Source organism: Phoca vitulina, unplaced genomic scaffold (assembly GCF_004348235.1).
Source record: "Phoca vitulina isolate PV1807 unplaced genomic scaffold, GSC_HSeal_1.0 scaffold4, whole genome shotgun sequence".
In the NCBI taxonomy this organism is placed as follows: Eukaryota; Metazoa; Chordata; class Mammalia; order Carnivora; family Phocidae; genus Phoca; species Phoca vitulina.
The window spans coordinates 42,048,596-42,192,774 of record NW_022589707.1 but is presented as its reverse complement, the minus strand read 5'-3'; the positions used below and the strand labels follow the sequence as shown (position 1 = coordinate 42,192,774).

General features: G+C 42.4%; 1 protein-coding gene and 1 long non-coding RNA gene across 6 annotated transcripts in view; both read left to right on the top strand.

Annotated features, from left to right (window-relative positions):
- The first annotated feature begins 37,659 nt into the window (after positions 1-37,659).
- Positions 37,660-105,489, top strand: SNX10 (sorting nexin 10). 3 transcript variants are annotated; one of them, XM_032401891.1, is made up of 8 exons: positions 37,942-38,057; positions 58,632-58,695; positions 76,130-76,176; positions 91,513-91,599; positions 95,583-95,683; positions 96,141-96,239; positions 103,015-103,227; positions 103,684-105,489. In XM_032401891.1, the coding sequence occupies exons 3-8, from the start codon at positions 76,153-76,155 to the stop codon at positions 103,763-103,765; spliced, it is 606 nt and encodes a 201-aa protein (XP_032257782.1). In that variant the 5' UTR covers positions 37,942-38,057; positions 58,632-58,695; positions 76,130-76,152; the 3' UTR covers positions 103,766-105,489. The 3 variants fall into 3 exon arrangements, with proteins under 3 accessions (XP_032257783.1, XP_032257782.1, XP_032257781.1); XM_032401892.1 differs by lacking the exons at positions 37,942-38,057; positions 58,632-58,695 and adding an exon at positions 37,660-37,769; XM_032401890.1 differs by lacking the exon at positions 58,632-58,695 and having other exon boundaries at positions 37,975-38,057.
- Positions 105,490-132,248: 26,759 nt separating this feature from the next.
- LOC116630941 overlaps positions 132,249-144,179 on the top strand; it is a 41,581-nt gene continuing 29,650 nt past the window's right edge. For 2 of the 3 annotated variants that reach the window (XR_004299042.1, XR_004299043.1), the window contains exons 1-3: positions 132,249-132,291; positions 134,437-134,495; positions 135,587-135,975. This is a non-coding gene — a long non-coding RNA (uncharacterized LOC116630941). The remainder of the gene's footprint in view (positions 132,292-134,436; positions 134,496-135,586; positions 135,976-144,179) is intronic. The other variant, XR_004299044.1, reaches the window with a different exon arrangement.

The following is a 144,179-nucleotide window of genomic DNA, read 5'->3' as shown; positions in this document are numbered from 1 at the left end:
GATAATCAAAGTGTTTGGCACACAGTGACCTGAATTGAGTAAACACTTGGGTCTTGGAAAGCCCTCGGCTCCTCAAAGCTGAGCTGGGGGTGAGAGAAATTCTTTCAGGCAGATTTCCGAGTCAACTCTTGGGGAGATGAAGAAGTGTCTGCTGTTGGGTGGCTTAGACCACAGAGAACCCAGAGGCTAGGTATGCTGTTGGCAAGAGCACTCCATTTTGTTTTCCATTCACAGCCACATCCTTGGCTACTGACTCCGGAATTCAGTACTACAACTTCCAGGTGGTCTTTTGGGGCCCCCTTTCGATTGTTCTGATCCTCCTGGGGCTCCAGTGATTTCCCACAGACTGGAAACCAGAGAGCCAATCAAGAGAAAGAAATCGGGATGAAATGCACCTTCTAAACGATGCCTAGACTTCAGCAGACTTTACAACTTTCCATCAGAAAAGTTTAAAATAACCCAGTTTTCACTATTTGTTCATGGGTTGATTTTTACTATTTTCTCCTTGCCCTACAGAAAACAAATCCCAAAATCAAAATGCAAAGCAATATCTAAGGTAACCCAAAGAAAACCCTGAAATAAATAACTAAAACAAGCTGGTGAATTTCAAGAATAATTTCTCCTAACATGTCAGGTTAACTATTATTACCGACTTGTTCCTGTGCAGCAACAGATACTCTAGTTAGAAGACTGCAAGCCATAAAAGTCCTTAGACTTCAACAGACATTTTTTGATGGTCCTCACATTTCACGCTCATTGAAAGGACCCTTGTACTAAAGTGATCAACTAAATTTTAGAAGAAAAAAAATCACTGTGTGATTGCCACATGACTCCCATCTGTAGCGTAGAGGATGCTAGAGATGCTAAATACAGCCCACTGACGTCTGACAGAAAGGCTGCACAGGCCCAGCCATTCGGTGACCTCTCCCTTCTTTAACTTAACCTCCCCCACTTCTTACCTACTTCTTTCTGCCTGCAGTTACTCTCTATCTATAATTTACATTTTCCCCCTAAAAATACATTTTTGAGATAGACTTCCTGCCATGAGCCTCCTGTCTACCCCCATCACACCCCTTACCTCTCACAGTATTGTAATTGCTAGTTCGTTTTCCTGTCTTCCTATGACAAGCCCCAGGGGGGCAGGAACTGTCTCTTCCTCTGAGCCTCTGTTCCTAGCCCACACCCAACTGGTTCTGATTAACCATTTGCCAAAGACATGAATCAAATCTCAACCAGTTACCTGTTCAAGCACCACACACAGCCATGTGCTCCCAGAGCCTAAAGACCATTTCCACCCAACTGTAGAAGTTCCTGCTTTGCAATGTCTTTACCCGCCATCGGCTAAAAATTCAACTCACTTCACAAAACAGACACATTCAGCCCTAGACAGGAGCACTTCAGGTATGTATATGACATCTCATAAAATCCCAAATAATATCTCTAATAGAGCAATACATGTGTATCACACAGTGTTCCCGTATCATAGCAACAAAGGAGGTACTGCTCTGATTATTTATGGACTCCATACCAGTAATTCATAACCCATTACATACAGAATCCATTGTTCAGGAAGAGTCATTATCTAGAAACGTGAGATGGATGCCCAAAAAGCTAAAAAGAAATCCACTCATTAAAAAAAAAAAAAATAGGAGAAAGGACAAGTTGTTTGAATTTATATTTTTAACTAGGGGGATAAAAGGTCTACGACTTACCATCTCCTGAGGGCAGTTCTGAACTATCTTAACAGTATTTTTAAAACTCTAGTAAATAGTAAGTTTTGGAGATTACATTACCTGATCTCTCTCTCTCTCTCTCTCTCATTCTCAGCCCTTTTCTTATTTTTTTCCTGTTTCTCAGTTCTGTGTGTGCTGAGGTTGATCACTGCACTGATTGTGTAGGGAGACATGAACAGAACACGCCCAGTGTAGCCTGTGAATGGGCTGGCTGGCTGGAAAGGGGGGGCTGGGAGGGAGGAAGGGCCCAGGAACACAGCAGTCCTGAAAGTGGCCGCAGACTTTCCACTCTGTCTCCCTACCTGACTGCAGCTGGCCTTCCCCCACCAGAATATGAGCTCCACTTGAGCTTAACGGGTTGTGTTCCCCACTAAGCCCTTACTGCCTAGAATAGGCCCAAGTAGAAGCAGATGCTTGGTAGATATGTGGGGAATGAATGAGAGCTGGGACTGACTCCAATACCAAACCCAACTGCCCCCTTTCCTTCCTCTATTCTCCATGGCCTGAGTCAGGCTGGCCTTGGGATACAGAAAATTATATATACCCTCAGGGCTCATGGCTAAGGGTTTCTTAATGGATTATACCCACAACTCAGCAACTATATAGAACAGATTTGTCAAACATTGTCATAGCAAATCTTTTTTTTTTAAGATTTTATTTATTTATTTATTTATTTATTTAATTTATTTGAGAGAGAGCACAAGAGGAGGGTGGGTCAGAGGGAGAAGCAGACTCCCCACAGAGCAGGGGGCCCAATGCAGGGCTTGATCCTGGGGCTCCGGGATCATGACCTGAGCCAAAGGCAGACGCCTAACAGACTGAGCCACCCAGGCGCCCCGACGGCAAATCTTAATAAGAAATTTTACATTAGGATACAGGAGTATCTGTACCCCACTGCACACATGTCCGAAACTAAGGTTTCACAAAATATTACTTCTACATGTTTTCTGATCTGTTTTGTCTTATTATGATAATTATTATTTTGCTGGTCCCAGACCACCACTAATTGCATGAACAACCCACTAACAGATGGGACCTGCAGTTTGAACAAACTGGCCTGAGCCCTCTCAGTCCTGCCCCAGCAGTTCCTGACTGGCAGTCAGTGGAGACCTGCTCCCCTAGAAGGGAGTAGAAAAAAGGCCATGGTTTTTCTAAGATGAGAGACCTGAGTGCAAACTCATTCCACCACAGGGCGGAACTAGGGCAAGTAACTTTTCTCAGCTTCAGTTCCTGGAAAAGAGAGCCGAGGAAAAGAAAAGTCTCCTTATGTGGAAAAGGAGGATAATATCCTTCTAGGCCTTCGCGAGGACTAATGGGGACAGTGTACCTGGTGGTTCTCAAGCTTGCCACTACGAACATTGGAGCCTCACAGTTCTTCGGGTAAGGCCGGCCCCACACATGGTCCTGGTAGCAGCCCTCCCCTTCTGACAACCAAACCTACCTCCAGACACTGCCAGTTCTCCCCTGTGGAGCAAATCACCCCTGGCCGAGCATCACTGGTATATTCTTCCCTTCACACTTCTTCTTTAAAAACACTATGGTTTAGTCCGTGGGAGAGGACATACAGGAAACAGCACCAAGCTCTGTGTCCATCATTGTAAGTGAGGACATGAGCGTGCTGGTGGCTGGAAGACAGGCATACACCGTGTCATCCGTGCCACCATGAGGGGCCAGACTGAGTTTGGAGTTGGAGGAACATTCCGTGGTGAGAACACTGTATTGCAGGTGGTTGCATTACCATGGAGGCTCTGGGCAGAGGGAATGAAGATCTGAGTTGGACTCAGATGGGCTGATGACTGGAGGTGGAGGACAAGGAAGACTAAAGCAAAAGGCCAGCAGGTGTCCCCCACCTGGAAGACTTGGTGGGGCAGAGGATAGCCCAAGTTGTTAATGGGGAAAGTAGGAATGGGAGAGTAGAAGAAAGGTCAAAGGTCGATGGTGAGTGTGGATGTTTCAGATTTCAGAGGCGTGGACTATCTTACTAGACACTCTCGTGCAGACATTAACACACTCTTGGCTATAAGACAGAACTCCAGAATAAGGACAGCTGATTGTTGGGGGGGAGAAAACAAAAAAAAAAACCACAGTAGTCATTTCTCCATTTGCATGAAGGCCCAGAAAGGAATCCCTTGAGTCCTGCAATAGTGGGTGTCTTTCCTTGGATGGTGTGCAGTAATACTTGAATTATTCAAAATTATAGTAAGCAAAAGAAAACTACACCATTAAGCAAATAGAATGTCAGTTTCTATTTACAGTTCTTTTTTAACCCAAGGTTGCATTATTACCATCACAGTTAATATCCTTTATTTAAGGGCATTTGTATCCTTTATGAGGAACAGAATCCTAGGACCACTGGATACAAGGTGAAAACAAAAGTGTTAATATTTTTTCCATGATCTTTCATCCTTGTTTATAGAATATTAATTGTAAATACTTTTCATACACAGATTTTTTTAAGTTACATTGTAGGTTATCTAATAGAAGCAGTAATTTAGGCACAGAGGCAAATTTAAGAGTAAATTCTACAGCTGCATTTTTAGAGTCATGCAAATGCCCACAGTGGTATGTGTATTTCTTTTCTAATACATGCTGGAGCATGTGAATTTGAGCCCACAGCAAAACAAAGATTCTGTGAAAAGATATCATAATTATTAATAATGTTAGTGCCTATTAACATGTTTCTAACATTACCTTCAGGAAAAAGAAAAATGATATAATGTAAAAAAAAAAAAACACCACACACCAGTAATCTTTTTTTTTCTTTTTATTAACATATAATGTATTATTTGTTTCAGGGGTACAGGTCGGTGATTCATCAGTCTTACACAATTCACAGCGCTCACCATAGCACATACCCTCCCCAATGTCCATCACCCAGCCACCTCATCCCTCCCACCCACCTCCACTCCAGCAACCCTCAGTTTGTTTCCTGAGATTAAGAGTTTCTTATGGTTTGTTTCCCTCTCTGGTTTTTCCCTCCCTTCCCCTATGATCCTGTCTTATTTCTCAAATTCCTCATATCGGTGAGATCATATGATAATTGTCTTTCTCTGACTGACTTATTTCACTTAGCATAATACCCTCTAGTTTCCTGCATGTCATTGCAAATGGCAAGATTTCACTTTTTTAAAAGATTTTATTTATTTATTTGATAGACAGACAGTGAGAGAGGGAACATAAGCAGGGGGAGTGGGAGAAGGAGAGGCAGGCTTCCCGCTGAGCAGGTAGCCCGATGCAGAGCTTGATCCCAGAGCCCTGGGATCACAACCCAAGCCAAAGGCAGATGCTTAACGACTGAGCCACCCAGATGTCCCAAGATTTCATTTTTTGATGGCTGCATAATATTCCATTGTGTGTGTATATATGTGTGTGTGTATATATATATCACATCTTCTTTATCCATTCATCTGTTGATGGACATCTAGGCTCTTTCCATAGTTTGGCTATTGTGGACATTGCTGCTATAAACATTGGGGTGCATGTGCCCCTTCAGATCACTACATTTGTATCTTTGGGGTAAATACCCAGTAGTGCAATTGCTGGGTCGTAGAGTAGCTCTATTTTCAACTTTTGAGGAACCTCCCTACTGTTTTCCAGAGTGGCTGCATCAGCTTGCATTCCCACCAACAGTGTAGGAGGGTTTCCCTTTCTCCGCATCCCTGCCAACATCTGTCGTTTCCTGACTTGTTAAATTTAGCCATTCTGACTGGTGTGAGGTGGTATCTCATTGAGGTTTTGATTTGGATTTCCCTGATGCCGAGTGATGTTGAGCACTTTTTCATGTGTCGGTTGGCCATTTTCTTTGGAGAAATGTCTGTTCATGTCTTCTGCCCATTTCTTGATTGGATCATTTGTTCTTTGGGTGTTGAGTTTGATAAGTTCTTTATAGATTTTGGATACTAGCCCTTTATCTGATATGTCATTTGCAAATATCTTCTCCCATTCTGTCGGTTGTCTTTTAGTTTTGTTGAGTGTTTCCTTTGCTGTGCAAAAGCTTTTTATCTTGATGAAGTCTCAATAGTTCATTTTTGCCCTTGCTTCCCTTGCCTTTGGCGATGTGTCTAGAAAGAAGTTGCTGCAGCTGAGGTTGAAGAGGTTGCTGCCTGTGTTCTCCTCTAGGATTTTGATGGACTCCTGTCTCACAGTTAGGTCTTTCATCCATTTTGAGTCTATTTTTGTTGTGGTGTGAGGAAATGGTCCAGTTTCATTCTTCTGCATGTGGCTGTCCAGTTTTCCCAACACCATTTGTTGAAGAGACTGTCTTTTTTCCATTGGACATTCTTTCCTGCTTTGTCAATGATTAGTTGACCATAGAGTTGAGGGTCCATTTCTGGGCTCTCTCTTCTGTTCCACTGATCTATGTGTCTGTTTTTGTGACAGTATCATACTGTCTTGATGATTACAGCTTTGTAATAGAGCTTGAAGTCCGGAATCACACACCAGTAATCTTTTAAGTAGAGAGTTAGAGGAACTTCTATAATGTTAGTTACTGCAGCAGGGAAATAGAAACCTTATAATGAAGCAACTAATACCAACAGTGCGTTGTAGACAATGTCCCAATGTTAGATAAGCACAACAAAAACTATGGCAAAAATGCCAATTAAATATCACCAAAACAACAAGGAAACTCCCACTCCCTGCAATATATGCCTCTATAAACCACACAGGGCTTGGCAAACCATGCGTAAGTTCACAATTCCCAGAGTGACTGAGTAGGAAGCTTATTGTTTAAAAATAAAATTGTGTTCCCCTATTTCTATTGCTCTTCTGGAGGCATGAGGCAGGAAGTGTTGGTTAGATGCTGTTCTAGCCAGACTCCAAGATGGCCCCCAACGTCTCTGCCCCTGGGATTCACACCCTTAGGTAGATCTCCACTTTATACTAGCCTTGGCCTGTGTGACTGAAAGCGTGCAGCCGAAAAGATGGTAGGTCACCTCTAAGATTAGGTTGTAAAAGGTGACAATTTCTGTCTGGTGCTCTCCACCACCTCACCCCAACTTCAGATCACTTGCCCTGGGGGAAGGAAGCAAGCTGCCATGCGGTGAGCAGTCCTACAGAGAGGCCCACCTGGTGAGGAACTGAGGGCTGCCAACAACCTCAGTAGTAGGCTTGGAAGCAGGTTCTCTGGCCACAGTCAAGCGCAAAGATGACTGTGGCTCCCGCCAACAGCCTGACTGAACCTCGCAAGAGACTCTCAGTACCACTGTGTTAAGCCACTCCTGGATCCTGGACTCTCAGAAACAGTGTGAGATGATAAATGTTTGTTTTAAGCTGCTACATTTTGGAGTAATTTATTCTGCAGTGATAGATACCTAATACAAATGTCTTCCTTGTCTTTCACAGAGACAACTCTTAGAAAACTGGAAGAAACTAGTTTTGCTGACCTGAGAGACCACCAACATGGGAAAAAAAAATACATAGACCCAGGAGAGAAAATCAAGCAAGTGAATAATCCTTTAAGAAGGAACGGTACCTCAGGGTGCCTGGGTGGCTCAGATGGTTGGGTGTCTGCTTTTGGCTTGGGTCATGATCTCAGGGTCCTGGGATTGAGCCCCACGTTGGGCTCCCTGCTCGGTGGGGAGCCTGCTTCTCCCTCTGCCTCAGCCACTCTCCCCATGCTCCTGCTCTTTATCTCTCTCTCTCAAATAAATAAATAAAATCTTTAAAAAAAAGAAGGAATGGTACCTCATTAGGGAGTTCCTATAGTGTTTATCCCTTTATTAAAGAAGTATTAACATCCATATAATATTGTTAAATCCATGACACTACGCTAGGTAGAGGGTATCTGTTGAGAAAGACGAGAGAGAAAACACTTGAGCACCTCCTCTCATCTGTCCTCAGGGGGTTGGGGACCCACTCAATAATTGTCTACTGAACTCCTACTTCTATAAAACTATTAAACGATGGATATTTGCTTTGCTGCGTCTTCTATATTACACATATCACCTTTATAACAAAAAGAAACAAAATAAAAATCAAGACATGTTTCTCTGCCCAGTAAACCATCACAGTGGCCAAACACAGACAACTGACAGAATGATGTCTGTGACAAACCAAACCTCTAACACCACAGTCCCCCTTATCTGCGGTTTGCTTTCTGAGGTTTCAGTGACCTAGGGTCAACTGTGGTCAGGAAGCAGACAATCCTCCTCCTGCCGTATACGGTAGCCCAACTCTACGGCACAGCGCCCATGTCATTCCCCTCACTTCGTCTCATCATGGAGGTATTTTATCATCTCACATCTCACAAGAAGAAGAGTACAATCTAAGAATCTGTGAGAAAGACCATATCCACATAACTTTTATTATAGCATGTTATTATACTTATTCTATTTTATTACTATTGTTATTAAGCTCTTACTGTGCCTAACTTATAAGTTTATCATAGATGTGTATACATAGGAAAGAACATAATACATTTAGGGTTCAGTACTATCCATGGTTTCAGGCATCTATTGGGAGTCTTGGGATGTATCCTCCACAGATGGGGTGGGGGGGACTACTGGATACATTACGTATCAGCAAATACATAACACCTACTATACTCCTACTCATGACTGCATTTTTAAAACTTTCAAATGATTTTTACTTCTTTGCAAAGTAGGGGCCATAGAGACAACACATGAGTTCGTGACTATTTTTGAGTTTGGGATTGGATTTGTGATTAGAATAGGGGTAGGACTGGGGCACCTGGGTGGCTCAGTCAGTTAAGCATCTGCCTTCAGCTCAAGTCATGATCCCAGGGTCCTGGGATCGAGTCCCGTATCAGGCTCCCTGCTCAGCGGGGAGCCTGATTCTCCCTCTCTGTCTGCTGCTCCCCCTGCTTGTGCTCTCTGACAAATAAATAAATTAAATCTTAAAAAAAAAAAAAAAAAGAATAGGGGTAGGATACCATAGTATGGCACCACCAAGGGTGGTGCAGAGAAGAATCCTCACAACCAAGCACGTCAGTGAAAAGACTTGCCAGGTAGGGATGGGGTTAGTGCTATTGGTATTTTGGAAAGTGGGATTGTTTCTTCGGATTAATTTAGTAAAATGTATTATGATCTAAAAATAATGTTATTGAACCCAGTAATATCACTTTGGAGAAACTGCACATAAGGAAATCATTCTCAAAAAGAAAAAGCTAGGGAGCCTGGGTGGCTCAGTCGGTTAAGCATCTGCCTTCAGCTCAGGTCATGATCTCAGGGTCCTAGGATCCTGCTTCGGGCTCCCTGCTCAGTGGGGAGCCTGCTTCTCCCTCTCCCTTTGCCTGCCACTCCCCCTGCTTGTGCTCTCTCTCTCTCTGACAAATAAATAAATAAAATCTTTTTTAAAAAATAAAAAAAAAATGTATGGCGTATGTAATTTAAAAAAGGTGGTCAAAATCTTAGCCACGCAACTGTGCTGCATATTCTTTTCTTATTTTCTCTCCTTAAATTTAGAATCAGAAGTCAGTTTGATGCCCAGATGGCATGCAGACAGTTGAATTGAGCCCCAGTACACACCCCTGTCAGATGCACGGATGGAAGGTAGCCATGGGAATCTGGGGCCCAGAGGAATGAGCACCCAAACCCAAAGCTCATCTTAGTTCTGTCCCTACTTCTTCATGGCTTTGAACAAACCCCTTAACTGCCACCTCTAATATTTTTTGGGAACAGATTGAAAATAAATCATAAGTTAAGTAAAATTAAGTTCTGAGTCTTATTTCCTTTTATTTACTAAATGAGGAAAACAATGCCGGCCCTTCCTACCTTGCAGAAGGACTTTAAGAATCAAAGTGAGGAAGAAGAAAAGAAGAAGAAGGAGAAGAAGGAGAAGAAGGAGAAGAAGGAGAAGAAGGAGAAGAAGAAGAAGAAGAAGAAGAAGAAGAAGAAGAAGAAGAAGAAGAAGAAGAAGAAGAAGAAGAAGAATCAAAGTGAAAGGAATAGGAAAATATTTCTGAATGTGTCATCATCATCATTTTAAAATGACAAATATGCACATTATGAAACAACATGGATAAGTGTTTTCAAAATAAGTGGAAAAGAACACATCACATACTTGCATCAGGGTAGGACAAGAAGTGATATTTTTTACAGTACCTTACTGAGATATACTTTACATACGATAAAATGCATAAATCTTAATGACTTTTTACATATGGATATAACTATAGGACTATCATCCAGATCAAGAGAGAGAACATTACCTTCTTAAAGAGTTCATTCATGCCCATTTCCAGTCAATCCTCACTCCCACCCCAGAGGTAACCACCATACTGACCTTCAGACGATACCATTAAAAAAAAAAAAAAAAAAAGACGATACCATTTTAAGAATAATGTTAATGTTGGGGCACCTGGGTGGCTCAGTCGTTAAGTGTCTGCCTTCGGCTCAGGTCATGGTCCCGGGTTCCTGGGATCGAGCCCTGCATCGGGCTCCTTGCTCCGTGGATACCTGTTCTCTCTCTCCCACGCCCCCTGCTTGTGTTCCCTCTCTCGCTGTGTCTCTCTCTGTCAAATAAATAAATAAAATCTTTACCAAAAAAAAAAAAAAGAATAATGTTAATGCTCAAAGTTTTTTCAAAATCCATCCAAAAATATTTGACATAAAACCCGAGGTCCTGGGTGTCCCTGAGATCTGCCCTTTACCAACTATGGCCTATGAGGAAGGCACAAATGCTTTTTGTGCCTCGCATTTACCATCTGTTTAATGGGAATAATAACTTTCCCTCGGACTTTCATGGTTGTGGAGAAATTAAACACCCCATCAAACGAGCACCTGTCGCAGTGCCTGCTCACGGGAGGCCCTTCACGAACTACCGTTGCTTGTGTATCTGTCCCGTAGTGATGAGTGTTCCGGGGGCTGGAAATTCCGGGTTCGGATCTCTGTGGTCTCACAACCCACCTGAGTGACCTTGGTCAACTTTTAATCTATCCCCTTGATTTCATTGTCTGTAAATTAAATACCTTATTGTTTTCAGAATATAGAATACTCTGAGAAAGACAGAAGAACCTGCCTGCAAAAGATTTTGAAAGCTAGATTTAGGGCATCACTCTGAACCCTGGGAGGCCTTACCAGGTCACTGTTGTTAAACCCTTTTGGAAGTGGGCTCCAAGGGCCTCAGACACAGTGAACAAGTGACGAGTGACAGAAGTCAGATCGGAATTTAGTCTAGGGCTCTGAGTCACCTCCAGGTGTGACCTTCATCCCTCCTGACATCTCTCCTCATAGCCATGTGACCGAATAAAGAACAATGAAAGCATAACACGTTCTGTGGAAACCATTGTCACTCTTTTTTCCACTGACTTAATTTTTTAAAGAGAGGACTACTTTGTCTCAGAAACTACATAGTTGCATTATCTTGCCATCACATACTTTTAGACCAACTCAGGGTCAGCTATATCCATGACAACGGGTTCTAGAGCTGACCTGTGCCTTCACCGTGGGAACACAGGAAAACACAAGCATAAATAAGAGAAAGATCCCCAGGAAACTAGATTTATTTTTTTGTAAAGATTTTATTTATTTATTTGACAGAGAGAGACACAGAGGGAGGGGGAACACAAGCAGGGGGAGTGGGAGAGGGAGAAGTAGGCTTCCCGCTGAGCAGGGAGCCCGATGTGGGGCTCGATCCCAGGACCCTGGGACCATGACCTGAGCCGAAGGCAGACGCCCAACCACTGAGCCACCCAAGCGTCCCCAGGAAACTAGATTTAATGCAAAGTAAAAAAGATCAGCTCAGCAAAGTCAACAGCTACGATTACAAACACTTTCACAGTCGGAGCAAAGTGGAACAGCATTTACAGTATGTTATTAAAGGCAAAGCAGGACAAGTCATGCTCAGAAGCATTCCTAACAGAACTATTTTTTTTTCAAGTCCAAAGGTAATTCTTATGCATGCTAGAAAAGAAATCAAAGAAATGCATACATTTTTTAAAATTCACTATGTAAATATTTTGATATATAGTCTTCAATCTTTTTCATGCGTTCTTTTTTTAACACTTAGAATCAATCATATTAGATACAAACTCAGTTGTGCAAGAATTACACCTTTTTCAATTCTTCTATATAATTAAACTTACTATTTTTTTTCAAGCCTCTTCCACCTAGGGGTAGAAGTTAAATCTCACTCTCTCTGCCCAGGGCTGGGAGGGCGGGGGGAGGAAAGAGAAGGGTAGTGTCTGTCTACTCTGAGTTCATTCTTATCTATCTACACTGGCTTCTTTGTTTTTTGAATCTTAAAAGTATTTTTCTCTTCTGTTGAAAAAAGTATTTTTCTTGTCAGGTGGTATGTACATTTTCAAGAATTTTGAAACACAATGTCAAAGTATCCATATAAAGATGATAGGAATTTATACTTCCATCATCCAAGTGAAATCCTATTTATTTGTAAATTCCACACACTATAGTTTTGTTCTTTCACCATAGAAATAAATCAAAAATTAATATACATTATTTATTTAAAAAACCTTAGGCCATACCAAAGTCCAATCAGTAGAAAGTGAACACCCTGTTCTCAGGGCGCAGGGCTGGCCCAGCTGGTAGAGCATGCAACTCCTGATCTCGGGTTGTGGGTCTGAGCCCCATGCTGGGGATAGAGATTACTTAAAAATAAAATCTTTTAAAAAAACAACAACAAGAACAACCTGCCCTCCCAACAATACTCTCCACTGTTTTGTCAATATCTTTCCAGGGTATTTTCAGATAGTAAGGTAGAGATAGGTAAATTATAGAAAAGAGAGATTAATGTATATATTTAATATAACATCAAGATACACATATTTTTAAAAACAAAAAATAGGAGCATGTATACTTTTTTTTTTTAAAGATTTTATTTATTTATTTATTTGACAGAGAGAGAGAGACAGCGAGAGAGGGAACACAAGCAGGGGGAGTGGGAGAGGGAGAAGCAGGCTTCTCGCGGAGCAGGGAGCCCGATGCGGGGCTTGATCCCTGGACCCCAGGATCATGACCTGAGCTGAAGGCAGATGCTTAAAGACTGAGCCACCCAGGCACCCCATACTGTTTTATAACTTCTTTTTTTTACCTATTGCAAACAGTCATTCATTCAATAAACATTTATTGAACGTCTACCATGTGCCACACATTGTTTTATACAATAGATATTTTTCCATGTCAATAAATATAAATCTGTATAATCATTTTAATGGGTGCATAGTATTCTGTTGTATAATACATCATAAAGAAGTAACCAATCCTCTGCCATTAGCATTTAAAGCTACATTCAATCCTTGTACAACCATCTTTGTGTACTTAGATTATTTTAAGTTAAATTCCCAGAAAGGGAGATGCTGAGGCAAAGGACATGCACATTAAAATGCTGATCCATATTCCCCGATTTATCCCCAGAAGAGATGGTTAATCTCACTAATAGTGTATGAGAATTCTTGTTTCTCAGTATCAATACCCAAATGGGCACTTTTTTCCTTTTTAATTCTTACCAGCGCATCAAACAAAAACCTCAATTTGTTGTTATTTTATTTTGCTTTTAATTAGTACTTAATTCTATATGCAATTGAGAAAGCCAACGAAACTTTTGAGCAGAAAAGAATTTTCCTCATCAATGTGAGAGCTAGAGTTGAGGAAAGAGGCTGGAGTCAGGGAGACCAGGTGAGAAGTGCTGGGGTCTGAAGCGGGCTGTGAAGATGGGATTGCAGTGTGCAGGGCAGTCAAAATCCAATTAAGATCATCCGGATGAAATCTCAGGACATTGGCCTGATGTAGCTCTAACTAAGAAAGGTCAAACTTAATCACCTATATTGTGCTTTCAGACAGAATTAACAAAAAGGGGGTGACATGCATGATAAATTTGGGTGCATTTAATCAGTTCTAGGGAGGGAAGAGGGAACCTGGCCCTAATGCTCATGAGTGAATGAATGATCTGCCCCAGTGTACCTTCAGGTAGAGCTCGGGAGCTCATCTGAATCTACCATAACTGGATTTTCTTTCCTCTTCTTCTTTTTTTTTTTTAATTCAGCAGAATAATACTTTTTCCCCTGGAGGAAATCATGCTTGTGATATAACAACAACAACGACGACGACAATAAATTACTATGTTTATACAGTGAAAAGCAAGTGCCCTTAAGACTGCCAGAGTTATCTAATTGACCATAATAAAAATAAATTAATTTAAAAAAAAAGATTGCCAGAGTTAGAGACTGTTCTTCTTTCCTCACTGGGCCTAATAATACTAATAATAATAGCTCACTTTTTTTTAGTGGTTACTATGTTCCAGAAACTAGATTTCCTACATATATTTACTCACTCAAATCCCCTAGAACTCTCTGAATATGTTCTGTTTATCATCCTCATTTTCTAGACAACACTGTATCACAGAGAAGTTCAGTAACTTGCCCAAGGTTGCATGATTTATGAGCAGTGGACCTGGAATTCAAACCCAGACAGCCTGACTTCCCAGCCCGTTTGCCTAATCTAATCATGCTGTTCTAAATTCTTTTCATGGTAGTAGGGTGGAATTTTCTAGACACAAAGAAATAAGGGTGGAAGGACTGTGCATTATTGTCTATCACAGGTGATGCTAAGCAGATTTCATCTACCTGACTCCTGAGCCGGTGTAGCCCCCGCAGCAGTGGGGGTGGACCCAAGTGGTTTATTCACAGCTGCCCACTATTACCATTTCTTATATGTCCTTCCTGGGATGGATACATATATATACGGATAGTTTTTCTGTATAACTTTTTTTTTTTTTTAAAGATTTTATTTATTTATTTAACACAGAGAGAGAGAGAGAGAGAGAGAGAGACAGCGAGAAAGGGAACACAAGCAGGGGGGTGGAGAGGGAGAAGCAGGCTTCCCACCAAGCAGGGAGCCCGATGTGGGGCTCGATCCCAGGACCCTGAGATCATGACCTGAGCTGATGGCAGACGCTTAAGGCCTGAGCCACCCAGGCGCTCCTCTGTATAACTTTTCTTTAGAGTTTATTTGAGAGAGAGAGAATTAGAGATAGAGAGCAAGCATGAGTGGGGGGCAGAGGGAGAAGGAGAAACAGGCTCCCCACTGAGCAGGGAGCCCGATGTGGGACTCGATCCCAGGACTGTGGTATCATGATCTGAGCCGAAGGCAGACGCTTAACGACTGAGCCACCCGGGCGCCCCTGGTGTATAACTTTTAAACAAGTGGTTAAAAATTCACCTTGGAGTCATTCTTTTTTGGTTTATAACTAACTCATTCTTTCTTATCAGCTGATAGTCCATTTCTTTATTTAACCAGTCCCTTGGTAATGGACATTTAGATTGTTTCTAAACAATGCTACAATTAATACCCTTGGATATAAGTCCCTTGCACAAGTGAAAGCCACATTATATTCCTAGATGTGAAATTATTATATCAAAGGGTATGTGCATTTTTTTTTAAGATTTTATTTATTTATTTGACAGAGAGAGAGAGAGTGAGAGAGAGAGAGAGCACAAGCAGGGGGAGCGGGAGAGGGAGAAGCAGGCTCTCCTCTGAGCAGGGAGCCCAATGCGGGGCTCGATCCTGGGACCCTGGGATCATGACCTGAGCCAAAGGCAGACGCTTAAGTCCTGAGCCACCCAGGTGTCCCGGGTATGTGCATTTTAATGTTTAATAGATTTAAAGTTTAATTTACCTCCAAGGCATACCAATCTGTATTCCCACCAGACATGTGCCTCCACTTCATGGATTAAATAAATACATCTTCAGTCTGATACCCCTCACCCTCACAACCATACCTTGACTCCATTTCTCAAGGAAGCCTTTGGTCAGTAGTTCTGTCCTCTGGGAAGAAAAGGAACACAATATATAGAGGACGTGCCTATCGTCACTGGAAAGTTCTGTCCTCTCCATTCTCCATGAGAAATGACTGATTCCAGGGTTGGGGTAGAGAAACTAGAAATGCGTCTGGAACATCCTATTGTGCCAAAAAGCAATGAAGTGCTCAAAGAACTATTGGGGCATGTCAAAAGGGCATAAAGCCAGTATTAGGAGGTTCCCACTGTCAAATATGGAATAATTTGTGCTATAAAAATAATTTTGATTTATGTAAGCCATTGCATCAGACTATAACGTATTGAATAAAATAAAAATCCATGAGTCTATTGTGATACAAATAATTGAATAGATAAACAAATGGGAGAGAAAGTAAAGCTCTACCTTTTAGTAGTATGCCAACAAACAAATGTGGAGGGAATGACAGAATTAGAAAATCCACCAACTGACAACCACCATAACAGTAATAAATGATTCAGACAAGAATCATCAATAAATCCTAAAATGTATGGACCAAAGTTGAATGGAGAACAAGATATTTATATAGTCTAAAGTATCTCTTCATAAAAATAGTCATTGATTACTTATTAATTGATAGTACAAAATACTTACTAACTAACTTAACAGTGGGAAAACATGGAAGACATTAGCTTAATCAAATGATAAAAGTTAATGTCACTAGGATTGGAACAGATCGACATTATGTGCTTTCTGATATGTTACATTGAAAAAAACACAGCATCTGCTTGTGGTTTCTTTCTGCCAACAACGTATAGCTTGAATCTAATTATGAAGGATTATCAGGCAAACCCAAATTTCAGCACAACCTACAAAGTAACCAGACTGGTCTTTTCAAAAATGTCAAGGTCATGAAGGACAGACAAACTGTTCCAGATTGAAAAGAATAAAGAGACATAACAACTAGGTATAATTCTGAACTTGGATTGGATCCTGGACCAATAAAGGACATCATTGGGACTGCCAGTGAAATCTGAATGTAGTCTGTGGACAGATGAAAATACAGGATCTGTTCATTTATTTTGTTGGTTGTATATGATTATGCAGGAGAGTGTTTTTGTTTTTAGGTAATATACACTAAGGTATTAAGAGGTAATGGAACTTTACATCTACAACATATTTTCAAGTTGTTCAGAAAAGTATGTATGTACTATAATGAGAATAACAAGGCAAATATGATAAAATGTTAACAACTAGGAAATCTGGGTAAAGAATATAAGGGAGTTCTTTGTAGTGTACTTACAACTTTTCTATAAGCTGAAATTATTTAAAAACAAAAAGTGAAGACAATGTTTAAAATGTAAAACAAATCACCATACCTACAAGAAAATTTTACTCAGCTTTCAGGGAACAGATAATTCAAATTTAATACAAGACTTCCAAGGAATACAAAAGGAAGAAACACTCCTCAATTCACTCTGTGAGGCTGGTGCCACCTTGGTAACAAAACTAGATCTGACAGATGGTACAAGAAGGAAAATTCACAGTCTCATGCCTGAACATAGGTGCAAAATCCCAAACAAAATATTAGTAAAGTGAATCCAGCAAGGTATAGAAAAGATAATACACTGTAACTAAGTTCAGTTTATCCCTGGAATACTAGTTTCATCTAATATTAAGTTTTATTTATTTATTTTTAAAGATTTTATTTATTTATTTGACAGAGAGAGCGAGAGAGCACAAGCAGGGGGAGCAGCAGAGGGAGAGGGAGAAACAGGCTCCCCGCTGAGCAGGGAGCCCGATGCGGGGCTCGATCCCAGGATCCTTGGATCATGACCTGAGCCGAAGGCAGATGCTTAACCGACTGAGCCACCCAGGTTCCCCCTAATATTGTTTTATAAATGTAATTCATTACATTAATAGATTAAAAAAAGAAAAATAATATATTCTCAATAATTGTAGAAAAAGCATTTGTGAAAAATGCTTGGCAAACTAGGAATGGAGAGAAATTTCTTTAACCAGATAAACAGTATCCACAAAAAAATACGCTCTCTTATCACCTCTATTCTGCACCTACTAGGGGTTGTAGCCAGTGCAGTAAGACAAGGAAGGAAGGGAAGGAAGCGGGCAGAAGGGGAAGAGAGAGAGTAAGAATGGAGAGAAGACAGACAGACAGGCATTAGGAGTGAAAAGGTAGAAACAAAATTGGTTTTATTCACAGATGATACAAATGTTTGCTAGAAAACTCAAGATTCTTCAGACAAAGTATAATTAATAAGTTTAGTAAGATGGCTGGATATAAAGTCAATATACAAAAAATGAATTATATTTAGATATTCTAGCCACAAAGAAAACCTAATTTCCAAAATGATGCCGTTAACCAGCAAAACAGAGAGCCTAGTAGTAAGTTTAATAAGAGATGTACAAGGAATTAAAGAAGACTTAAATAAATGCAGAGATAAGCATGTTCCTGGATAGGAAGATGTTATCTTAAAAATGTGGCTTAAAAAGCATAAACTTTGGACCCAGAATGCCCTGGGCTCTGCCACCTAGTAGCAAGCAAGTAACTTAACTTCTCCCTATCTCCACTTCCTTCCCTGTAAAACAGAGGGAAAAAGAGCACTTACCTCAGGATTAAGAGGATTACCTGAAATAATGCATATGAGAGTACAGAGCGGGCTGCGCAGAAACCACGTGGTGATGTTGACATTGGAAGCCGAGCCTCGTGGAGCAAAAAGAAGTCTGGTCCACTAACCAACAGGCAGCGACCGCCTCTCCATTTTTATGTGAGAGAGCGAAATACATTTCTTTCTCATTTAAACTACTCTTGTTTGGGGTTTCCCGTCCCTTGTCGCTGAGCTTAATCCAAGCAGATACATTGGCGCAAGCCACAGCCAAGGCCCAGCCCTGCGGTAAGCCCTCACCCACCTTCTGCCAGGTGCTGGCTCTCGGGCCTCTCGGACAAGGGAGCCCACGTGATCCAGTTTGGGCCAATAGGTCATAAGGCGAGTCTGCGGAGGGCTTGGCAGGTCGGGGACAAGCCACCCTCCCCAGTCCCGGGCCAGGGCCGCGGGAAGAGAGAGCTTCGGGTGCTGTCCTCACTCACCCCTTCTCCTAGTTTGAGCTCCCCCAGAAGTCGACTCCAAAACAAGCCTTTGAGCATCAGAAGTTTGTTTGGGAGATGTTCCCAGGAAACATTGGTAGGGGAGTGGGGAAGTGACGCTGGGAAAGGCAAGAAGCCAATAAAAGATGAATTATCAAAGCAAGTTCCCGTGTAAGTAACTGAGGCATAATCCCACTGGGAAGCAATGTAGAACATAACTTCAAAGTGAGCCCCCCTCCCCAAGCATAAAGAGCAGGATTTACTCAGCTGTTCCCATCAGCTTTGGCTTGATTGCTGTTCCCAGAGGTTCCAGTGGCCAGAGAACCCTCAGCAAGGAGTGTGGATGGGATAGGTCACTAGCGGTTTGAAGTTGGGCCCCCATCCATGAACATGGTACATGCCAAGGGGGTAAGGGTAGGGTACTGACAGCATTGGTTGCACCCAACTTGCTTGCCTGTTGAAATGGTTGGGGGAGGATGGGAACCGGGGGCTGCTGCAGCCAAGATGGAAAGGCAGAAAAAAAGAGCTGCCAACCCAGGACTCAGAACTCGACATCAAAGAGCCACTGAACCCAGAGAACAAAGCCCCACCTCAGGACTCCTGCTGTGTGAGAAAAAAAGAAACTCCACTTTATTAAACCACTGATTATTGAGACAAATGCATGTTTATTAGCCATCCATCTTTCTCTTGATGTTTGTTTCACTCAGGGGCATTTAGCTTCATCTCAGTGGGGTTAGAGTTTTGGAAACCAAAGCCGGGAGACTTAATGATACTTCTGATTTTTGTTTGACTGGGGAAAAGAGAGAGAGAAAAAAGGAAAACACTGGATGGAGAAGAGTTGGAGAGAGGGACAGGAAGAACACAAGTTAACAGCTTTAAAATGTCTTCTTGCCACAGTGATTGGTTCTGGCTGGAGCTTAGAGCAGAGAGGCCAGCCCTGCATCTAGGTTAATTCCCGAGGCCCGGGTCTCACCCAGTTGGAGCCCTCTGGCCCTATTGCAGTTCCCTCTCCAGCACTCCCCACCCGCCACCCCCTTCCCAGGGGTGGGGGGAAGACCTGAGAACTGACCAGAACATCCCGAATTCAAAACAAGTCTGAAAAGACTGTTTCCCCAACTGTACCTGTTGGGTTTAAACCGCTGTGGAGCAAACGGCCTAGATATTGCAGTGTAGGAAGAGAATGATACTTACTGGAAAGAAATTACACACAGGTGCTCATCTTTCTTCCTTACCCTACCTTGGCTCCTGGTGTTCCCCTGGTGGATTAACCCTATGTTTGCCTGGACTCCGGCCTTACTGAACTTCCTCGTTTAACAACTGTTACTTCACCAGCTGGTAGAAATGAGCCTCAGCCTCAACAGGTTCACTTGGTTCTTGTGGTTCTCTCCCACAACACTAGGTCCACGTGGCCATTGTGTTTAGATGAGGTTGGCAGAGTTATAACTTCCTTCTGCCCTTCTAGATACTATCTGGAGTACATTGTTCTGTCTTGAACTTTTTTTTTTTCCTGTTTCTTGAAACTTATCACCTTTCCAGACTCTTAAGGGAAGGGGAGTGACAACGTGTCAGACTTTTAGCTGGATCTACTCATGTTACCCCGAGAAGGTGTTCTCCTCATTGCGAGCTCATCGATGCAGACACTTTCGGAGGGTCCCACGGGGACTGAAAGAAGGACGTGCCTTTGAGATGCCATGCAATGGCCAGGAAAGTTTCCCCAGATGGAAAGTATGTGAGTCCTTCAAGAAGGACCATCAAAAGTTTGTTCTGATTGGTAGGAAAAAAATGGGGTTCCCCTGCAAGGGTGCTTGGCTCCCAGACCCACTTCCAGACTGCAGTCTAGGTAGTTTGTCCTGGTTACACACCATCCCTCTTTCTGAGCCTTGTCTGAAAGGACTGGGTAGCTGCATTTCATTTTCTGGGTGGCTCAGGGACCTGGGAGACCTTGGCTGACCCTTGGAAAATGACCTCTGGACTTCACCAAAGATACCCTTTCCCCCTGCAAGGTACAAAAGTGGCAGATCCTGGACTCTGAAACAAGGGATGGCTTGGTGGTAACTAGGATATACCTCTCAGGCATGATGAGAATGATATTCTTCTTTTCTGAAATTACTGCCAAGCAATCTACGTATAGTTAACCAAGGCTGCCAATGTTGCTTTCTAAATATTTCTCAAAACTTTCTGTGTTCTCCATACTTACTGCCAACAAGCTAGGTCATTATCTCCTACTTAAACATTTGTAATCATTTCTTAACTAGTCTCCTTGCATTCACTCTTCTCCTTCCCACTCCTATCCCCATTCCAAATATAATCCAGAGTGATCTTCTCAAAATAGAAAGCTGATAGTATTTCTGTCCTATCTAAAACCCCTTACTGACCTTATGATGTTTTAGGATTTGACCCCAAATCTCTAGCCTGGCAATGTATCTCGGCAGCTTTGCAGCTTCATCTCCTGTTGTCATTCCCAGCCCTGTGCTTCAGCCATAGGGCCTTTGCGTATGCTATTCCAAACACTTGGAACAATCTCCTGAACTCTTTCCCTATCCTTCTAGATTTTGTGTCAAATTCCATTTTCTCAGTAAAAACTTCTGTGATTCCTCCAGGTCAGTTCTCTTGGTTTGTAACATTTAGTACTTTAACTTCACAGCACTTAGCACAGGTTATACTTAATTAGTTTTTGTGTTTATTAGATTAACATCCATCTCTCTTATTAGATTGTTAGCTCCATGAGAAAAGGGACAATATCTAGTGAACAAACTAGCTTGTGGATTGACACATAGTAGGGGCTCGATAAATACCTGTTGAATGAATGAATGAACTTTAAGAAGATAAGTAGGAACCAAAGCAGGGGCAAAGGAGAGGGTTATGATCATCTGTGGTTCTGGGTTTACTCTGATGGCCTTTCTTACAGAGAGGGAATTGTGGAAAACAGAGAAAGACATTTCAATATTGTTTTAAAAATAAGTAGGTAGGGAGGTGATGTTTGATAACCAGGATATTGATATATAGCCGAAGTATATTAATGTCTCCATAGGAAAAATACTCTAGGCAGCCTGTGACTGGCTTCATCTGGTCCACACTCATTTCCAGGAAACTGAATCACAGTGAGACTGAAGAAAGAGAAATATTCCAAATGAGCTACTGGAACAGTACAAACTGTGATTAACTTTGTCTCATTGCTGTCTCATACAATTAACTGCTCCTTGTATTGCTTACAAAAGGAATGAACATTTCTATCGTTAATTTCATTTTCTCCCAACTGGAAACTGCAACAGGCTTGCTGGATAGTGAAGTGTTGTTTTTTTTTTAATTCCAGAAGATAAAATAAAATTCCAGGGTCAAGCTATAATTTCTTTAGGGCTTGACCAAGGTATACCTGAGGGAGAAAAGAAGAGACACTCTCCTTGAATGACTCATATGGATCATGGCTGGATGCAAAAGATATGGGCTGTTTGTTCTCGTCTCATAAAATTTGTGGATTTTTTTTTGGCAAGGTACCCTTTGCTTTATGGAATAGATAATAGGGGGGAAATCTATATATCCTGCCTGTCTTCTCCACACAATTCTGTTATTTAGCTGGAGATATATTTCTATGGAAAAAAGCCTACCCTGATGTGTTAAAAATGTAGCCGGATTTGTTTTAATCAGGTGTGGTAAGACAGCAGCCATGGACATGCCTGTCAGGAAAGAAGAAGTTTATACTCACAGATCCCTAGAAACAGGAGGCACACCATGCCATGGAGGGCCACATGGGGAAGGACCAAGGATGGTCAGGAGGTGGAAGAGCGGGAGAGGGCAGCACATGGCCCAGAAACTTTATTGGAGCTCTCTTGGGAAGGATCCACCAAGGAAGGGAAGGTACACTGAGTCAGCTTAGGATCGGATGGTTTGAATAATTTGGGCAGACTCTGGGCTCTAGGGGCGGTCTCTAGTTGTCCAGGACCTGGCCCTGGGGTGGTTTAGGGCAAGAGGAATACGGCTTGGTATGGGAGAGTTTGATAAAGGAGATGGTTGAGTGTGTGGGCTCTGGCTTAGTTGGTTTATATATCAAAGGCAGGCTTGCAAGGGAGTCATTTGCTATCTCTAGGAATTAGCTACCCTGGGTCGGGGGGCAGTCTCTCCAGGATCAAGAATACAGAAAATAAGAAAATATAGTCAATGTACCTTAGGATCAGCCGACTGGGATTTTCTTGGGTTTCTTCAGTGTTTTCTTCAGCATGCTTCATTTCTTTCTTTTCCTCCTTTGTCCCCTCGCCCTTTTATCCTAGTGACTATTTATTGAGGACCTACTGCCTGCGTGTCAGGCACTGTGTCCGGAACTACAGAGGTCCACTGCATACAGGCACAGCCAAGGCCGTCAGGAAGCTCGCGGGCTGGTGGGGATGGGGGACGTCAGCCTTGTGGTGGTGGTGGAACTTCAGGCATCTTTGCAGACTTGCTTTTAAAATGTTTTTCTCTCTCCTTTCTGGTGTCGTCATGTCTACCTCTAACATTTCCTGCCCTTCTGTCTTCTGGGCTACCGTTTACTCAAGAATTGCAGTTAATAAAAGGAAAAGGGGTCCGACTGAGTGTTAAGGGTCTCCTACCTGTGAGGTGTTGGGTTTTAGTAATGAGGCTTGTACATCCCTTATAATAACCATGGAGCTTTGTTGCAGACAACTGCGCTGGCCAGAATCCTCTAGTTGAGAGGGGTGTTATTCTTCCTGATTCCATCTCATCTGGAAAATGTGTAACACTTTATTCTTGTAAGATGTCAAGCAAAGGAGTTATTACAGAGGCAAAGGAATATATAACAGGGAATACTGATATTTCCCCATCTTTGACATTCATGTACTTTGACCACTCGCTTGGCAAGGGTGTTAGAGGACTAAGTAAGATGGTATACAAGAATGCTGGCCCCTGGGACACTGATTTATGGCAACTGTTTTCAGAACCAGTGCACTTTCTCAGCAACACCTGATCTCACCGTGGACCTCCTGGGGTTGCCTCAGGAGCCCTGATATTTTTGTTTTGGGGGAGTAAATTCTCTTAATCTTTGTGTGCCTCAAATTTTGACTTCATTCTTGAGTGACAGCTTAGCTGAATAAAAAAGTTGAGGTTGTCGGCTGTTTTCCCTAAGCATTTCCGGTACCTGTTGCTGCTGCTGAGAAGCCTACGGCCATTATAGATCATTCCTGCAATCTGCTTCTTCTCTCTGGAAGCTTCATAGATTTTCTTTTACCCTTGATGTTCTGCGGTATCGCTTTTTATAAGTCTAAGTGTAGGTTTAGTTTTATCTTTCCTTCTTGTATTTTAAAGTACAATTTCTATCTGAAGAATCATGCCTTTCATCAATGCTGGATAATTTCCAATTGCCATCACCTGAAACATTGCTTCTCTACCATTCAATCCGGTGACTTCTTCTGGAACAGCACTTGTATGTGTTTTGGAGTCTTTTGACCTATTATCCACATCTCTTACCTGTCTCTGGGATGCATTCTGGGCAAATGCTGCAATTATGTTTCCAGTGTAGTAATTCTCTCTTCACCTGTGTCAGCCTAGAGTTTATCTCATATGTTGAGTTTTATTTATTTATTTATTTATTTTTAAAGATTTTATTTATTTGACAGAGAGAGCGAGAGAGCACAAGCAGGGGGAGCAGCAGAGGGAGAGGGAGAAACAGGCTCCCCGCCGAGCAGGGAGCCCGATGCGGGGCTTGATCCCAGGACCCTGGGATCATGACCTGAGCTGAAGGCAGACGCTTAACAACTGAGCCACCCAGGTGCCCCATATGTTGAGTTTTAAACTTCATTGACTACGGTTTTCCTTCCTAAGAGTTTCAGTTGGTACTTTTGTATATCTAATTGTTCTTGTTTCTCTTCTGCCTATTTTGGATTTATAATTTTTTCCCTTTAGTGGATATTGTTTCTTTATTGGTCTCTTTTAACATCCTAAGCACATACAATGCCTTTTCCAGAGAGCTTCATCAAATTCCCATGGCATGGAGGTAACATTACAGGACCACAAGAGTTTGGACAATGGGCATCTTGGTGGCAACCAGCGGAGACTGAAGACCTGAAGCTTCTTTAAATATTTAGCTCTGAGTAAGACCTCTGCTTCCTTTTTAGCCTGTCATGGAGGCAGGTATTGGCTTGTGGGGAAGGGCAATACGCGACCTGATGCCTGAAATAGACTTTCCCACTGACCAGTAGAATTTAGAGTCTAATTTATTTTCATAAACAAAATATAGAAATGGGTCATTTCTTGAAAAAACAAGTTAGCGGTTGCCACTTTATACTTACCTATATGTGCCTCCTTTAAGAAAACAAACATGAAAGTATAATTTATATACCTTTTATAACCTGTCTTTTTTCACTAGATATTATATCACGAACTTCCTTCCATCCTTATATAATTTTCTCTTACTTTTGTTAACTTCATCTTGGTCATTGTTCAGATGAATTGCTCCTCCATTTACTCCATTTTCTGATTGAGCCAATTGTCTTTGTTTCTGTAGTAAGCTTATGTGTGAGCACCCTAATTTTGTCCTCTGGAGGGAAGCTGGTGAGTGTGCTCCTTCAGGCCTGCCGGTCGCCATGGAGACAGAGACCAGGTGCTGCTGGGGGAAGGTCTGTCAAGTAGTGATAGTGCCAGCCAGGGTATGGAGAGGAAACCATGTTGGGGGGAAGCTCGCAGGAAACCATTCTGAAGCTGTCCAGTTGTCTGAGTTCCTGAAATGCTCCTCCAGCCTGCCTGTAGTGAGGAAGGGGCCTTCACCTGAGCAGTGACGTAGCAGCAGGTGGATTTGGTTGGGGTCATCTGTCTCATGAGCTGGAGAGCAACATGGAGACCATCTGGGCTGGGTCGGGGCGGAAGCTCGCATGAGAAGAGACGAAGCTTCCTCTTCAGTTTGCCTCTACCACAGCAATGAATGGGGACTTCCTTGAAGGAACCTCATGGAAAGTAGACAGCAGCGTGTGAGTGTTGGAGCAGGAGAGGAAGAACTGGTGATTCCAGGCAGAGATGAAGATTGGCAGGTGTGTAAGTAGCACATGAGGGCCTGTTTGGGGGCTTCCAAAGACAAGGAGGGGTGGGGTCTGGGAAGACAGAAGCTGAAGCTCTGCTCTCAAGTAGGTGACAACTCAAAGCGTTATGATTTGGGCATTAACGTAGGTGTACCATTTTTTATACTTACAGATGGAGCTCATTTGGGGGTCTTCATCAGTGGTTATTTTAAACCCTAGTGCATCTGTAGCACGTCTGTCCAAATTAATTACCTAAGCATTTGGTTGGGATGTTGAGACTGATTATGGCACACATACCCCAGAAAGGGTATGAAAAGGTTTACTACTCACCGGGGAGAGTAGGGTGTCTCCCATGCAGGTCTCAAAATGGTTTGAGAGAGCAGGGAAAAGAGACTGGCTTGAGGGTATTTTTATTATGTTTGGGGTAAGTCCAGGTAAGGAGTCCCGGTGTGTGTTTGAACTTCCTGCTGGTGCCGAAGGGGGGAGCACCACACTTTCTTATCAGCTTGCCAAGACGTGGGATGCAAGGGGAAGAGGAAGGTGTAAGACTTAAAAGTTATCAGAATATATTAAAAAAAAAAAAGAATCAGTTCTTATTATAGTATGTGACCTTGTTGACCTAATTATCTTGATGCAAACTTGTTGAAGCTGATGTTTTGACATAACATACTTTCACACAAAATAACCAACCATTAAATTTGAGCTTTCTTTTTAAAAAAGGAGTGAGTCCTATACACAGAATACGCTACCCTCTAACCCATCCCATCCCTGAGCCTTGCTCCATCCTACATTCTTTTCCTTTCGATCTGCTCCAGGATGCTGTTCTTGCTTCTGCCTTCAGTAATAATGATAGTGATGCCACCATGATCTGTGGTAGGTTATCATTTGTGTCTCCGGGTCAAGAGGGCAGGGTGGCTTGGTGGCATCCAGGAAGCTGCATATAGCGTATATTCAATGAGAAAAAAATGCATCACTGTGCAGGGATTAATGCAACAGTCACATCTAGTAGGGATTGCAGAACATTTGCTCACAAAAGCCATTTATTCCACTTTGAGGGATTCAACCAAATAAAATCATTCATTTTTGGCTCCAGCATGCTTCATGGGGCTGTTTTAAAGCCAGGCTATGTTGGCCTAGGGAAAATTCTACTTGTGGTGAATGAAGACCTTCATGGAAGTCCTATTGCTCAAGTTCTTATTGTTGCCGTTCATGCTTACGTAAACGCTGAGCAGGGAGATTCTGGAAGCTCCATCTGTATCTTCCAGTGATGCTCAGCGGAACACTTGAGAGGCAGTGAAAAGAAAATTGCCAAACACTGAAGTAATGAAAACAGACTCTCATGAAGGAGAGGCTGGGACCACTGCAGGTCCAGCAAAACCAGAGACTCAACTTCAGCGGTGTTTCTGGGATGCGATGCGATACAAAGGGAAGACATCCCACACAGGGCGGCACTGTGTGGCATGTGGTCCTCCCTGTGGACCTAGTCCTAGAGAATTACCAAAGCACTTCACTAGGAGCCAGCAGTCTCCCATTCCCAAGAGGGGATCCTAGGAAGAACCTTTATAGGGAGTATAAAGAGTTTACAGGAGGGAGATTATATGAAATAGTCTCGGCTGGGCAGGGCTAAGCCGCAAGATGTGTAGGGGGGTCACATTAGACACTGCGTCTCCCTGTATTCGTCCATTCTGCATCTGCACCTGTGTGAACACTAGCCAGATCAAGAAAAAGACGATTATGTCATGTCCCTTCCGGTCACTGCTATGACTAATAATGCTGCAGATGACTTTTGACTGATCTTTATATACTCATTTGTATTTGGCTTCTTTCATGGAACATTATGCTGTACGAGTCATCCACATCGTTGTGCATGGCAATAGGTGCATTCGCTGTCAGTATCGTATGAATACACTGCAATTTACCTTTCCTGATGTTGATGGTCATTTGGTTGTTGACAGTTTGGGGGTATTATGAATAGTGTTGCTCTGAGCATTCCTATTCATATTTAGTGAACATAGATGTGCATTTGTGTTGAGCATATAGCCAGGAGTGCATTTACTAGGCCATATGGTATGTATATGTTCAGTTTTACTACCTTATGCTGAAGGATTTTCCAAAATGGATCATGAGAATTGCAGTTGCTCTTCATCCTCAGCAAAATTTAGTATTTTTAGTCTTATTCTGGTTGGTAGTTTTGGTGTATATTCCTCTGAAAACTTATGAGGCTGAACACCTTGTTATATGTGTATATGTTAGTTGTGTATTTGAATATCATCTTCTGGAAAGTTCAAGACTTTGCCTATTTTCCTACTGGGCTGTCTGGTTTTTAAAAAATTGATTTTAAGGGGTTGTTTATATATTCTGGATATAAGTTCTTTGCTAGATTTCACATATTCAACTATCTTCTATTCTGGTTAATTTTTCCAACTCTTTTAGTGGGGTCCTTTGATGAACAGAACTTCTTTTTTTGTTTTTTGGTTTTTTTTTTAGGAAAAAGATCTTTCCCTAAAACAGTCTTATTTCTCGAATCCAGACTTCTTTTAATGATGTGAAATTTATCTCAAATCGCAATAAAACTTGTAACTAGAGATTGGATTTTTGTTTTCCTCTTTTTCTCTCTTCATTCTGCTTTTTTTATTATTTTTATTTATTTAAATAAATAAATGAACAGAACTTCTTAATTTTAAATTTGTCCAATTTGTCAATTGTTCTTGATATTAGTGCTTTTTTATGTCCTGTTTTAGGTCCAACAAATAGTATCCTAAATGTTCATCTAGCTTAATCATCATCAAGCTTAATAGTTTTACCTTTGACATTTAGGTCTATGATGCATCTTGAAATAATATTTCTATATGGTGTGATGTTAATTTGATTATGCATTTTATGTATATTTTACATACATACAATGTAAATATATATATTTTTTCATAAATGTGCCCTTAACATTCATAGGTCCCAGGCCAAGTGTATAATGGAGATATACATAGTGTATGTCTAAATACTTACAAGTTATAAGTCAAGCTGACAAACTGTTAAATGAAATACAATTCTACTTTGACAGATCTACCTTTATAGTGTCAAAATTGAAAAATATGTTCATAGTCATGTTTTTATGCGATTGACGTTTGATAAAATATCTAAGATGACTAAATTTAATTATTATTGGGCATGTCTGGTGTTCTGTTGATGGAATGGTGATGTTTGTATGAGGGATGAAATAAACATTCACAATTCATAAATTATTACATATTTATCCCATAAAGTTATTTTTCTTTATTTTGGCTAAATCATTAATTTTATTACTATAATGAAGATTTTTCACGTAATTTGCCTTCTCTTGACAGTAACGATCTAAAGAATGAAAAATAAGATGGAACTATAGTCAAAAAAATAAAGAAAAAAGAAAAAAAGAAAAACAAAACAAAACAAAAAAACAAAAACCAACCAAACAAACAAAAATGTAAGTATAGTCAAAATGACCAAAATTTGAATAGAAAGTTTCAGGTGTTTTCCAAAAGTTCTTTTTCCTTCCAAACCATTCACTATCTCCTGTTAAAATTAAAAAGCAAAAATAGACCCTGAGAGGCTGGTGGAATCAGTGGCAGGAGTGGCCAGAGATGCCCACCACAGGTTGCAAAGCTGAGCTCCCTGTAGATGGGCAGACGGGTCCCGGCTGCAGAGATGCACGTTGACTGCCTTATGCCCTGCCTGTCGTACATCAAAGACACTTCTGCCTGGGAGACTCCATGGTTTCTCCTGGAAATGGGCCCAAGCAGACTCTCCTGGGCCACACATGGACTTCTGGCGACAGGGAGACCTGAGATAGGAAGAAAAGGAACCAGCCTAGAGAGGCTAAGTAACTTGAGACTGACATGTCAGAGAGGCCAGCCAAGTCATCAGCCAAATACAACCAAGTGAATGGCCCCAGGCAACACACATGGAGAAAGGGCCACCTAGCTATGTCCTACCTGAATTCCTGACCCACAGAACCATGGGCAAAAAAATCCCCAAAAAACAAAAAAAACCACTCCAAAGCAAAAAACACATATGAGAAACCAAAAAAGCAAAAATAAAGTATACTTACTAAACATAAAATTTGTTAATTAAATTATTTAAATACAATGATACTTTTTTATTTGATTTTTTTAGAAAAATAATGAAATATTATTTAATATTTTCATACAAACAAAATTCTTCACAATTTTAATGCTCAATGCCAATTTAATTGCTACTCTAAATAATCAATATCACATTTTACCCTTGTTTATCTAAACCCATATAGCAATTCGAATTGCTTAATATTGCAAAAACACTCTAAGCTGCCATGAGCAGTTGCTGCAAATACTGCACCCATTCCTGGTATCTCCAAAACATGGTTTGAAATATAAAAAGAAGCAAGAAAATGGATACCTGGTGCTACTGAGAAATGATAACTTGTTATGCAAGATTTATTACATTCCTATCATCTAAAAGGAAGGATTTGAGAGGTAATTAATTTGTCTGGTCTGATACCCAAAGTTGCTGCTTGTTCAAATCCTCCCTGTACTTGGAAGCATTAAGTCTCTCTCTCTCTTTTTTTTTTTTAAGATTTTATTTATTTATTTGAGAGAGAGAAAAAGAGAGAGAGAGAGAGAGTGTGTGTGTGTGTGTGTGTGTGTGTGTGAGCACAAGCGAGGGGTAGGGTCAGAGGGAAAGGGAGAAGCAGACTCCCCTCTGAGCAGGTAGCCCAACATGGGGGCTCTATCCCAGGACCCCAAGATCACGACCTGAGACGAAGGCAGACGCTTAACTGACTGGGCCACCCAGGCGCCCTGGAAGCAGTAAGTCTCTGATGTTGGCAATGACATAAACCACAGACCTCACCACATTGCCACTTAGCTGCCTTCACACACTGAAATGTGTTACATGCTACATTTTAACACATTGAACACTACCTGATGTTTATCCATGCGGCCAGGTTAACTGTTCACTTCTTTTGTATAGAACTCAGAATGAAACTTGATCTCCTCTCACTGCAAAAAAGTTCAGTTGTTACACATAAAGGGCATGTCCTCTAGGGCCACAGAAGAGGATTGTGTGGTTGTACCCTTGAACAACCCTGGGGGGCACTCTTCACGGGGTAGTAAGTTTTCATATATTTTAAATGATAGTTTTGCAGCAGATGGCCATAAAGTGTCCCGATGAAAGAGAGCTTTTAACAAATTCTCACAAAGGGCTTGCTGCAGTGTTGGGTCATTCTTTTCCCCAGAGGAAACGTCTATAAATGTTTAAAGTTCTCCCAGACCATCTATTCACACACACACACACACACACACACACACACACACACCCCAACAGAACAAATTTTATAAGCTTAAAACTTTTATATAAATAGTAGCATACTATATTATTTTCCACTTTTCTTTTTTCACTTAATATGTCTTAAAGATCTTTTGATGTCAATGCATACAGACATTGCTATGCATGTACCATAGAATTTCTAAACATTCCCTTATCAGGAGATGTTGAATTTGCTTCCAGATTTTTGCTCTTACCAACAATGCTGCAATGCCCATCCTTGCACATACATATTCTCAATCACATGAGTAAGGGTTTCTGTAGGAGAGAGGCTGAGAAGTGGTATTGCTGGCCTACGGGGTATGCGTGACTTGATAGGACACTACCAAATTGCTCTCCGGAATGGTTTTTCCAATTTACACTCTCATGAATAGAGCACGACAATATCTATGGTCAACATGTAATACTTGCAATTACAATTTTTTTTTTTTTTAACTCAGCTAACTGTTGAAAAATGGATTCTCCTTTTATGGTTTATTAGCTACTGGAACTTCTTTTGTCTGTTCATGTCTTTAGTGCTTGCCTCTTACTTTGTTTGCATATTTTTGAACGTGCTCTTTAATATTTGAAACGTTCAGAAGGATATAGAGGGAAAAGTAATCTTCCTCCCACCTTTGCCCCAACTCCCTATTTGTCCTCACCAAAGTGTAGCCTTTCAGAGATATTTCATACATATGCATAGACTGGTTATCTTTAAAAATGTAGGCGTGTGTATGTCCATTCACAGAAAATTGTATACATGAGTGTAAGCATATCCTCTTCTGCAAGATTTATCACAATGAGATTTAGATATTAGGCAACCATTTATTTAAGAAAGTTGAGGTGTGCATTAGAAGCAACAATATCTAAGTAATGCTTATGAAGCTCCTTTTTACTCTGTTGCAGTATCAGGCTAAGTCATTTATATATATTATCCCTTAATTCCAACCCTTGCGGAGATACTATTTTATGGATAAGAAAATTGAGACTTGGAGTGATTTGCCAGGTCACATGGCTACTAAGTAAAAGCTCTAGGATTAGAGCAGAGTTTTTGGCTCTGGAACCATAACCAGTGCACTCTACTACCTCCACATGGCTGTTGGCTGTAATGCACTCACAATCTAGAACGAGTACCATGTGAATAAAATAAAGGCTACAGCATTTGCAGAGCTCCTCCATTCAAGAGGGTGGCTTCTCCGTTGTTCTCTTGCTCTTTGGTTGACTGTTGGTGCTAATTAGACAATACTGCAATTTGTATCAAAGGCCTAGAAATGAGATGTTTTAGGACTGGATTTATGTTCAAGATATGCTCAGTAATGCTAAGTTTTGTTGCTTGTTTTTGGTCAGTTCTAACCAACCATTTATTATTTTAGTTTGTAAAAATCTACTAGTAAAACCAATGCTTTTAAAATGGAGTTCTTGGGGCACGTGGGTGGCTCAGTTGGTTAAGCATCTGCCTTCAGCTCAGGTCATGGTCCTGGGGTCCTGGGATCGAGCCCCACATCGGACTCTGCTCAGTGGGGATTCTGCTTCTCCCTCTGCCCCTCCCTGCTGCTCATGCTCTCTCTTCCGCTTGCTCTCTCTCTCTCAAGTAAATAAATAAAATCTTTAGAAAAATGAATAAAATATAAAATAAAGTTCTTAATAATGCAAAGCTTTCTTTGGTTCTTTCTTTCTTTTTTAGGGAGCGAAGCTGTTAGCTATTTTGATAGAGCAGAATGACAGAACATCACTGTAGCATACATCCATGGGTGGGTCTTGTGGAATACTAGGCAAGGTACCCACCTCTCTGCTTGGTGTGTGCTCTGTTGGTTGTTGTGAAATAATACAAAAAATTATATATATATAATTATAATATATATCTGCGCTAGGTTCCTGGCATAGGGCTCCCAAGATCCTTGTAATTTCCTAAGTGATAAGAACATTGGGAGATCTTTTGTTCCAATATTTGGTTTGACCTTGATTCATGACACAGAGCTCCTAAATCCCTTGGAATTTCCAAGATCCTCTGCATGCCTTTTGTTCTAATGCGGCAACTCTGGGCGGGATCCTGCATAGCTTCAAGATGGAGGCTGGTCGCCAGAAAGACCCAACCATTGTTAGAAGCTTGGAACTTTCCACTCCACTTCCTATCCTTTAGGAAGGGGAGAAGGACCAGTGTGACAAGAGAAGATCATACCACATATCACAGCCTGGGCGAAGATCAAAATTCAAAATCTGAAATATAGTTTCTAGTGAAGATATATCCCTTTCACACCATCGTTCAGTCAAAAACTTCTAAATTGAACCATCTTAAGTCAGGGACCGTTTGTACAGGTGACAGCTTGGAACTTGAATTGGCGTCCAAGTGCAGGCAGCCTTATGGGACTGAGCACTTAACCTATGGGATCTGAGACTAACTCCAGGGGGACAGTGTCAGAACAGAAGTGACTCATAGGACATCCATCTGGCGTTGCTTGGAAAACCAGCATATCGTGTGGCAATAATTCCCATTATATGTATGTTAGCACCTACTGTAAATATTGGTCTTCTGACCTGTATTTTCTTTTCTTTTTTTTTTTCTTAAAGTTTATCTATTTATTTACTTATTTTTAGTAATCTCTACACCCAATGTGGGGCTTGAACTCACAACCCAGAGATCAAGAGTGGCATGCTCTTCTGACCGAGCCAGCCAGGCGCCCCCTGACCTGCATTTTCTATTTGCAATAAAACACAAAGATGTGTTATACTTAGTGCTTCATCTTTGAAACAAAAATTTCAACTACTCCTAGTTCAAACTTCTGAAGAGATTGAAGAAAAAAATTGTTTATTAACTGTGACTATTTACAAATACCTCTCTAAGTAGATTAGGATTCTTTTCAATATTGAGCAAATACAGAAATAAATCAGATGTTGATCCTGATAGGAGATTCCAATAATCATTCACAAATCCCTGATTTCAAATGTTGGTGTTCAACAAAGCAGCTTCTGGTGGTCTTGGATTTCTTTCTTTCTTTCTTTTTTTTTAAGATTTTATTTATTTGACAGAGAGAGAGAGAGAGAACAAGCAGGGGGGAGCAGCAGAGGGAAGGGAGAAGCAGGCTCTCTGCTGAGCCTGATGCAGGGCTCGATCCTAGGATCATGACCTGAGCCGAAGGCAGACGCTTAACCGATTGAGTCACCCAGGCGCCCCCTCTTTTCCCCTTTAGACATGTTACAGATTCAGCTCAAGCCTCTTCACACCCCTCCCTAATCCCATGTCTCTCTCCCCATCATTAGAGACAACCACTACCCTGAATTTTTTTAAAAGATTTTTATTTATTTGTCAGACAGCACAAGCAGGGGGAGCGGCAGGCAGAGGGAGAGGGAGAAGCAGGCTTCCCACTGAGCAGGGAGCCCGATGTGGGGCTCGATCCCAGGACCCCGGGATCATGACCTGAGCCGAAGGCAGACGCTTAACCAACTGAGCCACGCAGGCACCCCTTGGATTTCTTTATGATATACAAATGTTACAAAAATCAAAGTTTTCAAATAAATGTATAGTAATGCAATACTGTTTATGTAGGTTTTATAAAGGGGGTTCATTTTTAGCCCTTGCTAAAAACATTTGAAAACCACTATCTTGGACCACAGTAAAGAGGTTATTGTAGGATTCTGAGAGAGCGGAGAGCTGGATAGGAGAATAGAAAACTGAAGGTGAGGAAACACCAAGATGTGACCACAGTGAAATGCATGGGACTTGGATCTGTGTGGATTCGGGAAGGCAACAGGTCAAAGGCAGTGCCTAAGTTGGTAGGATTGTGGCCTTTAACTGAGAGAAAGGTAGTCCGCTAACAAAAATAAGGAAGATGGAGTGGTAGATAAATGGATGAGAAGCCTAAATCCCTTTATCTTACAAATAGGTAATCAGGCTCAAAAGTTTTCTCTAGTCATTGTTTGGCAGGGGTGCATAAGAGAGGTATTTTGAAAAAGACATGTTAGAGTAACGGTCAGGAGTGGTTATTTTTATTCATGTTAATCTGTCCTCATACTATTCAAAAAAGATTACAATTGTAAGATCAGAAGTCAAAATCCAAATTATTTGCAGTTTGTTTAATTTTTTTGCTCACATACCTTATTGATGAGTGAGAAAAGCCATCTTCTGTACTTTATATCTACCATGACAATGTTTCTCAAGAAGGCAGGACCATTTATGTAAATTTAAAGATAATGGGTTTTTAACGTGGGCGCCTGGGTGGCTCAGTAAGTTAGGCATCTGCCTTCAGCTGAGGTCATGATCCCGGGGTCCTGGGATTGAACCCCGAGTTGGGCTCTCTGCCCAGTGGGGAGTCCGCTTCTCCCTCTGTGCTCTCTCTCTCTCTCTCAAATAAATAAATAAAATCTTTAAAAAAAAAAGAGTTTTTAATGTAATGTTCTGTCAGCTAGTTAAAATTTCTGAACACTGGGTCCAGGCCATTTCCATTTTTACTGTTTGTGGATTTTGCAATCTTCCCAGGGGATGTAGGAAGAACTCACTGTTCTTTTGAGCTAGGATACTGGAAGTGGCTTTCCATAATGTCTACTAAGGGTAGGTTGGAGATGGAAGAGATTAGAAAAGAGGATCAAATTATAATAACAGTTATAATAAAATAATAATAATAAATATATGTATTGAACACTTATTATATACCCAGCACAGTTCCAAGAACTTTACCTGGATTATTAAAAAATTTTTTTTGAAATATTTTACCTTTTTTTCTAATCTCTACACTCAACAAGGGGCTCAAACTCATGACCCCAAGACCAAGAGTTACATGCTCTACTAACTGAGCCAGTGAGGCGCCCCATACCTAGATTATTTCACTTAACTGCCACAACAACCCTATGTGGCTGGTGCTATTCTTACCATCCTTTTTCTTTTCTTTTTTTTTTAAAGATTTTATTTATTTATTTCAGACAGACAGAGACAGCGAGAGAGGGAACACAAGCAGGGGGAGTGGGAGAGGGAGAAGCAGGCTTCCCACGGAGCAGGGAGCCCGATGCAGGGCTCGATCCCAGGACCCTGGGATCATGACCTGAGCCCAAGGCAGACGCTTAACGACTAAGCCACCCAGGCGCCCCTCTTACTATCCTTTTTCATATGGGAAAATGAGGCCCCAAAGTTTAAGTTATTTTCCCAAAATCATATAATGAAAGGTGGTAAAGCTAGGGTTTGAACTCAGTTAACTGGATACCAGCAGCCATGTCAGGCAGGATTTGGCAGTTAAAAGAATCTCTTCTTAAAAGCAATTTTACGGTGATTTTCTCAGCTGGCTAGGATTTCTTGAGCACCAGAAAGTCCTAGTTTTTTACCTGCCCACCGATGGTATAGCAAAGTCAGAACCTAAAAAGGTGGTGGTCACTTAGCTCCATTCTCTGGATTCAGGCTGCACATTACAATCCTCAAGCCTGTCACACCATCCAGCTGCGACACCCATGGAGTGGATTAAAAGACTCCATTATTGCTTCATTCTATTCTGAATTCTTTTCCTATTCTTCCTCTCTGTTAGGGTCATAATTCTAACAGATATTTAAATGGCCTCCTATAGACTCTCCAAAGGTTTTTTGCTACTCTGTCTACAGTTGTAAGGTTGTGCTTTGACAATAATACATTCAGAAAGATTTTAATTTTCCAGAATCTCTTGGGATCTTAGACATAACGCTGCATTTTGTTTTCCAGTCAATGCTTTTCTTTGTGGAGCGAAGGAACAAGAATTTGAAAAATACACTTTAATTTGTTTTTCAAAAGCGATCATGTTTACAGTCACTTGTGTAATATGACTTGGCTGAGATTTTAGAAATTAAATAGCAATGTTAGACAACAGGCCCCAAATGGAGTCAGTTATGCTAAGCCCCACATCACCAAACTGAGACTTCCTTAGTTTTAATGTCTCCCAGAAATGGAATCTTAAACCAGTCAATCAGGAATAACCTGGTCAGCACTGGCTAGGGAATCTGCCTGATAGGCCCCTGCTAAACCCTAAAGGAAAATAACCTGACCGCAACAACCCGCTTTTTGTTCCTATAACTTGTCCTGCTCCCTTCTGCCTATAAACTCTCCCGTATTGTACAGCTCCTCAGAGCTTTCTATCTGCTAGTTGGGATGCCGCCAGATTCGTGAATCGGCGAATAAACCCAATAAGATCTTTAAATTTACTCTGTTAAATTTTGTTTTTTGGGTTGTTTTTTTTTTTGTTTTTTTTTTTTACACCAGAGCTTCAAGATCCAGAGCTGCAAGTTCAGGACCCGAGACGTTAAGACACTACTTTGTAGATTTAGAAGTTTTGTTAGGCAAAGTCATTAGGTGTGGAGGGTAGATAGGCACATTTTCAGATGGGCCCGGAATGGCCCTGAATGATAATCTGCAGCCGGCTGTCTAATGGGAAAATTCGTGCTTGAAAAATGAAGTATAAGGCTACGTTACTATTCTGGCCTGTAGGCATCCGGAGCTCTTTAAGTGATTCTTGGGGTTTTCCATGCAAACAGGTGGGTCACACTCAGGCCAACGTGCCATTTGGGAAATGGTTTCCTGATTCCTTGGCCCCTTGGCAGATCTCATTTCTTTTCCCTAGAAGTTTTATTACGAAAAAATTCAAATATACAGCAAGGTTGAAAGACCTTTACAGTAAACACCCCATATGTCCACCACCTAGATTCTACCATTAACATTCAACCTTCCTTGTTGGTCACAGTATCTATCCATCTCTCTCCCCATTCATCAATCCTCCCCCTCACTAAGGGGGCGGGAGTAGCAAACTGCAGGTGGCTTTCAAGTGGTGATTCCAGAGGATGCCCTTTGCATACCTTCAGTTTTAGTGCCCCGGCAAGCGCCGGTATTCCCTCCCGGATTTGGCGGACGCGGAAGGCGGACTCGGGGCTCCGCGACGCCCCCCGGCGGCTGCACCGCCCGCCGCAGCCCAGCGGGCCGAGGGTGCGCCTCATCTTCCTCGGGCGGGAGGGCGGGGCTCGCGGGCGGCGCGGGGCCGTACCTGGACTGGGCGGTGCGGCGGCGGCCCGGGCGGCGGAAGCGGGAGGCCGGGCGGCCCCACGAGGTCTGCGGGCGCTGAGCGCGGGCGCGGGGCCGCTACGTGCGCGGGGCGCGCGGGGCTGCGCTCGGGTGCGCTCCTGGGCGCTCGCCGCCGCCGCCGCCGTGCCTTTGAGTCAGCAAACTCCGCCGCCTGCCAGCCCGCCGGCTTGGCCCTGCCCGGAGGAGCCGTCCGTAAGTGACAGGAGCCCCGCGGGGGAGGCCTGCCCGCGTGCCGCCCGGGTGGGGGCCGCGGCCGAGGGCCGCCCTTTTCTTTCCAGAGGGCCTGCTGCCCCCAGGTGCCGCTGCCTGCGGGCTGGGAAGAGCTTGGGTCTCCCGGGATTGGAGCCGGGGAGCTGCCACTTTCCCAGCCGGGATGTGCAGGGGAGGAAGAAATGGTCGGCCCGTTTGCCAGGGGAGGGCATGGGGAGTATTACGTCCCGATCCAGGGGTTCATGGCTAAAAAGACACCCCGGGGAGAGGGTGGGGCGGAGGTGGAACCCTGGGGCACCTTACACCAGGCCGGCGTTGGGTGGATATATATATATATTTAAACCCTTGAAAGGGGTAGCTTTGAGTTTAGAAACTGGGAAGGGTAGGCAGGGGTTTTCGTGGGATTGCGGGATCGAGGGAAGAGGCCCGAGAGAAAATCCACGTTGACTGATGATGATGATGACCAGGTTTGGTGCCTCGGGAAAGCAACAGCCTGTTTTTCAGTTGCGATGCATCATACTTCTGTGAGATTGCACGGGTTATTGAGGGGAATGGTCACGGGGACGCAGGCAGCCGTCCTGCTTGAGGAGAAGGGCGTCTTTTTCTGCAAGACACGTTTACTTGTAAGAGTGATGGAATTAGAAATTTAGAGCAGGAACGAGGCTTTCACGTGATCTCCTTCAAACCTTTCGTTTTAAGGACGGGGAAACTAAGGCCCGGGGAGGGGAGCCCTTCAGCCAGATGGAAGCAGAAACAGGTCTAGATTCCAGGGGGCTTCTGACTCCCACCCTCGGGGCGGGGGCGGGCTTGGAATGGCGACCTCGCGGTCCACCCCTGGGGCTGAGCGCCGCCGCGGGGTGAGGTGGACGCGGGAGCGAGCCAGCGAGAACCGACCTCAGCCCCAGAAGGGGGGTACCAGGTCCGTGAGGGGAGGGCTCCTGCCGCTTCGGGCCGTCGCTTCCAGGGGTGGCTATCCCTCAGGCTTCTTTTGTTCTAAGCAATGGTAGATTGAAGGTCGACCCCTGGGGATGTTTTGGATAGAGGTACACAAATAAAATACATTTAGAAGTCAGTATATGAAGATGTGAAGCAACGTGATTAGCACCGACTTCTATTGAACTGATCATCCTGTTTCTTCCGGTGGCCCGTTTCGCAAGTTCTCAGTGCCCACCGTACCGTTTCAATGGGGAGGAGCTTGGTGTCGAAAAAGTGGGGACCTGCCCGGGGGACGCTGCTCCTCACCAAGGGGTCTCTTGATTGGCACTCCACTTCTCTCCCCGCCACTCTGGGTTGTGCTGGGAACTTCCTCTTCTTTTACTTGGGGGAAGGCCCCCTGGAGCTTGAGATCCCAAAAAATAGGTATAAACTGTCATTCTTTTCTAAATAAAAATGTGTTAATTAAAGACTCTCGTTTGTGTTCTAGACCGCAGTTTTTACGTGGCTTCGGAGCACTCTTGGTATCTTTTTTCAGCCTTAGGATCTCTACTTTCATTTTAAAGGGTTCACTTTGTTAGTTAAGCTATTATGGGAAATGGCTTCTTTTTTCCTCTTTCGGTGTCATTGCTGTGGTTTAGCAACCGATTGTGAAAGGCTTAGAACTGGTAGAGACAGGGTTCCAGCCTCTGTAGTCTTTCGTTTCTAAGAGTGGCAAAGAGGGGCTTTTTGCCAAAGTCTGGGTTGACCCCCATGGAGAATACCCCAAATTTTAGACTGTTATCACCCCCCTCTTTCTTTCTCTTGGTAAGGTAGTAGGTATGAGTCAGCATTTCTGCTGTCTTAGCCCTGTTCAAGTAAGAGATAGTACCGGGTAATGGTTACAGATTCTGGTTTCAGACTCATCAGAGTTGAAGTCTTGACACAATCCTTTGCTAGCTGAGGTACTATCAGGTGCTATCAGCAGGGCACGATACCTTATCCTTTATTCAGAAATTAAAAAAAAAAAGGTAGTGATAATCCTTCCCCCCAGAATTGTTAATAGCACCAGCTGACATTTATTGAGCTCTTACTATGTGCTAGGCATTGTGAGAGGGTTTTTATGTGACAGTCTCATTAATCCCCACCACAAACTGATGAAGCAGATCCTATTTACATCTGGGGAAACTAAGGCATCCAGGTATTTAAGACTTCCCTAAACTTCACAGCTCACAATTTTAACCGCTCAGTAAATGTGTTCCACCTTTCTAGAGTAGCTGATAATCATTTAGGGCTTCTGTAGGCCAGGCCCTGTTTCAAATACCCTATGTATAGTATTAACAGTCCTTGAGATTGGTACTATTTCTACTCCCTTACCCTCCTTTTTTTGTTATAGATGAAGAAACTGTCACAGAGCCCAGGGCAGGCAACCAGTAAATGATGGAGCCAAGACTTGAACTGGGCAGGCTGGCTCTGGAATGGGAGGTCTCACCCAGTCCCCTGTGAATGTAGGGAAAGGGCTGAGCCAGGCCTCAATCAAGGGCAAGTCTTATTGGCACTTCCATTTATTTTTCCCTAAATAACTACTCCCTACTCCTAGGATCTGCAGGGGAGATGCTCTTAGTTCTGCAAGTGATTCATCTTAGCTTAAGGTTTTGTGATTTTGTGTATATTTGTTGTATTCTCTGTTATTTTTAATAGCTTGTGGTAGGTCTCTGTGATCTTGATCCTAGGAATACAGAGATAGGCTTTAGGGGATCTGTGAACCCCCGAACATGTCTGATTTTATACTCATGTGCAAGGGTGCATTATTCTGGGGGAGAGAATCTATAGCTTACTTCCGATTTTTAAAGGGTCACCTGTGATGGAAAGCAAAGTTAGAAATGCCCATTCTATTCCAATAATCTCATTTTACAAATGAGGCAGCGGAGGCCCAGTGGAGAGGCAGAATAACTTAATCTGAACTATACAGCTCATTAGAAGTAGAAAGGGGGCTAAAACTCAGGTCCCCTGGTCTCATCTTCTTTCCATCACATTCCCTTATTTCCCTTTGGAATAAGGGGTGCCAGGTGAATAAATTATGAGATACCAAAAGACTCCCTCCTCTCCTATAAGGCTGCCACAGTGTTTGAGGCCAGCAAAGCTTCCTGGAAGTGCCTCTTAAAATAGAGCATCCTTTGGCATGTCACATTATTAACTGGACCACTTTACTGTGATTCAGAATGGGCATCGGCAACTCTGTAAAGGTATGAGCCGGGAGCATAAAAATTAAGGAGAAGATGGGGAAAGATTCAGAACATGCATTGGTTGAGTCTCAAAGAGGCCATGCGGGCCTCTTGGCAGAATTGTAGTGTTAAAACGTTTTTGCTGAGAGGTTTGTAAATTCAAAATTCCATGAAGTCTGAGATTTCTGTGTAGTGTGTGAGTCACTAGGAAGTAAGGCCACCTCCTGGCCAAAGGTGATGCTCCAATGACTAAGCAAGACTAAAAGGTCATGAGATATTTTTTTTTTTAAGATTTTATTTATTTATTTGACAGAGAGAGACAGAGAGAGACAGCAAGAGAGGGAACACAAGCAGGGGGACCAGGGGAGGGAGAAGCAGGGTTCGCAGGGCTCGATCCCGGGACCCTGGGATGATCCGAGCCAAACGCAGACGCCTAATGACTGAGCCACTCAGGCGCCCCAAGGTCGTGAGATCTTTATGAGTTTAAGCCAGCCCTGTAACTTCATTTAATTTTTACAAACTGATAAAGTTTACCTGGAAAAATAGCTGTGTACTGATAGGCAATATATTTTGAAATGTATTGTTCAGCCAGATTTCAAAATACATCCTGTAGGACCAGGGATGGGGAGTCCAGAAATGGTTCTGTTGTGAAGACAGGAACTGAAGGTATGACAGAATCGACTTCAGTAAAGTCGTTGAGACGGTTGCCTCACACCATTCATAAAAACACATTCCATCTAGAGTAAAGATTAAATGTCAAAACCAAATTATAGACATTAAAATATATACATAGATGAGATGGTTTTTAAAAATAACTTTGGAGTTATTTATTTATTGGAGTTTGCCAACTTTAATAAAACTCAGAAACCATAAAGGAAAATATTGATTTGACTTTATGAAACATTACACTTCTGTAAGAAAAAAGATGTCATAAAGTTGGAAGGCAGATGACAAATTAGTAAACCAAATAGTTGCAAAATATATAACAGGAATGGAGTCTTAGAAATCAATAGAAAAAAAAATCCAATAGAAATATGGGCAAAGGCTATTAATAGGTAATTCACATATGTATATAAAAATGTTTAACTTTATTAATGACCAGATAAGTGATCTGTTCCCTTGCATGTTCTTCCACTGCCCCGCTGACCCCTTCAGTTGGTAGCTCCTCGGCCCATCCTGGGTCCTCTTTTGTTTCTCCATGCTTTCTCCTGAGATGTTTTTGTGCATAAGAATTATCTGGGAAACTTGTTAAAGCAGATTTCTGGGCCTTTCTTCCGAATAGTCTAATTCAGTAGGTCTGGAACGAGAACTGGGAATCTGTATCTTGATTCCCACGTGATCCAGATGCAATGACAAACACTGGACCTGCCGGTTTTATTCATTTCTGTGACTTTAAACCATCAATTCCTGGATGCTGATGTCTGGCTCTCTTGTGAGCTCCAGGATTATGCAGTTCACATTGAATCTGACTCCTTGGATGTGTCTCAGACATTTTAATTAATTTGCCCAACACTATTGATCATCCCCTCCCCGGTTTTGTAGGGCTGAACACTTAGGCAATTTGGGGGCCCTCTTTAAGAAAAAGTACACAGCATTGTGAATGCAAAATGCAGTACAGGACTACGGAGGTGTCTGTGTAGATTGTGGCCTCAGAAACTGGAGCTTCTTTAACTTCTTGGTCATTCCTCCTCTGCTCCCCACTCTCACCTAACCCATCCTCCTCCCTTGCCCATCTGAAGAAATTATTACTGCCATCTGCCTGTTTGTCCAGGCTAGCACCCTGGAGCCATTTCTCCATCCCACCCCCACCCAAGCCAGCTCAAGGTCTTGGCTGATTTTCCCATCTGTCTGTGCTCTGCTCCCTGCCCCAGCTCCCTGCCCCAGCTCCCCCTTAATCAGCTTCTGATCCTATCTCTCGTTCCATTCTGCTCCCCTCCAGTCCAGTTTCCCAAATCAGCCAGAGTAATCTTTTTTTTTTTTTTTAAGATTTTGTTTATTTGAGAGGGAGAGAGAGAGAGAGAGAGAGAGAGAGAGACAGCGTGAGCAGGGGGGAGGGGCAGAGGGAGAGGGAGAAGCAGGCTTCCTACTGAGAGGAGAGCCCGATGTGGGGCTCTATCCCAGGACTGTGGGATCATGACCTGAGTCCAAGGCAGAAGCTTAAGGGACTGAACCACCCAGGCGCCCCCAGAGTAAACGTTTTTTTTTTTTTTAAAGATTTAGAGAGCGAGGGAAGGGGCAGAGGGAGAGAATATCCAAGCAGACTCCTGCTGAGTATGGAGCCCGAGGAACCATGAGATCATGACCTGAGCTGAATCCAAGAGTTGGATGCTTAACAGACTGAGCCACCCAGGGCCCCCAGAGTAATCTTTTTAAGAACATACATTGGAACCTGTCATCCCCTTGATTTGCCAGCCCCACAGTGTGGATTGGATGGTCCCTGCAAATGGCCGAAACTGGTGGCAGGGCCATGAATGTGGGGTGGATGGCAGAGGGTGGGGGTCACACTACACGAGCTTGACCTTTTGGAGACTAGTTTCAAAGAAGTGGGGGTGCATCTGGAGAGGCACACCCACCTTGTCCACTACTGCTTGTTTGGTTCTGTCCCAGTTTACCACCTTTCACTGAGAGAACCTGGGTGCCACGTGAAACCTGTGGAGTGCAAGCGAAATGGGATGGATGTCCCTTCACGCTTTGCTTTTGGATGCGTTCTTGTGGTGTTTCGATGTTAGGTAGTAAAATCAGACTGTTTAATTAGTTTTGGGGAAGAAAGGCACGTTCTTTTTTAAGCCAAGTGGCATCTGGGGCCTCCTGTTCCTTAGAGAACTAATAAACCTTGGTGAGAACCCACAAGCCCATGGCCTGGGGAATTCCAAATCCTCCCAGGTTTTCTGCTAATTCCCTCGGGTGCGAGTGGGAGAGGGCTCCCCTGCTCTCTCGGTTTTACCTTGGTGTCAGCGCTGACATCCTGGTGAAGGAATCTGTGCCACCATGTGCGTTGCTTGTTCAGTGGACTTACCTAGGTTAGGGAGAAGTCAGCCCGTGCGGCTCCTTACCTACCCTCTCTTTGCCTCTGAGCCCTGTCCCTCCCTCCCTCCTCACTTTCGGCTGAGCTGCAGGCTTTTCCCTCTATGACTGTGGCTACTCCCCAGTTCCTTCCTCAAACTTATAGACCCAAACAGTTCAAAGTGCAGAGCCCAACAAGGCGCTTTGTGTGTTGGGAACCTGTGCTCAGGACTTAGAAATACAAACACGCGAAGAAGAGTTTTCTATTACCTGATAATTTTCTTCCCTTTTCTTACTGACATAGCAGCTGTCCTTATTGTGAAGTGGCATTTGGAGGAGCTGGAGAGAAGGGAAAAAAGGGGAGAAGGCAGTTGTCCTTGAGCAACCCCGGGTTCCCGGCTGGGTTGGGGGGTGGGGGTATCATAGCTCTGGGTTCTGGTATCTCAGAGCAGGAGACAGAACCTTTTTATCAGCCACCTATGGATGACCAGACCCTGAGAATCTGGCCTCCTTCTGCTCGAACACACATGAAAGTTCTTATGCCAGGTAATCAATGCGATGATTTACAAGGAGGTGCAGACCAGATGCTGGTTTTTTCTAGTCAGCTCATTTCCCTGACAGTTGAGAACTCTTGAAAAACTGTGACCTCTGTTTTGAGAACTTTGCTAACCCAAGTCTGTAAACAAACACGTGTCAAATGCCCTTGGATTACAGTCAGCGCTTTGGCAAATAGTTTAAGGAATAATAACTTTGGGTATTTTACTTACTTATTTATTCATTCATTCATTCATTCATTCAAGACTCATTTATGTTTATTATTTATAAATCATGAGAGATTTTTTTCACTTATTAATGCTATTTCACCCACTTTAAAAAGGACTTTCTATCTGGCTTATCTTCACCTTCTTGGATCCCGGTCAGGCGTTACACGTCCCTGGGGGAATGACTGGCTGCGGGCAATGGCCGAGAGTTTCAGAGCATCGAGATCTAAAATTTTCTGCTTCTGTAAATATTACTATTCCATCTGACAAAACAGATACTTGAAGAGAACATTTTTTTTTAAAGGAGCAAGTGCTCTGTGATCCCGAGGAAGAGACCTCAGCATTTTTACCTCCAAGGTCTTGGAAAAGTCTAGGACGGCTGGTAGTGAACGGTGACAGTGGCCGACACAGCCAGCCCTAGGCACAGACCTCCGTGTTTGCTCTTTGCAGCAGATCCACAAAGTAGGCAGGTGTCCCCCTTTTTACAGGTGAGGAAACCGAGGCACAAAAAGGTTAAATACTGTCCGTTGGCAAAGGGCAGAGTGGAAATTCACAGCCAGGCTGCTTGGCGCTGAACAGCTTCTCTGCTTTCCGGTTCGCTGGGCCTTCCAACTCCTCTTAGGGGGAGTCAAAGGTAGAATCTCCCTTTTCGGTTGGCCCTCACCTTACTTGCCAGTCCTTCGTATCCGGACTGATGTAACTTTGGGCAGATTTGAACTTGACCAGTACATCACAATTCCCGATGTCGCTTTTCTCAAAAGCGACCCAATTTCTCACAAGTGAACAAACCCAAGTGGCACTTCTTTGTGACAGAGGCGGCCGGCTCCGTGGGACGCTTGTTATTTCCAGTGTGTTGCAACGCTTTTCCTTTCTGAAAGGGAATTTGTCACTCGGTTTGGAAGAGGAACATGTAATGCTCACTTTTGTCTCTAATTTGCCCACCTGTACCCTGTTCTTCTCGCAGTCCCAACTGTTCTCCAAGTGCCTGAAGGTGGTTTTGTGTGGATGTCCTACATCATCTCAGCATGTTCCCACCCGACCTCATCTTTCTCGCTCAGCTCTGAAAACAGGCGCCCCCTTTCTGACTTCTTCTTTCTGCTGGTGACGTCTTTTTCCAGTCGCCTGCCTGCTGAGTCATCCTTGACTCCCTTTTCCCTATCATGCTCTTGTCCAAGTTTTTCTCATTATGTACATATTTTTAAATAGACTTCTTTTATTTTACATTTTTAAATTTTATTATGTTAATCACCATACATTACATCATTAGTTTTTGATGTAGTGTTCCATGATTCATTGTTTGCGTATAACACCCAGTGCTCCATTCAGTACGTGCCCTCTTTAATACCCATCACCAGGCTAACCCATCCCCCCCGCCCCAGAACTCTCAGTTTGTTTCTCAGAGTCCATAGTCTCTCATGGTTCGTCTCCCCCTCCGATTTCCCCCCTTCATCTTTCCCTTCCTGCTATCTTCTTTTTTTTTTTTAACATATAATGTATTATTTGTTTCAGAGGTACAGGTCTGTGATTCAACAGTCTTGCATAATTCACAGCGCTCACCATAGCACATACCCTCCCCAATGTCTATCACCCAGCCACCCCATCCCTCCCACCCTCCACCACTCCCGCAACCCTCAGTTTGTTTCCTGAGATTAAAGAATTCCTCATATCAGTGAGATCATATGATACTTGTCTTTCTCTGATTGACTTATTTCGCTCAGCATAATACCCTCCAGTTCCATCCATGTCGTTGCAAATGGCCAGATTTCATTCCTTTTGATGGCTGCATAATATTCCATTGTATATATATACCACATCTTCTTTATCCATTTATCTGTCGATGGACATCTTGGCTCTCTCCATAGTTTGGCTATTGTGGACAATGCTGCTATAAACATTGGGGTGCATGTACCCCTTTGGATCACTACATTTGTATCTTTGGGGTAAATACCCAGTAGTGCAATTGCTGGGTCGTAGGGCAGCTCTATTTTCAGCTTTTTGAGGAACCTCTATACTGTTTTCCTTTTTTTTTTTTTTTTTAAGAGCAGTTTTAGGTTCACAGCAGACGTGGGGGAGAGCACAGAGAGATGCTATATACCGCCAGCCTTCCCTCCCCCATCATCCCCCAAAGTCTACACTTTACATCAAGGTTCACTCACCGCGCTGTACACCCTATGGGTTTTGACAAAGGTCTGACATGTGTCCACCATTCTAGTGGCCTACAGAATAGTTTCACTGCCCCCAACACCCTCTGTGTCCTGCTTCTTGTTACTTTCAAGTACTTTTCCATCCCCCCCCCGCTGCTCACCTTGGGTCCATGATCTCTCCTGCAGGTTAGAGCGTCCTAGCAACCCCCTGGTGAAGCCCCCAGCCTATAATTTCTCTCCCTGTCAGTCCGTCCTCCACCCCATCCCCAGATGAGTCATTGCCATCATGTCATGGAAACTCACTCATCCCTGCCTTCCAGCAGGATTGAAGTTCAAATTCCTCCTCTTATCCTGCAGGGGACTTTCGCATCCCAGATGTCCATAGGAAGCCTTCTAGGCTTACTTCCTTGCAGTATTCTACCAACGTAGCTCCTCCACTCCTGGGAGGCTGGATCTCTAGATCTCCAAAAGTGGTACTGCTTCTTAATCCCCTGGTCCTGTTTTCTGTGCTTGTCCTAATGCAAGTGTCAAGGCCTCATCAAGCCCCACCTTGTCCATGAAGCCTCTCCCTCTCCATTCTTGCCGGTAGCCTTGTTATCAGTGCTATCTTTTTTTTTTTCACATACAGTGAGCTTTGCATTACAAGTGAACTGTTTCATATCCTTGTCTGGGCATTTTTAGGTCATAGAACTCAGAGAGTGTACCTTAACCATTACAAAAAACCATGCTCCTCACCAAGACCAGACCTAGAATGTCACACAGTAGGTGCTCAGTGATTACTTATTGAACTGAATTGTCATTGTCTCCTATTCTTAGAGGGTCCTTTATAGGCCCTGACACTACAGAGGTCTCTCAGGGGAGTGTGCTACCCTTCTCTCAGTATTACTCCTTTCTGAGGATGAGAAAGGCATGTGTAGATGTTCGGCTGCCGGCTCTCCCAGGCTCAGATGCAGATGGAACTCTGCCCCCACCTCACCTCCCTGAAGCATTTGAGACATTAATAACTCAATTTATTGGTTGCTATCTTTTACGCATTTATTTCTAAGGATGTAGCACGGATGCCATGCTGGGCATAGGGGGTCCCTGTGGTAAGGGGGGGGCTAGTAACCTGGCTTCCGATCCTGGCTCCTTCACTTCCTTAGCCACGTGACCTTGGGCACGGTCTCCTTATTTGTAAAATTGAAGTACAAGTATCTCGAGGATTAGATGAGATAATTCATGTTAGAGGCCCCTCACAGTGTCTGGCACATAGTTAGCAATCTGCTATTTTTACTTTGATTACTATTTCTGATTATTAGTGGCATAACTAACGTTACTCCCCATTCTCATCTTTTACCATCCAGTGGAGGTAGGTCAGGAGGAAACATCGAAAACAATAGAGGAAGACGTGTGGTCTTGAAGACATTCCCCTCTGGGCTGTTGCTGGCTAGAAGCTTTCTTTTCTCCCAAGGTGAATGATGAACCACGGGTAAGAGGAAGAGGGCTGGCAGGAGAGGTAGGCCCCTTGTTCTCATGCCCCGCCTCCCAGCCCATGTGGTTGTGCTACTTTGAAACTTGATGGTGATGCAGATGTGGAGAAAATTAGTTGGGACTAATTCAATCAAATTTAATTGACCCAATATTTATTGGGCACTTACTATATGGCAGGCACTCTGCTAAGTGCTTGGGTTATAAAGCGTGAATGATTTGGACAAGGTCCCTGCCCTCGTGGGACCTTTGAGAGGACAGATAATAAACAACAGAATAGATTAATAGATAAAATAGTACAGACTGTGATAAATCCTAAGGAGAAAATAAAAAGGTAGAGCATTACTGGGGGAGTTTGCTTTAGTGGGTGGTCAGGGGAGGCCCCTCCGAGAAGGTGGCATTTATTTATTTATTATTACTTTTTTTAAAGATTTTATTTATTTATTTGAGAGAGAGAGAGAGCATGAGCAGGGGGAGGAGCAGAGGGAGAGGGAGAAGCAGACTCCCTGCTGCAAGGAGCCTGATGCGGGGCTCGATTCCGGGCCTCCAGAATCATGACCTGAGCTGAAGGCAGACGCTTAACCGACTGAGCCACCCAGGTGTCCTAGGACGTGGCATTTAAACCAAGACCTGCAGGATGGGAAGGAGCCACCATGGTCGGTTGGATGGGAAGGTGGGAGGGGCCATCAGAGAAAACAAGAGGCCTGAGGTGGGAGTTTCAGAACTGACCTATATGGCAATTAGTCACCATGAGTGTGCAGAGGAGTTGAGACAAGGTGTTGGTTGGAGAACCAGAGGCGTGTGCTTTGTAGGGGTTGTGCAGATATAGACCATGTCCTCTGAAACAGTGGTTTTCAAAAAGTTTCTAGCATCAATACCCTTGAGGGGGCATGCAGTGACCTTCTGGGGTGGGACTGTTGAGGGGTAGGTGATGGAGAATGCTGCGGTATGTGAGATTTGAAAAGAACCCTCCATGATTTGGATACACCTCACTTTCTCCCCTTCCCCAAAATAAGAAGCCCTGCTCATCCTGATCCACTCTGAAGCCATGGGATCTTGGGAACTTTATTTATTAAGATTTTATTTATTTGAGAGAGAGTGCACGAGCAGGGACGAGGAACAGAGGGAGAGGGAGAAGCAGACTCCTTGCTGAGCAGGGAGCCCCACATGGGGCTCAATCCCAGGACCCTGAGATCATCATGACTTGAGCTGAAGGCAGATGCTTAACCGACTGAGCCACCCAGGTGCCCCTCTTGGGAACTTTTACATCTCTTAATTTTCAATTAAATTTGTGAGGTTATATAGGCACACTGTAGAACATGGAATTCTGTCGGTGAGAACATTGGCATGGGCATTTGAAGATGAGTCACTGTTTAATTGGATCACTGTGTGACCCACTTAAATAAATACTGTTTTTTGAATAGAAAAGTTATTATTGCTTTCTTTTGAAATTATTTAGAAATGACTTTGGAGATGTCCTTTAAGATTTTAATGCATGTGGATGTTGTCCTTTTGTTAAGAGAAGAGGTACAGGGGAGAGGAGAGCAGTTTCTGGCATTTAGGAGCCCTCGGTTTGAGTCTGGACCACACAGTGTGGCTTTCGGTGGTCATTTATCCTCTCTGGGTATTGGTATCCTCTTCTGTAAAATGAGACAGATAAGTTGCCTGCCTCACCAACTGTCATGGGACAGTGCTTTCTAAACTGCAGAACGTTAGAAAATAAAAGTTACTTTAAAAAACTTAAATTCCGTGTGTGTGCATTATTGGCCAGGATGTAATTCATGACCATAGAAGATAACTTTTCACTGCTTATAGATGATTGGTTTCTGGAATAATCCAAAGGAGAATATTTTTATAACTTTGCAGTAGGAATGGGCTTTCTAAGTATGGTACAAAATTAGAAGCCATAAGGAAATGTTTGATAGAATTCATTACCTAAAAACAGTTGGCATAGCAGAACCCCCATGAACAAAGTAAAAGACAGATTACAAATCAGAAAAATGTATTTGCATTTCATGTCATGTATTAAGGATTATTTTTCCTAATATGTAAAAAACTCCTACAAATCAATAAGGAAAAGAACAAACATACCATAGGAAAATGGTCAAAGGATATGAACAAACAATCCATAGAAAATAATTTAGTGGCTCCTAAACACATAAAAAATGCTTGACCTCACATGTAATTTTTAAAATTCTGATTAAATTGCACTGAAATATTACCACATTTCACCTATCTGGGATTGACAAAGATAGAAACATTTTGAAAACCATCCATGTTAGGGAGTTTATGGGAAAACAAAACTCACACATACATGCTTGGTGAATGTGTATTAGTTTCCTATAGGGGCCACATTGCCAGTATCTGTCAGAGTTAATAATTCACATGGTCTGGCTTGACTCAGAAATTCCACTTAAAGAAATTTGTCCTTCAGATAAATTCACAGTATTCACTGTTTAAGTAGCAAGAGTGTCTATCAGTGGGAGCTGGTGAACATGAATTACGGTACATTTGCACAGGGGAGCAGGACACAGCCACAAAAAGAGAACAGGGATGCTCTGTGGACAGCTGTGGAGCAGTCTACATTGTTAAGTAAAGAGTGAGGTGTAGACAGGGCCCTAAGTGAGTCTACCATTTACAGGAAAGGAAGGGGGGAATAATAAATATGTGTATGTGTTTGCATATGCATAAAATAGCTCTGGGAGGGTACTAAAAAATGACTAAGAGGTAGGAGAAAGAGGGAGAGTTTTTATTATTATAGAAGAATATATTTTGTATTTTTGTATTTTGTATTTTTTTACATTTTAAAATAAGTGTTCTATTTTAAGAATTAATAAATATTAAATATGAAACAAAAAGAAAATAAAACAGTAGTTGAGATAGGGATTGAACCTACCTATAGGTTCATTAGCATTGTGTTTGATCCCCAGATTATTAAACATCTTTATGTGTCTGCCAGTATCACAGTTTGGGGCTATGAAAAGGGGAGACATCCTTTCAAAGCGCTATTGGCTGGGGCGCCTGGGTGGCTCAGTCGCTAAGCGTCTGCCTTCGGCTCGGGTCATGATCCCGGGGTCCTGGGATCGAGCCCCGCATCGGGCTCCCTGCTCGGCGGGAAGCCTGCTTCTCCCTCTCCCACTCCCCCTGCTTGTGTTCCCTCTCTCGCTGTGTCTCTCTCTGTCAAATAAATAAATAAAATCTTAAAAAAAAAAAAAAAAAGCGCTATTGGCCATTTTGGGCACACAAGACTAATGTACACTACGATCAGAGGCCAGTGGAAGGATCATATAATCCAGCATTCAGGAGCTGGTGCAGCTGAAGTCTGATGGGCATTCAGTTCAGTCCCATATTGGTCAGGGGAGCACTGTGTTCAAGACATTCATACAAAGATTGTGGTGGAGTAATGGCCCCAAAGATGTCCATGTTCGAATCCCCAGAACCTGTGAATGTTTCCTTGCATTCAAGGATGGATGTGGTTAAGTTAAGGGTCTCGAGATGAGATGATCCTGGGTTTTCTAGGTGGGCCCAGTCTAATCACATGGGTCCTTAAAAGCAGAGAACCTTTCTGGCTGTGGTCAGAGGGAGATGTGCCCACAGAAGAAGGGTCAGAGAGATGATATGTAGCTGGTTTGGAAGATGGAGAAAAAGGGGCCAGGAGCCAGGGAATGCTAGCAGCCTCTAGAAGCTGGGAAAGGCAAGGGAACAGTCTCTCCTTTAGAGCCCCCAGCCTGGCAGATGCCTTGATTTTAGCCAAGAGAGATTGGTGTTGGATTTCTGACCTACAGAGCTGCACAATAATACATCTGTGTTGTTTTAAGCCACAAAATTGATGACAATTTGTTACAGCGGCTATAGGAAATGAATACAAAGATGATGTAGAAATAACCCCGAAGCCTTGCTCTCCTAGGTTTTCTAATTTAGGAGGGAAGCGATGACAAGAATCGAATCAATAATCATGCCACGCCAATGTGGAAAGTGGCATGAAGATTTGCAAGGAGCTGTCCACGAAGGGGCTGGGGAAGGCTGGGGGAGGAGGGGCTGGCTGGGTTGTGCTGTGAAAGGCAGTGCAGCTTGCTGGTTGGGAAGAAGGACGCTGGTGCTGACTGTGGCTTGAATCTTGTCTCTGCCTCTTCCTAGCTTATGGGGCCTGGAGAAAGTCAATCTCTCTGTGCCTCAGTTTTCTAATCTGTAAAGTGGGGATACTAATAATGCCTCTTCAAAGGGCTGTTGTGCAGAGTCAGTATGTTCATGTGTGTCAAGTGCTTGGAGTGGTTCCTGGCCATTCCAAGGGCATGGGAGTGTTTGCTGTTGATATTTTGCCCTAATGGATGGGTAAGGCAGAGGCAGGCAGGGGGCAGTGGTGGAGCATCTGGGGACAGCAAGCCCACTGCTCTCAGTTGAGTGGTGGGAGCCCCGGTGGGGAGAAGGAGCAGAAAGCCTGTTTAGGAGCATGGAGCCAGATGATGGTGGCCTGGGGACCTGGCCTGCAGAGCATCCACTTAGTGCCCTGGAGGATTCAGCAGGTAGGATGACAATGAGTAGAGCAAGGGTGCTGATCAGATTTCTTTAAGTGGAGAGGCGGGTAGTCTTCTTCCCACTTACCTTGTCTTCTCTGTCCCTTCACAATGAGCGGCCTGACCTCTAACCAAGATGATCATCTTCACTCCCCTCAGGGCTCCCTCTGCCACCCTGCAGGATTTGGATTCAGGAGCCACCATCTAAGATCTTATCAATACTAGATAATCAGGGTTCAGGGTCTCGAGAGAACACTCTGGTATCGATAGTTGGCTCTTCTGTGTGGATACTCATAGTCACCTACTTCTTCAAAGCCAGCTTTCAGCCTCTTCTGTGTCCCCGTAGATCGAGGAGCAGAAACCTGACCTATGTGGCTTTGGCAGCTCCCCACAGGCTAATGGCTGGGCCTATCCCTGTTGGCTTTCAGAAGTCAGCTCCCTTCTGGCCATTTGGGGTCTGTGTCCTCTCAACATGTAGAGCTGGTTCTTGAGCAGATGAACCACCAGAACCTTCAGAGTTCTTGGAGAGAATGATCCTGAGGTGGGGCATTGTAAGCAGAAATGGGAATCTGAATTTTCCAGACCAGCTGCCTGGTCCCTGTGTGTTCTCCCTCTGCTTTTTGGAAATCCCTCTTTCCTCACAGCTCAGATTCCTCCTGCAGACTCTGGGATGCCCAGGGCCTCTCAGGGAGCTGTCTCTGAAATAGGGGATCCTCAGTGCGTCCTTCCTTCCCATTCCCCGAGAACTCCATGCTCTTGACTCATCTCATCCTTCTGCCCCTCCTTCTCACTTTGGCTTTCACCCCCTAAAAATTTAGATGCTAGAGTGTCAGTCTTTCAAGGCGTCTTCTCTCCTACATTATCTGATAAGTGAACTTGTGCAAAGGGACAGGTAGGTGCTAATGAGTGTATTTATTATGATCATGTGAAGAAACGCCCAGACCCGTCTGTCCTTGGACAAGTCATCACCTCCATTAGGTGTCTCTTCTTACCTGAGAAACAGAGACCATAGTACTTTCCCTGCCTCACGGGATTGTTGTGACTAGGATATCACTCATTCGTGTATTCGTTCACTCATCCGTTTCGTAGTCCTCGAGTACCTACACGGTGGCTGGTGTAAACTAGTGGTAAACCCGGCACAGTGCCCGCCCTGCTCTCGTGGAGACAGATCCCAAACAAGAGACAGTAGCATGTGTGTTGACAGCCTATGGGTATGAGGTAATGTCTGTGACAGGGCCAGGTCGTCATTGTACATGGTGGCCCTCAGTTTAGCCGGACAGAGGCCTTCTGGTGAAACAGCAGTCTGGGCTCCAGGTCTCCTGGGTTTCTGGGTGGTGTTTGGGGAAACATCTGCAGGTGCTTTGCTTTTCCTTTCCCTCTGTCCCACAGTGGAGGTTCTCTTTTCCTCTTCCGGGGCTCTCAGCTGGCGTCTGGGTGGTGTTTGGACGGGCGCCTGGCCTTCCCTGTCACTGCCTTCTCAGAATGAGACCAGGAGGAATGGTCCTCCTGACGGGAGCGCAGCGTGCAAGGTGTGTTCCCTGGACACAGGGCTGCCTCCTTCCCAGTCCTGTGGGAAGCAAATGACGGAAGCTTTGGTCCCTCTTGACTTTATTATAGTTGCCAGGAGGAGTAACTGGAGATTAAGGACCATTGTGATAAAGCAGTTTGAGTTATATTCTGAGGACACTCAAGATGCTAATGGTTGCACGTAGGGCTGGCTGTGGGTCACTTCATTCAAAGTGGAGGCTAGTTCTTAAGAACGTAGTTCTTAAAACTTTCACATGAGGGCTCATGCAGGGCCCTTGAGATCATGACCGTAGCTTCACATCCCTTCCTCTTCCTGAGGGAACAGGCTTGGAGTGACTCCACCCGCAGGTGGTAGCTGACTTGGGAAACAGAACCTCTTTTTCTTTTATACACGGTGCTGCCTCTTGCGAAAGGGCCAAGGGTTTATATGAAGAAGATGCGTGAAGCACACATAGGAATCAAGATTTAGAAGTTAACTGGGAAAAGGAGGAAGGCGCTGGTTGTGTGTGGGTGTGCGTGTGTGTGTGTGTGTGTGTGTGCACGTTCACAGAAGAGGCATGAAGGGACATCTTTGCAACATTTTGGAAATCCTGCAGTTGCTCTTTCTCAGTCCTTCCTGTGGGCTAAGTAGAATACCACTTAGCAGAAATACGATCATTTAAAAAATTTTTTTCTTATTGTAGTAAGAACACTTAATATGAGATCTACCCTCTTAACCAGATTTTTTTTCTTTTTTCTTTTTTTTTTTTTAAGTAGGCTCCACAGCCAGCATGGAGCCCAATGCGGGGCTTGAACTCATAACCCGGAGCTCAAGACCTGGGCCGGGATCAAGAGTCGGACTCTTAGCGGACTGAGCCACCCAGGCGCCCCTTAACAAGTTTTTAAGTATGCAATGTGGTATTGTTACCAATGAGTACCATATTGAACAGCAGCTATCTAGATTGGTTCTTCTAGCAGATACTTGATCGATCATGTTAGAACCTGTAAGCTGATGTCTTTCCTCCCCAAGGCTGTTGTTTCACTCACCTGCAGTACTTTTCTTGGCTAAGAGGTTGCATAGCTGGGTTCTCCAGGATTGTTCTGCCCGGCCGGGGAGACCTGCTGTATCTCTGACGCTCTGAAAAGAATATTCAGAGGAATTCTATACCTATAAAGATTGCATGTTAAAAAAGGGTTAGATTGTGTAGGGCTTTCATGAATTTGGGGCTCTGCCAAATCAGTGTGGCTAAGTTTGTTTTCGCCCCTATCCTGAGCATTTGTGTAACAAAACCCCCTCTCCAGATTATCTCTGCCTCCTCTCTCCTCTCAGAGCCCAGTGTTCACCTGTGGTATAAAAATAAAAAACAAAAACCAAAAATAAATAAATAAATAAATAAAATAAAAAAACACTGCAAAGTTGTAGCTGTCATCAGACTGCTAATCAGACCCTGAGTCCTTTAAAAACTTGATTTTTTTGACAGGTAGCAAATGTAGTTTTCTTTTTAAAAAAGTTACTCCTTTTTTGTCTTGTTGGACTAAAATCGCTTGCTGTGGATATGTTTTCAAAATATAGTCCTTTCTCAAATACTGTCTTTTTTGTTTTGTTTTGTTTTTTTTAAGTAGGCCCCATGCCCAACATGGGGCTTGAACTAATGACCTTGGGATCAAGAGTTGGATGAAGCTCTACTGACTGAGCCAGCCAGGCACCCCAAAATATAGTCCATTCTCGTGAAGGACTCAATGCTTTTACTGTTTTACATTTTAATATTATGAGTGACTATAACGTGGGATGGTGCTAGGGCTTGCTTAAAAGATTTTGCTTAGGGTCGCCTGGCTGCCTCAGTCGTTCAAGCATGTCTCTTGATGTCGGGGTTGTGAGTTCAAGCCCCACATTGGCAGTAGAAATTACTTAAAAATCTTAAAAAAAAATTCAGGGGCTCTTGGCTGGCTCAGTTGGTGGAGCATGCAACTCTTGATCTCAGGGTTGTGAGTTTGGGCCCCACGTTGGGCCAAGAAGACAAAAAGATTTTACTCTGAAACCCTTGGGATTTTCCTTGTGACAGTGACTTGTGAAGAAGTGCTGAGATTTAATAACTATTTTTTGTTGTGAATATAGTTTCCTTTATTTCCAGTTGCTTTCAGTTTCGTAGCTGAGTGTTAAGAAAATAGCCTGTGAACGCCATGTGATTCTGCTTCAAGTGTTTTGAGAAAACAGATATTCAAGGAAGGGACTTAGAAAGCAGATTAATAATAGCAGGAAAAAGAATCAGAACAGCAAGGGGGGGTGCGCTTCGCCGGCTCAGACGGTGGAGCATGCGACTCCTGATCTCGAGGTTGTGAGTTCAAGCCACACACTGGGTGTAGAGATTACTTAAAAATAAAATCTTTAGAAAAAATTGTTTGATAAAAAAAAAAAGGATCAAAGCAGAAATAAGCCATATGTAGTGGAAAGAATCAACCAAAGGGAATCAGAAACATGATTTATTATTAATGGTGTATTGATTGGGTGGATGAAGTGTCCAGCTCTTGTACTGCCCTCTTTCAGATGGGACGATGATACTGGCAGGTTTTGTGCTTGAGATCCTCTTCCAGTTCTGCCAAGATTGTTATCTTGTCCCTGAGAATGGGCAGGTAGCATTGTGGTGCCCACACATGGATGTCCACTGGTGCAGTGCCCAAGTGGCTGGCTGATTTCTGAGTACTGTTTATTTTTTATTTATATTTATATTTATTTTTATTATATTTATGTTTATTCATGCAGTTGGTGCAAATGTGTATGGAGAACCCATTATGTGCCTGGTACTGTGGTAAGAGGTCAGATCCTGAGTAAACGAGCACAGTGAGGACCTGTGCTGTCTCTGAGCTTACAGTTTGGTGGGGAGACAGACATTAATTCAGTATTGACACAAGTACGGGTAAAAATATCAATGTGACCAGAACTACAGAGGAAGATGATGGTGCAAAGGAAGTGTAACTAGGGGGGTTTTGACTTCGCTGGAGGGAGTTAGGGAAGCTCCTCTGGGTTAGTGAGACGGGGACCAAGATCGGAAAAGTGAGTAGAGGTTAACTAGACAGGTGGGTTTGAATTCCAGCATTGCCCTTGGACGAATTGGTGACCCTGTGATGACCTTGAGCAAGCTACTTCACCTCTCAAAGCCTAGTGTCTTCATCTATAAAATGGGTGGTTGTGGGAATCCAGGGAGGCAGGACACATAATATACTCTGCACAATGCCAGCACATAGCTGATGCTCCGAAATAGTAGCTATTTTTTTTTTTTTTAATGTTTTATTTATTTACTCATGAGTCAGAGAGAGAGGAAGAGGCAGAGGGAGAAGCAGGCTCCCCGCCTAGCAGGGAGCCCGATGCGGGACTCAATCCCAGGACCCTGGGATCATGACCTGAGCCGAAGGCAGACGCTTAACCATCTGAGCCAGTAGCTATTTTTATTACTGTCCCTGTTTTCTGTTCATTTGGAAACTTTGAAAAGATACTTGTTAAATTTTTTTTTTTTTTTCTGGTTAGCAAGAGCCACTAAATACCTGAGGATACTTAACTTGGAAAATGGAAGCCTAAAGGGAGATTTATTGATGGTCTTCAACTAGGCCAAGTGTCCTTGGCATCTAGGACGTGGGGAAGGCTCATACAAAGCCACACTGCTGTGAAGTCAAATTCAGAATGGGGCTGCCTTGGAAGCAATTGTAATGTGCTGAGATTTTAAAACCCAGTATTGTTAGATCACATCTCCTACATTTCTATTTCTCATGGCAGTCAATCTTGAGTAGCCAGGCTAATGCTTATTTTCTGTACCAATACCATATTGTGTTTGCCCAGTGATTTTTGCTACAGTGTAGTTTTGCATGGATATTTTTTATAGCTAAAGGTGTAGTGGTTCCTGGGCATCCTTTGAGAATGGCAAGTTTTGCTTTTCTCTCTCTGCTCTGGGACATATACATACACACGTATATGTATACAGTCCAGCTTTTTACTGCAATAATAATTTTTTGCATCTTTCATTGTTCTTAGATTTTGAAGAAAAAGGTACCAAAGATTCAGCCAGTGGTCACACTTAATTTTTATTGCACACTTGGTAAGTGCTTTAAGTACATTACATTATCTGATTTAATCCTCATCCTATGAAACAGGCACTATTAAGAATCCTGTATTCCCCCTGCAAGAAAATGGAGGACCAGAGAAATTAGGTCACTTGTCCAAGTTCACACAGCCATGAGTGGCATAGTTGGGATTTGAACCCAGATGCGAATGGCTCCAAATCTGAGCTCTAAACACTTCCATGCTGCCTTTTGAGCTAGTTATTGAAGATTATCAAACACTGTGTCAGCAGGGTAGATATATGTCAGAAGATTAATTAGACTTACCCAGTCAGGAGAAAGGCTTATGAAAAATGTCTGTGGCCTCTGAAGGGCATGGGGAAGCTTGTTGAATTTACATTTATTCACTAAGTCAGTGGAAGTGGATATTGCAGGGATGTCCTTCTGGATTAGTTTCCTGGTCGTTATAAGCCTTGGTTTTACAGTACGGATCTTAAGGCACGCTAGTGTATATTAACCAAAAATTAAAGATGCAGATGAGTATTAGGAGTTTATACTTAAAATAACATTTTTGCTTCTTCCTCCTTCTGACTCTCTCTGTATCACAATTCCTGTGTTAATAGCTTTTGTGTCTTCGGGTCAACCATGGTTTGCTGCCTTAAAGCTCTTTGGGAACTGCTTCCCATCCATTCGGAAGCGAGGGAAGGATGAATTCGACATAAATAATGTATTCAGAAGTGGGTGTAGACAATATGGGTGGAGTTGGAAAGACATATCCAGGGGACCTTTGGCCAATGATGCTGCTGGCTGTCAGCGCCTGATACCGCCCCCGACTGTGATGGGGCCTGTCTGGGCCAGGCTGAACGGGCTTCCAAACCCCCGCTGCATTTGCTCCAAGGTTCCTGTTTTATTTGTCTGCTAATGCGAATCCTGCCTCAAAAATTAAGTGTGGTTTTTGACGGATCAGAACTGGATACAAATACAGCCTGATGTGTCGGCCAGGGGAGGGGGAAATGTCAAACACGGAGGGAGGGAGGAAGGGAAGTGGTCTCTTCCCCAGGCTTCGTTTCCTTTCCTAGTTATGGGCTTTTCCTGATTCAGCAGAGGAGGAATAAAGATGTCTGGGGGCTCCAGTTTATTTTACATATTTGTATATGCTCTGTGCATTTACGCATTTATTTTTATCTGTATTTTGAAATCACAAAAGTAATGCACTTTAAAAAATAAGAGTTGTTGGTAATCCAGGAGTGTCTAAAGCAGAAAAAAAGGAAGTGCCCCCCCCCCATACACCTCAATTGCGTTCACTTTGGCACACATGTTCTGGAATCTTTTTCAGTGCATATAAATGTATACACACGTATGTTGTTAAAAAACAAAATTCAACTGGTCAGCATCCCATCTAGCAAGTAGAGAGATGCTCTCAGGAACTGTACAAAGTAGAAGGTTTTTATAGGAAAGAGGATGGGGCAGGGAAGTTATTAGCAAAAAAAAAGAAAGAATTGCTTCAGGCAAGGTTGTTTTCCCTTGGGAAGAGTAGGGGGTATGATCACGAAGATTCCCTCACCTTCCTTTTCAGGAGTGGGGAAGTGAGGGCCCATGTGACAGATTATCTTATTGGTGCTGACCAGAAAATTCCTGACTGACCCGTAAAGACTACATTTCTGGGAGAGATTTAAACTGCATTTAGGTTAGGTATGAAGCCCTGGTTTGGTGGCATGGTCTAGCATACATGACTCTGTTTTGGGCCTTTCGTTTTCTTTTGGACAATGTACATACTCCAAAAATGGAATCACACCACATATTGTTCTGCAAGTCGTTCCCACTTTGTGCATCATGGATAGTACTTCTTCTGAGCTCCCCCCCCTTTTTTGAACAACTGCAAGGTATTCCACGAATGTGCCTTACTTTAATTGTTCCCTTACTAGTGGGCATTCAGGTTGTCTCAGCTTCTCCAGTTATAAACATGGCCGCAGGTGAGCAGCCTCATGGATGTGGCTTTGCCCCTGGGTGCTCCTCTTTCTCAGGGATCCCTTCTTAGAAGTGGGGACGCTGGGTTGAAGGAGGTGTGAGCTCTAGACTTCGGAGTCAGTAAGCCTGTATTCAGGTCAGGCTCAAGGTGTGAGCACTGCTCTGACTCACATAGAGTCGCGTCTTATGTGACCATGAGGCAGGCGGAGCAGTATCCAGCCCAGAGTCATGGGACAGAGCTAGTTAATGGACAAGATGATTTTCCCAGCTAGCTTACCCTTTTCAAATGTATGAAGGTAACAATTTAGCCATGTTGAAATCCTGACTTTTGCTTCAATCCAGATGTATTCCCAGAGAACTTGAATCTGTCAAGTCTGCTCCTAGAACAAAGCCAGTCTGGGTTTTCTTTCCCACTCCCCAACCACCTTCATCTGTTTGCCCTTCTAGTATTTTGTTAATCTTTGGACTGAAATAACTGACAAGATCACAAGATTAGTGTTGTCTGAAAAACACTACCTCTGGCTTTAATTTGGTCAGTTTTGTGAGGTCTTGCCCCTGAGTCCTTTCCTAGCCAGACTCCCCGGGCCAAGGCTCCTTTCCAGGTGGACCTCAGACCCATGCGGTCACGGATCCAGCAGTGACAGCTGGTCCAGGTTATGCTGGGGCAGGGAATGAATCATGTACCAGGAGCGAGTGAGGCCAGCTGACCACTGGGCACCCTAGTGACTTCACTGTCCTCTACTTCTCTGTGTTCAGCAACAACTTACAGTTAAGGGGCTGAACAAGTCACTTTATTTGTTTACTTGTAATTTACCAGATTTACATGGGGCTCTGACGAGGCTTAGGGCAGGGGTTATTTCTGTCTGACGCATTACTCACGTCACTCTGCTCTATCTCCCATCTTCTCCCTGCTTGGCACCCCCATGGCAGAGGACACTGGGTGATCTGATCCTGCCCCTTTCCCATGGAGCCAAATAAGCCCTTTAGAATATTTACTTTTGGAGGTCAGAGAACATTTCTTTGGGTTCTTTCACTTAGTCCTTAGGTCTCTCCCCTTGACTGTGAGGAATGAGCATGTTGGTCTCCTACAAGTTGGGAGGCCTTGAGCCTGAAGTGATTATTGTTTAACCTCCTAGATTCTCATGAAGGAAGGAACCAGAGTAGCACTTTCAGATTCCTCCAAGATGATCTTTTCCAATGATTGATGAGAATAGGAGTCTGAATCAGAATGACTTAAGGGCTTGTTTGGATGGCTTGTGAGTCCCGTTCTCCTTTTCCTTCCCAAAGCCATGTTAGAGCAAAAGATTAGTTTTGGGGTCTGCCTTTTAATTTGTTTCTACGGAAGTTTTCCTAAGAAAAATTTAGATCTGACTGACTTGTGTATAACTCCACAGTAGTGAGGCATAAAGATGGCAATTTATTGGCTCACATTTGAAGTATTATGAAACAAAATTAGAGATTTTGGGGTGCCTGGGTGGCTCAGTCAATTCAGCGTCTGACTCTGGTTTTCGGCTCAGATCATGATCTCAGGGTCGTGAGATTGAGCCCCATGTCTCACTCGCGCTGGGCATGGAGCCTGCTTAAGAATTCTCTCTCTCCCTCTGTCCCTCCCCACACTCACCTGCTCTCTCTCTCTGAAAAAAAAAAAAGAGAGAGAGATTAAAAAAATACGTGTAATCTTTTCAAACTAATACTATATCAAAAATACATGCCAGTGGGTTAGGGTGCCGATACTTATTTCCATGGAGTGTGGGTGAGGTTGTACCAGCTAGTTCACAGTGAGACCTTGATAGCGTCAGCGATTCCTTTGCCTTTTAGCTTTTCCACCTTCCAATTCAGGAGAACTAAATACGTTGGTTAGGAAAACAATGAACGTTCTCCTCTAACTGTTCACTACCTTGTGAAAGGTGGAGGCACTTTACATATCAAACAAGACAGGCCAGTGGCCCTGGACCAGGTAACGGGAAGCTGCGCGTCTGACCCCATCTTTCCTCTGGGGCCTTACTTTCGACCACCCCCTCAGTCCCAGTCACAGTGAACCACTTCCTGTTCCCACCTTCGGGCCTCACGGCCTGTTATCATACTTCTCTCCACTTGGAACCACCCTCTGCCATCTTACCTCCGTCACGAAGGCACAGAAGGTTAATGGGACGACCAACACAGACACTGGAGCCAGACTGGGTTCAGATCCCAATTCTGTCACTTAGTAGCTTTATGACCTTTGACAAATTACTTGTTAGTTTCTTGGTGTCTCTGTTTTCTTAACTGTAAAATGGGGATCACATTCAGCTTACCTCATAGGATTTTTTTCTTTAAAGGCTTTGAGAGAGAGAGTGAGCGAGAGAGAGAGAGAGAGAGCAGGAGCCAGGGGAGGGGCAGAGGGAGAGGGAGAAGCAGACTCCCCGCTGAGCAGGGAGCCCGATGTGGGACTCGATCCCAGGACTCTGGGATCATGACCTGAGCCGAAGGCAGATGCTTAACTGACTGAGCTGCCCAGGCACCCCTCATAGGATTTTTTTGAGGATATATGCAAAGTTCTTAGAATGGTGACTCTCTCAGAAGTACTCTGTGTGTTGGCTATTATTATTATCATCTTTTGAGGTCCAGCCTATCCTGTAAGCCTATGACTGTTAACCGTGATGGGATTTGGGGCCTGCAGACCTAGGTTTGAATCTGAACCCTGCCACGTGTGAGTTGGGTGACTTTAGATGGTTATTTAACTCCTTTGAATGTCATTTTCCCCATCAGAAGCACAGTATATCATATAGTTTCTGGGTGAATCATGTGTGAACTGTGTGTGAAGTGCCTGGCTTAGTAGTTGACAACTGGAAGACTCAATGAGTGTTAGTTTCCATCTCTCCCCCCTCCCCCCCACCCCCCGGCACCACAGCCCCCAACATTCTGTTTATCACCTGATGCCCTGTACTTGCTTGGTTGCATCTCCTTCATTAAACTATATATTCCTTAGTTTTCTTTGTATATAGCATGCATTTCTTCTTGTATTTATTTAGTGATTTTCTCACTCACTCGTTTGTTCAATCATTTTATTCATTCATGCATGTTCTCTCTGTTTTATTCAAAAATCATTTACTGAGCGTCTGCTAAGTGTCTTGGGCCCTGGGGATCTACGTTATTCCAGCTAGAGTTCAGGAGAGAAATGACGAGATCCTGAACTAGTCCAGTGACACTGGAGGCCAAGAGAAGGGAGTGGACTTAGTATGCCTTCAGAGAGAGGCTTGGCCAGGCTTGCTGACCAATTGGATTTGGAAAGTGAGGGAAAGGAAGGAATCAAAGACAGTTTCTGGGATTCCCGTTTGAGGCACTGTGTGGATGTTGACACGATTAATTATTAAAATGGGCAACATAGGAGGTGGGAGAATTGGCAAGGCCCCAGCAGCACGCAGGGAAAAGGTGTCAGGACCAGCCTGGATTGGACACAGTAAATTAGAGGTGCCAACGGATGTCTGGTTGGAAATGTCCACTGGGAGGTGGCCAGGCTGTCTTCAAAGGCAGTTCTGATTCTGGATTCCTTTGCATGTGATATGGGAGTGGTAGCCTAAACAGAATGAGTGCAGAGTGGAAGAGAGGAGGGCTGCCAGTAGCCCATTGGGGAACTGTCCTGATTCAAGTGGAAGGTTACAGTGAGTCTGTGGCTTCTGCCGAGAAGCCATGTGCGGTGCCTCACCAGAGAAACTACTCGTGTCCCCCACCAGGCATACTATTCACTGTGTACTCCAGGGCCAGCCCTGGGGGTATCAGTGCCGAGGAAGGGGGAAGAAGACCCATTCCCCCGGTTGTGAGCCTCACCGTAGAGTGCGCTTTCCCAAGACTGCCTTGTCACTGGCTCTCTCTTACTTTTCAGGTTTCAGTTCAAATGTCACTTCCTCAGAGAAGCCTTTCCTGATCACCCGAATGTGAAGTAGTCCCCACCAAGTACCTGTAGTCACTCTTGATTACATCATCTTGTTGTTTTCTTCATTATGCTTGCTCATTACCTTGTCCATTTATTTGCTCACATTTTTGTTTCCTGTCTCTTCCCACCATGATGTCAGTGAAACTGGGGACCTGGTGTCTTGTTCATTGCCCCATCTCTGAGGTCTGCGGCAAGGCCTGGTCCTTAATAGGTTGGATGAATTAAGCAGGATTGCCCATTTACACTGGGATGAGAGGAGGTTGAGCTTGTTTGTTGGGGAAGGAAGCAGTTGGAGTTAGTAAGGGTGAGGGGCAATTGAACCAATGTCTTGGAGGAGGTAGGAGAAATAAGATCATGAAGACAGGAGAGTGTGATCCTTTTCTTTGAGACTGAGGGAAGTGGGTGAATATATGGGTAGATTTCAAGGGGGCAGAGAACCAAGAGGAAGAATGTAAACCTGGTGGTCTTACTGTTTTGATGAAGTAAGAGGTAAGTTATCAGATGACAGAGGGGTAGCAGACCGGGAAGAAGTAGGTGGCTGGAGGTGAGAGGTGAAGGTCTGAAGATGATGGCATGAGTGGAAGATTCCTGAACCCTGGAGGACTCCGCCAAAATTGGAACTCATAACCTGGTGATGGAACCAGTCACAGAAGCGATGGGATTTTTCTTCAGTGGTAGGTGAGACAAGAAGAAATGGAGGTGACAGGTTAAGATGATCTGTGTTTGGAGGTTGACAGATAGAAGTGTGTCAGTGGAACAGGAAATGAGGTGTGCTGGAGGTAGAGTTTTTGAAAGGTTCAAGGATGTGAAGTCCAGAGGGAGAATAGGAAGGGTAGGATCAAAGTTCTGGTGGTTTTTCATTGAGTGGAAGAGCAAATTGGGTGAGAATGAGGAAATGAGAAAAGGAAGGGTGGGCTGTAGTAATCAGAGGAGACTTCTAGTTTTCCATTTTAAAGAGCAGTTCCTGGGTTGGGATCTGGTCACAGGGTGAGCACTTGTTGGTAAGAGATTAGGTCACAGGAACGAACAGCCTAAGGCAAGGCCAGGGGATGTTAGGTCATTACCCATGAATGAGGTCCTTCTTGGACGGATCCAGAAAAAGTGGGAAAGAACAGAGGAGGTTCCTAAAAATGTGGAAAGGAGAAGCAGGAAACTGGAGAGAAGGAAGTCATTCCAAGAAGTGAGGAGGAGGGAGTTGGTCATGAATTCCTAGGTTCTAGGTACTTGTTGGTAGGTTATTGTCTGGAGACTGTAGCGACCAGCGGAATTTGGTTTTCTCCTGGTCCTTAGAAATGGAAGTGCTGAGGGCGCCTGGGTGGCTCAGATGGTTAAGCATCTGCCTTCGGCTCAGGTCATGATCCCGGGGTCCTGGGATCGAGTCCCACATCGGGCTCCCTGCTCAGCGGGGAGCCTGCTTCTCCCTCTGCCTCTCTCTCTCTCTGTCTCTTATGAATAAATAAATAAAATCTTAAAAAAAAAAAAAAGAAATGGAAGTGCTGAGGACATGAGCAGCTTGGACTTTTAAGGGTCACAAGGGAAGGGAAGAGTGGAGAAGCCAGGGTGTAGCCAAGATATAGCTGTTGAGATGGTGTGAGTGTGGGGCACTTGCTGCCTCTAGGAGGAGGGTTCCCAAGGCATAGTGGGAGGAAGGGTTGCAAGAGGGGATGGCAGAGCGAGGCTGGGGTCAGAGCCAAGTAGGGATGAGAGAACCCCAGGAGTGGATGATGCCTGGAGGGCGTTCAGCTTGGCAGACATTGTAGTTTTCAGGATGAGGGACATTGGGGCCATGAATAAAATGGGTCAAGCTCAGAGTTTCAGGTAACACTTAAAAAAAAACAGCTTTATTGAAATATCTACATACTGTACAACTTACCCAATTAAGTGTACTATTCACTGGTTTTAGCATATTTGCAGATATACACAACCATCACTACAATTTTATTTATTTTAATTTTTAAATTTTTTTTAAATATTTTATTTTATCAGAGAGAGAGATATTGAGAGCACAAGCAGGGGGAGTGGCAGGGAGAGGGAGAACCAGGCTCCATGCTGAGCAAAGGAGCCCGATGCAGGACATGATCCTAGGACCCTGGGACCATGACCTGAGCCGAAGGCAGACAGCTTAAACCACTGAGCCACCCAGGCGTCCCAGCCACAGTCAATGTTAGAAAGTTTTTATTACCTGATTTATTACCTGATAGCCCTTTAGCTATCACTTCCCTGAATCCCTAAACTCCACCCCTCTACTTTCTACCCACCCCACCCAGTAACCATAAGCAACCAGTCATTTATTTTCTATTTTTATAAAACAGTTCCTGATTCTGGACTTTCATGTGAATGGACTTGTGTAATATGTGGACTAATTTGTGGATCATTTCTAACATGTTTTCAGGGTTCATCCAAGTTGTAGCATGTATCAATACTTCATTCCTTTTTATTGTCAAATAACATTCCATGGTATGGATGTACCACAGTTTATCCATTCATCCATTGATGGACATTTGGGTTATTTCCACCTTTTGGCTATTATGAATAATGCCTATATTTATATATTAGTTTCTCTGTGGACATTTTCCTTTCTTTTGGGTATACACTTAGGAGAATTGCTGGTGAGTCTGTGTTTAATGGTTTGAGAAACTGCCAGATTGTTTGATGAGGTGGCCGCACCACTTTACAAATCCACCGGCAGTGTATGAGGGTTCGAATTTCTCTATATCCTTGCCCAAATTTGTTATTATCGGACTTTGTGATTCTAGGCAGCCTAATGGGAGTGAAGTGGTGTCTCACTGTGGTTTTGATTTGCTTTCCTCTCATGACTCATGATATTGAACATCTTTTCATGTGCTTATTGGCCATTTCTCTATTTTCCCTGGAGGAATGTCTATTGAGGATCCTTTGCCTGTTTTTTTTTTTTTAAAGATTTTATTTATTTATTTGAGAGAGAGAATGAGATAGAGAGAGCATGAGAGTGGGGGAGGGTCAGAGGGAGAAGCAGACTCCCTGCTGAGCAGGGAGCCCGATGTGAGACTCGATCCCAGGACTCCAGGATCATGACCTGAGCCGAAGGCAGTCACTTAACCAACTGAGCCACCCAGGCGCCCCTTTGCCTGTTTTTGAAATGAGTTGTCAGTTATCTGTTATCTTTATTAGTTATCAATGATCTTTTTATTATTATATTTATATATGTAATACAATATATATATTTGTTTTATTATTTTTCCAGCTTTATTGAGGCATAGTTGACAAATAAAATTGTAAGATATTTAAAATGTACAATGTGAAGATTTGATAATATATATCCTACATATCCATTGTAAAAGGATTCCCCCATCAAGTTACTTAATGTATCCATCACCTTACTTTTTTTCCCTTTTTCTTTTTTTTTGGTGAGAATATTTTACTCTTTTAAAAATTTCAATTATACAATACAGTATTATCAACTATAGTCACCATGTTATACATTATGTCCTTAAGTTTTTTTTATTATTGAGTTGGATGAGCTCTTTATATATTCTAGCTACAAGTCCCTTATCAGATACATGATCTGCAAATATTTTCTCCCATTCCATGCATTGTCTTTTCACTTTCTTGATGGTGTCCTTTGAAGCACAGAAAGTTTTAATTTTCATGAAGTCTAAAGACTTTTTTTCTTTTCTTGCTCATGCTTTTGGTATATCTAAGAATCCTTTGCTAAATCCCGGGCCATGAAGACTTACCTCTGTGTTTTCTTCTTACATTTAGGTCTTTGATCAATTATTTTTTTTAAGATTTTTTATTTATTCATTTGAGACACAGAGATACAGAGAGAGAGAGAGAGAGAGAGCATGAACAGGGGCAGAGGGAGAGGGAGAAGCAGGCTCCCTGCTGAGCCAGGAGCCCAAAGTGGGGCTAGATCCCAGGACTCTGGGATCATGACCTGAGCCGAAGGCAGCTGCTTAACCATCTGAGCCATCCAGGTGCTCCTCTTTGACCCATTTCAAGTTAATTTCTATAGATGGTATAAAGTAGGTAGACCCCTAACTTTATTCTTCTGCTTGTGTTTATCCACTTGTCCCAGAACCATTTGTTGAAAAGACTTTTTTTCCCCATTGAATTGTTTTGGCACCCTGTTGAAAATCAATTGACCATAAAGGTATGGATTTATTTCTGGATTGTTAATTCTATGCTGTTAATCTGTTTGTTTTTCCTTGTGCCACTTGCACACTGTCTTAAATACTGTTGCTTTGTAGTAAGTTTTGAAATCAGGAAGTGGAAGTCTTCCTACTATGTTCTTTTTCAGGGTTGTTTTGACTAATCTCCATCCCCTGCAATTAGAGAGGAGTTTTAGAATCTGTTTGTCAGTTTGTACAGAGAAGTCAGCTGAGATTCTGATAAAGATTGCGTTGAATCTATAGATCAGTTTGAGCAGAATTGCTTTCCTAACAATGTTGTCTTCCAGTCCATGAACATGGGATGTTTTTCCATTTATTTAGATCTTCTCTAATTTCTTTCAGTGATCTTTGGTAATTTTCAGAGCATAAGCTTTGTACTTCTTTTGTTAATTTAATCCTAGGTGTTTTATCCTTTTGATGCTATTGTTCAGGTAGTATTTTGATGGGAAGTTGTGGTAGAACTTCTGCAAAGCCCCCTTACCAGGTGAAGGGCTAGAGTAAATTGAAAAAAAAGTCTTCCCAATCGTTGGCAGGAAAGAAGAGCAGGGCATTTTCTGCTGTTCTTCAGGGGGCTGTGTTCTCAGGTCTTTCATGATTCTGTGGCAGGGCACTGAGGGATACATCAACCTCCAAAGAACTCCACACCCCCAAGTACCAATGGTTTCCCCTCTTTTCCATCCTAATCCAAAAACTGTGTGGTGATGGGGGTGGGGGAGGGTAGCGAATAGTTGTAGATAGCTTTTGGTTACTAGGAATGCAATCTGATTGGATGAATTCACACTAATATTTAAATTACTAATACCCCTTCCCCCAACCTCAAGATTTATCTGCTTTTCTAGAAGAGGAAAAGGAGTAGCCCAGACACATTACTAGGTAGGAGAACCTTAATGGCATAAAAAAGGAAGGAGACCATTCAGATAATGTGAAAAATGTTCTTGGGTTTGATCTGGGAGGGTAGGGTGGTTTTGGGGAGAGAGGATGTCACAAGTTAGGAAGTCTAGTATTACCTGTGTGTCTGCTCTGGTGTCAGCTTTTCTCTCCTACATCTGCTTTTTATGGCTTCTTTTCTTCAATTCTGTTTCTTCTGGTCGTGTTCTCCGCAGTCCCCCCCCCACCCTGCTATCCCTCAGGGGCTGTCCTTAGTGTGTATATGATGGGAAGTAGAGGTCAGGCCCACAACATGCATGCCTATGTGTCCAGAGTGGCTAAGTCTAAGGTAGTACTTTTCCTAAATACTACCTAAATAGTTGTGAGATTAAAGTTCGATGTATTTTTTTTGTTCCTGCATTTTAAACCCCCCAATTTGGCTTGGCATCATCTTCTCGACCATTAATGGAACCCATATGTTGTTGAGATTAGCAAGTTAGTGGTTTCATTGTTTTTTGTACTATGAACCAGTATTTTTTGACTGCTAATAAACCTTAAAAAGACATGTCTTATCCTCTTTATTTTTTTTCTTTTGTGATAAATGGCGGAAAACTTAAATGAAAATTTTATTTGTGCTTCCAACTTTAACTGAACTTCAGATTTCTTCTTGTTTTTCCATTTTGGTTTGTCTTTTTTTTTTTTTAAGTAGGCTCCACACCCAGCCTGGGGCCCAGTGTGGGGCTTGAACTCATGACCCCGAGATCAAGACCTGAACTGAGATCAAGAGTTGGATGCTTAACTGACTGAGCCACCCAGGCGCCCCTTAGTTTGTCCTTTTTAAGTTCTAAGATCAGATTGAGGAAGACCTTGGGTGGGCTTTACAGGGGGTCCTGCACAAGCTGTACCAAAACATGGAAACTGGACTGCGGTGGAGCAGACGTGCTCTCTCGAGGATACAGCTTGTTTTCCTTTTTCTTTTTGGATGCGCTCTTTTGATTGCCCACATTGGGATCTGCCTCAAGCTCCCTTGAGGAGAGGGGTGCCTGGGAAGTTAGGAGACGCTGCAGCCTTAAGCCACTGGGCACCCTGGATACTGGCTCCAGGCAGCTCTGTGGGTGTCAACCCCTGAAGCCAGCTCCGTAATTCAGCTTTTCTGGTGGTCGGTTTCTTTAATATCTCATGAGAACTTTTTTAAGATTTTTATTTATTTCAGAAAGAGAGACAGAGATAGTGAAAGAGAGCACGAGTGGGGAGAGGGAGAAGCAGGCTCCCCATTGAGCAGGGAGCCCGATGCGGGGCTCGATCCCAGGACCCTGGGACCATGACCTGAGCCGAAGGCAGAGGCTTAACCTACTGAGCCACCCGGGCGCCCCTCTTATGAGAACTTTTATCTTCATCGTGGCTTCTGTTTCAGTGCAAGCTCTGGTCCCTCAGAACTCCAGCTGTGACGTCATTACCCCTCCCTTTCTGTTTCATCATTTCCCAACTTCAGGTCCCAGGGAACTGGCAAGTCTCCCAGTGCATCCTGGGCCAAATATGGGAGGGAGTGCCAGCCCTTCCTTTGGTGCCAGGCTGTGCCTCCGGCGCCTGACTAACGTGTGGACTGACTTCACTGGAGTCTGACGCTTATCACGGATGCCGTCACCTGGGTCTAAGAACGGTCCCCCCCACCCCACCCCCCGTGATACAGAGTAGGGCTACCTGTAGAGATGCCCCTCCAGCAGGACCTTGGCTGATAGTTTCCCCCTAGAGGAGATTTGGGGAGGCCATGGCCCCACTCCCAGATCTGCCCAATACAGCGGGAAGGACATAGGTGGTCCTGAGAACAGATGTGAGAAAAACTGGTACGGAGTTAAACTTTTACTCTAAAACAACCTCACTGATGGCATGTCTTTATGAGATGAAAGTCAGAAGTCAGTAATTTTTCATTTATATAGAAAAATTGCTGAACATCGGAGGAGGAAGTAAGACACAGTAAAAATGTAGTTGTCTGTTTTCTTGGAAGGGGGAATATAAAAGTGAGCACATAGGGTTTTACTTTTTAAAAAATAGCATAGCTTTTTCAGACTTTAAAAGTAGCAAATGCATTGTAAACTTTTAGAAAAATACAGAAAAAAGCGATTAGAAATGACCACTGCTAACTTGTCATGTGTAGGCTCCAGTTCTCAAATATATAAGTAAAGAGATAGAAACATAATGGGACACCTGGGTGGCTCAGTCGGTTAAGCGTCTGCCTTCAGCTTGGGTGGTGATCGCAGCGTCCTGGGATCGAGTCCTGCATCGGGTTCCTTGTTCACAGGGAGCCTGCTTCTTCCTCTGCCTCTGCCGCTTCCCCTGCTCATTCTCTCTCTCTGACAACAAATAAATAAAATCTTAAAAAAAATAAAAAGCATATTTAGAAAAATCACTTGACAATACTTCTTGAACAGTCCCTATCATTTAATATTCTTCTATAACATAATTTGTGGTGGTATAAGCTGGTCTGTTTTACAGCTGTACCATCATTAATTTTTTTCTAATCTACTGATGGACATTTAGGTTTTCATTTATTTGATCTATTTTTTAAAAACACTGCATTGGGAACATTCTTTCATACAGATTTTTTTTTTTTGTATATGTCTAGTTGATTTTTTTAGGTTGAGTTCCCAGATGTGGAATAATTGAGTCAAAGAACATGAGCAATTTAAAAATTCTTTTGAAACATATGGCCAAATCGTCTTTCAGGAATATTGAAATAGCTCTCATCCCTACCAGCAGCAATCAGTCCCATTTCTCATGATCTTTGCCAGTGTGGATATTATCATTAAAAAAAATTCTGATTTAATAGACACAAATATGGTATCTTATTTTTTATTTGCATTTCTGTTTATAGCAAGGTTAAATATTTTAAATAGATCATTGACCTTTTTTCCAAAACTTTTTAATTGTGGTAAGAATATGTAAAATTTACCATTTCCCCATTTTACGTGTACAGTTCGCTAGTATGTATATTCACATTGATGTGTAACATCTCCAGATCGGTTTCCTTTGGCCAAACTGAAACTCTGCACCCATTTACAAGAGCTCTCCATTTCCCCCTGGCAACCACCATCCTACCTTCTGTTTCTGTGAATTTGACTAGTTTAGAAACTTCAGGTAAGTAAGTAGAATCATAAAGTATCTGGTTTTTGTGTATGTGACTGATCATTTCATTTAGATTAATGTCCTCAGGGTTCATCCATGTTGTAGCATGTATCACAATTTCCTTCCTTTTAAAAGCTGAATAGTATTCCATTGTGTATACATACCACATCTTGCTCATTCGTTTGTCAGCAGACACTTGGGTTGCTTACCCTTCTTGGCTTTAGGAACAATGCTTCTATGAACACAGGTGTGCAAATATCTCTTCGAGATCCTGCTTTCAATTCTTTTGGATATATACCCAGAAGTAGAATTGCTAGACTATATATATAGTAGTTCTGTTCTTAATTTTTAAAAATTTATTTAAGTAATCTCTATCCCCAATGTGGGGTTTGAACTCATGACCCCGAGATCAAGAATCTCATGCTCTTCCAACTGAGCCAGTCAGGCACCCCTATTTTTAATTTTTCAAGGAACCTCCATACTGTTTTCTACAGGAGCGACACGATTTTACATTCCCATTGGCACAAAGGTTCCAATTTCTCCATATCCTCACCAGTACTTGTTTTCTGTTTTTTTGATAGTAGCCTTCCTACTGGATGTGAGGTAATAACTCATTGCGGTTTTGATTTGCATTTCCCTAATGATTAGTGATACTATCTTTTCATGTGCTTTTTGGCTATTTGTATATCATCTTTGGAGAAAGGTCTGTTTGGGTCCTTTGTCCCTTTGTTTGTTTTTTGTTGTTGAGTTTGACCCTTATTGTTTTTGTTTTGTGAATTATTATAACTTTGCTTATTTTTCTACAGAAATATTCTTTGGTATGGATTTATAAGAGCTTTCCATAAATTAAATATTAATCCTTTGTCATGTATTATAAATATTATTATCATATAATATTTGTCTTTATATCCCTTTGAAACATACAACAGGTTTAAATTTTCATATGGTCATGTCTATCACTTTTCTCAATTTTTTTTTCTATTTTTATGTGTATATGAGGGTGGAGAGGTGTTTACTAACTGTAATACTAGGAGCAGTTCCTCTGGGGGTCCTAGAGGACTCTTTGGGGCCTTCAGCACCCTAGGGCATTTCCCAGGGCAGCACAATGGCCACAACATAAATCCCCTGGCATGGTGAGCCTTTCCCCTGCTAGGCAGTGAGCTGGTGACACGCAGGTGTAGACAGAACATCACTCTCTCGTCTGTGCACACTGCAGGGGACTGAGTGTAGGTGGGAGGAGATTCTCCTCTTGAAGGGTGGGCAATAAGCTTTTTCGAACCCCAAATCAACCCGTTCCTGGATACTCCTGAAAGCAGCCATCCTTCTCTCTCCTCCCACCTTCTTGGATGCCTCTGAAACTGACCCAGGCTATTCAGCCAACTCCTCCTGTGGGCCCTCTCCTCAAGTGCTCACAGGGATTCCTACCTTACACCCTTTCAGTGCCAGGGCTTTTGTCTAACCTTCTTGTAAAAGCCCTCTCTGGAGGCAGAATCCTAACAGGAAAGGAAATGGAGATGGAGCGCCTGAGTGGCTCAGTCGGTTAGGTGTCTGCCTTCGGCTCAGGTCATGATCCCAGGGTCCTGGGATCGAGTCCTGCATCGGGCTCCCTGCTCAGTGGGGAGCCTGCTTCTCCTTCTCTCTCTGCCCCTCCTCCTGCTTGTGTTCTCGGTCTTGCTCACTCTCTCTCTCAAATAAATAAATAAAATATTAAAAAAAAGGAAATGGGGACTGATGCCTTTCCTTAAACACAGTTGACCCAGAGCGGAATCTCTTCAACTTAAAACGGTAGTGTATTGTTGTGAAGGCTCTAAGACGAGGGTGAAAAGGCATCAGAAGAAGCCAGGTGTCCAGCGGAGATGGTGAGACATGGCGACACCTAATGGAAAGGTGGCATCTTTTTCACTTATCTGCTTCCTCCACATACAGCTTGCGGGCCTGTCTCCAGGCTCAAGCCCCAGCTCCTGGAATCTGGCCACATCTCCAGAAAGGAGAAGAGGTTAGGTGTATTTTGTTTGAGGGTTGACCACTTCTTCTAACATAGCAAAAAAACCCAAACAAATATACAAACAAAAAAAACCCAAGAAAGCTATAGCAGTTGTTTTCTAATAAAAATACACTCCTGTCCCCTTAGTGTTACAAAGGCTCTGCCCACTGTGAGGTTAGTTAAAAATCTTCCTGCACGTTCTTCTAGGAGCACATGAGATTTCTCTTGGCTTTTGTGTGGGAAATATGGAAAAACATATCTGTTTGGTTTATGAAATTGTATATTGTTACAGTGAATCAATAACTCTGTAGATCGGGGGTATAGCTCAGGGGTAGAGCATTTGACTGCAATAACTCTGTAGATCTTCGATAAAACCAGTTTTGTTCTGTTTAGGATGTCCTTGTGGCTTTGATATAAATTCCAGTCTAGTTCATGATTAACAAGTTCGTTGTGTTAATCAGCCTTTGACACGGGGTGGTAAGGAAACCCAAAACTATGCTACTGAAAGCCCCTCCACCCCCATTTTCATTCTAGAGAATTCTCCGAGATCTCTGAGAAAACTCGAGAATGATGTAAACTATACTTGTATTCCTTATTTCACCATTGGGAAAAGTACGTAACCCCTTCTCTTTCTACCCCTGTGTATAGTCCACAGACTCTCAGCCAGTAGTTTGCTTGTCAGAGAGGAGACTGCCTATATATAGGTATGCAGACCAAGCTTAACATTGTGAAAATTTTTTCCTGTTGATCTAAGAGAGAGCTTTATTAAGGTATAGAATTGAAAACACAACATTTGATTGCTCCATAGGTAGGGTCTGCAAACTACTGCCGCCTGTTTTTGCAGATAAAAGTTTTGCTGGAACATAGCCATCTGCATTCGATTACTTAGCATCTGTGGGCTTTCTCACTATAAATTGCAGACTTGAATAGTTGTAACAGAGACCGTTTGGCCTGCAAAACCTCAAATATATACTATCTGACCCTTCACAGAAAAGCCCCGCTCTATAGAATTCTTTCTTTCACAGACATTTTGTATTTTAAATCCATCAGAGCTGTTCTCAGTGGTGGATCTCTCTGGGCATCTCCATTCCCTCCATCTCACTGCCAACCAGCATCCCCCTCCGGCCCCTCATGGCCACTCTGCTCCCCCCTACTCCCAGCCTCTGACTCACCAGGGCTCCAACTCTTGCCAGACTCTGCCTGGCCTTCCAGTTTGAGTACCTGTCATCATCCAGCTGCTTTGGATTTGCCATGTCTCAAACTCCCAATCCCCAGTGCAGACTGATGTTCACCTTGGTCTGCTCAGCAGTGGACAGGAGGGAAGGAGCAGCAGAGGTTCATCTTTCAGAGACTGTGGGTAGCCAGAGAGATTTGCTCTCAGAGGATTTGGGTGCGAGGCCATGAGAGACATATCTGCTCCAGTATGGAACTTCCAAATCACTGAGTGTTGGTATCTTATTTTTCAGGTTGATTGTGTCCTGTGCTGAAGATGTTTCCAGAACAACAGAAAGAGGTATGTCATCACAAATCCAAAAATAAATAATCCATGCATTTTTTTTTAAAGATTTTATTTATTTATTTATTTGAGACAGAATGAGAGAGGGAGAGAGAGCACATGAGAGGGGGGAGGGTCAGAGGGAGAAGCAGGCTCCCTGCCGAGCAGGGAGCCCGATGCGGGACTCGATCCAGGGACTCCAGGATCATGACCTGAGCCGAAGGCAGTCGCTTAACCAACTGAGCCACCCAGGCGCCCCTAATCCATGCATTTTGACTCACTGCAGGTTAGTTCTTCATTCACTAACCATCAATCTGTGGTAGAGAGTCAAGATACTTCAGGGCATCCTAGAGGAGGGCTAACGAAAGTAAAACACCTGCCCTCCTGCCCCCACCGCCCCTGCGCCCCCCATTCCCCAGCATTGGTTTGTCCTCGGCCCTCATTCCTTGGTTCCAGTGACTGAGCTGGCTCTTAGCTCACTCCCACCCGCTGCTTATAAATGTATCTTGTTCCATGACTCAGATTTCTCCAGGCTCTGACTCCCACCCTTTGCTTTGAACAGTCTCCCTCTGGCTTTCTTGGTTTTCTCCTCTGTTGCCTCATACGTGAATCCCCCTACCTCTGGTAACAACCCAGGGGAACTGTCTGCCCTTAGTTTCAGTTTTACCTTGCTTATTGCATCTTAGATCTGTTGGCTTGGTTTCACACAGTTCAGAGAACACTGTCCTTTCCTGAACCCAGCCTGATTGATCTCCCAGGCCTCCAATCTCAGCTTCTGGAGCTTCATCTAACTGGGAAGAGGGTAGGACAATCCCCACACCAACCCTTTGCTGAGTGACCCTCTCTTGAAAGTTTTGTTTGTTTGTTTTGAGAGGGAGAGAGGGAGGCGGGGGGAGGGGCAGAGGGAGAGAGAGAATCTTAAGCAGGTTAAGCAGGCTCTGTGCCTAGTGAGGAGCCTGACACGGAGCTCTATCTCACGACCCTGAGATCATGACCTAAGCGGAAATCAAGAGTCTGAAGCTTAACCAACTGAGCCACCCAGATGCTCCTTATAAGTACCCATTCGTCCTACTCTGCCTACTACTGTTCCACGCACATTGTCACTAGGTGAGCCTAATGAAACTGAATAGTGGCAGAGGAACTTTTTAGGGAGTATACACACACACACACACACACACACACACACACATGTGGCCACATGGTCCTTCGTTTGCCTTGCCCAAGTTTAAAGCACTATATAACCCAAAAAATCCTTTTCAGAGAATCCTTCCAGAAGCTTCTTTGTTAGATATCACATCCTTTCTTTCAGCCCTGTCTTTGGGTTCAGATTCTTCTCATTAATCTAACCCACTTCCGCCGTTTAATTCCATGTTGGGCTCCGCATTTCCTTTTTTATTTTCCTTTTTATTATTTTTTGGGCTCCCCCATTTTCAAAGACAGTGTTTTGGTTTATTTGTTTTTTAACTTTTTGGGTATAACTTATATACAGTAAAATGCATCAAATGCCCTAATCTTATGTGTATAGCTCAGCAGATTATCTCTTATGTGTACACCTGTGTAACCGCACTCAGATTGAGGTGCAGATGTTTCCAGCACCCCAGAAGGTACTGTGTGTCCCTTTCTAGTCAGTCCCCCTATTTTCCCTATAGAGCTAACCCCATACAATACCAAGACTTTTCTCCTGTCTCTGTATTAAATAATACTGGGATCAAGCTGTTTCTTTCAGGAAATGCCTTCTCTGTGATGTTGGCCAAACTGCAGGTCCCCACATGACTTCTCTCACTGCTGACACTAATTACAATTTCAGGAGTTCCTCAAACCATCCTCAGTTTTAATAATTTACAAGAAAGACTTACAGAACTCATGGAGACAGCTGTTATACTCACAGTTATGGTTTATTACAGGGAAAGGACACAAATTCGAACGAGCCAGAGGAAGGGATGCAGAGGATAGAGTTGGAGAGGAGTCCAAGTCCAAATGTGGAGCTCCAGCTCATCTTCTCCTTATGGAGTTGCTGGAGTTAAGCTGCCGCCATTGATGCGTAATGATATGCATAGGGGAGCTCAGTAGGGCCTTTGGTATCCAGTTTTTACTGGGGCTCAGTCGCAAACTGCCTGTGTGGCTGACTTTCAGTCTCCAGTCCTCCTGGGGTCAGGCTAATATCGTTAGTCTCCAGTTCCTCCAAAGGCTGCAGTTGGTACGGTGTGGTCCTCAACCCCCATCATTTTTGCATTGTTGGCCAAAGTGCAGGCTAGCAAAGTTACTCTTGTCAGGCAGGATATGCCAGGGGCCTAGAGATCACCTCCCAGGAGCCGAGGGCAGAGGCCAGACCTCGCTCTGGGTGAGGTGAATTCTTCACTACACACCTACATCGGCCTGACGGGAGTGGGGGTGTGATCGCCGGCACATTCCAAAGGCACATTTTTTTTTTTTTTAAAGATTTTATTTATTTATTTCACAGAGAGAGACACAGCAAGAGGGAACACAAGCAGGGTGAGTGGGCGAGGGAGAAGCAGGCTTCCCATGGAGCAGGGAGCCTGACGCAGGGCCCGATCCTAGGACCCTGAGATCATGACCTGAGCCGAAGGCAGACCCTTAACCCACTGAGCCACCCAGGCGCCCCATCCAAAGGCACATTTTAAAAGTTGTTCTCTTAGGGGGAAAAAACTGCCAATGAAAGCAACAAAGGCTTTTTTTTCCAATTAGAAGAAGGTTTATTTTAAATTTAAAAAATTTTTAATTTTCTAAATTTTTTGCTTAGTTGGTTTAATCACTTGATTTTTATTACAAACTCACTTCAGTTAAAAACTACACAAATTTTAACCAACTACATAAAGTATTTTATTGACCTTGCAAAAGTCCTTTAAAGATTTTATTTATTTATTTATTTGATGGGGGGAGCTTGGTGGGGGGAGGGGCAGAGGGAAAGGAGAGAATCTTAAGCAGCCTCTGTGCTCAGTGTGGAACCCAACCCGGGGCTCGATCTCACGACCCTGAGATCGTGACCTGAGCCGAAATCAAGATTTGGACGCTTCACTGACTGGAGCCACCCAAGTGCCCCCAAAAGTCCTTTATTATAAATAATTATATAATAATATTATAACATCAAGGAATTTTAAACTAGAAAGTCCTTCAACTGAAAAGGAAAAAAATAGGAGAAAGAGATTAAATGTTTGGAAGTTTAGCCTCTGTCAGCAAGAACAAGCATAGTCAGGCTAGGTTCTGGATGTATTGTAATATAGTGGTTTTCATCACTTATCAGCCCATTGTCTACCCGTGGCCAGAATGATCTCCTGGCGTCTAACACATTGCTCTGAGAACAGTCAAAACTCCTAAATGTGGTTTCTAAGGCCCTGTTTGATTGGACCCTGCTTCTTTCCCTAGGCTCGTCTTCTGCCTCTCCCTCTCCCTCAATGCACTTCTCACTTCTTATTCTGGAGCTTGTTCTGCAGATTTGAATGCTTTGTGCACCCTGGGCCCCTGGGCTTTCACAGATGTTTCTCCCACTGCTTGGAATGATCTCTCTTCCCCCAGACTTCACTCCTTGTTCACTGGCTAACTCCTCCTTATCCTCAAGCCTCCGCTTAGAAGCCAAGAAGAGGCTTTTCTAAAGAATCAATTTCACAAAGTATTTTTATCTCACCACCTACCCTGTAGTCAGTGCAGTTAGAAGTGGAGGAGGTTTTGGTTGAGCCTTTAAATATCCTAGTGCCTGGTTGATGTTTAGTGGAAATAGCTCAGGTCCCACCTGACTGCATATGTAAGGGCAGAATGTGCTATCACTGATTGTTCTAGCATCTAGACCGAGGACGCAATGTGTGTAAAGCACTTTCCACTCGGTGCCCATAGCAGACTTTACTAATTAATCTTGACATTGGCACGTGAATCGAGACCTATTTACCATCCTTGCTTAAAATTCAGACAGCTTAGGAGTGACATGTTGGTTCTACCTAACTGGTAGCTCCAGCCTAGAAGTTTGGTAATTTTTTTTTTTTAATAGATGTGGGGGGTGGGTAACCAAATGGAGTCTCTCTTGTTAAAATAGCTTTATTATTGCAATAAATCTAGAGAGAGGAGAACAGGGAGTGAGAGTCTCCCTTGTTAGTTAAACACGTTCCATTTGCACATTGGTTTGGATTCCCAGGAGAGCAGTATCCAAGCTGATGGATCTTCCCCATAAAAAGGCCTTGGCGTTGGGCCATTGTAAAATTAAAATGAATTCAGATTCATTCATGCATGCAACTTTAATTTACAATTAAAATATTATGGTTACATATTTTAATAAGAATAATTAGAGGGACCCAACTGAATCAACTCTTCTGTTTAATGAGACAGAACCCAGAATCCTAATGAAAAGGCAGGTGGCTGTGTCAGGAAACACGTTTCAGGCTGTCTTTCGTGGAGTCAGGCATTTTCATCCTCTTTATATTCCAATGTCCAGAGCAAGCAGTTTGGTTTTTTCTGCATTGCTAAAGACCCTCGCTTCCTGCCACGTTGAGCTCCTCTTCTGTGATGTGTGAATAAATAGTTCGCTCCTGCTGGACCGTGTTTCATGGGGTCCCACACTCTGATCCCTCCAAGGCACTGGGTTTGTTCCTCTGCCCCCGGGCTCCTGTGGTGTAAACGGGGTGGCCCTGCCTATGTGATATGACTCCGAGGGTGGGCTGAAACCCCTTTTGTGTGTGTGGCTGTTGGGGGTGGGATGTATATCTCCCTTGCTGTCCCGGATCACGATGGCTGAATTCTGCCTTGAGAAATTTATACCTTTAGGATAAGGGTTTTTCTTCCATTTTACATACTTCACACTTGACACCTTAGTGGCAGTAAATCCCTCAGCTCTGTGGCAGCGGATATCCTGACTGGAGCTGACGCAGGGGGGCCCAGGGGAATTCCAGGCACCATGAGGACCCTGTCGCCCAGGGAGGAGACAGGGCCCTGCAGGGACGGACATGAGGGAAACTTAACAGTTGCATGTTCGGGATACGCTTGTGCTGACCCATGGTAACTTTTTGGGCTCGCTCTAGGAAAGCATGGTTTTGTTATTGGGAAACTGATTGGAAACTGACTGGGCTGGAACCAATGAATATCATTAAAGAATATCCCGTAAGCAAGCCTTCCCCCTGGGTCCTGTGATGCTCGGGACTTGGAAGGAAGTGACAAGACAGAGCACTCTCCTACTCCCTACAATGAATTGTTTTGTTATTCCTTCCTCCTTCCTTCCTTGCCTGTGTGATGTGATATTATAATAGGGGAAACTAGATGTAGGATATATGGAGATTGTTCTGTATATCTCCAACTGTTCTAAAATGAACACTTTTAAAACAAACTACACCGAATTATATCTGCTCACATATAGAGGTTTCTAAAAGATTGTGCAGTAAATAAAGCAAGGTATAAAACTGTATTTATATTATGCTTCCATTTGTGTTAAAAAGTATATATATAATATATAACAATATAATGTATAATATGTTATATATAATATATAACATTATATAATATATAATAATGTATTATAATATATAGTATGTAATATATACAGCACAGGTAATAATATATAATAATGTATATATAATATAAAATATATATAATATAATATATGTATAATATAAAAAATATATAAAAGTCCTGGCTTAGGTGGGCAAAAAACTGGGAGTCCAGTAGGTAGGGGGCTTCATTTTCATGGTGTACTCATCTGTTTTTGAAATTTTTATATATATCTCTCTTTCTTAATTACATACATGTTTTATTTTTATAATAATGAAAAAATCATATTTTTTAAGGTTGATAAGGTTAGTGTTATGTTCATGGCATCAGTAAATGTTGAACAAATGGCTAACATTTCAGCTCTATGTTTCTGACTTGCTTTCACTTTCGAGTCCCACATTTGTTCCCTTTCATAAAGCAGTCTGCTTGGGATGACCCCCCTGCCCTACTTCCCTCCCTTCTTTCCTTTTACTTTCTCCGGTTTTAACTTTTCATTTATGAAATTTTAAACATATACAAAGCAGAGAGAATAATATAATGAACCCTTATGTACCTAAGGGTTCAACAATTAACACATTATTAATTCATGACCAAACTATCCCCCTACCACAATCCATTTCCTCCTGGTCTCAGACAGTGAATTATTTTGAAACATATTCTAGACATTGTGTATTTTTATCTGTAAATATTTCAGTATGCATGTGTAGCAAATGACCCTTCTTAGGAATAAACCATATTATCACACCTTAAATAATTAGCGTTAATTCTTTCATAACATCAAATATTCAGTGTTCAAGTTTTTCTGATTCTTTTGGGGGGGGAAGTATATATATTTTGTTGTTCTAATCATGATCCAAATATAGACCACATGTTGCATTGGGTTAATATATTGCTTAAAGTCTGTTCTGCTTTTTTCCCCTTTTGCAATTTGTTGAAGAAACTGCATTGGGGCGCCTGGGTGGCTCAGTCGTTGGGCGTCTGCCTTCGGCTCAGGTTGTGATCCCAGAGTCCTGGGATCGAGCCCCGCATCGGGCTCCCTGCTCAGCAGGAAGCCTGCTTCTCCCTTTCCTACTCCCCCTGCTTGTGTTCCCTCTCTCGCTGTGTCTTTCTCTGTCAAATAAATAAAAATCTTAAAAAAAAAAAAAAAGAAACTGCATCTTTTGTTTATAGAGGTTTTCACAAACTGGATTTTGCTGATTGTGTCCTTTTGGTGTAGTTTAACACAGGTTAGCAATTACGTCTTATTGCAAAAGATGAGTTTTTCCCACTGTACTTTTCCTAATGTGTTATGAGATACAAAGGTAACTCCTTAATTTTGGATGCCACTTGTGTAAAGAAGCTTGCAACATCATCAACTGTTGTAAGTCATATAAAAGGCGGGTCTAAGTGAATCTCATCCATAGTTACTCCTGAAGTAGTAAAAGCTTTCTTAAAAATCATCATTCAAAACTGCCAGAGCATGGCATTTAAATACCCTCCAAGCTATAAAGTGGCAAGTAACATCTTTTGTAGTATGTCTTTTAGGTGATTTGTCATAACTATTATTAGGAAGCAGGAAGCTTACTTGATACATTCTTTCTGCCTTTCAAGCTTGTTATTTGTAAAGAATGTAGTGTGTAAAATGGGCTAAATTTTAGTTTTAAGATTGTTATGTGGGAGCCCTGAACAGAACCCTGGTGAGTAAGCCATTGGTTAAATTCTCCAATTTAGAACCGTTCCTAGCACAGACTCAGTGCTCTTTAATCTAATGAATGAATGAACGAGTCCTTAGTTTAAATACATAAGCATGTAAAACATACTTTGGAATAGGGGAAAATAAACGTCCTGAGAAAGTGAACACAAAATGAAACAAGTCTTCATTTTTGTGGTAGAAAATTCTCATCAAGCCTCTGAACAATTAATACTCATTAACACCTAGAGGTTCTGATTCATTAGCCCTTATCCCCCCACTCATCTTTCTGTAACCTGAGTAAATATTCTTACGATGAGCACATAGTTATGTTTACTGTACTATAAAGCTGGGCCACAGTGAAGATTAAAGAAAAACACACACCTATCGACATGGCTAACACACACTATGGCGATACCACCACGAGCAGCTGTGGTGGGGCCCAGGGGTATTGCACGATGGCGGCGAGCCGCATTTCCCTGATGGCTAACGACGCGCCACTTTTCACGTGCTTGCTTGCCATCTGTGTGTCCTCCTTGGTGAAACGGCTCTTTGGGTGTTTTACCTGTTTTCTAATTGAATTCGTTTTTTCTTTAAATGTTGTTTTGAGGGGCGCCTGGGTGGCTCAGTCGGTTCAGCGTCTGCCTTCAGCTCAGGTCATGATCCCAGGGTCCTGGGACGGAGCCCCACATCGGGCTCCCTGCTCGGTGGGGAGCCTGCTTCTCCCTCTGCCCCTCCCCCTGCTTGTGTTTTCTCTTTCTCTCTCTTTCTTCCTCTCTCAAATAAATAAAATCTTTAAAAAAATGTTGAGTTTTGAAAGCTCTATATAGGTTCTAGGTACAAGTCCTTTGAGGGTGTGTGATTTGTAAATATTTTCTTCCAGTCTGTCATTTGTCTTTTCAACTTCTTTGAGGGGTCTTTTGCAGGGGAAACTTTTAGTTTTGGTGAGGTCCCATATATCACCATTTCCTTACATGGATTATCCTTTTGGCATCAGTCTTTGAACTCTTTGTCTAGGCCTAGGTCCCAAACATCTTGTCTTATATTTTTTTCCTGATAGTTTTATGTTTACATTTAAATCTGTGATCCATTTTGAGTTAATTTTTGTAGAAGGTGCAAGGGTCAGGTTGAAGGTAGATGTCAAATTGCTGCAGAACCACTTGTTGAAAGGCTGTCTGCCTTTATTGAATTGTTTTTACACATTTGTCAATAATCAGTTGGGCATATCTGTATGGGTCTATTTTTTTTTTAAAGATTTTATTTATTTATTTGACAGAGAGAGACCACACAAGCAGGGGGAGGGGCAGGCAGAGGGAGAGGCAGAAGCAGGTTCCCCATGGAGCAGGGAGCCCGATGTGGGGCCTGATCCCAGGACCCCAGGATCATGACCTGAGCTGAAGGCAGATGCTTAACTGACTGAGCCACCCAGGTGCCCCAATGTATGGGTCTATTTCTGGGTTTTCTGTTCTGTTCCATTGGTCTGTGTACCTCTTCTGTGTACCATATGGTCTTGATTACTGTAGCTATCTAGTGAGCCTTGTCATCAGGCAGAGGGATTCTTTTCACTTAGTTCTTTTTCAAAATTGTTTTGGCTATTCTAGGGTCCCTTTCCATGTAAATTTTAGAATAAGCTCATCTGTGTCTTCAGACCATCTAACTGGGATTTATACAGGAATTACATTAAACCTATAGATCAATTTGGGGAGAATTGATCTCTTTACTGTGTTGAGTCTTTCAATTCATGAACACAGTATAGACATACACTTACATAGATATAGACAAAGAACTATATGCTTCTTTGATTTCTTTCAACTGCATCTTGTAATTTTCAGCATACAGCATCTGCACATCTTTTGTTTTTGAAACATCTTTGTAGTCAATTGGTTGGTTAATTCTTAAACGTTTCATGAGGACTTACTATGTGCTAACACTGTGCTTGGGGCTAGAAATATAAAGATGGAATAGAAAGCCTTTGAGAAGTGCATGTTTTTTGAACTGATAGTTTAGCTAATAGCAAAGATTATAATTTTTCCCCTCCAAAATAATACAATACAGTGAAAATGGAAATTATCGGAGATTTATCATTGCTAAAAGAACTGCGAGATATAGTATGTTTGAGAGCACAGGTTTTGGAGCAAGGTTTGAGTTTGAAACCTAGCTCAGCCTATTGGCCATTTGACTTTGGGCCAGTTGCTTAAGCTTTAGAAGCCTTACTTTCCTTATTTGTATAATGGGTGATAATATTATTGACCCTTTAGGATTGTTGTAAAGATTAAAGAGAAACATGTAAAACACTTGTCACCGTGCCCTATACAATACAGTTATTTTTATTGTTAATTTCATCTCATGTCCAGGCTAAGGAAAAGAAAGAAGACAAGGTAGATGGATAAATGGACAAAGGTTGAACCTGGGGTGGTGGTGGGGGAGGGGGGAAACAGGGTGCATTGAAATCGAAGAGCAATTATTATAAGAGAACACAGGAATTAGATTTTTCAGAGTCTAGCAGTCTCTCTTTCTTCAGAAGCCTTTTCCCACATGGAGAACAGTAGGGATCGGTTAGTTTAAATTTTTAATTCTACTCTGCCTGGCTTCTTCCTTCATACTAGATATAGTCATTAGGCCCAAGAAGTCATTAAAGTGTTTAATAAGGTTATTAAATTGACTAACTGCTGCTGCTGAAGCAATTTTCATAGGAAATCCATATGATTCTAGGTTGTCCTCTGTGGCTGACAGGCTGTCAACATTCCTTTGAAGGATGGTGGGCGGCATCGTGAGGGATGCGTCTAATTAAGAGATTCTAGGTGAACCTTGGCTTCCTGGGTGTGCTATTCAGAGCTGGAAGCGCGGTGAAACTTCACTAATTCCTACTAATTGCGGGGTGGGGGAGGGGAGGCCCATCTGAATTACAGAATATTTTAAAAATAAATGTACTTTTATTACTTTCAAGTACATATTTTAACTCCAACTAGGCAAACAAATTGTTGTCTGGTACAGGTCTTAGGGGACCCAAGTTATTGAAGCTATCAGAATGATTTTCAATTATTTCTATGTAAATAGGTGCTTCTGGAGTTCTTTAGGGTGCTCGAAAACAGTTTGTTCTCATAGATCTTAAACATTGCTCATGTAGCCATATGCTGTTAATTGGCACACCCTTAGAGGAAGGGGGTTTGTTAAATTAAGATAAACTTTAGACCAGCTGCTAAGTAACTTACCGTTAATTCACGGAGTCTAAGAACCCAAGTGGATGAGGATTTTATTTCAATTGAAGTTTGATCTCGTTTTTTTTTTTTTTTTCCCTGAAGGCAGTTCATTCATTCCTGCAGGCATTCATTTATTCATTAAGTGATATTAATGGAATGCATTGACTGTGCCAGGCTCTCACGTCCTACGCTCCCCTGAAGGAGCTCAGCATCCGGTAGAGGAGGCCTGTGGGCATTAGACAGCCCAGTAAGTTGTGGTGAGTAGGGACAGGGCCCAGGTGTGTGCCCAGAGGCATGCGGGGCTCGGAGGAGGTCAGGTTAATCAGACTGGGTGAATCAGAGGATTGCCAGAGACTGAGCTGCATTTTGAAAAATGAATTGGAGTTAGCAGAAAATGGGGGCAAGAGGAAATGATGACGAAGAAGAAAGCGCATAGCGGGGTAGGGACAGCAGTCCAGGCAGAGGGAACAATATGTTCAAAGGCACGGATGTGCAAACTGGCATGTCGTGTAGGGGGACTTTTGTTTAGCCTTTGGAGATGAGTAGAGTAAAAATCATGAAAGACTATTGTGCTAGCTAAGGAATCTGAACTTGATCTTGAAGGTTAGGGGGCAGGTTTTGAAGGACTTTTAGCAGGAAAATGACATCACCAGATGTGTGCTTTGGGGCCATTCTTGTCTTAGTGTGGGGGATGAATTGGATACAGGCCCAGAGATCCACCAGCAGCCCATGCATTAATGTTGGACAAGTGGGCCTTGAACCAAAGCAGTAGCAGGGGGAATAGGGTTGTGGGGAGTTCAAAGGAGAGTGAATCTTGAGAACTTGGTCAGTGTGGATTTGGGAGGTGAGTCAAAGAGAGAAGTCAGGGGTAACTGGATTTCTGGCGGGTTTGCTGGAAATGAGATGGGAAGCAGGATGGTGTGGCAAGGGTGTGGACTCTGTGCTCGTGGGACCTCTAGGCAAGAGGCTGGATATGTATGTGGAGAGATCCCTGGACTGGGACAGAGATGGAATCCTCAGCTCATGCTGGGTGCTTGAAGCCACATGTTTGGGTGAGATCCTCCTGGAAGTGCAACAGGGTATGAAGAATAGCAGCCAGGATGGCCCTCGGGCCACAGCAGTGTTTAAGAGAGTGAGAAAGGAAAAAGCTCACCATCCACAAAAGAATAGTGACATTTAGCACTCCTACCAAGTTAAAGATTTTCAAGATTGAAAAAAATATTTGGAGTCTTAGCACCATAGTTGACTTTGAGTGTGCATTTAAAAAACATTGCTGTTCTTAGAAGACTGTTTTTTTCCCCAGCATAGTTTTAGAATATGTATTCAACAGACCCTTCCCTATGTAAAGATTAGACTTAATGAGTAATAATAATAGTAGAGTCTGAGAATACCAGGCCACTGAGATGAAGAAAAGACTTCTTTACTGTAATTTGTCATTACGCTGTCCATTCCTTCTACAAATATTATGAGGGGCTTGCTCTGAGCAAGTGCTATGAAATCTTTAGGTCAGTCTATATTTCGCTGAAAAATGACAGAGTGTTTGCCGCTGGGTTCTTAAATTAATAGTTTGTACTTTAAAAAATACATACAGTTGGTTTAGCTTAATTGCTTATTGCCAATGTCTGTGGGAAGGTCTCAATGCTTTGAGTTTATAAGCATTTTCCTTTCTGTGTAATAATACTTTACATTCACGTAGCACTTAAACATATATATTTTTAGGGAGAGCACGGGCGGGGGGTGGGGGTGGCGGGGAGGGGCAGAGGGAGAGAGAGAGAATCTTAAGCAGGTTAAGCAGGCTCCTTGCCCAGGGAGGAGCCTGACACGGGGCTCGATCTCACCACCCTGAGATCGTGACCTGAGTAGAAATCAAGAGTCTGACGATTATCTGACTGAGCCACCCAGGTGCCCCTACATTCACGTAGCACTTAATGAACAACTTCTCAGCATTTTCACCAATGTTTTATAATTTGATATTCCTAACAAACAGCTGAGATAGGTTGGAACAGGTATTATCCCCATTTTCCAGATGTGGAAACAGAGGCTCAGTGAATAAGTTCGTAATTTAGAAAGTGGTAAACCAGCATTTATCCCTCGTCTTGTGACCATAAGTCAGAGCTCTTTCCATGAAGCAGGACATGTTACTCAAAGCGTACATGTTCACAGTTGAGCAGTGGCAAGTAAACAGGGGGAAAAAGCCTTGATTTTTTTCAGAACTATTTGTCATTGCTACCAGCATCAGTGAACAGTATGTCGAGTGGCCAGGGGGTTTGTGACACTGTAGTCATTGTGGGTTTTATAGTTTTAGTTCAGAATCTTTCTTTTTTTTATCACAAGTTTGCGGCATGTTGACAAGTGGGTTTCCTTTTCACTCTTGTCTCATCTGTGTAAAGACCCACTATTTCAGCAACGGGTACATGTCTTGTGCTGTTTATATAGAACATTCAGCCGTTGGAAATATTTAATGTCCCTTTTGGTATATTCAAGAACTCCTGTCTCCAGTGGAAAAATGGAGCAGCCAGCACCCTGTGAGGGCGCATGGCTTCCATATGACCCGATGACTAGGTGCTCTGGCTCACGGGGCTGGGAAGGGCGGCGCAGGATAACCTTGGCCGCTGTTACCAGCCTTCTGCCTTGCTCAGCGTAGGCCCCACTGACTTCTCCATTAGGCATAGTGGTGACCAGGGCCCATGCGGCTTTTAGAGGCCCGTGAAAATGTTTTAATTTCTTTTAAAATCGGAAAAATAAAATGCGCTTTGAGATCAGAGGAAAGGTTTTATGACATAACATTAATATATTCATCTTCACGTCAGTGTAGTCATAAAGTATGATTTTTAATATTTTTGTGTGTGGCAGAAAGAGCCCATGAAGGCAAAAGTACCGAGGGCCCAGGAAAGTCAGAAGGCAGCCCTGAGTGTATGTGTGGGTGGGGGATTTGGAAGGATAAACGAGGTCTACTCTGAACTCTGGTCTTCTCTTCCTAACCTATTTGCCCTTCTGTTCATTGATTCGTTGATGACTGGTTCATTCCTTCTAAGAACTCTGGGTGTGTGCAAAGTACTCTGGGGAAATGAGTTACACACACACACACACACACACACACACACACGCTGACAGGAGGCCGAGGTGGAATGTGCACAGACTAAGGCATCGTGCCTGGATTTTCTTCCAGTTTCCATCTCTGGGCGGCTTCTCTTAGACTTTAATGTGCTTTTGAGAAATAATGGCCAAACATGTTTAGAGCATCACTATATTGTTATCTTGTTTTTATTATCCGTCTTCTGTATGACTTTAAAAATACATAATGAAAAAATTTTAAAGTAAGACTTTGGGAAAGATTAACTCATAATCCCTGGAGACTGAGGCAGGCAGTGGGGCAGAAGTCTCAAATTCAAGAACAAAGTGCATGTTGCCTTAGAAGGTGACACTTGATAGGTGGCAGAAGGGAATGTGAACTATTTTTTTTTTTTTTACTTTAAAAAAAATCCTCTGAAAAATTCTGATTTTATGATCTGTGTCACAGAATGGGAGGTGCTATGTCCAGAAAACACCATAATCTCTCTTCTGTTTCTGCTCTAGAGTGTTCATAGCCTGCCTCTCAGATGTGCCAAAACAAGGCAGTAACAAATGCCTAAAATTTCAGCTTTGATGCCCCATTTTTTAGACAAAAAGTTTAAATGTTAAAATTCAATTCAATTAGGGGCACCTGGCTGGCTCAGTCGGTAGAGCATGCAACTCTTGATCTTGGGGTTGTGAGTTTGAGCCCCATGTTGGGTATAGTGATTATTTGAAAATAAAATCTTTAAAAAAAAATTCAGAGTGCCTGGCTGGCCCAGTGGGTAGAGCATGCAACTCTCGATCTTGGGGTATTGGGTTTGAGGCCCATGCTGAGTGTAGAGATTACTCAAAAATAAAATCTTTGGGGGTGCCTGGGTGGCTCAGTTGGTTAAGTGTCTGACTCTTGATTTTGGCTCAGGTCATGATCTCAGGGTGGGGTGGGGGAAGACTGAGCCCTGCGAGGGCGGAGGGTGGGGCTCTCTGTGCTCAGCAGGGAGTCTGCTTCTCCCTCCCCCTCTGTTCCTCCCTCCACCAACCCCCCCCATGCTCGCTTTCTCTCGTGCACACTGTCTCTCAAATAAATAAAATCTTTAAATAAAATAAAATAATTAAATTCATTTAGCAAATTTATGATCACCAAGTGAATAAATTATGCTTTAAAATTTATTATGCCAAACATGATCATTGTTGTACATGCTTTCATATTTTTAAACTAAGCTTGTTTAGTAAAGAGCAGTTTTTGGAAAGTATTGTGTTTTAAACTTTATCCTGTATTTCCAATTCTTATTATCTTTAAAAAGGAACAAGATTATCTGCCATGAATTTTTTTTTAATATTGCTAACTTTTACCTATAACAGGAGGTTATTATGAAGATGAAATGATTTACTATATGGAAAAATATATTTTAAAAATGGAAAAGTATTGGATAAAAGGTGTTCATCTTTCTATTAATAAGTTATTGCTGCTTATTCTCATGAAGCTTGGCTGCCTACACAAAGTCGTTTTCATCTCCCATTGCTTGCTTTTCATATGACCTTCGCTACTCTCTTATATTTTGTTCTAGGGAGTGATTTAGTTTTCCTGTAGAGAGATGAAGAAAGTAAGAAATGGCTGCTTTTAAGATTTGAGAAAATCTGAACATATTTTTCATGATTAAAAATGAAAACTCAGTTTTTGAGTACACTTTCTTATCCTCCTGTAACCTGTAAGACTACCGAGAAGGGCACCCAGCTTGGTTTTGCATTATTTTAAAAATTCCATTTGTGGCACAGTGCTTTTGAACTTCCTGTGGTGCCTGATTCATTAGATTTACTTCTTGTTTTTTAAAGAATTCACGACTGCAGCTCATTTCAGTTTTGCTTTGGTACCATTGCTTCCCTCTGCTCTTTCCAGCCCTGCTTGTGATTCTGAAACACATCTCTTTGTTTATGATGCCCTTACAGGAGTTTGTAAGCGTCTGGGTTCGAGATCCTCGGATTCAAAAAGAGGACTTTTGGCATTCTTATATTGACTATGAGATATGTATTCATGTAAGTATGCAGTCAATAGTCTACGTAGATCATAGTGATTTTTAGGTGGCGTACATCTGATGGGACTCTCTGTTATACCTAAAATTTAAATTTGTAAAAATTTTCCTAACTCAGAGAACTGAATTTGAATGATTACAAGTAATGCCTGTATCTCAAACGAAGTGGTCAGATGGCTCTGAAAGCTGGAAAATTACTCATTTGAGTTCCTTATTTTACCTTTGCTAATATTAATATTTTAATGTTTATTGCCTTAATGTATGAATATGTGAGTACATCTGAAATTCACAGTTAAAGCGTATTTATAGCTCATTAATGGTATTTCTTTATGGTCTGTTATAGCATATTTCTGGGTAATATATTGCCTGATAAATCTTAGGTTTTGAGAGGATGTAGAGCTCTCTGGAAAACTGATGTGCGGTGGTTTTATATGTAGAATAAGAAAGTAGGAAATGAACGTGTGCAATTATTTTGCCTTAGTCCAGATTCTGAGTAATTAATGTAAGTAAATAACTAGAAATGATGTACTTTATTTGGAAATAATACTTTATTATAATCTCTTGAGTTATGCTGTGTGGTGTGTGGCCTTCTGTGATCATCTTGAACAAGGGTCAGCAAACTTTTTTTGTAAAGAGCCGGGTAGTAAATGCCTTCAGGTGTCTGGGCCATACATTCTCTCTTGAAACTACTCAATTCCTCTGTTGTAGGGTGAAAAGCAGCCATACATGTACATGAATACATGTAATTGTGTTCCAATAAAACTTTAAAACTTTATTTGCAAAGACAGGTGGCAGGCTGGATGTGGCCCACAGGTCATGGTTTATTGGCCCCTGATCAAGAAGACAGTCACTTTTCCCATCTGATTTAGTCCAGAATTCTCTTGGGAGCATAGAAATAGACTCAGATTTTATCTGAGTATATAGGTCAAATGAAGTAAAATTTAGCCACCTTTAATTTTCCATTGTAAATAGTTAAATTGGTATATTGGAGCCCAAGCATCAGCCATAAAACTTGTTTTCCCTCCTTTCTTCCCTTTTTTTCTTTCCAAGTTCCCCAACTTAGAAAATAAACTAAAAACTCAGAACTGCTTTTTTTTTTCTTAAGAACTGCTTTTTTGTTGATTGTGTTGAAGGCCACTGCCAGAGTATGCCTTGTATTTTGATTTTGCTTTGGTTTTACTCATAAAGTCACACCAGTTATGCATTCTGTGTGGAAAACTATAACATGAGTATTAAGACTAAGCATTTGAAAATGAAATGAAATTTAGTTACCTTTTTAACTTCCTCCAAAAAATGTGTGGGCTGTTATCACACTTTATGGTAGACGTGAAATTTAATTATCCTCAGGGAGTTAATGAAAGCATAGATTTTTCTCTGCTACATAAATAGCATGAGGTGAATGCAGAAATGTCTGTCTCAAGCCAGAAATGATAGGTTCCACAAAAATTACTTGGCGGTGTTGTGGCATTTCTCTGAAATGCTAATAAATTGACAATGTATAAATCTTCTGGGCTTGGTAGATAGCAGAAATAAGCAAATAGATTTAGAGGAGCTTAACAAGTTAGTGATCTCAGCATAGTCTGGTCCTAACTGTCCACACCTGTTTATGATTAGGAGTAGTTGGGGGGGAATGCTACGGGAGAGCTTTCGTCAGCCTCACTCAGATGCTAGACCCATAGAGCTTTGCAGGGAGAGAAGCTGGTGGTTAACCCATTTAAACTAACCTCGAGGGGAAATGACACCAGATGCCTCTGAAATCTTAGGATTTATTTGGAATTTTAAATTAGTGGACAGTATATACTCTCCTGACCTTGTCCTGTAAAGGAAGGACTTACAGATGGACCAGATGGATCTCCAGTTGACATCCATGTTATTGACATCGACAGTAATTGGGAACAGAGAAATGAAAGGGAGTTGAAATGGACTGAGTCCGTACCTGAGGTGTCAGGAGTCCCTGCAGTGGCCTGGTCCTCTCTGGGGAGGGAGCACTAAGAAGATGTCTGCCCAGGCTTGTTAGGGCATCGTTCTGGTGTAAATGGCCTGCTGTCTTAGTCCCCGAGGGTCACGTTAGGGTGAGGCCCTGGTGTGCTTTGAAATCCACACACAGAATGTTATTGCGCCACAAACTCCATTTGGTGCTTTTTGCTGCCATATTGTCAAAGGTGATGGGGTTTAGACCAACAGCTACTTTGGAGGCAGATGTCTTAACCTCTCTGCCTCCTGAGGTTTTCTGAACTTTTTCAAGCTCAGGAGTAGCAGGAACTGTGCCACACGTTTCAGGGGAACAGTTTAAGAACTCGGGCACAAAATCACTTACATTTGCCAAGGAAAACTACTACTGGGTGCTTATTAAGTGGCAGAATAATAACAATTTTGAAAGAATATAAATCTTGGGGGCAAATAGTTTTCTCATTTGGCAATGTAAAGGTTATGAAATCGAATTTTGAAATAGAGAGAATAGAGATCTCCTTACAAAGCCAATAGACAAATTTTTGCCAGTCTTGTTTACACAAAGGAGAAAGGAGAAACACTGTATTTACCAGTCTTGGGTTTACCTGAAGGAGAATCATTGCTATTTTGCTTAGGATGGGGACTCCGTCGTAGGTGGCTTTTTCGAAGTCTGCCTTAAGGTAGCTGGAAGGAAACCAACATCTCCTATCTAATAATAATATTAATAGAAAACATTTGCCAGGTGCTTATGAAATAGGTATGTACACCTTCATCCCCATTTTACCGTTCAGCAAACTGGAGTTTGAGTGACCCGCTCCATGGCAGATCCGGGACTGGCATGTGGTTCCCCACGCAGATGCTTGGCCCTCTGCACCACGCGCCTCACTCTACCTTGCACATCCAGTAGAGAAGGAGGATGCTGTTCTCTTGTTTAAAAGTGATTTCAGGACACCCCAGTGACCCTCTGCACCTGGAGGTCGCAGGTTAAAGAGCTCCCCAGCGTCTAGACAGACAGTCCAGCCCCAACTTCCCCCTGGGCGGTGTGGGCCCCCCATGGGGGCGGGTACGGATGCTGTGGTGCACACAACCTCTCCTCCACATGGTCGATCCCCAGCCCCCACTCCACGCCCCCCCCCGGGACATCCTGATCACAGCCTCAAACAACCAAGATTACACAGTGGAGAATCGCATCCGGATGGGCATGTCTGCCTTGATCCTGATGGTTCTTGGGGTGTTGCTGCTTCCGGCTCGGCAGAGTCAGAGAAGACCCCCCCTCAAGATGCAGACAGGAGATAAACGTAAGAGAGAGAAGACCCACCATTCAGTGAGTTAGAACATTGGAAGTAAAACTGGTGATACCAATAGGTTCTGGAAGAAAATCTGGGCGTAAGATGGGGAAACAGTCTGATGAGAATGTTCAGCGTATAAACATGGTTTGGGTGCAGGAAAATGTCTGGGTTAATGCTGTAGCAGCTCTTTTGCAGTTGAACTGTGGTAATTTCCCTCCCCCCTCCCCCCCAAAAAAGTGATTTCAGGATGCCTGGTGATTTGTGTGATCTGTACTGACAGCCATATCAAGGATATGACGGCTCCTTGTGGTGTCATATCAAGGGCTGTAAGAAGGGGTCTCTAATTCCCAAAGACTTCTGCAGCTACACGGATGGATGGATGGTGTTCAAATGGAAGGGATAACCCTGAGTTTTTAAGGGTCATTTAGACTTCAGGATTTGTAATTTTTATGATTCATCTTTGAAAGCAGCACTAACAGGTGAGCAAGAGGCTACCTCAGGACTCAGGGAATGGCAGGGTCATGCCTTGCCCCAGGACAACACTGCTCATTGATGTCATCCCAGCTGCCTTCAGGGATGTTCTATTGACGGGTTTTGTGCAAGATGGGAGTCTAGCATAAATGCAGATGTATTTTTGGTTTTAAAAAATCCTATTAAAAATGCATATGGGTACATATAGTGAGTTAGAGATGTAAGAAAAAACAATTTTTTTTCCTTAAGTGAGGCTTAATTCTTTTTCTTTAAACAGACCAATAGCATGTGTTTTACCATGAAAACATCCTGTGTGCGAAGAAGATACAGAGAATTTGTGTGGCTGAGGCAGAGACTCCAAAGTAATGCATTGCTGGTGTAAGTGATTTAAATAAGTGATATGGAGGAGACTTTATTATTACATTCAACATTTTAAAATTTGTTGTGCATTAAGATATATAATATATGAAGGATTTTGTAGGCTTTCTTCTTGATTGCAATATATAGCTTTAGTTGGTTTTGTTGCTACTGCATCTGAATTCAAAATTTACCACTTGAATTTCCCCAACTCGACGAGTATTGACCATGAAAGGCCTCAAAAATGTTTAAAAATGGGTTTTTCTTTAAGTTAATGAGTTTTCTCATACCCTTATTATATAACTATAATATATGTACCATATAATACACTTATATATACATAAGTATATATAATACAATTATGTGATAGTTACACGATAACTCTCACACATAATTTGCTTTCACTTTGAGGGATTTCTGTCACTAAACCACCTTGATTTGATGGTTAAAAAAATTTTTTTCTTTTCTTTCTCATAAGACAAGTGCCAGAACTTCCATCTAAAAACCTGTTTTTCAACATGAATAATCGCCAGCATGTAGATCAGCGTCGTCAGGGTTTGGAAGATTTCCTGAGAAAGTAAGTGCACAGAAACTCTTGTGGCCAGACAGGAGTTGTGAGCAAAGTGCTTTGCAAGAGTCGAGTGTGCTATAATTATGTGGGGGAGAAGATCACCATTCTGAAGTGCTGATGATGATAATCTTGGAGGTGCTGTGCTCAGGAGTTCATTTCCTATATAAGAGCGCCATCTTGTGGCTCACGTCATATGGTGCACATCCGGGACCACATCTTCTAGAAGGAAAACAATGAGCTAATTGAGTCAGATAATAAATCTGCGCACAGTCCCTGAAGCTGTAAAGCAGAGCCAAATTACCTGGGAGTTTAGCTGACAAAAGTCAAATTTGCCAGGAGGCAAATGTGCTTTATTAAAAAGGTACTTCTTAAAAACTGTCTTTATTTACAACATTTAGGACTGACAGACCAAAATCAGCTCCACGATGGGCTGCTAGTGAATACTTTTCTGGGCTCTTCTAAAGAAAGAGTTTAACTGTACTCTTTGGAGGGCATGTTTGTTTATAAGGGAGTAGTTATTGGTGTTTGAATAGTCTGGGTTATTAACTCGGTGATGGCAGGTACTGCAATTAAAGTGACTTGAATTTGCACTACTGTAATTTCTTTTTTTTCCACTCTGGAATGCTAGAATACCCATCCCATGAAACAGCACATTGTTTGCGCTCAGACTCTGAGGCCAGACTTCCTGGGTTCAAATCTTGGCTCTGCTACTTATTGGCTGGGGGCTTGGGCAAGTCTTGTACGTCCTCTGTGCTTGCGTTTTACCGTCCATAAAATGGGGTTAATAATGGTATGTACTTTGTAAAGTTGTTGAGAGGATTAAGTGAGTCAATGAAGGTAAAGCACTCATTTCAGTCTGGCATGTAATGTGTGGTCTTGGCCATTATTATTTTAATCCACTTAGACATGAAATAGCTTTGAGCTAATTTTTCTAACTTCCTATTCTATAGATTAGGAAATAGGCTGAGTCATAGGACTACTAGTTAGTGGCAGGGCCCGGTTTCCTAAGCTCCCTTTCTTTTTCTACTGACTTTAGGATCTGAAGTAATCTTCCTTGGAGTTCACTACGTGGGACCTTAGAGCTAGCCTGAAATAATATACTGCCTTCTCCCCATATGGCTCACTCATAAAGGGTTTGGATATTAAGTATGCACATGAATATTAATATTTATTTCCATTAGGTTGATATAGTGTCTTTCCTTGGAAGGGGTCATAGAGACATCCAGAAACATCCGAGATTATAAATTGAGGGAGGGCCAGAAAGGAAAAAAGCCAGAGGAATAAAAATGACAAGAGACCAGAAGCACCCATTATGTGAGCCAAGGCCTCAGGGACCGTTTCAGTGGTATTCTTTTGGATCTCACAGGCGTGACAGAACAAAGGCCTGGTCAAGTTTTTTCTGCCCATTCCCTTTGGAGACAGCTCTGATTTTAATTGTTGTCTCTCCGAGACCCAGGTGGCTGATGGCGTCTCCCTTAAGATGTGGCCCATGAGTCCAAGTTTGCTGAGCGGCCTGTCGGTGCAGATGCGGCTCGGGGAAGCCACGGACTGGCCGTTGGCAGTGAGGCCTGGACGGGGACAGCCAAATCCTGCAGTCCCTGTCAGCCCCGGGAAGCTGCTTTTCTTCTGTAGAGAAGTCTCTTTATTGGAGGTCGAAGGACAGCATGTGTCTCTGTATTTATATCCGGAGTTCAGCATGGGGCGTGTGTTTTTGACCAGGAATCACTTCACTGTTTTGAAAACGACCTTTCCTTCCACAGTTGATCTACCAAGTTAGTGACTGAGTGAGGTCGCTGGGCTGCAGGGCAGGCAGGCTGGTGCTTGGTTATTTCTGCATACTGTGCCATTTGGCTGCTTGCTGATTGCATTTGATGCGGACATCCTAGCGGAAGGGATCGGGGATCAGAAGCTTGAGGGGCTAGGTTCCGGGTCTCCCAGGAATCACAGCTCCTAAATTTTTCCTGGCTATCTGACCTTGGAAAAGTCCCTTAATTCTTTGTGTCTCAGTTTGCTATAAAGAGTGCGGTCATGTAACACAGGTGCTGCTTGACCTTGTTGGTTGTATCGTTAAGATGACACATTGGAAAGGACTCTGAAAACCTATTTGTTAAGTGTCTACTCGGGGCCAGGCTGGGTCCTGGGGAAACAGGACCACACACAATGGACACAAATCCTTATCCTCTTGAAGCTTCCATTCTAGTGGGAAAGTACTGTATCCATATCAGGGGATAGCTAAGTTTGTTAAAATTGGACCTGGATGATCACCCAGAAGTCCACTCATGGAGCAGACACCGAGTTCCCTTGTATTTTCATTTGTCCCACTATAGTATGTGAACATTAGTCTCCAAGCTGATGGGTTTCACAGTAAAGATGACAGCTGGTGCTTCCACATGGTTTGAACCTGAAGGAAGCAAGGAGTCTAGCCACCACACGGTTGGATTCAAGCCTGACCTAAATGGCCCCTTCGGATCCTCCTCACCCTCCATTCTGTGCCCCTCACGTTCTGGTGCATGGCGCTCCTGTTCTTTGCCCAGTTTGTGTAGAAGTAGCAACCTCGAAGGTCTTTGCCCCTGGGATCCCCTCAGCCCAAGCCCACTTGGGGAAGCTGGACGCAGCGTTGCAGCTCGGCCTGGCTCGGTGCTGGGTCCTAATCCCAGCGTGACATCCCCCGAGGCCCCACTGGCTGCCCGTTAAGGAAGGTCACTATCAATAGCCTGCACTTTGTTTTTTTGTAGAGCACTTTTAGGAACTTGAGACAGAAGACACCCCAGCATTAAAATGTGAAATATGCTTGTGCTGTAGATTTTTAGCATGTATTTTTAAAATCTGGTATTTTATGGAGGTTTTGAAGTTTTGAACCGAGAACACTATATATGTTCAAACCCTTTAAAACCAAAGTGCTGCTGTTTCTGCACATATGTGTGTTTATAAGTATAAACTTAGAAGTTTAGAATTTTTTTTTTTCACCTTGAGGTGAAATTATACATCTTTAATAACAGCACATATCCAGGCCAGTCTTTATAAAGGAACTGAGAAGTTGTTTCTCTAAGTGCCAAATAATAGGTTATACCATGTATTGAACACTTGCTCTGTGTTTAGCTTTTTACATGTTTTATCTCCGTTCCTACAGTATTATTAGGAATTAGGTATCATCTTGATTTTATACACAAGGAAATTATAGGAAAGGTGGAGGCATCATATTAATTCCCGGAACTGGCAAGTTTATAATTACTAGAACTCTTAAAGCTAGCTAAATTTGGTCAGTATGATTGTGACATTTTTCAAATGTATTCATTTTCTCTCTATCTTGGCTATAATCGCCCTTTTGGATTTTCCCACCCCCGGCTAATTATAGATTGTAAGTCACTTCTACTAATAGTTATGGAAAAAGAAAGTTACGGACTAAAATAATAAACTGTTGGTAAGTCACCAACTATAAACATGGCAGTCCTACTAATTTATGTTTGATTCATACCACGAATGGGAGCCAGCTTTTCCTTCTTTACTGAATTCATCCCGTTAATATAACTAAATGTACCTTACAGTGTAGACTTTTATATTACAGTTTTGTATTTCTTAAAAATTTAAGGAATATTATAGTTTTTTACCAAAGGATACCATGGAAACACTAGTTCTACACACACACACACACACACACACACACACACACTTTTTTATAAGTCTTTGTGTTCAGTAGAGGGCACCATCGCACAGATCATGAATGTCTTCAGTGAAGATTTGTAGGTCTTATTTTTTCTTTTTTTTCTCATGGTAAGAGGTAAACAGGCTGAATTAATTTTTTTTTCCTACATCCCACTGCTAACCTTCCACACTCTGTACACATGTGTATATATCATTATATTGGGTTCAGTAGACAGGGCATCCTTAGTTAGGATTAAGTGGTTTTGCATAGCTCTATATTGTTCCCAACTGAACCAGTATATAATACACCTAATAAAATCATGTTGAGGAAAACCAGATTTTCAACTGTGTCCAATTCAAGGGAAAAACAGGATTTGCTTTGGTTAGTTTAAAGTTGTTTTTGGGGAAAGGAATAACTTTTGGCTCATGTTGTAAATATCTTTTCAGACATTTCTTTAAAATTCTAGAGGCTGTTTTTTGCTCCTTTTATAAAGCCTTGAAAATTATATACATTTATTTTTATGGAGCCTTATAAAGATGACATTTTATTGACCATTTTACAAAGTACTCTTTATATCAAGCTTGAAGTTGATTTTCTGCTATTTGATTTGTTTGTGGAAAATGTGGCACAAATATGACTAAGGTAAAAATAGGATTTAATATTATGATGATGGCAGTCACAACATTCTCTGAAATACAGTAAACCAGATACTCCTTAAAACGAACTAGCTATGCTCAGCGAACCAGGTGGGAAAATACTTCCAAAATTTGGTATTTTTAATTGTGAGATGAAATACCTGAGAGTAAAAATCATGAATATGTTAAAAAGTTATTTTGCTTATTTAAAAACCCATCCCCATGGAGCACGGTAGCATAATTAGCCCGCCAGTCAGAGGGCCTTCCAGTAACCAAAACCATGCCTAGCAGGGGCACTGTTTTGTGAACTCCAGGCCCGTGTTGTCGGATCTCGCCCGCCCTCCCCCCCCCCCTTCAGAATTGTGAGCTGGGTGTGTGCGGGCTGGGCTCCCTCTCGCTTTTCATGGGCATGTCCTCCAGATGGCAGTAGTAAGCAGAAAAGAAAACACTGGGAAATAATGAGTCTAATGTACAGTAAAATTGGAAATTGAATTATAGCTCAAGAAAAAGGACAGTAGCCTTGAGGTCCCGATCAACCTGGACTCTGATCACTTTTGTTTGCTGTACCCATGTGTTAGGTTACTAGCAAGTTAATAGCCGCGCGTGAGCAGTTCAAGGCTCAGTAGAATTGCTTTAGACATGAAATAAAGCTAAAATGAATTTGTGTCCAATATCATTGGCATTAGTGCTCATTACTTTTGTGGTGTAATGCCTCGAACCATCTAAAATCAATTTTAAAGATTACCTATTATTTTATAAAGAAAATAAAACACATTTCCAACAGAAATAAAACAGTGAGCGTAATCCTATGAGCAGTTACTTGTTCGTGGCCGGCAGGAAAACCACCGACAGGACACAGGAAACTCTGTGCAAACTTCATGGCAAATGCGAGTTAATATTAATGGGTTGTTGCCCTATAAATCTTCTCTTAATTTGAAGTATTTAAAACAAGAGTGGTAAACATTTGTAAATGTAGAAAATAAATCTCAAAGAGTAGTAAAAGGGATTTACTACTTTACTACTTGTACTTGGTAAATTAATCTTTATCATGTGATATGGTCATCTTCTGGGAGAAGCCAGGGCAGAGGATGGGGAGGGAGGGGAAGTACTTAGCTGCTTTGCTGGAGATTTTGCCCTTTTAAAAGGCACAAAGGTTTAACTTTTCCTTTTAGTAGGCCAGTAAAAATATTTTCCCAAGCTACATTTGGGAAGCCTGTTGAAGCTAGATTTTGGTTGTGATGCTATACATGTGTAGACTTTTGCCTTGAAGAAATAACTCTGTTTTATTTTGGAGAAAAGGAAATCTTCTAATGACCTTGGATTTTAAGTAAATTGACATGAATGGCCAAAAAAGATTTACTTTTCTAGTTATTTGTGTAGAAATGCAGAATATAAGGGAAGGTTCATTTGGTCTGAAATACATAATCTGTGTTACATAGAGCTCTCTGTGCAAAATCCCACGTTGGGCAAAATTATCCTCGGGTTTTCGTGTTTTAGTTTTGTCCCCTCTGTTGGGTCTGAGTGCCTCGTAATATATCATTATTGAACTATTCATAGAGACGAAATTATCATACATCAAGATCTTTCCTAAAAAGGTAAAACTAGTTTTTATTTAAAAATAAGGGTGTACTTTGGCTTAATTTCCTGTTCTGAAACATGCATTTCAGGAAAAAAAAAAAAAAACATTCGGTGATAATATGAATTTGAGCAGGTACAGAATTGTTGGAGTTGTTTTTTAGTTTTCCATGTAGTTCTGATGCCCTGGTTGAAATCTGTACTGTCTTTGTAAACTTTGACCTTGAATGTAGGAAGGCTAGTATGTACTTAGCACAAAATTATCGTATTTTAAGTGTATATATGATAAAATCATTGGAGTAACTTTATTTGGTGGCTTATTTTAACAACTAGAAACACAGTGCCATGGAAGATTATGGAGAGATTTCTAGTCCATCTTAAGTTTTCCAAAAAAGCCAGCTCTCAACCCACCCCTTGTAAACATGTACATAAGCACACTTGTAAAGTTTTAAAATGTAAAACATGCTGAGAGACGTATTGGCTTTTTAATACAATTTTTAATAGTCGTTGAAAGTTTTGATGTTTCATGACAGCTTTGCCAAAAAGATCACAGAACCGACCTGCTGGTTGGCAGTAAAAAAATTTTTTTGAGTAGCACACATTTCTATGACCATAAGCAAAATCTTTCCATAATTAATCCACATGGTCATAACAGATGGTTAAATTGAAGAAATGTCCTTGAAGTTATTCTTTTAACAGATGTTCTTAACTATTAGCTCCATGTTTTTACTCACCTAAATTTCCAAATAATTGAATAAAAAGTTAACATATGCTTTCATCCTTTTAATAGGCAAAGTCTTTAATTGATGCAAAGTTTGCCCAGTGGAGAGATGACTTCGGTGGCACCCTTCTAACGTGTTGCTCTCTCCTCACCCTCTAATTGTCCATCCCCGACCACTGATCATTTCTCCCTTTTCCTCTCACACAGGGTCCTCCAGAACGCACTCCTGCTCTCAGATAGCTGTCTCCACCTCTTCCTGCAGAGCCATCTGAATTCGGAAGACATCGAGGCTTGCGTTTCTGGGCAGACTAAGTACTCCGTAGAAGACGCCATTCACAAGTTTGCCTTGATGAACCGGCGTTTCCCTGAAGAAGACGAAGAAGGAAAAAAAGAAAACGATATAGATTATGATTCAGAAAGGTATTTCCTTGCATTTTGATGTAATGTGTATGTGTTTGTAGAATACAGAGTGCACATAGGCATGTGTGTAGACATATAGACACACTTCACTTTTTTGTTGATGTAATACTAAGATAATGAAAAAATTAATTGACTGAGATTTTATTGAGCTGTGACAGCTCATCATAGCAGTCTTCACACACACCTCCACACTGAATTAATGAATGCAGTAGAAATTCAATTATCTGCATTCTGATTATGTGACTTTCATTTAGTCAGACTTGAATTATTCGCGTTTAAATTATCTAGCTAAAAAAATATCCAACTGCACTCCAAATGGCTAATTAAAAGTCCAAATTTCCTGTCTCTCTTTTGTGACTGGAGATAATTAAAGTTCTCCTCTGTTACTCAGGCTTTGAGTGTGTTGTGAAAACCAATTTCCTCTTTTTATTATTTTCCCCCTCTCTTCTTTCCCAGTTCATCCTCTGGGTTTGGACACAGTAGTGATGACAGCAGTTCACATGGATGTAAAATGAGCACCGCTCCGCAGGAATCCTGAAAAATAATTCTCACGTTACCATCTTAGGAAGAGCAAATGATGTCCACTCATGGAGAAGAAAGCTTGCTAATAATATATCCTTACCTAAAGCTCACTGTCATGACATTAGGTATTTAAATTCTTAAAGATGTTGCGTTGTTTATTAGTTATTTTTATGTTGTCTTATTCTGGCTCAGCTTCTGTAAAAAGCTTAAAGGCCTGTGAATGCAAGTCCCCTTTTGAGGCAAACATTATGGGCAAAAACAAGATCCTGCCCTGGAATGAAATGATAGATACGTTTAGAAACACCTACTTGGTTTTACTCAATTTTAAAAAATAGGTATATAGGTAGCCTGCATTTAAAAATCCAGATAGCACTTTCCTTCTTGTATCCGTGGTACAGTGTTCGCATAAACACAGCCTGTGTGATCTTAACCACTGTGGAGCCTGACGGCGTAGACCAGGCCGCCTCTGCAGACATGTGGCTGGTATTTTGTGGGCTCCTCCCCTGCACTGGGAAAGACACTTTTTGCTTTTGGGTGTTTGACTGAAATATTTTAAGAAGCTTCACCTTTCCAGTATTTTATGTCCTACTTAGATGGAAAAATGTATCTTATGAATAGAGACATGTTAAAATAATGTTGATGTCTTAGACAATAACAGAAATAGTGCTAGTCATGTTGCTTATATTTGCAGTATATAGATTCAGAAATACATTTTCATTGTCCAGATTCATTCACACATGGTTTCTGGAAACAAATAGTTTGTTTTCATTATTGTTGTGTGATTAGAATTTACGGGTTAACTATTTTCGGACTAAATGTGCAATTTCTTATCACTAGGTAACTTTCAGTGTCAATGGTGGTTCTTTGTCATTTATTTTCAAGTTAGAAGTGGGATCTTATAAAAATTAGTAAGTTTATCAATAAATATTCCTGTAATTTAGAAAAGAATATCAACTTGCTAATTTAAGAAATATTCGTTTTTAAAAAGTCCTTTCTTTCAAGGCATCTGCCTGAGGATTGGTATCATTTGATAAAATGTCTTCTTTTTTAGTGGCCCAAAGATAAAAGGTCTTAGATAAACTACACTGAACTTCAAATTTCAGATGAGGCAGCATTTTCTTGAGATAATTATCCAAGTTTCTTCTTCATTGAATGGTATGAAATATCTCTGAAACCACCGGGAAGATATTTTTACATAACCGGAATAACTTGTTGCTTTAATTAAATGTTACCTCACCTCATTTTATTTTAACTGGGAATTTAAAAGTTACTGTATTATTAAAAAGTCTTTGAAATGCTCATAACTAAGAACAGAAAAAAGTTAAATTTAGAGTAAGAATGATCTTAATTTTTCCTTCTTGTTTTTGTTTGGTCCAAAACATTATTGAGCTTTTGTAAATATTTTGATTTAATGTATCTTGGATCTTGTTACTTTATCATCTGAGACTCATTATTTTAATACAGGGGAAAAAAGATTTAGCAATTTCTTTTTATCTTGCTAACATGTGAAGTTTGCCATCCAGTCATTTAAGAGCGATCCTTAGCTTGCTGGCAATGTGTATTTGAATTCACATTATTTCTGTTTTACAAGTTTTTGAAAAGCATGTAAGGTGCCACCGATTGTCATATTATTTTTAGATGATGTAACATAGCCATCAAAATTGACATTAAGTATGCCTACTACTGTGGTATGTAAACTTCATAAGATCATCGTTTTCACATTAAACGTGAAAAAATCAAGTTCAGTTTGTTGGCTCACTTATTTTATAGAAGAGGATAGATTTCTTCTGACTTACACCTAAATTCAGTGTGTTTTTGAACAAGCAGTAAATTTTAATGAGAAACTTTGGTAAGACTTGGTTTACTAGTCACTACAGTTGTGCACATTTGAGGCTTTCAGCCTTGGTTTGGTAGTTGTGGTATCTCAGCACTGGCTTCTTAAAACTCATTTTCTGCAGCTGAGATATTTAGGTGAACTTCAGCCCCCAATGGCTTTCTGGCTTTGTTCTAGTCCCTTATTTTTCTCTGGCATATTTTTATAAAGCTTTCTCGAGGAAAAGAACATAATTACTAAGTAACTAAATTGAATAGATGTTTATTTAAAACTATCTTTAATGGAACTTAAATTTAAAGAATTCTAATCTTGGATGCTTTATGATTTACATACAGCAAAACTGTATCTCCCTGGCTAATTCTGAAAGGGTAAATGATTCACCTGTAAAGCCATTTTATGTGTTTTGTTTGAGAACTGATTTTATACATAACCCAGAGGTGTCAAAAATGAAAGTCAACAACCTGTTACTTAGGGCTTCTTTAAAGTCTCACTTGGAAGAGAGTGATTTGGATTCCAGTTAAAATTTCAAGTTTTTAAAAATTATTAAGGAAAAACAGAAATGTTTATTTTTAAGTAGTTATGTCCCTTAAGATATTAAGTATCTTGCAGGAGCTTTTCAAGCCTAATGCACATTTTATTGAATAATTAAATACAAACAAGTGATATGCCATAACCTTACTATAGTAAGGTAAAATAATAAAATTTCTTTTATGGCTATTAAGAACATAAACAAATTCACTTAGCCTACTCACAATTACCGTTATATCCAACAGAAAATTGAATGCTGTTTTGAACTCTTGTTTTTTTGGTGCGTTAAGGGTTCATCATTACTGAGCTACTGTGGTACAAATACAGTTTTCAGTATTTCAGCTATCAAGAAGACCCTTTTCCACGAAAGGCCCCTACAGTTTTAAGACAAAAATAACAAAACAAAAGCTTATTCTGTTTCTAAATAGTTTTCCTCTTAATATTTAAATTGTTTAGTCAGTGTCCTCTGAGTTCAATGTAGCATCTTTTCAGTGGAGAAAACCATTTATTTCAACATAATTTTCTCTTTTTGTTTGGAATATAGACATTTTCTTACTTTATTATATATAAACACATTTTCAAAAAGAAATGCCGTCTGAAATTAATTACCGCAGTGTGACATTCAAAGCATAGATACAGTTTTCTTTGCAAATAAAAGTCCTAAGACATTAATACACTATAATAGAGGGAGTTCAAAAATTGTAGAAGAATGGAAGTAAGCAACAATTTCTTTAAAATCTGAAATATTTACAAAGGATTTTGCCTCCGTTCTTTGCCATATGCATCTCACAAACGAGTCACCATTGTCCCTTGAAGTCAGACACAATTGCTCTTCACTCTTGTTGCAAACTTTTCTAGATCATTATTATGAACACTGCATTGGACACTAATTTATTTTAGCTGCGCAAACCCTGGTAGTTAATGATCCTCTTCTCTTTCTCCAAAATTCCAAAGACTTCTTTTCAAAAGATAAGAGAAGAGGGGGGAAAAAATGAAGCCACAGTTTTCTGCTGAATGTAAACTCTGGTCTAAAGACACTATGCAAATGGCTTCTGCTAAAGAGGAAAATACCCTTTCTGCCCCCCCCCCCCCCCGAAGTGTAGATTCATCCCAAGCCCCACACCGCTTGTCTTGGCTGCTGTAGAGACGCAGCACGGGCATAACTTGTGGTTGTGTTTTTGTTAGTTTCTTACCTCTGGGTCTTCTTTATAGCTTTGCCCCCACCCCACTGGCGGCGGCGCTCCCGCCGCTGCACCCTCGGCCGCCTGTTGGCTGCGGCGCCTCGGCGGCTCGCGCACACTCCCTCGCGCCGCGTCCCGCACACGCGCGCTCCCGCCGCCTCCCGCCCGGGCGCTCCGCCGGCGGCGGCTGCGGCGGCGACTGGGTGGCAGGTAGCGAGCCAGCTGGCCTCGGTCCGGTAACCCATGGCAACCGCCCTGGTAACCCATAGCAACTGCGCTGCGGAAAGAAAGGGAGGGAAAAAAAAAGAAAACCCGGGTGGGGGGGCGGCGGTGGGTGGTGAGTGGAAACAACAACCGCAAAAAGACAGCGATTTACAGCACAAACCTGCAGCGCCCTCTCCCCTGCCCCACCTGCTGCCAACGTGGGCACCGCGAGGCCCCCTTCCCAATGTGCAAATGACAACTCTGGCTGCTTGGAAAATAAGAAAACGAGAATGCAGAGGGACCTCGGGGGGGGCGGTTGGTGTGGGAGGGAGCTTTGAACAGCGATGCCCCCCTACCCCCCGCCCCAGGCCTCCGGGCTCAGTGGTCTCCTGGGGCCCCGCTGGGTTTGTGAGCGCGCGTGGAGCCGCGACCCCGCCGCTCCGGTGGGTTTCGGGACGGCTGGGTCGGGGTCGGCCGCGCGGGAGCCGGGGGAGGCGGCGGCGGCGTTGTTGTTGCGGTCTAGACCGGGGTCTTTGTTCTGCAGATGCTCGCGGCGCTGCGGCCCCCGGCCCCGCCGGCCGGTGCGAGAGAGGGGGCGACGGCGTGCCGCCCGGGCCTGGAGGCGGCGAGGCCTGGCGGGGCCCCGCGAGCGCCCCGGGGTCGCGGCGAGGCTGGGGCACAACCCGCGCGCTCCCTATGTGTTATCTGCGCACGCACCGCACCCATTAGTTAACCTCTTTCCTCTCCAGTCTCGCCAGGACCTCACAGCCTGCCGGGCGGACGCGCTGTCGCCTTAACTCCCCTCCCCCCGTTTGGAGAGGGAGGGGACAGTCGCGCTTGGTGGTGGGACTGGGCCTCGGGGGTAGAAGCGCGTGCCTCCAGGTCCAGAAACGGCCCTGGGTCAGAGTTTAATGTCTGTGTGTGCGGGGGGAGGGGGGGTGAGGAACAGGCGGGGAGACACAAGTCCTCCACCGCTTTAGGCTGCGGGCCCAGAAGCGGGGCGGTGTTCTTCGCCCGGAAAAAAGAGGCGCGCGGCCGGTGGCATAACCAAGTGCAAGGCCGCCGGAGGACAGAGGGGGGCGCTGCCGGGACAGCGCCGCGGCGGCAGCTGCCCGCCCGAGAACGCGCCGCCTGGGGTCTGGCTGGTTGTCCGAGTGGTGGAGTGGTGTTAGGGGTTCCAGGTGGAAGGAACCTGCGCCCCACATAGATTTCAGTCCGTGTTGAGGAGTATCGTCTGCTCGTTCGTGTATTCGCAGAATCCCCCTGATGCAGGAAGCATCCGGGGACTGGTTCCATTCAATACCGAGCCCCTAGGCCCATGCAAGTCCATTCCACAAGGAACGGTACTGGGGTGAAGACCGGCCGCCCTAGGAAGCTGAAGTCCACAGTTCTAGGTCTAGTTCAAATGAGCTGTGATTCCAAGCTCATTTTGATGTTTTAAAAAGGAAAACTTTTGTCTTGGATGATTCTTGAACTCCTTTGAGATCTTAATCCTCAATGATTTTCCCTCTGTAGATGTGTACCAGTTACAAACCCAAATAGCAAAGCCATCAGCAACATCTTTTTGGAGGCAAAGACCTACACAAGTGTAACACGCACTCACTTGTACAATGCAGGCTCCTGAACAGGTGATTAGATCAACAGTATTTCATCTGACTTTTGCTGGTAGACAAAAGGGAATCTGGCTATGTAAAGAATGGTATTTTAATCCTTTCATAAAGAAAAGAATCTTCCAAATACATATTTTTGCTGCCACAGATCCTGGGGAAACTTGGTTTATTTCTGCACATACGCATGTTCTCGGTTCCGCTGCCTACCAAGCACCTGGCACAGAGACACGTGAACCTTTGGAGGTAAAAGGTAGCTACTTGCGCACCTGGGGATCCATTCGGTACCATCCCAGCTGTCTGCATCGTGGTGTACTGGGAGCCCTGTGCTTTAATTTTTTTTTTTTTTAACAAAAGCAATTACAGAAAAGTGCAAATTCAACGTGTGACATTTAACATTTTGCCGTGGCAGGCAGCCTCCCCTTAAATGGGGCCTTTCTGCAGAACAACAGGAGCCAAAAGGCCTTGTGTCATGGAGTAATGTAAGACACAATCTGGCCTGCAGACGCACAATGAATCGGGAAGGATTTATGTAATTAATTGACCAGTCTTAACCTGTTATCGTGATGTAAGGAATTTGGAACTCATTAATTTGGGCTCTGACAGATTTCATATTAGAGCTGGCAAATATGGATTGAACCTCTTATTCTTGTAGCAGCTGGAATTTCCATGACAGTGAGGATTAGTGAAGAAGACCTATTGCTGGAGTCAAACTGCCTCTTTGTAATCAGTAGCCCTGCTCTGCATTAAAGGGATAATGAAAAAAAAAAAAAAAAAAAAAGGAAGAGCCGTATTACCTGGCCGAAGAAGCTGAAGGGGCTTGTTCACTTGCTGGCATGTGTGTTGAGCTCCAGCATTTGCAGTCGAATGGAAACATTAATTTCAATCATAAAGTTAGGTGGTTTCCCAAGCACCTTGAAAGAATGAGAAGGTAGAGGGGTCTCAGGGTCAGGTTTGGTATTGTTGTCAAAGTTAAAAGGGCTGAAAAGACAGAGCCTTTGAATTTCCTCTATGTGAACACAGAGACTGTATGAGGAAGGATACAGAAGTCCTCTGAGGGGCAAACGGTGTTTCTTGTAATGTCATAGTCACTAATGGGCAATTCAGAGCCTTGAGGGAGAGCCTGGCTTTCTCAGGAGCCACTCACTGTCTCCTGCTCAGAGCTCTTTCATGGACCTCACGAAACCCAGAACTCACCTAATGAGCCTTTCATTTGATCATCTAATCTCTGTCCCCTTCACAGTATATGATGTCTAGTGAATCACCCCTTTGGAAATGTCTAATTTCTTTTTTGAGATTTTAAGAAAACCCAGTAAAAACCCAACTTTCATTTTTCCCCCTTGACAATCAGAAAATGGCTAGGTTGAAAAAAGGGTCTCAAGATTAAACTAAATGTCTTTTCCTTTCCTTCCTTTCACAGTACTTTTCCCCTCTTGCTGTGCTGTGTGAGAAGGTTAATATAACAACCGCCGTAGGGATCATTAATACAGGAAGATAAGCAGAGTTGCACATTTAAAACATTTTCAGGGTATCATTGCCTCCTTGTACCGATAAAGAAGTCTTTGGTAACAAATGTAGAAGCAGGCACTGAATATTTAACTTTTTAGACAGAAAGCCCAATTGACCTTTCTCAATACATTATTATTCATAAATACTCTCCAAAGTTGAGCACTGACTACTCTTGAAATGCGTTTTTTCACTTGTATATTACCTTTAAAAAACTTTCATTCAAGCAAAACTTAAATTTTTATATAACAAATATTGTTATAACATAAATCTTCACAAAACAAAAAGATTTCCACTCCTCCTCCCCGCCTCCCTTTTTTGTGCTGTCTGGATTCCAACTGAATTGCCAAGTAAAGAATTTTCTTTTTAGTTAGTAATAATAGGATTTGATCTAGCAACACAGTACTTGGTACAAAGATTTGTTTTGTGATTCTCTTGTTAACGACTGATTTCTTCAGCTTTGGTTCCATTTAAGTGAATGCATAAAGATAAACCCTAGAAATTGGCATCAATATATTAATGTTATCCTTCTCATTGAGAGAGCTAGTAGTTGTTATTGGTATTAGTATTTCAGTGGGAAGGCTGTGAAGATCAACAGTTGATATCAGCAAGACTTGGATAACTAATATAAACCATGACAAGGGCGATTAATAGTGTATATAAACACACTTCAAACTTGTATACATGATCTCAGCTCTCACCTACGGATTTCTTTGTATTTTTTTGTAAAGGGTAATTTGTAAGTTGACAATTACAAGGTTATCAACTCATGTGCTGTGCATACTGTTTATGTACTGGAAGTATGGAATGGACATATTGAAGCATGATTTGTCAGAGAGAGTGTTGACTGGAAGGAAGTCTGGTGAACTGAGTTCTGGCTCTGCTACTAGCACATACTCAGAGGGAGCTCCCAAGCCCTCTGGACTGCAGTTTCCTCATCACTGCAATAAGAAGATTGGATACAGAATGCAGAATGTCTTTAAAGGTGTTAATAAGTGTTGTTTAAAAAGCAAAAAGAGGAGGTAGGCTGAAGGTTTCCATAGTCAGTTATATTTTAGACACATTGTGTTAAACAAAATTTAACATTAATTTTTTTTTCTGCAGGACTTGTCAGTGCCTTTCATATATTAATATACGCTGTGAATCTCTTAAGTATTTGTGTGTGAGAGGGGCCGGGGGTGGGGAGGCTTCTTTATGCAGTTTCCTTAAACTGATTTGAAGAAGAGAATCTAAAATTCTATGATTTTTGAATCTGTAACAGTTTGGACCTCTTCCCAGAATGAGTAAAGGGCACTTGCTTTCACCCTAGGTGTTCCTGAGGTAGGGTGTGAGGAATATGTGAGTATCACTAAATAAGAAGGATTCCCCTTCAGAGAGCAAGTTCTATAAAGAGGCAGGGAGTGTGGTACTAAATTTAAATCTTAGTTTCACTGCTTACAAGATAAGTGACCGGGAAATAGGTCACTTAACCTTATGGAATTTGTTTCTTCGTTTATAGCATGAGGATAATGATACAACGTGAGGCAGGGGTGAGGCCAGCAGTGATGAAGTCACTGCACATTCCGTCTGCTTGGAAGGGTCTTTCTGTTTTCCCTTCCAATGCCCTTTTGCTTGGCTAATTCCTACTACTTATTCAGGACTCGTGTTCTGTCTCCTATGCGCTGATGACTGATGTCGACTCTGACCACACCCTTTGTGCAACAAGACCCACGACCAACCTCATGTCCCCACGTGCCTTTCTGGCAACACTTCTCCCCCCTGCTCTGCAGGGTGGGTCACCTGTCTGTCCATTCCTCTGTTCAGGCAGCAGCTCCTGGAGGGTGAGGACTGCCTTTCATCTCTGCCTCCTACCCCCTACCACCCAGCACCAGCCTACAGTTTGATACGGAGCGCATTCTAGAGGCAATGATGAATTACTGCCATGGGGTGGGCGAAAGGCCTGCAGACCCTCTTCAGGCCCCCTTCCTGTGGCAGAACCAGGAAAAGAAGAAGAGCTTGGGGAGTGGGAGCAGGTAATTCAGAGCTGTTTACCTCCTTGAACTTGGAAACTTTGATCGTCCTGAGGGTGCATGAGAACCCTCTGTTACAGCGCCTCTGTTTCTCATTTCTCGACTGTAGTGGGCCTTGAGATGGTAACATGATTGTCCATTCATAACATCTGCGTGGCAGTCAAGAAATGCTTTGCTCAAGATGACTTTTTTCTTTGATCAACGAGACCATTCAATGAAACATTTTGATCAAATATTTCTTTTGGTCAATTTGTTTCTGATAAGACACTGTGCCCAGTGCAGGGTGTAAACAGTAGCGTGACATCTGAAAATCGATGGGTGATTTCAAGTGGGAAGATCTGACTATGTGGACCGGCTAGCATTTTCTCCATTTGGCTACTGTTCTGTCATATAGCCCTGATTAAGCTGAAGCCCAGACAGACTTTTAAAGAGGAACTGAAAAGTAATTTAGAGTTTTACTGAAGTCTCCTAAAAAACACCAAAAGAATCTAATTTTAGCCCCCAAACTTTCTGTCTCGGTCTATCTCTACACACACACACACACACACACACACACACACACACACGCCCCTCACATTCCTTGTCAGTTTTTTTTTTTTAACTTCTGACAACTTCAGTGACTGTCCAGACTTCCAAATCCCAGCCCACACTGGCTCTTGTCTTTCTCCCCCTCTTCTCTATCCTGTCATATCCATCCCTTGCTCTTCTCTCATATAAATTGGTGAGGACAATCTCCGATCCTCTTGGTTCCTGCCCGCGCTAATTCCAGCCTGCACAGCCAGAGCTTGTGTAGTCAGGCAAAGACAGACTTCTGCCGAGCGGGGGCAGGGGAGCCGGGGGCTGGGTGATGGGGGGGTGGGGGGTGGGCATGGGGCTGTGGGTATGCTGGGGACAAACGCGGGAGCCGGCTGGCTCTACTCACAAGGTATTGTTCTCCCTTCGCAGAAGTGAGCAGAGGAACCCCATAGGCTACCCCTGCCAATACAGCTGCTTGAAACTCCTAATTTTTTTAGGTTCAATAATAACAAACGGTAGTTTGCATCCCCTTTGTACTTTCCTCTCTGTAGGTCTACTAATTTCATCCTCTGACCTTCAGGGGAATTTACCTAAAGCCACGATGTGAAAATCAACCTTATTTCTAAGGACAACTGGAGAAAGAGACTGACCTTTGGTAATCCACTACAAGGATTAACAGCTCTTTTTAGAAAATTATTTTATTTATTTATTTTTTTTCTAAAGATTTTATTTATTTATTTGACAGAGAGAGACACAGCGAGAGAGGGAACATAAGCAGGGGGAGTGGGAGAGGGAACACAAGCAGGGGGAGTGGGAGAAGGAGAAGCAGGCTTCCTGCCCAGGACCCTGGGATCATGACCTGAGCCAAAGGCAGACGCTTGATGACTGAGCCACCCAGGCGCCCCTAGAAAATTATTTTAAATCCATGTGCCTCAGGCTACCCTTGAGGCCCAGTCTATGGCCGGCTCCCTTGAGCTCAGGGTCAATGTGTCAGAAGCCTGGGTGAGGCCAGGGAAGGGCCGAAACTTTGCCTCTGGAGCGGGTATGCCCTCCAAGCACACAAATTGTGAAGTCGTGCGAGCGGTGTGGGACGGAGCCGGATCTGCGCAGGGGAAGGCTGCCATGTCAATGGGGTGGATGCAGCCTACAGGGTGTGTGTATATATATTTTAGATTTGATTTATTTATTTGACAGAGTGAGAGACATAGCAGGAGAGAGCAAGCACAAGCAGGGGGAGCGGCAGGCGAAGGAAGAGGGAGAAGCAAGCTTCCTGCGGAGCAGGGAGCCAGATGTGGGACTCGATCCCAGGACCCCAGGATCATGACCTGAGCCGAAGGCAGATGCTTAACGACTGAGGCACCCAGGCGCCCCATAGAATACAACCATATTTTATGTGGGGAAAAAGAGCCAACCTTTTATGTTCTAGTTGAAATGTTCTCAACATGACTATTTCATCCTCAGTTTTGCTGTAATAATTTATGGTCCTTTTCTGAATCAAGTTTGTCCATAACTGTGGTAAATAGTAGACGTCCAAGCGCAAACATGGCATTTCTGCAAGGGTTTCGACAGTGAGGTGGATCGTGAGCAATTTAACGTCAGGTTGTCTTAGTGTAGTCGAGGTGCTTGTGGAGCTGGCCCCCCCAGAGGAGCAAAGACGTAGCCATAGTGAACATGTATTGAGTTGTGTCACGCTTCTGACTCCGAAGAGAACCAGAAAAAGGTAAAAGAGTGGTGAAGGCAGGTGAATTATACTGTCTGTTAGAGGAAAGGAGACTGTTTTGATATAGAATGTAAGTAAATCAGGAGCTGGGGTTATGGAGAGAACACTGTCATCATAATAAAGAGAGCCCAAGGAGCAGTGGCTCCAATGAGCGAGAAATCGATGTCTCTTTCAGGATCTCTCCACCACAGGTAGGCAAGCACTGCCCCAGGAAATCATTCAGGGACCCAGGCTGGTGGTGTGGCCCTGCCATCCTCAACGAGTACTTTCCAACATTGCCCATTCACTCCTGTGTCTAGCTTAAAGATGGAAGGGCGAGAACAACTGGGGCAAGGCACCTTTTAATTAATTTATTTAATTAATGTGTTGCATTTTCATTTATTTTGATTTATTTGTCAATAGAAATCCTCAAGCATACACACATGTAAAGATAATGGAGTATAATACACTCCCATGGGCCCATCACTCAAAGTCACCTTCCTGTGGTAGAACTTACACCATTTACGTCCTCTAAATATGCCTTCCTCCTTTGCTGGATTATTTTAAATCAAATCTCAAACCCCTTTAAGGAGCTATCTGGAAGTTGCTGATGTCGCCGTGTGTCTCTTGGTAAGAACTCAGTCACCTGGCCACATCTAGCTGTAAGCAAGACTGGGCAGAGCATCCAGGGGGTGGCTGTGTGCCCTGGACAGAGGAGAAAATGCCACACTTGAGATCACAGGATTTGGGGGAGGGGGTCCTTGAGAGAGGCCACAGAGATCGAAGTGAAATAGCTCAAGGGAAGACTAAGGACATTTATAGGCTGCAGTAAAATCCAAATGATGACACCGGCATACTGATACCCTGTGAAAGGCTATAGTGAGTCTTACGCTCGTGAATTTTTAGCAAATGCAACATTTGCCGAACAAAAACAGAACAGCAAAATGAAGTGGCTTACAAAGGCATTACAGAATCTTGCTTTTTTCTCACCTGTGTGAAATTAGCTGAGATAATGATTTTGGAGGAGAGTCAATATATATGTAAATTATGAAGATGGTTTATTTGCTTCTGCTGTTGGAATCCTGTCTTGTAAGGTGTTAAAAGGTGTATGTATGTTTAAGACCTTATGTATCCTCAGGTAATAAAAAGAACGAGACACCACAGAACTTAAAATGAGCAAAAGAATTAGTTTAAACTAGTTTAATGAATCAATTCATGCCAAGAAACATTTATTGAGCTTGTACTATATTCAAGGATTGTCCTGGATCTCAGGGACACAATGATAACAAACGGATGGTCCTTGTTCTCAGGGGCTTTCCATCTGAGGGCAGATACACGTGGAACCATCTAACCATAATACAAGACAGAATGTCTTGTCTGCTTTTCCTCAGGGGCCACCCCTCTTCGCTCTCAGGTCCGAGTGGGGCTGATTCAGCCTCCATGCCTGGCCAGTCAGAGCAACGGTATTTCCCTGGCCCAAGTGACTGGCTCAGGAGTGGGTACATGACTCTAGCAGAACCAATGATTTTTGTGCAGTCATGGAGAAAAGAAAAGAAACTCTTTCATGCTTTGGAGTGACTGGGCGCGGGTGCAAGCCTGGAACTCTGGGATGCCATCTTGCCACTGTAAGGGGAGCCTGCCTGGGAATGAGGCCACACGAAAGAGAACAGAGCTGAGAGATAAGAGAATGGGTCTTGATGGCATCATCGCAAACCTCTTAAGTACTTTCCACCTCAAGCACTGCAGGAAGAACACCCATTCATTGATTTATTCATTCGTTCACTCACTGGCTCACTTTCCTGGCATTGCTGAGTTTAATCCCTATAACATTAATAGGAGTAGGTACCATTATCCCCAGTGTAGAGATGAACCTACTGCTAATTAATGGAAGAGTTGGAATTGAACACAGGTCTGTTTATAAATCCTAAGTCATTTCCCTATATGATTTCCCTAGACACTGCTCTCACGAAGAAAATGGCTCTTATTGATCAATCTATTCTCTTAGCACCTAGAATAGTGCACTTGCCTCGAAGGTGCCCCTTACACATTTATTTACTGTGTATTTGTGATGTAAGGGGCGGGCAGTGCTGTTAATCAGAGTTGGGGGCACACAGGTGCAGGAGGAAGAGGAGGGGAGGGTGAATTCAGGTGTGGCGGTGATGACTTGGGGGCGGGGGTACAGGAAGAGATGGTGTGTTTGGAAGTGCCAGTGTGGGGTTGGAATCAGCAGAGAGGTCAAAGACGGAAATTTGGAATCATCTGAGAGGAGATCGACAGAGGTCATCTCTGCACAAATGTCTAGTCAGTGAGGCCTGCCTTGACCCCAAATTGCAATCTCCTCTCGACTCCCTTACCCTGTCCCTCCCTATTCCTCGTCTTTGCTTTATATTTTCCACAGCACTCACCACCTATATCCATGTTACTTATCTATTTGTTTTTATCTGTCTCTTCTGCACCCACCCAACAATATAAACTTGGTTTGTGCAGGGAGCTCACTGTTGTTCACTGTGCTATCCCCTGCGGCCAGACGAGCGCGTCGCACACAGGCGGTGCCTAAAAGATATTTGTTGAATGAATAAACGAAAGAATAGAAGTGGACGAGATTGCTCACTGATGGTGGAAATTAAGAGAAGCGGACAGAAGGCCAAGGAAGAGGAAATCTTGGAAGAGATTGAGAAAGTCTATGAGGCAGAAGGCAAATCAATAAAGAGCAATTCCCAAGAATAAAGGAAGCAGAGGGTTTCAAGAAGGCAGGAGTGGGCAGCAGGGTCAGATGTTGCTGAGGTAAAAAAAAAAAAAATGGCCATTTCCATTACATTTGCAATGAATTCTCTTTGATAGTGTTGCTCAGCAGCATAATGTGGTGGCACCTGGGGCTCAGGAGATCAGGAGAATTTGAGTTCCAGTCCTGTCATTTATTAGTGATGAAAATCTCTGAACATCTGAGCCTTGCTTTCTTCACCTGTACAATGAGTATAATACCGATCCTACCTCAGAGCATGATTGTGAAAGTGAGCTGAATTACTGCATATGAAATGAATGTGTATGTGTGAATTATTACTCTTACTACTGATTTGCAGTGAGTAGAATAAATGTATAAGAATAAAGAAAGTCACGAAAATTTCTAGAACCATTATTATTTGGGACTAATTGATTTCAAGACAAAACAAAATACATGATGAGTCCTGCTGTCATTTTTCAATCACCATGGATACTCATTTGAAAGGGAGTACATTGTATTTATGAATTCAAATTTGGGGCATTTTCTTCATCATGCCTGATTCCGGTTTTCCATGCCCCTTCTTGCTCAGGCTGCTTATGCAAATACACAACCCCAAGCTAAGAGGCAACATTTCAGTTCCCTGTCAATTGGCCTAGAGAGCTGCATGCAACGATTTCCTTCCCCTGCTCCCTCCCAGAGCATATTGTTTCCCACCCTCTGTAGCCAGGAGGTTGCATATCTCATGTCTTTCTAGAAAATCACTGATTATATTTATGCATTTTATATTTCGCCTTTTATGTAGTGGGCTTTGAGTTAGATTTAGCCCCGGTGGCTGAAAGTTCAACGTTTTCTCAATATTTTCCTCCAAAACCACAACCATATTTGGCAGCAAAGAAGATGAGGGATGAATAGGCTTCCATGTTGCTTGGTTATAGATATGGAGATGCTGGTGGAAATTTGCAAGCATTTGCATATATACAATTGTCTGTCTGATGTTTGCTTCCATGCTTGCTCTCCTCCTCTGCCCCCTGTTCTCTTTGTGCAGTGAATTACTAATACAAATACAGATAATGAAATTTCTGATCCCAGCCTGCAAAGCAGACGCACATTTTAGAAGGTATCTGGGGAAAATGGATAGGCTCTCTTGATCTTGTTGCTTTATCCAGACAAGGAAACGAAGAGGAGAAAGTAATTACAGGGACTTGTCTTTGAAGGTAGAATGAGTGGCATTGACAGGATTTCTTTTCAGAGAATCTTGTAGAGAGATGCTATTTTCTTGTTAATACCAATAGGTATTTCCCTGGAAATAGAGTTTACTTATTAAAATGTGTGTTCAGCAGATGGGACGCTGTCCACAGGAAGCAGAACAGTTCTGTCCTTGGGGCTTCAGAACAGAGTGGGTCTAGGGGCAGGTGAAGTTTGGCCCCAGGATAGGACAAATCCTGGAGGCAGGAGGAAAGTAAATTTACCCCTGAAAGCATCTTTTGGTCAATCACTGCTCTTGCATACTCAGGAGCCGCCAGTTTCTTAAAGCAGAAGCTTGACTTTGTTGGGTGGTGTGCCTAGGGTTGGGGGGGGGGTTAGGTGGCAGTAATATCAGGAATGCTCAGCTTGCCTGACTTCAGAATATGTTCCCATTAGCTATTAGAAAGTCCCCTGGAGGAAAGAGCTGAAAAGCAACTTTAATTGGAAATATTTTAGGGTAACAAACAACATTTTCTTATACCTATCCCTGCGAGCGGACCCAAAGTTGATACTCTGGCAAGTGAGCAACTAAATCAAACCTATGTTTTCTTAAACAAACAATCAAATGAATGCACAATGAAGTTCGCATTGTCAATGGACTATATAATTTATGGCGTAACACCATCACCTTCTGTTCCAAAAATGCGTGTCAACTCTTTTAAATAATCTTTGATTTTACCGATCGACCTTTTATCATACGTCATGTATTAAACACCAATTCTGTGTCTGTGAACAGGTTTCTAAACAACCCAAGTTTGCGCTGACAGCTGTATGAAAAGAACAAATATTTGCTTTCTATTTCATGTAAATATGTGCTTGCTGTCAAGTAAGACAGGGTTAAAGACACTAAGATTTTGTCTTTCAGAGCTAAGGGACAGCTAATCTATATCAGAAATAATTTTAGATGTAGAACTGCAGTGTGGAAAATATAGACCTCCCACCGGTTGAAATGACATTAGTAGAAAAAAAACTTAGCTGCAAAGGGTTATGAAATGTTTATTTTGTCATACAACTTAAAAATATGTTGGAAATAGAATTTTAAAAAGAGAAATGGTTTAGACTAATAGCTATTACTCTATTGGAAATTAGTTCAGTGGTATTATAACACTTTAAATAGACATGTATGAAATGATGTAACTTTACAGTAGAACGGGGTTAAGTAAAAAACATCGATAGTATTATTTTAGATCAGGTAGATTCATTCCTTGAAATTGCTGGTATTAAAGAACCCACTGGGGACTTAGTTGGGTGCTTTGCTTTCTTTCTGTTCTTCGATGACATAGCCTTCACAGCCCATAGTGAGGTAAGTAGAGGTATACTCTTACCATTGCGGTTTTGTGATGAGGGTAAATGAAAGAAAATTGTCTCTTAAAAATGAAAACAGTGTTCATCCTAATGGTGCTGTTGGACTATAAACTGTGGAGATTTAAGCTAGTATGTGGAATTCATTTGCAGATATAATGGCTACCAATCTGAGTATGAAATATTAATTATGTGCCATGCTGCTTCTGCTTGGATTCGTGCTGTCCACCATTTTAGGTGGTGCTGTGGACTGACTTTCCCCCTGACTCATTTCCTGTTTCATGATGCCTACCGTGCAGTATGGCTGGGATATGTCAGCCGAGGAGCTGCCTTACTGGAAAGACCGTTGTCCCCACTTGCCTTTACGCAATGAAGAATTAACTCTTCAGCTACAGCCATCTGTCTTATATAACATATTTTATAACACAGAAGGAGAATTTTAATAAGACCTCCAACGGGTCCGCTGCCATTTTTAGAGGGAAGGTCGCCTGCAAAGGAAGTGCATGGAAACTCTCAAGAGAAAGCTGTTGAAAACACCCCCAGTGAGAGAAACGGGTGTCATCCCATTTTATTGTCTACCTGTCACCACAGCCCTTGCATGATTCTGACAGGCTGCTCTTTTCTCTTGTAGCCAGTGCTGCTTAATGTCATTTTCTTGGTTGAACATCTTTATTTCTGACTTGTTACAAACCATTAACTAGTTTCCAGGTTTCAGTGTCCCGGATACTTTTGACTAGTAAGTCATTTGGCATAACAAGGTTTCCCTTTATCTTCTTGTGAAAGAAAATCTCTACATGAAATGATCAATGTTCCAATTTTTATGAATCCTAGCAGATAGGAAGTGCCTGTCATCAGATGCAAGGCATCTTTTCTGAAAGCATATTCTACTTCATATAATGGAACTTGACAGACACACTAGGTAACCATTACACTGTTTGTAGAAAGCTTCAAACAATTTAGGGGAAAAGCAGAGAATTTTACAAATATACTTAACTTGTGATGGTTTCAAATAAACATAACAATACTGTTTTTAATTAGATTTTGTGGATAAAATGTTTTTACAGATAAAATCCTTTGGATATATTTTAAAAAAAAACATTCAGTAGTTTAACAGTTGTCAATCTCCATAAACACACTTTAAAAGTGTTCGTTACATGTAACATTGCTAAAATGAAGACTGGCTGCTTTGGGTGTTGATATTAAAAATAATACAGACAGACGTGTGGCTGGATGATATACTGCGAAAACACGAGGAACAACTTAGACTTTAGTTTGCTTTTGCATAAAGCTACTCACACATGAAATTAATGTAATTAAAACTTTAGATGATCTTTTCCTAAATTATTTCATATTATTCAAGTTTTAAAACTATACTTCTAAGAAAATGGACTTAAATGTTATGTGCAAACCTATTAATGCAATGTTGTTATACTTAAACCCTAAAGAGGAATATTTATTTATCCTTGCCTAATTAATGGATTAAGGAGATTTTAGTTTTTTTTTTTTTTTTTTTTTAAGTAAGCTCTACACCCAATGCAAGGCTTGAACTCATGACCCTGAGATCAAGAGTCACATGCCCTACTGACTGAGCTGGCCAGGAACTCTGGATCAAGGAGATTGTAAAAATCAGTTACTGACCTAGCCATTCCACTTTTGGTGCTCTCAGTGAAACAGCTGAGCAAGTGCATAAGCATGTATGTTCAGTGTATGTGGCACTGTTTTTTAATCGTGAAAAATCGGAGACAGCTTAGCACTCTGTTAATGAGGGAAAGGATAAATGGACCATGTCACCTCCATAAAATGGAGCACTATACTGTTGTTTAAAATGTGAGCTACAAATGTATGTGCTGATACAGGGCATGTCTTTGATAGATTGTTGAGTGAAAAAGGCAAATTGCAGCACAGTAAGTAGAGTGTGATACCGTTTTTTGAGGGTAGGGGGAACTCTTCCTCCCCATCTCCTCTATCCTTAAATGAACCTAGAACAGTCTGGAAGGATACTCATCAGACAACCTCTGGGTGTGAAAGCATGGGGGAAATAAGAAGAAAGCGCTGATCTTTTTGCTTTATATGCCTCCCTATTCCTTGAATTTAGATTCTCTAATGTTTTTAGACGCTATGAGCTCACTTGACAATCTAATTAAATAATTTAAAGAGGAAATCTAATGTCACAGAAAGGATAGGATGAAACAAGATAAATGTAGCTACTTGAAATTTCTAACAAAGAAGCATGGCTTCCTTCCATTCAGTTAGCTCTGGCACTTAGAGCATTTGTGTCTCTTTGTGTATTTTAACGGAACCTCAAAATCCGGGTGCACATGCTTTCAACCCCGGGTGTATGTCATTCCAGGCAACGGCAGTGGTCCTCAGTTGGTTTCTTGGCGCTGTATTTTAAATCAGCTCATAAATTATTAATAGTACATGTGTAGGTCAGAGACACACTAACCCTGACAATCATTCCATAATATTCTCTCTTTAGCATCAGAACAGAAGAGAAGGGAGTAATCAATATGCAACATCAGAGGTACATTTCACATAGATACGGTATATGCACTTAGAAAAAAAGAGTCAGATCTTTACAAAAACCTGTCAGCCTGGCATTAATCTTGTATTATGAATAATGTGGCTATCTATGAATCTTTAATATTTTTTAAATGATGAAATTGTATGGTATGCTCTCCCAAAGCAAATTTGATAAAATGTGAGAATACTTTGATCAATGAAGATGTTGATATACTTGAATAAAAAATTTTTACACCTAGCTCATTAAAGCAGAAAAAGCAACGGCTATACTGTGACCTCAGGGTAAATTTTCAGCCCCAATAAATTTAGTTCTACCGTTATCCATAATGGCTAGATATTATTCTTTAAACAAGTTATAAAATTATTGTTTGGTTAAAACCATCATCTCACTAGACAAGAAGCTCTGGTAATACACTACCCGCAACCCATATGGTGCTGTCTCCTGGCTTATAATAAAACCCATATTTGAAAATTCCTAACAAACACGCAGATTAATGTTTCATATATAAGATACAGCCGTGCTTGAGAAAGATTACGAATCCAATGGCTTGTTAGAAATACTGTTATATTCATTTTTTTTCCCCATGAAGTAATCCTGGAATAATTTGTTCCAGGTTTGATTTTCAGTGAAAGTAAGAAAAGTAGATCAAGAACTTTGCTTATGAAATTTGCCTAATGAAGAAATTTTAATCAGTGCTTGTTGAACTGAAGATAAAAATATAGTTTGTTTCTACAGATTTGAGGAGAATTAACATGTATCTGATTGTTAATATTTGATTCTTGTTTAATTATTTATGATATCAAGGAATGAATCTGTCAAGTAAATAATGAAATGCGTACATGCAGCATATGTAATTAGGTTAGGTGCATAAATCCAAAGTGTTCACTTTATAGTTGTCAGTGTAAAATTTATTAATAATGAGAAATGTTAAGTGAAGAAAATTCTTAACACAGTCTACCTCATTAGTGTGGATTATAGCAATTGTTGGTCAAAGAAGAAGAGGAAGCAAGGGATGAAGAGGAGATATTAGGCTTCATTTTCTTAGTTGTGCTTTAATTGTTTAAGAATATTAGTGAATTGGAGCACATTTTCCTTTCTGCTGTTTAGAAATGTACGATTTGAACAAATGAGTTGTGGGTGTGAGTGAATGCCACAAATGGAATAATTCTATATTGAAAAAATACAGGCCCAAGGTTTCTAAATCCAAACAATTATTGAAGGGGGAAAATACAACTAACATTGAGAAGTAAAAACCCACTTTTATGACTGAACTGGAAGATTCTATTCTTAAAATTTGGCTTTAACTTCACCGAGATGGTACTATGATGGCAAGCAATGCATTACAGATGTGTTCTTCTGTTTGTCCCTTTCTTTTCACGCTGAGAAGGAGTGGAGGAGGGAAGCACCTTGTGAAGGACATTCCTTGCACCCTGGGTTTGCGTGGGCTGCTGGGACACATATTGAAACAGGGACTTGAGGAGACCTTAGGTACCTGTGGGTCGGGATGTAGGTAGTACCGGGCTGGGGGTGAGAGTACACCTGGAGGATATAATCCAGACCCTGCCCCTGCAGGGACCTGGCTGAGTGGGTGCCCACTCTTCCATTAAAGATTTATTTATTTATTTGGGGGGTGGAGAGCGTGTAGGACTGGGGGGGAGGGGCAGAAGGAACGGGAGGGGAGAAGCAGACTTCTCACTTAGTGCAGAGCCCCATGTGGAGCTTGATCCCCCGACCGTGAGATCAGATCATGACCTGATCGAAATCAAGAGTCGGAGGCTTAACCCATGGAGCTTCCCAGGTGCCCCAAAGCCTACTCTTATTCAGGACTTTGACTTGATAACCTGGTTAGAGTTAGTTCTGTCCTTAATGTTAATCATTAATAGCAGGGTGTGGTGTAGAGGACAATCAACCAGAAAACAAGATGATGAGATCCTACTCTGCCACTGACTGGCCTGGCAACTTCCAAAAAGTTCTCTGAACTCTAGGGCCTCACTTTCTTCACTTAATCAGATTAGAGGGCTGTGATTCCGACCCTCATGGTCTATGATTCACAGAGATGATGCTGAAATACATCTGATTTTGTGCAAGCAGTTCCATGAGCTTCTTGAAAAAAAAAATGGGGGAGAGAGGTAGAATTATTATACGAACATTCATCATCTGACTGGGTATTGTTATAGAGGCAGTTATACATTTATTAGAAGATGGAAGATATCATCACAAAAGGAAGTCCATGTATTATTTTAGTAAATGATAGGAATCTAACTATAGCCACCGCTAAAGAATTTCTTGCCTCACACATATGAAAGTTAAAAGAGAATTGAAAGGCCTATTTAGGGCAAGGAAGTGACTTTACAAAACAAAGACTGTTATGTTGCGATTTCCTACCTGCACTGATTAAAAGGGGGGAATGCTTACTTAATAATTTTATCCTCAAAAGCTTGTGATTTACACATTTTCAAAAGGGTAATATTCTGATGGTGAATAATCCACTTATCAAATTATCAAAGGAATTATTTGCTATCCTTTTGACCTTAATTCTCAGATGTCTACAGTCTATAGAATTTAGGGCACAAATGGCTTAATCCAGTCAAGCATTAATGTTATTAAAGGCAAACCCCTATGTGGAGTCCATAACATGGTTCATTATTTAGGGAAGAGCAAACATCATTTTACCACCCACTAAGAAAATTATCAGTTGAATTAGCCAATCAACTTGTTACTGACTAAATTAATATATACCATTTTGAACACATATTTTGTAGAAAGAACAACCAAAAGAATAATATAAATGTGACTATTTCTGACTTTCAAATAAACCGTCATAAGCTGCATGAAAGAGATACTTTCGGTTGCCTACCCACCAAACCTCCCTTCTTCCTTGGGAATTACCCCTCTCCTCACCCAGTCCAGAATCTTGAGAAAAATAGTTTTTGTAAGCCAATAAGCTTTTGGAGGGTTTGTATGCATAATAGATGACTGGGAGACTAGCTAAAATTTACCTTTTGTTTTGATATTGCCCTGTCCTATCCCCCGCCTCTCCCCACCCCCCAGTATAACTCAGGGATAAATCCTGGTTAGTCATCAGTAATGATAATCCTATCTCCCTTGCCAGTAAAACTTTAGAGATAGGCATGGGATCCAATTCTGGCTAACGACATACGAGAAAAAAATCTTCTGAGATAATTTTCTGGTATAATTTTCCTACTCTTCAGAAGAAACTAAAGGTAAGAACAGTCCCACTTTTTTGGCTGGTCTTTAGCATGTCTTGAGGTGATGCCTGGAACTACAGTAGCCATTTTGAGACCCTGAGGAGAACTAGCTAAGGACAAGATCAACAAGCCGAGGATGGCTTGGGTCCCTGACAACACTAACATTATGGAGCCACTGAATTAATCAGCCTCAGCACCTGCCACCTTGAGACTTCCTACATGAGATACTACATTTTCCTTGTTGCTTGAACTAGTAGGGACAGGTTTTCTATTACTTATGTCCAAGTTACCCTAACGAAAACAAGAGGTGCAAGAAACTTTATTGTATCACTGGGTGTCAATACACTCAGAACATATGCTAAATATTACTGAGAACAAACACTAGGTAACAAAATTTTGTGTCACAAAATATGAGGAATGGGAAAGGATTTTTGGAAGAGGAGGTATTTAATCTGGACCTGGAAAGAGCAGTGGTATTCGAATAGTTGGAGATGGGGTTCAAGGGCATTCTAGACAGCGTGTGCAATGAACATACTAAAGTGTATATCATGGAAGACGAAATGCAAGAGCATGATTTAGGAGTATATGATGGCAGACAGATAAGGCTAGAGCTGGTTAGGTCCAGACTGTGGCACCACGTGAATGTCTTGCTGATGAGTCAGGGCTTCTTTTCCTCAGCGGAGGGAAATATGAGAGATATTGGAGCCAGTCGCCATATTGATTCTGGGTGGATTGTTAAAGCATATAGCATGTATTTTGTATATATTTTTTGCATATTTTAATGAAAAGTGTGCATGGTTTTAATGAAACAAACAATAAAAATCAACTTTCTGTTCTAATTTGGATTCTGTGTTTTAAAGCAGCTGCCGAAGGAAACTAAGTGACTGGTTAAGTAGCCATTGTGTTTGAAAATGTCCAAAACCAGACACAAATTCCCTAAAAAGACTGCTTGAAGGACAGCAGAAAACATTTCAAAGCTCAGACCCCTGTATGTGTGTGTGCAGGACAGTTAGATGGAGGGTCTAATGCTCTGGGAGGGAAGAGATACCTCGCCTATGTAGCCAAAGGACTGCCTTAAAGGCAAAGGGGGTTGGGGAAAAACCGCTTAGAGCCTTGAGACTGAATGAGGTTGGAGGTGAGGGCCCAGGAAGAGGAGGTGGAAGTGTGAGTTTCCATTTTAAGTGTCTGGAGCAGACCCTCTTCAGTTATTTTACTGATGAAGAAAGGGAAAGAGAACAGGGAAGAGACATGACCAAATTTCTGGGGTTTTTCATTTGTTTACTTCTTCATATTTTCTCTCGTTCCAAAAAGGAATTAACTTAAATATAGTCCTGAGTAAACATGAGGCAGCATGATTTCACTGCCGGTAGAGATGGGAATAGAATGAGACTTTCCTAAACTTTAGCTCTCTTATTAAGTGTTCTGAGGAGGTTGGGAAGCTGAAGGGACTCCATTTTAGAAAGGCTCCATCTCTGCTGGTTTTCTGCTAGGACCTACTTACTCATGTTCCATATTTTGCCTCTGAGTAAGCCAAAGAAGCTATGTTCCCACTTCAAGGGGGAAGCAAGACTGTTAGTCATTCTCTGAGTTTTGTCTTAGGCTTCAAAACATGGAAGAAGAGACGGATCCCTAACATGTTCCCAGATATTAGCTTCAAACAAACCTCAGCTGACGCTGGCATCAACACCCCTACCTTCAGTAATTTACGGAGTAACACTTATTGTTCACCTGACACTAGCCTTTGACTGGACCCTGTCCTCAATTCCTGAAGGAACACGTACCCTAGACCCCTCTCCAGTATAAACCCCTCAGCCCAAGTGATGACGAGACTCACTCTCCTTTCCTTCCCGAGTCTCCCAGACACTCTGTCTGCTACCCTCTGTCACTCATGCTAGTCAATAAACTGCTTTCACTTTCTCTGGCTTGCGTTTGATTTCTATCATAAAGCCAGGGACTCTCTTGGCTGGTCCTGTGGGACCCTCCCTCTGGGTCCTTGGACTCAGCCTGCCCGCATCACTGAATCTTGCAAATCTATCTCCACAAAGAGTAGTTTTGCTGCCTGGCTACTCCGTGGTTACCAGGTGGTAGACACCACCCAACCATACACAGCACCAAGGTATCATCCAGCAGAAGAAACGGGAAGCGCTTCTGTGTGTCCCTTATTTTGGAGCAAGGAAGCACTTCCCAGAAGCCCCCAGCAGATGTCCCCTCCCATGACATTGGCCAGGACTGGTCACATGTTCTTTTCTCAACCAAGCCCCTGACAAAAGAAGGGGTTGATTGTAACAGATTTGGGATTTACTCCTGGGCCACAAGGGAGAGGACTGTCTTGGAGGGGTTGGGGAGTTGAAGGAAGGGGGTGCAGAACAGCAGTGTCAGCTGCAAGAAGGACACATCAAAGGAATATTGCAGAATGGTTGGGAGCACAGGCTCTGTTGGGAGCAGGCCTACTTTCCCATCCCATCTCCACCCCTTCCTGCTGGTTCCCCTGGGCCCCTTGTAAGGCTTCCATAAGCCTCGGTTTTCAGGAGAGCAGTAGGGTTGTTGTGGCAAAAATAAAGTGGTTTAGATAAAGGAGTAGGCATAATGTTTTGCACATAGTAAGTCCTCAGCAGATGTTTACTATCGTTGATGTTATCAATAAAAATGACCTAGCTCCTGCCCTAGAGGAGCTCACAAGGAGTCCCCATGTAATAACTGAAGCTGTCACAAGGCAGGAGGTGACTTCTTGCTAGGGAGTGAGTTCTCCTCTCCTTCTATATGCCAAAGGAGGGAGGGAGGCTCTGTAAGGACTGTTTTTCCTTCTGTCCAAGACTTGCCTCTATTCCCACCTGGATTGGGAGAGAGGTTGCGCACAGTGATGCGGCCTCGTCCTGGTGGCAGGTGCACCCTAAGGCCTGGGGAGCAGGGAGCCGCACACTCCCTTCCCTGCTGGCTCAGGAGGCGCAAATGGGGGCATTAGGGATGCTTTCGTCCAAATTAATCACCAGGCAGGGCGGGCGGGGATCAGTGGGGTCCAACCTCTTCCATCAGGGTTCAAGGTTACGAATCCCACCCACCAAGTACTGTTTTCCCGGCATTGCCATACATTAATGAGACGACAGTTAAGAGGCAGGGCATTTGCTTAACACTCACGAGCACATCTTAGTAGATCTGCAGTTCTCAGCCGCCCCCGCCCCCGTTTCTCTTCCCAAACCGGCCTCCCCCGCGGCCCTCGGAGCCGGCGTCGGGCGGGGGTCCCGGGTCCCGGCGGCGCGGGGGCGCGGGAGGAGGAGCCGGCCCTGCCGCGGGCCGTTCGTCAGGTCGGGCGGCGGCGGCTCCTGGGGCTTCCGCCCGCAGCCGGCAGCAGAGCGGAGGCAGGCGGCTGAGACGGGCGAGCCATTTGCATTCGCCAGCAGTCATTTTTATACGCGGAGGTAATGAAGTTGTCAGCGGCGCCCGGAGTGTGGCAGAGCTTGATATTCAAATAGACCTGCCCGCCTCGCCCGGCCTCCCGCCCCCCGCCCCCCGCCGCAGGCCGGCCCGCGAATCCCCGGATGAGCGCGCGCCGCCCGCCCCCTCCCGCCGGCCGCCCGCCCCCTCCCGCCGGCCGCCGGCGCTTTGTCTGCCCGACTGCCCCCGCCCCGCGTCCGGCGGCCCGCAGCCCCGCAGCCCCGCAGCGCCGCAGCCCTGCGCCTCGCGCGCGCCCGCGGCCCCCGCCCTCGCCCTCTTCCCTTTCTTTCCCCGCGCCTTTGTCTCCGCCTCGCTCCCCCTTTGTGTCTCTGGGAAGACTCGGCCTCAGATACCAGCGACCCCACCCGGCCGGCTGTCGGTGACCCCACAGGCCCCCGGGACGCACGGCCCGCTGCCCTGCGGACAGCACATTTGGGGAAGAAGTTAGTGGCAGTGAGGCCGCCACCCTCACACTTGGCACCTTGCCCGCTCCCTTTTCCTTCCCCCAGCAGCTCCCCCCGTCCTCTTCACCTCCGAGAAGGAGGACCTACTGCTGGCACTATCACTTTGGCCTAAGGTAGTTTTTCTCCCCTTTCCGAATGCATATTTGCGGAACATAGCCACCCGCTCTGGCTGCTAAGAAGAGGCTGATCAGCGGGTGCAGCGGCGCTGGTAAGGACATGAGGTGGAGAGAGAGACACACACGCTGGCTTTGAGATAGGTCGTTGCCGGCGAACGTTGAAGCTGCTGGGATTCATTTTCCTGGGCCTGTGTAGCTGTGCCGTGCACTGGGGCAGCCACTGGCCGCATGTGGCTGTCGAGCACTTGGAAAGGTGGCTAGTCTAGATCGAGATGTGCTGTCAGGGCAAAATACAGTCTCTATGAGAAAAAGAATGTAAACTCCCAATTATTTAAAAATATTGCTTGGATATTGAAAAGATAGTATTTTGGGTGAAGTAAAATATATTAAAATCTGTTAATTCTGTTTCTTTTTACCTTTTTAAAAAGTGTGACTACAAAGAACATGTAAAATGACATTTGTGGCTCACATTGTATTCCTGTTGGACAGTGCTGGTCTAGAGCCTTAAGCCCCAAGGAGCTTTCCTCTAGCCATGTCCTCTCACCTGCCTGCAGGTGCTTTGGAACAGGGCAGGGAGAGAGGGAAGTATCAGACGCCCAGGAAAATAATTAGAAAATCGTTGGGATTATTACTGAAACACTGAGTAGCAGCAGAGGCTTAGATTGCGTGAACTAGCTGTCCTGCTCCCTTCGTTCACTGTAAGGAGAGCCCCGCACTCCCACCCCAGTCATGCCACAATTCCATGGCCCAGCCGTCTGTGTGTGAAGTTGGGCCTCTAGGAGTGTTTTGTGCCTTTTAGGAGTTATTTGTCGCACACTAAACTTGCTGACATGCCGTTTAGAAGAGTGAATACTGTGTATGCACTGTAACTACTATTTCATAAGGATTTTTGGTGTACATTGTTCCTCAGCATGCACAGGCTGCAGAGTAAGGGCTCCCTGAGTATGCATTGACATGATGCGCTGCAAATGATCCAGGCATGGGGGCGTCCCCGAGTGTGCACTGACTCCACGCTCGGCCGTGGCTCCTACAGGGCTTTTATGGTGCAGCTTGCCAATGATCTGTGCATTAAAGACTCCCCAAGTACACATTGGCACGATAGACTGGAGTTGTTTGGGTCTACCATGGCAATGATCCGGGGATAATGGCGGTGTCTCACGCACTTCCATTGAGGTTGGAGTGCTCCTGGTCCTAACAGCAGAACCGGAACTGCCCCAGTTAAGTCCCATTGGGACTCCTGGTGCAGAGTGCATGGGTCTTTGACCTCCTGCATCATGACGCTGGCACTGCTAACACTTGTTGATGTTTTCACTGACCCGATTGAGTTAGCTTTTTTTTTTTTTTTTCAAACGTACTTTTGTAATTCAATTCCTGGATTGGGTGGGGGGAGTCCATGTACTGATGGTTTCATCTGGTTAATAATAAGCTAAAGACCTCGGAAAGGTCATATTTAAAGTGTAAAAGTGGTTTAGAGAGAGTAAGTTTGGGAGATGCATATGACTTTCAGAGTTAATATGGAATAAATAACTTCAGTCCTGAGAAAAATCTAGTTGGCTAAACTGAAATAGATAAAACAAGAAGGTGGTAAAAAGATGGAAGACACTTCTAGAAATCATAAAAATCGTATATTTTATAGTAAAGTAATTCAAACACTGCCAGAGTATGAACTAAAAAAATAAAATTCTCTGGTTTCTTTCTGACTTCTATACCATCCATTGTTATAACCTCTGTTAATATTTTGGGTATACCCTTTTAGTAATTTGTATACGTATACAAATATATGTATCGTTTGTTTGTTTACACAAATGGGATAATACTAAACAATACCCTTCAGTGCTTTGAATTTTGAATTAATAATATATCAAATGTCTCTCCTCAGCACATTTAATCTCTTGCATTCTTTGTAGTGATTGCATGGAATTCCAGGGTATGGATGTAACGATTTTTTTTTTTAATTTTTATTTATTTATTTATTTGAAAGGGAGAGAGAGAGCATGAGCAGGGGGGAGGGGCAGAAGGAGAAGCAGATTCCCCACTGAGCAGGGAGCCCGATGCGGGGCTCGATCCCAGGACCCCAGGATCATGACCTGAGCCGAAGGCAGATGCTTAACCGACTGAGCCACCCAGGCGCCCCTGGATGTAACCATTTAAAAATTTATGTTATTTCAACCATTGCTGCAACGAATATACTTATACATTTGCAGATTTGTGCAAATATGTTCGTAGGGTAAATTTTTAGCAGTGGAAATGCTAGGAAAAAGAGATGTACATTTAAAATGTTGATGCATATTTCAAGTTGGCCGCTAGAATGATTGTACTGTCTTTTTTTTTTTTTTAAGTAGGCGCCCTGCCTGGAGCCCAACACAGAGCTTGAACTCATGACCCCGAGATCAAGACCTGAGCTGAGATCAAGAGTTGGATGCCTAACCGACAGAGCCACCCAGGTACCCCATAGAAAGATTATACTGTCTTATACTCCAACTAACAGTATGTGTGCCTATTTTCCCACTCCAGGCCAATACAATGGTTTATCATGGGGGACACTTCTAATGTGTGTGAGTGAATTTTCCCATCATGTTTTCTGCACAACTTTATGGTGAGAGCCCAGCCCTGGGGGCTGTGATAAATGCAGTGAAATGCAGAAGTCAGACTACAAAGTAGGAAGTCCTGTTAGTCAAGATAAAAAGCGATTGCTCCACAAAACACACCAAGATCAGTTGAATTTTATAATAGCCTATCAATATGGGAGAGTTGGAATTAAATCACGTTAATTCATCATTTAGGAAATATTTGCTGAGAAGTTGTAAGTGACTTTTCCACTGGATTGTAAGCCCCTTGAGAGCAAAAGTTTTGTCGTGTTATCTTTGTGGCTTCTACAGATTTATGGAATGAGGCCTGGCCTCGGGTTGTTTTTATTGTTGTTACTGTTTATTTGCTTGTTTTAATTTGGCCATTTATTGTCCACTACATACGTGGCTATATACCGGGCTCTACTTGAGGCTGGGGATTCAAGATGGCTAACACTTAATTCTCCTAGCAGCTCACAGGAGGAGAGACAGGGGAATGTAAACCAGTCTGAAAATTCACATAATATGGGCAAAATGAACAATAAGCAACTAACTCTGATGGAGTAAATAGTTTCCTCAAAGTTTATTTGAGCTGGGTCTTGGAGGATGATTAGGGAACCGTTTCCATAGCAACAGGGTAGGATTTCTAGACAGAGGAGACCACAATTGTGGTTGTGGGAATGCTGGTGTGAACGGCTCACAGAGAGGAAGGGGAGCAGAAAGGAAAGCGCTGCCTACTTCCAAGGAGGCATTGAGTCAGTCATTCTGGAGCATGAAGGGAGTGAGGCATAAGGAAGAAGTGGGGTTCTCACTCAGGCTCTAAATCTGAATTGCAGTGGGGCATTCAAAAGTCATGGAAATCCTCTAGCTTCAAAGTGCCGCATTTGTAAAATGGAACATGTAGGCTACGTAATTTCTAAAATATTTTCTAAAATTCTATCGCCTTTGAGCTACAGGATTTGAACTTGCCTGCAAGGACTTTATTTATCTTTTATTCTGTGTGCCAAGGAGCACTGTGTGATATTTCAGGGTGTTCCTTTAAGATGGTAGGAAGTGGCTCGTTGTAATTTGCTGGAACTAACTACCATGGCCACTTACTGTGATCTCAAGACTGCATATACTTTTTAGTAGTCCCGCCCCCCCCAAAAGATATTAATGAGAATGAAGAAGAAAACAAAACAATAGCAGGCAGTGTAAATCTTTTGATAATTACTCTTCAGATGCAACTAAATCATATCTTTACTGGAAGTTGGACAGACACTGCTTAAATTGTTTCTCCGAAGTATATTGCAGAGTTGGATGTCAAGTGTCCTGTTTCTTGGATTCATACGCTGAATAAATTTCATAAGATTTGATAAGCATGCCATCCATGTCCTTGTCTGTGGCAGGGTGAAACTTTGGACTAAGGCAACATCTAAAGACAGAGAGAACCCTGTGGCTTTTTTATTAGAGACCTCCCTCCAAGCTGACACCAGTACTCTTTGAGAATTATTAGCCAGTTCATCTTGCCCAAAAGAATGAGAGACTTGGTTTAAGTCTGTGCTGACTTCCAGATGAACTTTACGTAATTCCCCTAATTTTTAGGCTCAGGGTTTTCCATGTTGTATTTGAGGCTATCTAGAAGAAAACAAAATAAACACAAGCAGACTTCCCCTAGGACCAAATATGTGGCACAATAACATCTCTTGTGACTAGTGACTAGCCTAAGATTAAGAAGTTAGATGAAATGATTGAATTATGGAAGAAGGATGTCCTGTCATCCCTCCTGGTCCCTGTTCAGTGTCTTGAATTTTACAAATGAAAGCAAGAGGTCTGAGAGGCTCTGCTGAAACCTCACAGGGTTGAGCCATCTGCCCCACATGTTGATGTTGGGGATTTACAACAAAGTTTCCCATGAGGTCACCTCCTATGTGGAATCCTTGGCAATGACCTCCAAGAGGAACTCCTGACAAACCAAATTTGCTGTTTTCATTGGCATGGAACAAAGCCTGGGTGATGACAATAAATTTCTAATTTTCTCAGATATCAGCAGAAGCACAAGGTTGTTGAGAGTATGAAGAAAGAGAATTCTTACTGTGTAGGTGAGTAGGTGGCAATCACTAATCATCGTTGGGATTTTGGGGACATGCAGTCCTTGTTCAGACAACAGTCTTTCATAATGATTTACTCCCAGATTCCATGAGGAGAGTAAACATTGTTTTGAAGGAATGGTCATTGTGGAAGAATGTGTCCCTTAACCAGTATGAGGTAGAGCAACTGGCAGAGCACGACATATGTTCATCAGGTGTCTGGAGCTCATGTATTTGTATACCAGCAAAGACCAGAAGGTCCAAAAGTACACACCTGAGAGTCGTGAGCAACAGGTAAATGCTAGTTGTGAGGGCCTAACTGGTAAGACATCACCCTGGAATTTTTTCATAGCCATGATTTACCAAGATTATTGAGATTAACTTCATAGTAGTTGTATAGTTGATATTTCTGAAACTCTGTTGTGATTGTGAAGTTTGATTCCTTCTTGGGGAAGCTTGGGAAAGAACAAAATTATATCACCTAGAATTGATGTCCAAAAATTTTTATGTGCTTATGATCTAGCAAAGTAACTACATCATGTCTAGGTTGTCAATAGGAACTAATCAAATGATGAATGAAGAAGGAAGGAAGGACTCAATGTTAGATAAAATATAAAAAGGTAACAGAATTGTTTTTACCTAGTATGACAATACCTACCTATAAAGAGAGAAATTACTGCAAGCCTAAATATGTAGGTGGTAGGACCTAACTGCTTGTCACTAAAACATGAAAAAAGAGAAAAAAATTAGAAACAGTGATCAATTTCTAAGGCCATCACATCCTTCGAAAAACCTAATTATAGGAAGATCTCTCAGAGTAGACCTCATTTAAACCCAGACATGTCATCAATTGACGTGAAATCTTAAGTTTCTATTCCAACAAAATAGATTTGAATAAATCACACATACCTTGTGAACTGTACTAGTGTCTCAATACTTAAAGCCTGTGAAGCTCCTAACACTGAAATTAAAACTGAGGAGGGAACGAAGAGCCAATAGAAACTTGGAAAAGTCATTCCAAATTTATGAAAAAAAGAACAGATTGTCAAGATAAAGCAGGAAAGTTCCATTAAGGAATTCAATTTTTTTTTTTTTCACCTTAGGAGACATATATGGCATCTTCAGTAAATGAAATTCGGACTATACGCAGAAGATTGAATTCCTACAAAGGTCATTTAACTGCAGAAGACAGAGCCCATACTTCACATCATAGAGCTATGGAGAATGCAGTGTCATACACAGAATTGGTTTTCTGGCATAAAATGTAAGAGAGCTTGAGGATAAAACCTAGATAATAAGTTTTATTTGGCCACCAAAACTAGGAGACAGAGAAAGCAATTCTTCAATGGCCAATGGAGCTGCTTTAAGAAGCACCAGATCTTTCTTCATCTCCTGCTGAATTCAAGACAGTCTCTCAGTGTACTTTTTTGCAGGGTAAAATGTTCTGTAATTGGAGATGCTACTATGATAGTTTTCGAAGTGAGATTAACAGGTGAGACACATCAAGACGCTTGTTAAATTTTAAGGGCAAATTCCTTTACCCCTTTATCAGCAGTAAAACATTCCCAGATGATTCTTAAGCACATCCAATTTTGAGACCTCCTGTGGTTAGGGTTGCAAAGTGTGATCTAAAGTGATTGCTCTGTTCCTTTAAATATTGGAAGTTATATATTGGAGGAAATAGGCATGGTTAAACAAATATTTCATTTAAAAAATAAAAAGTTTTATTATTTTTCTTGGTAGAAAAATGGTATATGTTCATTGTAAAAAAACAAGTGATTTTTTTGGAAAATATAAAGTATTTTATACACTCTTTAGATTAGTGATATTAACTCTTTGCAAATCATGTTTGTTGCAATTATTTTTCTGTTCGTCATTTGCTTTTTTTTATTACAGGGATTTTACATTTTTTTAATGAAATAAAATGTATCAGGTTTTCCCTTTTCATTTCTGGCCTTTGACTCATGATAAGAAAGACTGCCATTTTTCCTGGATAATAAAAATCTTTATTCTTTTTTCCGCTATTACTTTTACAGTTCCAATTTTTACATTTAAATTGTTGATCCCTCTGGAATTTAACTCAGTATAAAGAATGAGACTAGGATCCAGCTCTATTTTTTCCAAATGGCTAGCTAGTTTCTTCAAGATCATTTCTTGAATAATTTATCTTATTCCCACTGATATAGAGTGCTGCTTTTATTATGTACTAAATGTCCATATATACTTTCTGGGCTCTGCCATGGTCATTTGATGGCTCCATACATTTCTGTGCCAGGACCACACATTTTAATATCTCATTACTATTCATTTTTAGAATTTTTCTGGCTATTTGAGTGTTTATTCTTCCAGATAGATTTTAGAATCATTTTTTAAGGGTTCAAAGAAGATCCTTTTGGGATTTTCATTAGAATTGCATTTTATATATGGATTACTTTGGGGGGAGAATTGGTTTCTTCACAATTCTGAGTCTTACGTGAGAATGTCCCTTTGTGAGTGTGTATCACAGATTTTGTCTGTTTCTCATGATGTTTGTTTCTGGGTGTTTTTGTGGGTTTTGTTGGTATTATGATTAATCATATGGTTCTTAGGTATGTCCTACCCCTCTGCCATTGACTGTAAGCTCGGAGCTGGATTGTGGTGTTTTAGGGAGTTGCTATGCAATAGAAGCCTACCAAGTAGATCTTTCACGTAACTTCCAGGTTGCCGTGAGGGTAGATTCTCCTCTCTAAGCTTCTTTTCTCCATCTGTAAAACAGGAAACCTGGCAAGAATCTGTAAGCATCAGTGATGCTACCTGAATCACCTTATATAGGGCTTAGCACTTAGTGAGTCCTCAGATATGGGAACTATTTGAGGGCCAGGTTAAGTAGTTCATTTCAGAATTCCTCACAAGGTTGAGATACCTTGAAGCCTTCAAAAACATATCCATAGCCCGCAGATTTTTAAAAACTGCTCTTCATGGTGTGCCTGAGTGGCTCAATTGGTTAAGTGTCTGCCTTTGGCTCAGGTCATGATTCCGGGGTCCCAGGATCGAGCCCCGCCCGGGTCAGGCTCCCTGCTCAGCGGGAAGTCTGCTTCTCCTTCTGCCCCTCCCCCTGCTCCTGCTCTCTCTCTCTCTTCAATAAATAAATAAATCTTTTTAAAAAAAGCTCAATAAAAGCACTGTTCTAACACCCTTCCCTCCCAGCACCCCCACCCCCCATGATAGCATATTTGATGTGAATAGGAGATCTCATACAATGACTGTCTAGTTCTGAGCAAGATCATTGCTGAAAGGTTTGGTCCCAGCCGCATCGCAATGGGAGGCCTGATTCTTTCTTCTTACACTGTTAATTAATGGTCGCTTAGGGAATTGGGGGAGGGGCTTCAATGTGTTAATGGCTTAGAAAAATACATCTGAGGTACACAGACCATTTGGAGTACCCAGTTAAGAATGATTTGCCACCTATAGGAGAGCTTAAAGAAGGCTTTCACAAACATGGGCATTCAGCTAAACCAGTAGTTAGCCCCACATTCTTAATGGCATAATCACCAGCATAACCAATTCAGCATAATGGCCTGTTAATACTGAAACAATTACTTTGGATAATAAAATAACACTTTTAATTTGCTTGACACCAAATTCGACCTATGTGGATCATCTGATGGTGAGGTGAGGGGAAAGGGAGTCTGTTGAGTTCTAAATACATTATAAAGCGAAACACTTAATGTACATAATGTACTTCAGGTCTGAGATGCTTTAAATGGCTAAGTGGAAAAATCAAACAGTTATCAGAATATACTGTTGCTTTGGAATTTGCCCAATAGTTCATAATTTATGTACTGATTTCCACAAGTTTCTTAGGAAGAAATGGTTAAACCCTGAAGTTGATGTACTTTGATTAAATTTGCTCATTTTATTATTTTGTTTAAAGATTTTATTTATTCATTTGAGACACAGAGATACGGAGAGAGAGAGATCATGAGCAGGGAGAGAGGCAGAGGGAGAGGGAGAAGCAGGCTCCCCGCTGAGCCAGGAGCCCGACGTGGGGCTCAATCCCTGGACCCTGGGATCGTGACCTGAGCAGAAGGCAGACACTTAACCATCTGAGCCACCCAGGCGCCCCAAATTTGCTCATTTTAAACACCTACTGTGGGAAGTACTATGAGAGATACAATCAGTACATTTTTGTTGAGTAAAAAATAATGCCGTGTTCTAGGAGGAAAATGTAAATTAATTGCTTCACGATCTTTATATCTATTTTTCAGACACTATAAACTGTTTTTATTCTGTGCTCTTTTAAATTGAATTTTTAAATATATTTTTTTAAGTTTTATTTATTTAAGTAATTTCTACTCTCAATGTGGGGCTCTAAATCACAACCCCGAGATCAAGATTTGCCCACTCTTGTTACTAAGTCAGCCAGGTGCCCCTAATTGAATTGTTTAAATTTTCATCCATTGTTTTAAAAATCTTTTGGGAAGTAGGTGAGCTTTAAATCCTAAATATTTCAAAAGCCTCCCTATATATACCTCCTAAGTGGGTGACCAAGGCGGCCATCTATATTTTGGTCTCATAGTTTGTTAGTGTAGGCAAGGACCCTTGTTTTTTCATTTGGAAGGAGAAGAGCTGGGACCAAGCTTCTGAGGCACATACCATATATATTAGGGATTCCAGTTGGCCTCTTCAGTTGCCTGATTTCAAAGTAATATTCCTAATGCATCGCTGATTGAAATTTGACAATTAGTGCCTTTTTGCTAACTATGTCTCCCATTAAAAGGCAAACGCTCCCTGGAAAATATTATGAGTTATTAGTCATTTACAACTTAGAATGAATTTATAACAGTTTTCTTTTTTTAAGATTTTTTTTTTTTTTAATTTAACAGCGATAGAGAGAGAGCACAGGTAGGCAGAGCGGCAGGCAGAGGGAGAGGGAGAAGCAGGCTCTCCACTGAGCAGGGAGCCCGATGCGGGGCTTGATCCCAGGACCCCGGGATCATGACCCGAGCCGAAGGCAGATGCTTAACCGACTGAGCCACCAGGCGCCCCGAATTTATAACAGTTTTCTTAAAATAAGGAGATATTAATAAGTATGTTAAGGAAAAAAATTGATGCTAGCTAAAGTCATCTACCAAATTATAATTAAAAACCAGATAGTTTATAGAATCCTTTTTTTAAAAAAAGATTTATTTATTTATTTATTTATTGGAGAGAGAGAGTGCATACAAGTGTGCCGGGGAGAGTTGTAGAGGGAGAGAGAATCCCAAGCAGACTCTGTGCCAAGCCCGGAGCCCGACGTGGGGCTTGATCCCATGACCCTGAGATCACGACCTGAGTCAAAAGCAAGGGTTGGATGCTTAACCAACTGTGCCTCCCAGGCGCCCCAGAGTCCTTTCTTGATAGCAGATATTGATGTGTGAGAGATAAGATTATACTGGATATGTCTTACTCTTGTTTTCTATTTAGCATCGTATCTGTTCTTCCAATGACTGTGTACTATTCCAGTGAATGGCTTCACCAGAATTATTGTTCTGTTCTTCTACTGTTAGACGATTGCATCTTACTGATTTATAATATGAAACATGCTTTTAGGTCTGCGAACTACCTTTTTATAAATGTCTTTGCTTCCTTTTTTTTTTTTTTTTTTTTTTTTGTTGGGTTTTCTTTCTCTGAGATGTACCTGTACATACAAACACCAATCATTGTTAAGTGGCCCTCTTGCCTTTTAGGATTAGGGGGCTACACGTAAAGTGTCCTACATCACTGCTGTTCAAAGTGTGGTCTGTGGACCAGTGCATGTCTGTGAACTGTTTGTTACTGGTCCACAACGAGAAAAACACATAGATTGAGAGGAAGTGTTTAGATCTTAAAATTTCATAGTGTTTTGACTTTACTACACCATCCAAGAAGTGGTCAGAAGATTATCTTATAGGATATTGAGCAGGTTGGGTTCTGAGTCTTGCATGGTGGGAATCTATAGGCATATTTGAACTCTGTTTAATGGCAGATTGCACAAAACAAACAAGCAAACAAACCAGTTCTTCACTTTGCACAGGCTGAGAAGCACTGTCCTAGGTCAGAGTGGAGAATGCAAGCACCCAGGGTCTTGAAAGCTCCATAAACCCTCACAGTGGGGAGGATAGGACACTAGTCAGAAGACAGACTTGGTTCATATCCAGTTTTGCTTCCTAATTAGCAATTACTAAAATTACTAAAGTGTTCTGTGCCTTGGTTTCCTCATCTGTAAAAGTAAGAGTAGAATTAAGTTTGTAATATGATCCTACAGAGAAATGACTTCGAACATTGCCTGCCATGTATTAAAGGCTTAATAAATGGAAGGTACCATCATTATGTCACTAAACAGCACCCCAAGCAGAAGTTTGGGAAGGATTCCTTTGTGCCTTATTAATTGCAAAACATACAGCTCTCGAGTGAACTCCCCCTTTCTGTATGCCTAGCCGTGATCCTGGAGCTGTTTGTGTTTATCTTCTACACAGAGTGGGGCCACATCCCCCGCCAGGCAGCCTGGCTCAGAGCTGACAGGCCAGGAAATCTCAGACCCTTCAGAACCCTCATTTCCACTCCTTCCTGCACTGTCACCAATTCATCGAAAGCTCTGAGTGCTTATCTCACGATTGCCAGATGTCCATCTGTTTGGGATTGTCTTGAATTTTACTGCCTTGTCCTGTTTACAAACCACACAGGGCACACAATGGCCCTGTGTCAGTCTGAGACCACATAGGAGACGGGTCTCCACGCCAGCACACCAGGATCTGGTGGGTCTCTAGTCTGGCTCCTACTGTTGACCCGCTCGCTACCCTGCAGGCTTAATGTAGCACAAGAGCCAAAAGAGTGTCAGGGTTGATGTTGAAGATCTGGATTTTTATCCTGACTCTGCCACTTATGATCTCTGAGCCTCAGCGTCTTAATCTGCAAAATGGGGCTATAACACCAACCCCACTGTGGCAACTGAACGAGATAGCCTTTGAAAAGTGTTCTGCTGGATAATAAAAGCAACTTTCCTCCCATCCTTCCAGGGTTAGATGCCTTCTCTTTTCCTGCTTTGTGCTGTGCTAAGTGTGCAATGCCTCACACAACGTGAATTTCCCACTAGAGCATATGTTTATAAAGGCAGGGATTTGTCTCTTTTATTTATTGGTCTGTCCCCAAGTTTTAGAACAGCGCCTAGGGCTAGTGGATATTCAATTAGTACATGTTGAGCAAATTAATTAAAATGAATTATATAGTCATGTTTTCTGCTGTCTCCTTTAGGAGACTTTCAGCTCTGAGCAGCAGAAAACCCTGACTCAACCTGCTAAACCAGTGAGGACATCTATTATTTCATACAACTAGAAGTTAGAAAGTAGAGAGGTTCAGTGTTTGGTTAATTTGATGGCTCACTAACATCATGCCTGGCCCAGCTCCTTCTCATCTTTCTGTTCTGTCGTTTTCAGGCTAGCTGATCTCATAGTCATAAATGGCTGCTACCATTCCAGGTACCTTATCTGGACACAGTAACATCCAATGGAAATGGAGAGAGCCTCTCTCTTCCTTGGATATCCTTTCATCCAGAAGCCCAGAAACCCTTCAGCTGACATTTGCTCACTTACACACCTAAACCAGTCACTGGCTTGGGTCAGTTAGGATTAATCCTGAGTTATGTGTGGGAGGGGTAGAGATCTGAATGGATTCTGGCCTTTGCCGAAAAGGAAGAACAGAGGGCAGCCAACTGTGTTTATCCAAAGACCAAGGATATACTTGGTCTTTGGAGGCTTAGGGGGAAAAAAAAAGAATGATTAAGCAAAAATTAATTAAACAAGTGCACAAACAAGTGTTTATGCTATATGCAAATTAAGGGCTGGGATAATAAGTGAAGAGAGAATTGCATTTTGAGAGTTAGAGGAACGTACCCTACCCAGCTTCTTGATTCAAGTACAAATATGTTTAGGGTTGCCAACTGGTTTATGTCAAAGGGGGTGCTTAAATACAAGATGAAGTAGAGTAAGATGTATTTTGCAGTGTTGCAGTGTCTCATGGATTAAGTTAGAGATTGGGACCCACTCATCCTGCCGCGGTATAATCTCACTAATGCATCCTCAGTGAATTCGAAGCACGCAGTAGTTCACTTGGCCAGGCTAGCTAGTATTCACTCTGGTATTTTCAAGGGAGAAATGGTTTGCAAAGGAAATGAATAGTCCAAGTAGGAGTTTAGGGAATGTGTTAAATTATTCTTAATATTCTGGCATATGAAACCTTGTATGCAAATAATATTTATTGGTTTATTTAAGCAGGTCCCTGGAACCTATACTTGACACATTTAATGGCTTGTGGTTGAGGGTACTATATGCATTTGGAATTAACCAAACCAGTACATTCTAAGATACTTTGTAATGCAAATTCTCTTAATTTGGCCATTGCCCACCCTGCAGTTAGGTTGGATTTGTGGGTTTTTCTTGTGTCTTCAAACCTCAGGTACTTAGTGGTAATTAGACTATAGGAAGCCAGCTCTGGCTTCTGGTGCTGCTCTTGTGAAAGTTGCTTAGGGTCAGCTGTAGGTGCACATTTGGTGGAAGCTGTTTAGGGCACAGAAGCCAAGTGTAAAAGACTGGGCAACCAGACCACCCCTGTGGTGCCAGTTTGGCTACTTATCTGTGTGTCCACAGGTGAGTTATACTATTTCTCCATGTCTTTGTTTCCCCATCTGTAAAATGGGAATAATAGTAGTATCTATCTTATAGTGTTGTGGTGATGGATACGTGAATTAGTATATAAAGTTCTTATAACGGTGCTTGGTTTACAGAAAGTATTATAAAAATGTTTTCTATTAATTATCATATTTGACTGTATGAATTCAATATGAATAGATCAGTTCATATCTATTGTGATTTAAAGAACAACATTTGACCAATTACAAGTCACTTTCTTTCTAGGTCCCTTGAAATGCAACCTTTTCCTCAGTGCATGTGCAAATTTTGTCCAGCATGTCTCAGTTAGGGCAGTCATATTATAGCTGGATGACATTGGCTGCAACAGAGTTTAATAAAATTAACTACTCAGTTACTTCCCAAGCAGTTTGCAATGATTTTATTCCAATGTATCGTGATGGACATTCTCACTTTTGCCGCCCATTGAGTTAAACATAGTAAACATTGAATATACACTTCCAGCACTGAACTAAGATAAAAATGACTGTTTAGGCTTGAACCAAGTTGACTTACTTTTGTTATCTGCTTAGAAATTATCATTAGTTTGCCAGAGAACCAGAAAGAAAATTGAATAACAACCTATTTTAAAGTAAAATTCTTCTGCATGAATTATCCTGATACGGTTTAGGATGTGTCTGAATTTGCCAATGAATTGAGTGATCCTCTGTTTGTCTCCATGGATCTGGGACTTTAATACTCTGCTAAGGCTGTTGGTCTAATGTGGGCATGTAAGTCATATGTTATTATCCATATAGTTCTTATATGGAGTGGCCTGAAGCTTATGGGTATTAGAGAGATGCTTTGTATCCCATATTCAAGCTGGGAGTAAAGGGAAAGCAATTGACTTCTTGTCAATTTCTGGAATTCTTTCTACCCATCCATACAGCAAAGCATTGTCTCATCTCAGGTTCTAGCTTAGTCTGTAAGGGGAAATCAGACATACCCAGAACACCATTTATGGCGTTCCCACATGGAACTTTTTAAGAAAAGCCAAGAGCTTAAGGCCTTAGGA

What these genes read in the sequence shown, in the direction of transcription:
- SNX10 (XM_032401892.1), top strand. Translation starts at nt 76,153, where the DNA reads ATGTTTCCAGAACAACAGAAAGAG. An exon ending in TTCCAGAACAACAGAAAGAG is followed by an intron (nt 76,177 to 91,512) that starts GTATGTCATCAC and finishes ATGCCCTTACAG; the next exon opens with GAGTTTGTAAGCGTCTGGGT. An exon ending in ATAGATTATGATTCAGAAAG is followed by an intron (nt 103,228 to 103,683) that starts GTATTTCCTTGC and finishes CTTCTTTCCCAG; the next exon opens with TTCATCCTCTGGGTTTGGAC.